At 38.4% G+C, this 134654-nt stretch overlaps 5 protein-coding genes across 10 annotated transcripts in view; 2 read left to right on the top strand and 3 right to left on the bottom strand.

The window, feature by feature from the left end:
* Window positions 1-26373: 26373 nt before the first annotated feature.
* Window positions 26374-77068, top strand: slc25a15a (solute carrier family 25 member 15a). Of its 3 annotated transcripts, none has more exons than XM_053646468.1 (7): window positions 26374-26783; window positions 70000-70082; window positions 71349-71607; window positions 74335-74475; window positions 74681-74856; window positions 75350-75508; window positions 75834-77068. In XM_053646468.1, the coding sequence occupies exons 2-7, from the start codon at window positions 70028-70030 to the stop codon at window positions 75953-75955; spliced, it is 912 nt and encodes a 303-aa protein (XP_053502443.1). In that variant the 5' UTR covers window positions 26374-26783; window positions 70000-70027; the 3' UTR covers window positions 75956-77068. The 3 variants fall into 3 exon arrangements, with proteins under 3 accessions (XP_053502443.1, XP_053502442.1, XP_053502444.1); XM_053646467.1 differs by lacking the exon at window positions 26374-26783 and adding an exon at window positions 68318-69178 and having other exon boundaries at window positions 75834-77059; XM_053646469.1 differs by lacking the exon at window positions 26374-26783 and adding an exon at window positions 69185-69318.
* On the bottom strand, window positions 30246-65526 carry foxo1a (forkhead box O1 a). 2 transcript variants are annotated; one of them, XM_053646466.1, is made up of 4 exons: window positions 64617-65526; window positions 36696-36887; window positions 35143-36347; window positions 30246-34577 (listed from the first exon to the last, which is right to left on the bottom strand). In XM_053646466.1, the coding sequence occupies exons 1-3, from the start codon at window positions 65229-65231 to the stop codon at window positions 35145-35147; spliced, it is 2010 nt and encodes a 669-aa protein (XP_053502441.1). In that variant the 5' UTR covers window positions 65232-65526; the 3' UTR covers window positions 30246-34577; window positions 35143-35144. The 2 variants fall into 2 exon arrangements, with proteins under 2 accessions (XP_053502441.1, XP_053502440.1); XM_053646465.1 differs by having other exon boundaries at window positions 30246-34691.
* Window positions 77069-80552: 3484 nt separating the features above from the next.
* On the top strand, window positions 80553-88011 carry stoml3a (stomatin (EPB72)-like 3a). Of its 2 annotated transcripts, XM_053647764.1 has the most exons (8): window positions 80553-80758; window positions 81207-81362; window positions 83090-83193; window positions 84838-84910; window positions 85079-85161; window positions 85248-85451; window positions 86350-86484; window positions 87436-87988. In XM_053647764.1, the coding sequence occupies exons 2-8, from the start codon at window positions 81290-81292 to the stop codon at window positions 87625-87627; spliced, it is 864 nt and encodes a 287-aa protein (XP_053503739.1). In that variant the 5' UTR covers window positions 80553-80758; window positions 81207-81289; the 3' UTR covers window positions 87628-87988. The 2 variants fall into 2 exon arrangements, with proteins under 2 accessions (XP_053503739.1, XP_053503738.1); XM_053647763.1 differs by having other exon boundaries at window positions 80553-81362; window positions 87436-88011.
* A 4704-nt stretch (window positions 88012-92715) lies between these two features.
* Window positions 92716-121569, bottom strand: mtus2b (microtubule associated tumor suppressor candidate 2b). The gene is made up of 14 exons (XM_053646736.1): window positions 120188-121569; window positions 119850-120057; window positions 116899-117105; window positions 111719-111865; window positions 107179-107277; window positions 105167-105360; window positions 100850-100916; window positions 100445-100659; window positions 100239-100344; window positions 99000-99073; window positions 98764-98862; window positions 98514-98633; window positions 97102-97199; window positions 92716-96148 (listed from the first exon to the last, which is right to left on the bottom strand). Exons 1-14 carry the CDS (start codon window positions 121490-121492, stop codon window positions 95941-95943), a joined length of 3147 nt encoding a protein of 1048 aa, XP_053502711.1. The 5' UTR covers window positions 121493-121569; the 3' UTR covers window positions 92716-95940.
* Window positions 121570-133020: 11451 nt separating this feature from the next.
* slc7a1b (solute carrier family 7 member 1b) overlaps window positions 133021-134654 on the bottom strand; it is a 17859-nt gene continuing 16225 nt past the window's right edge. For both annotated transcript variants that reach the window (XM_053646739.1, XM_053646738.1), the window contains one exon: window positions 133021-134509. In XM_053646739.1, the coding sequence (XP_053502714.1) occupies window positions 134328-134509 (182 nt within the window). In that variant the 3' untranslated portion in view covers window positions 133021-134327. The remainder of the gene's footprint in view (window positions 134510-134654) is intronic.

The following is a 134654-nucleotide window of genomic DNA, read 5'->3' on the forward strand; positions in this document are numbered from 1 at the left end:
AGATAGATATAGATAGCTATATTTTATTTATTACATATTCACTTAAATGCAGTTGAAATCAGTATATACTGAGCCAGTATATACGTAGACAATCAATAAATGCAATTTTGCCTCTTTTCACTTTTGGATGTAACCAGCCTGTAAAATGCTATAACATTTTTTGTAAATGAGATTTTAAAAAAAACAACAACAAAAAACCAAACAAAAGAGTAACATTTTACATCATGTCTGCCACACATCTACATGTCAAAAAAGAACATGCCATGCTACTTTAATTAATTTCTATGTTAGACCTTTTTTCTCCCTTAATACATTTTCTGTAAAATGAACAGCAGTCTTTGACTCTTATACTATACGAGCATATCCACTGTTGTAAACACATCACAGCTGAGCTGGGAACTGAAGATTTTTCTCAGAGAGAGGTGGTGTGGAGCTGAAGGGTTGTGTGAGAGGCCTCGAGGAGAGCGGCAATCGCCCTGGTTACTTAGTAACCTGGGGCAACAGTTGTTGCTCACCTCTCCCCTAATACCCTCTCACCCTCAGGCCCATGTGAAGAAGGACTGCTCCGCTGATCTTCTCCACCCACACACACACGTAGTCTGAGACTAGAGCAGATTAAACTCTGCAGTGGATGGACATTCAGGAGAAGATTAAGACAGGTGTCTATAATAGCTGAATTACAGACATTTTGACATTCATCCTGACATAAATTTACATGCAGATTTGTGTAAATGGATCCTTGCTGTATGACTTGTTTTTGAAGCAGCAGAAAAAACAACAACCTTTGTGCTCAAGTAAGAACAGTGTATGCAAATGTTTTTACCTAATTTTACTCCCTAATTTTAGTCAGTACCAAATCTCTCCCCTATCACGCTACCATCCAAGCAGGGTTAGGGCTAACACATGCTTCCTCCAAGACACAGTTACTGAAAGGGGAGAGACTAATACCATCTTTGATCTACAGAGAGCAGGGACAATGGCCTGCAGGGCCTGGCACTCAGTGTAGTCAGTGTTCCAATTCAACCCAGTAGGGTTGAGTTCAAGGCTCTGTGCAGGCCATTCAAGTTTTTCCACACCAACCGCAAACCATGTCTTCATGGACCTCGCTTTGTGCTTAGGGACATTGTCATGCTGGAACATGCTTAGTTCCTTTGAAGGGAAATCTTAATGTTACAGCATACAAAGGCATCCTGTGCAATTGTGTACTTCCAACTTTGTGACAACAATTTGTTTGGAAGCACATATGGGCGATGGTCAGGTGTTCACATACTGTACCTTTGGCCATATAGTGTACTGTATACAGATGCATCTCAAAAAATTAGAATATCGTGGAAAAGTTCATTTTTTCCCACAATTTAATTTAAACTGCCCCTAACCAGTTCAGGTATTTCATGTGTTCTACCTCAAGCACACTTAGTGCAACTAATGAAGCCCTTGAGTAGCTGCATCAGGTGTGCTTGTGACAACACCTGTTTTGCATATTTGTGCTGTTGTGAGGGATTTTATTCCTGGGGTTGAATAATTTTGAAATTGGAGGAGTCATTATAAGTTGCATTTTCAGTTGAATTTGGGGAAACCACTTGAAGCATTGTTTGTGTTAAACTATTTCAATTGGTTTTGTTTGATTTGTTCATTGCAAACAGCTGAAAGTCTGTAAATATTGACAATAAACCTGATTTGTAATGGGGGTTGAATAATTTTGATTTCAACTGTGAGTTTGTGTGTGTGTGTGTGTGTACAATAATAAGAGTACATGTAGTTAGTTAAATTCCAGCCTGATAATAATTCAGTGTACTATAATTGGATATATTTTTCTTGTTTTCTGGTAAAAACAAGAGTTCTGAGATTTATTGTTATTAGAATTAATTTAACTGGGTTGAACAATTTAAAGGCAGCCATAGCAAAAAGAAAAAAAAAGGGGGGGGGGGGTGGAGCTGTACCTATCACATTTTTTGCCAACTCTCTGGTCAAGACACAAACTGAGAGTTAAATATTTTAAAGGTCATGACTGTTTCTCAGGCTTTTTCAAGAACTTTCAAGAAAAATAGTATGCGTTAAAGAGGAAGAAACCAGCCAGTGCTGCAGAGGGTCACACAGGACTGCTCATTATTGTTAATTGAAAGTGATACATGAACTTTTTCTCCCCTTTGGCACTGGGCTGTCCAGAAAGTCAGACAAATTTAATGATTTTCTGTGTTAGACCTGTATAATAAATAACGTTTGCTTGGAAAACTCCACATAGTGCTCAAGGCATGAGGTTTTGAGCAAAAAATGTTTTAATAAACTTTTCTGTGATATATAAAATGACAAGTGACAAGGCCCATGTTAAAATATGTGTATACTGCTAGAAATTATTACTATACTTGAATATGGAAATACCATTGAATGCTATGGAAATGTCAAGACCTTTATATAAAGGTTGCTAGGTTAGTAATTTCCTTCTAATAATGGAACAACTGTTGTATAAATCTGATGGCAGTTTTTGGGATTTAAGTTTGTAGTTTGTGGATTGAGCCGTCATGCATTTCTCATAAAAAATTTCTAATCTCACTTTGCAGATGACTATTTTGCTCTTTTTGCTATTTGCACTAGGAAAGACATGAATAGCTAAATGAATGGCTGTCAGTAAATCACATGTTATTGCACAGCATTAAGATCCAAGCCGTGAGTCAGAAGATGAATCAGACAACCTGTTGTGAGTCGAAGTCAGAGGAGCAGCTGTCTCAACACTGAGGTTACAGTTCTCCAGCGTTCCACCAGGGAGCTTGTTTTCCCTCTTCCTTTTTTTTTTGTGCAAGCAAGACATTTCAATTGGTCTGCACTTCATGATTTAAGCAGAGGCCTACTAAAAAACATGCTCAGAAATAAACACACGAGAGCTCTAGTGACTACGTGGAATAACAAAAGCTTCCATGGGCAAAGAAATGTCTCATATTGTGTGAAGTTACTCTGGAACTTGGGATAAACTCTTAAGGTCATTTCCTGTCATTCAGCTCTGAATGGTATCGACTCACTTTTGAAAGAAAGCCATTGCCTCCCAATAACACTTCAAGATGCTTTTGTAAATGATCTCTGCCAGGAAATAACAATAGTAGTAGTACTGAGCTGCTGTAAGATAATGAAAGGCGATCATAATAGGAAATTAGATAATACTAACACGTGAAAAAGCCTGAGTGAAAATAGTAAACAGGTTTTCTTTTTATATTTGCCATAATGAGTGATTCATGCACTTGGCAGTGCTCCATCAGCCTTTTGAGTAACTGGAGCTTATGAAACGACTGGACCACAGTCAGATTACGGTTTCTTCTACTCTTGGCTGATTGCCTTTTTGGGAGCTCTTGCTCCAACAAAGCTATTATTGTCACTCTGGTGCCAGATGAGAGATTCATCTATTTCATGTGACAGTCTTTAAATCATAATGATTTGCAGTGCATATTATAATTGTCAGGATAATTTTAGTCTTTACATCATGTTGTTGTTTTTTTCACCCTCATTCTAGTTTGTCCTTTCTAGCTTGCGTAAGGCATTAAGTCAAGCAGAAGTGCTTGTTTGCATTTTTCTTCTTCTTCCCGTATGCTGCGTCACTGCCAACGTGTAACACAACTCGGATTTGATGCTACTCTGCTATATAATCAGTGGTTTATCATGTTCTTGTTGTTGTTTTTATATCATAATTTAACTAAATTGATCTGTGCAGTTGTAACATATGAGATCTTTAAACTAATCTAAACACACTCAAACTGCATAATGCTGAAATTGTGATATTGTATACGCTGCAATTGGATAGATACAAGGATATGATTAATTTCATGATTGTCCATAAGAGACAGCAGTTAGATAAGGGCCTTTTCTGGTTGTTATAGAAACTGTCGATCTGATGGTTCGCCAAATATGTGACTCATCAAATTAGATTTCTGAGATCTCATCTGCTGTCAGGATATGTGAGAGTATTTAGGACTGGTTGCATCATCATCATCACGACTCATGCCTATGTGAACTGAATAGCTGTATAGTATCAGTTTTTGATTGATGGCATCTGCCATTGCTTGGTTTCAGATCAAGTCAGATTGATATCAGATTATAATTGAATTTATAAGTAAAGATTTACTGTAGAATACTTTTAAATGTACTTTTCATGAAAGTTGTCTGGTAAAAGCCCCAGAGCTCCCATGACTCTTTCCTCCCCAACGGGTGCCCCCCCCCCCTTTTTACTCCATAAATTGGTCATTTTCCAATTCCCACCCACCAACCAGCTCTCTCATCACATGACAGTTACCATCTGGGGAGGGTGAACACTAACGCATGCTTCCACTGAGACACATGCAGCCAGCCAACACATCTTTTTGAACTGCTCATGCTGCATCACAGGGAAGCATAACACACTTGGAGGAAAGCGCTATCTAGCCTCTTCCACATACATGTGCTCAGAGAGCCACAATTGGTTAATGTCACTGTGATTGACAGGGAATAGAGTATGCCATCCCTCCCACTTAGAGACCGCTGCCAATTTTGCTCTCTGGACTCCCTGCCACAGATGGCTGAAGCATTGTCTGGCTTTGAACTCACAACACTTTTCCGTTGTGCCACTCGGGAGTGGTGCCAGTGTTTTTAAGAACCAGCCCAATTTTCCATAAATGACAGACGTGAACCATTACATATGCATGTATAAGCAGTATGCCCACTGCATTTGTGTGAGTTTCAAATGCAGGGTGTAAAAGTAATAACAGACATGGAGACTTTGTCAACTTTGATCTCTGATAAAGAATACATTTTATCATTCGGACTCAAATCAAGTATAAATATGCTTTCCCGCAGCGCTGTTGAATTCTCAATGCTGATTGGCTGACAGACGTTCTTAGGTATGCAATTATTTTTCAGTAAATGCACATCTAAAGTAGTTCCAGTCACGTCTTGACCGCATTACAGTTCCATATCACTTCGCCAAGGTAACTGAAATAACAGAAACGTTAGTCTACTATCCACCACAGCACACCGATCTAACAGCAAACAAAATGACAGAAAATTTGGGTTTTCCAGAAATACGTAAGTAACAATTGATGGCGGGCCGTTGAATTATTAGAAAAATAATGCGCACCCGAGGTGGTAATGTGGCTACGAGGCAAAACGGAGGCTTAAGCCATTGACATGCAATTATTAGAGAGAGCGAGAGAGAGAGAGAGAGAGAGAGAGAGAGAGAGAGAAAGAAAAAAAGAAAGAGAGTGCGAGAGAGTACATTGTTAAGCTGGTGAAGAAGTATCAATATTTCTTTATTTATTCGTTGTATTTTCTGCAGTAATAAAAACGAAAACCCTGTGAACAAGTAGGCTTATCGATATTTATTTATTTATTTATTTGTTCTATTTTTATATTATCAGCATGAAATGAATGCTTTCTCTATGTCTATCTCTAATAACTGTAAATCAATGGCTCAAGTCTCTGTTACTAGTTCTAAAATGACAAGGCTTGAAATGTTCCACACACAAGAGCATTTTAAGGACAAAAACCTGACTAATGTCTTGAAATAAAACATCTGAACAATGTCTTGAGCTGTGGTAAATGTGCTATAAGCGGAATAATTGACTCCGGTCCATTGAATTATTAGAAAATAATGCACAACCGAGGTGTATTACCACCGAGGTATATTACCACCTCGGGCTATGCATTATTTTCTAATAATTAAACTGTCCGTCGTCAATTATTCCTTATGTAAAATACATCCCCTGGAACCCCACTAGCCCAGGCCTGCGACATCTACCCTGGTTCTCTCCCCATGATTAAAAGCAGGGCTGCTTTTAATTCCCTTTGGATGAAAGCATCTTCCAAATGAAAAGAAAATGTTCTCTCTGTATCAGGCAAATTCCACTGGACAGAGACCCTGGCACAGACAAAGGACCAGCTGTAGAGATTATATCTCACAGTTAGCTTGGGAACAGCAAGGGATCCCCAGAAGAATCTTGAATCCATGGCCAGGGATAGACAAATTTGGACTGACCTTCTCAGACTATTGCCACCGTGATCCCCACGGGGAATAAATTAATGAACGTGGAGAATAAATGAATGAATGTGGTTGTTAGGTCAACTAGATGAACATGCTTAAGTGTACCCATATTAAGTGCTATCAAATATTATTGTCCATAGTTGTAGTACTCTCAAAACATGCTCAGAATCTGTGAGTATGCCTTCTGTAAAAGCATTGCATTTTTATAGGTTTAGTCTGGTTCAAGCTCTTAGTGTGCTTGACAAACATGGCTTTTTATTCTGCCTCTGTTTTCTCAGCAACCTTGTCCTCATGTTTTGAAGCACTTGATAATACCTGATTTAGCCACTTTCACCTAATATGCCCTTTAGATCAAGATGTATAAGTGGAAAACCCAGGCCTAGGCTTAAAATATGATGTCACTCAGTGACTCACCTACCTGACTCAGTAATCTGAACACACATTCAGGCATCTTATTCCCATCTTGATTCCAACTGAAACATTGATTCCTGTTCAGGCTTGTCATGGTACACCCAACCCAACTCCCACTGGTACCAGTCAGGCCTGTTTTTGTATGAAGCAGCTTCAGCTGGAATCTCTAACAAGGTAATTAGTAGAGCCTGTTGACTCACTCAGACTCCTTCAGCTAGTGTAAGGTGTGTAATGTAACATCTGTGGCATTATTAGTGAATTAACTCAACTCATTTAAAGGTTCCCTTGCTAGTGATTAGTTTTCTGCCACAGTGTTTGGTGGAGGTGTCAGAGCTTCATTGTAATGAGATATTTGCGACATGTTTTATGGGAATGTCCCATTTGATATTGAGGACAGGTTACTTAACCCAACTATGGCATGACAACGTTGAAAATGTTTTGATGAGAGTAAACAATTACAGATTGTGATATTAATAATACACATCATTTTATTAATGATTACAGTAGGTTTTCTGGTAGACTTTTCTGTTGTTCTGGAAAGGATGAGGGAATTTTGAGGATATTCTGCTCAGGAAAGGTAAATGGTCTTATATAGCACTTTGTTGTTGTTGTTGTTGTTTTTTACCTTAGTGGTTCTACAAAGAGCTTTACTCTGTTTCTCATTCACACACTCACACACCAATGACATCAGAGCTGCCATGCAAGGCGCTAGCTTGCCATTGGGAGGAACTTGGGGTTCAGTGTCTTGTCCAAGAACACTTCGGCATGTGGAATCATGTGGGCCGGGAATCAAACCACCAACCCTACAATTAGTGGACAACCCGCTCTACCACCTGAGCCACAGCCGCCTGTAGTGACTCCATTCCTTCTGACTGTTCCAGCAGTACAACCTACTGTAAGAGATCTTCGATGTTCTAGTTTAAGAACCCCACTTGACCATTCATCACCATAGTGCCTAAACCTTCACTTGTGATCTTTTTGTTGCCATATGGGGAGTTTGAGTAGGGGCATTAGGATTTGAAAAGCAGTCAATGATAAATTCTCTGGATATGGGCAGATCGATATAAAAAATCTATTGTAGTGTGGAACTAGGCATAGTGAGGTATGAGCAGTGGTTCTACTAAACCTGTGGGCAGATGCCGGGATGTTGGATTTTGTACACAGACTTTACAAGAACTTATGCATCCACCTCTCTGATCCAAAAGAGCGTGTACACCTTGTACCTGCTAAGGCAAACAGTGACAAGGGATATTGGTACTTGATGGTAACTGTCTTCACTCAATGCAGGGTCTGAGTACCCCGTCCTTTTTCTCTACAAAATAAACCTTGCAGCTGTGGAAGAAGTGGAGGGATAGATGTAACTCAAAGCCAGTGTTTCCGTCACATAGTCCTCCTTTTTCTTGGGTTCTGGAACTGACAGCTGATAGCTGAGTCTGTACTACATGGGGTTGAGGCTCCAGGTAGGAGGCAGTCCCGTGGTCTATAAGGAGGCGGTTCTGGCGCTTTCATTTTACTGAAGACTTCAACGAGGTCTGAATAAGGGGCAGGTGTTTGGACATTATTCAGAAGGCAACGAACAGGAAGTGAACAGATCTAGTACTATGCTAAGATTCTGGTGATTGCGACCTCAGCTGTTGGGAAGGAGTAATGTTTCAGGCTGGTATGGCACATGAGAAAACCAAACATAGGCTGTCTTTGAGAATATAATCCTTGTTTTTTCTATGGTGGCTCTAATAACGTGTTAGTATTTCTCAGCTTGGCAAAACAGAACTCCAGAGACCTAGACATGGCACTCTTATGGAGGTCTGGATACAGCAAGACAATGGCAGACTGGTTTAATTAAAACTGAAGAGCTCTCATTGATGCTGAGAGTTGGTTGGAATATGACAGAACTGGGGGGAAATTAAGAAAATAAATGGGGGATAAAAAGTTTAAATATGATACAGTGTGTATTCTGAGCTCTGTGTACAGGGAGTTTGGTTTGATGCAGTAATAGATTTATGATGAGGTTTTCTGGTATGCCTTGTGTCAGTAATATGCAGTGACACGTGTCATGTCACTTTTGCACTTAAGGAACTTTACATCATGTTATGCTTGGTGCTGTGCTAATTATGGCTCCATTTGATTTGATTCCAACGAGTAAAAGTAATCTAGGCAGCTCCTTACTTTATGACTAATAAGATCCACTACGCAAACATTTGCAGTGTGTGTGTGTGTGAGAGAGAGAGAGAGAGAGAGAGAGAGCCTGGGAAGTATGGAGACTGCAGGTTGCCTGGCAGGTTGCGATGTCTCTGCTCTCGGCCATGTGATGATGGATGGGTCTGGAAAGGCTTGTGGAGAGAGGGGGGAGCACATGTGCGGCATGACGTGGCAGGTGGCAAGCACTGACTTGATAGCAATTAGATGTACAAATCTTTGATTAGACTCTTGGGAATGGAGTCATTAGCTTGGCTGGGTGGCCCCTTTCTCTTTCTCTCTCATTCCTTTTCTGTTCTCTCCTACACTCACTTTATCTTCATGCTGCTCTTTTAACACACTCATCACATAACGCTTGGACCTTTCAGCAATATTCAGAGTGTTCTTTTTTGGCCTGTGTTCGAAAAAGCGAGTGAGAGCTTCACAGGGAGAGAGATATGGCATGTGATTATGTTTAATTTACAATAGGTGCCACATGATATGCCTCATGTGGCCCAAACCACGTCCACAGCTATGCTGAGATCTTGTCATTTCTGGTTATGGACATTGGGATCATTCCTTCCTAATAAGATCATTCTCCATGAAGGAAAGAAAATATGTGTAAAATCAGACCTACAGACTACAAGTCAGACTAAATAAACACAGAGTAAAAAGATTTTTTAACAGCACGAGTGTGTAATAAAATAAAATCTATAGAATTTGAGAAGGTTTCCTTTCCTGAAATATAATTTTGTAGCTTGGTAACATTACAGCAAACACAGTATTACTGAAAGGAGCCAAAACGTTGTTATGGCTAAAGCTCACAAAAATATTTTTGCTAAAAAAAGAGGTGATTAGGTGGTCAGTGCTTGAAATAAAAGGCACAAAAGCATTTTTTAAAAGATTCAGTCAATATTGCGTGGGCGTTTAAAAAAAAAAAAAAAAAAATTATGTATGGTAGATACAAACACAAATGAGGTAGCATTAGCTTAGAAACTTCACTTAGTGATTAGTAGGTTGTGTATAAAAATCACGTCTACCAGAGAGCTACTGTTGGGCCTTTGAGTAGAAAATATAACCCTCAAGAGTTCAGATGGATTATATCATATTTCAGTTGTACATTTTTATGTTGTATATTTTCAATGCACATATCCACTTCAAATTTACACTTTAATGTCTTTTGGCAATATACTTTAGTATTGACAGGTTATTGATTTTGGGCAAGAAGACCTGGGTTCATCTTAAACGTGTTCAGTGCGGTTGAGGTCAGGGCTTTGTGCAGGCCACTTTAGTTCTTTCACACCAACCTTGATAAACCATGTCTTCATGGACCTCATGGACCAGGGGCATTGTCATGCTGGAACATGCTTAAGCCTCATAGAGCCAGTGAAGTGAAATTGTAATGCTACAGCATACAAAGACATCCTGTGCAATTATGTGCTTCCAACATTGTGACAGCAGTGTGGGGCAGGCATGTGCATGTGTATACAATGACCCCAAATATACAGCCAAATTACCTCAAGACTGGCTTCTAAACAAGAAGCTGAAGGTGCTTGCATGGCCTAGCCAATCACCTGACATTATTTATGTAGCATTTTAAAATGGTTAGAGGGACCCTTGGAACCTTGGGGGAATTGAAGACAAGTTGGCAAGAGGGTCAGAATTGAACCACAATGAGCAAAAAGGTGCAAAATTGCTTCTTACTGCAGACATCTTTAAGCTTAAAGAGACAGAAGCAGGCTTTGCAACAAAGTACTAATGTTGGTAATCTGTGGGGTCTGGAATACATTTTCCCTATGAATTTAGCTTTTTAAACATTTATTTGTTCATGCTTATGAATACATATATCATTTGTGGTCAGATTTATAAGTACATAGTCAAAAGACATTTTTTTGGTCAATTTGAAGTGGGTATACAATATGCACTGGAATTATATTAAATAACAAAAACAAAAGAGTCTGAATGCTTATTTCCTATCACTTCAAGTTGCTTTATATAAAAAAAAAAGAAATGAATGAATAAATAATTAAAATAATGAATACAATAATAATGAGTAAATAATTGTAATTTCCTGACATTATACTTCAGTATTAATATTCAGCTCTAGATGCAAGTGCTTTAAAATTTCTTTATTTGCCCAGTGGCTTCCAATAAGTTATTGAGGAATTGAAATTTTCAGCTATTGTTGAATCAAACCTATCAAATAATTAAGTTTAATTAGTCTCCAAACTCCCAGTCTTGCCTGTTTGGCAGTGATTCCCCTCAAGCTTCTCTCTCTCTCTCTCTCTCTCTCTCTCTCTCTCTCTCTCTCTCTCTGTGTGTGTGTGTGTGTGTGTCATTTGCTAATTAGGACAGCAGGACTTTCCCTCTCTTCTCTTCCCCTGGTGTGGCAAACTCTCACCATGGAAACTTTAGCTACATAATACCCAAAGGCTGGCATATCTCTTTTTTTGTGTGTCTTGTCTCTTGCAGAAAGGACAGCATAGAGAAGCGTAAAAAAAAGTATGAGCTCAGTGCCTTTTTTTTTTTACTCTCAAGATTAACAGGCATTTAATGAAAGATTTAATTGTGCAATATAATATAAACAAAATATTGACTAGATTTTATTATTAAAATAACCCTTTGGTCTAAATGGTCTAATTTCAATTCAGTAAATACCCTAAAATATTTGTTCCCTTCCTGAACTGGATTCACTCAAATTTGATTTACTAATGTATGCAGTGTTTAGGTTTGGTATACTTTTAGATGTCTGTATGTTTTGTGGTCCCAGTTGAATGTACATCTCTCTATAGACCTCCCCTGCTGAGCCCTGCTCTCTTTCTCTCTCGCTTTCAGGGGAATCTGTCACCGTAGCAATATGGCTGTATTCCCAACCACAGTCTGAACCAACGCTCACTGATCTAGTTTTGAAAAGTGCACACCAGAGACCTGGTCACATGCTCTAATTTTGATTTCATTAAACACGCAGACTCGTTTATTACATTTAATGTGCACGCAGTTGACTCTACTCCATTTTTCTTGTTGTTTTATGGAGCAGTTAAACAAGAATAATAAAAAAAACTCAATGAGGTGGCAACTCGTGATTAATGCTCGAGATTGTTCGGAAGTCCCTTTTTTTTTGGTTAGCCTCTGTTTTGCCATGTTTCCTTGCACGTCACCTAAATCAACTTCCCTTTCTTATTCTAGTACAATAGAAAAAAGGCACAGCTGTGGGTGTTTTGAAGTTAGTGTATGTGCACATGGCTAGTGTTCAAACCCGTTAACCTGTTCCGTCATAAAAATAAAGGATCATAAAAAAACGCATAAACATTAGGGCAATATGAATATAACACTGTTATACTGAAAAAATAATTAAACACAAGCAGGTTTTTTAGTTACGCTTAGTGGTCAGTCCTTCAAAAATATCTTATGTATTATTTTACAATTCACTTATAATCCATTTTTCATAGGATCCCTCTTGTCCTGTTAATCTAAATCATCCACTCTAATCATTTGGTCTCCTCTGTGTCTATATTACCAGGCTGAGACCACTAATAAGTGAAACAGGATGAGAGTGGTGCATGCCTTTGCACATGGCAAGACAAATTAGAGTGTCTCCAGCCATTAGGCTCCCTAATTCTCTGGCACCGGGCCTGTGCCATGGATTACAGCCCAGTGCTTCCTTCTGCACACTCTGCTTTACTCTCTGCTTTACTGTCATTCACAGAGCTTACAGTCAATGTGAAGGCCACAAAGCTCCAGTCTAGAATGTACTATTTATTAGAGGTTATCCAGAATTTGAGCATTATAAACATAATTAAAGTATGATTCTTTCTATTGAAAAAAAAATGGAGTACGTTTTAATTCAAGAATGTGCAATCCATGATCATGTCTGGACTAGAATCATTTACATACTTTAACAGTGTTTGTTATACTTTGATAAGTGGGAGATATCGAATTAAAAAGAACTGTCAACCAGTTCATGATGAAGAGGTTTTGAAATGCAACCAACTCTTTATACTCAAACATCACAGCCTGGCCTTGTTTTTGTATTGATACTATAATGATGTATTAAAGGAGCAGGTTGTAATTTTTGGAGCCCTCTGCTGCTTATGTGGTAAATCATAATTGCAATAAAACACAGACAAGTCTTTTCCTCCTCCTAACCGACCCTACAATTTTTTTTGTTGAGACAACGTATTCTGCCTTTTAGGGCTGTAACACACCATTCTGACATGTATTCAAGGCCAACTCCCGATCACCTCCCACTGCCACCCATCTTCTATTCAAAAAGGTTAAAGACTGAACACACTGCAAAAACTACAGCTTATGGCCAAATTTCTGCAGAACTGAAATGTTTTGGCCAAGGCTGTAGCTAATTGCTGGGCCTGAAAAATGAATATTGCAGTTTGAAGCAAAGAAAGTGTCAGGAATCATTGTACAGCAATATTGCAAATCTTTGAAAGTCTAGCAATACTTTTAAAAATGACAAACAGCCTAATTATAGTTTTTTAAAAGCATACACAAATAGGGAAATGTCTATATTCTGTAAGTGCAATGGGAAGATACTGGCTAGGAGTGGAGCTAATTTGGGTCTTTAAAATAAAGAAAATTTGAGGCAAAGTTTGAAGCAAAGAAAAAGCTCCTGATTAATACCCAGGCTTGTTACAGGTGTCTACTCCTCCCATGTACTCACTAATTTTCCCACAGCTACAGATCTGGGAATAGGGACCTTACTGTCATTTGCTCCCTATAGAAAATCTCCTCTGTGTGTGCACAGTTGCACGGGTGAGCAAACAGCCACCACTCCTTATGTCCAACAAAAAAAGTAGGTTGTTGTCACAAGTTCTCCTTATAGATCCCCTTGGAGATTTGTTGATTAGTGCATTTTCCTATTGGCAGGGATTGCCTTTTTTGCTTTCACTGTCACAAGCAGCAAATCCCAGCTGACTCAGGTGTCTGAAATAGAAAAGACGGGTGTAAAAATGAACACAGTACATAGGGTGATCTTTGTACACGAAGGATGTGAGGTCAAGGTAAACATCTCAGTGCAATTTCAGAATAGGGAGGTTAATAACACACTTATTTGGTTTAGTTTTCATGTGTTATTTCTGGTATTTAGACATTATAGTTATGAGAATCCTCACCTATCACACCCAGGAGATGTTAAATGTAGTCTTGTATAGGACTAAATTGAAGTCACTATTATTGTGTTATCAGTTTCCTTTGACTTTTGGGAGTCATTAAGAAAGATTTACAGATATTTTAGGTTTTCCGGTTTTCCTTTAGAAATGGGTTTCATTTTTGTGTAAGAACTGTTTTTGATTGTATTATGAGTCGTGGCCATGCAGATACAGGCCATACAGACTTTGCTGAAGATGAAGCCTATTCTACTAAAGTATGGTGGAGGATGTAATTCTTTTGGTGCGTTTTCTTGTTCTTCATATGGAGATTATATTCTCTCAGTTGTTGTTTTTTTTTTTTTTTTTTTTTTAAATCTATCCCAGTTCTTTTTTAGTTTTGAGTAAATGAGCCAAAAGGTGTCAAATTGGAGCCAGTAAAATAAAACATCTCCTTGCAAATTTCCATTTGGTGGTTTAACTGTACAAGGGATTGACATATATACATCATATACAATATGAATAATTAATATTAATTAATAATTAACATTAATTAAAGGCAAGTGATTCTGTTTAAACATGAAAATTCTCAAATCAGGCAACCTTGAAGGCATGAACTACATGCAAGTGAATTTTATAATCTGAATGGTATATCTGTAAATCAACATAAGTATGTGCGTAACCCTCTGAATATGAGTAACTTTCCCCATGTAAATATTAGCATTACTTTTGGACCTCTACCTCTGAATAAGGCCCATAGTGAACTATACTATATTGCCAAAAGTTTGTTAACACCTGCCCACTCACACTCATGTCATCCCACACTCATACTCATATATCATCCCACACTCATATGTCATCCCATTCCAGATTTAGTTTGCTGTTATAATAACCTTCACTCTTGTGGGAAGGCTTTCCACTAGATTTTGGAGTGTAAATGTGGGGATTTGTATTCATTTAGCCACAAAATCTTTGGTGAGGTCAGTTGAGGAGGCCTGGCACTCAGTCAGTGTTCAAGTTCATCTCAAAAGTGTTCAGTGGGGTTGAGGTCAGGGCTGTGTGCAGGCCACTTGAGTTTTTCCACTCTTGGAATTCATAATGCCACATGATATAAAGACATCATAGACATTTGGGTGTTTCAAACTTTGTGGCAACAGTTTGTTTAAGACCCCCATATGGGTGTGATGGTCAGATGTCCAAATACTTTTGGCAATAAAGTGTATTTAGGGAATAGGATTTGCCCAATGGGAATTCAGACAACATTACAAAATGGTGACACCAATACTGGACTATATGGTAAACAGAAAAAATAAATGAATTCTGACACAGCAAACATCAGAAAGTTTTTTAAATATTTGGTGAAATTCTCCTTACCTCTCCAAATCTGGCATGCTAGTAAAATCAAATTTCCTCTCAGTGCAAACATCTGCTGAAGATAATGATGAACTGGTCAAGATCCAGCAGAGCATATTTCTCAAAGACTAAAGGAACAGTCTCTTTCTTTCTTCCTCACACTCACTTTATTTCTTTCTTGTTTGCACTTGGTCCCTAAGCAATCATTATAATGAATCACTTTCTAGCACAACTATTTCCACACACATTCCATTAAGTCCATTCCAGTTTTGGATTTTGAATCATTTCTGTGTCATGCTTATGTATTTGACCGGCACCTTTATTTGAATGGTATCTTTCAGAACCGTGCTGTAGATCTTTGACTCTTTTATTAACCCCTTAAATTCCCAGAATCCAACAGCAACTCCAGACTTACATTCCTCACCATCTCTTTATAGCTTCACTGTAGTAATTAAAGAATGCATAGTAGTTACTAAATATTAAGCTTTAAGTTGAATAATAAAGGAATAAAACATGACAGCCTACTGTTGTAGGGAAATAATCATCAAAGGTGTAGTGGAACATCTACAAAATGTTACTTCCTGTTATCACTTACCTTATAGCAGTTTTTTTTTTTTTTTTAAAGTTCTCTCATGAAAATGTACTTTGTCATGTTACAGAGAAAAGCAAACTCTTATGTCCCAAAGACAAGAGTTTCTTTGTCTGAAAACTTAAAGTTGACCTCTGACTGTTACAACATGCACAAATGTGCAGTGGTAGCTCAGTGGTGAAGACATTGGGCTACTGATGGGAAGGTCATGAGCTCAAACCTCACCTCAGCACAGCCAACCAGCCACTATTGGGCCCTTGGGCAAGGCCCTTAACCCTCAACTGCTCAGATGTATAAATGAGATAAATGTGAGTTGCTTTGGATAAGGGTGTCTTCCAAATGCCATAAATGTAAGCATGCTGACACTGGAGACTCCTTCATAAATGTAAATCTCCTTACAGAAATCTTCACTATATCAATGATTATACATTCTTTGTAAAACACCAACACATTTTTAATTCATTTAGTTTTAGATTATGTGGAATCACCATAAACATAGATGTGTAAGTAGTTACTATAAAATGTATAACATATTACAATGTGAGAATTAGTATAAACCTGTGATTTGCCATGAAGTTGGTGTTATATTCAGAGCTGATGGTATAGAAAATGAATCAACACCTTCTGACAAATCACTATTAAGAATTCAACAGCACTGTACTGCACAAACTAGATAATATGCCATGACCTTAAATGATTAAAGAAGGAGAAGAGATTCCCCTACAAAAGTGGTTTTATTTATTCTTATACTTTTACAGACAAAAGCTTGTGGATGGTAAAACATTTCTGGTTTAGAACTTACAGAACGGCAGAGACCCACAGACTATGACATTCAGTTTACTCATGTGTGTGTAACACTGGAAAACAAATGCAGATTGCACTCTTAAGATGGTCTGGTTTGAAGAGTATTATTTCCAGAATCAGTCCCCAAGGGTTCTTCATTGAGCATCTATGAAAAAGCTGTGCACTAAATGTGTTTAACAACGACAGCTTCTAAAAGGGCATCACAGTTCATAAAAGTAATGAGGCTACATGTAGCAATGAAAATAAAACATGTTTGGGTCTTTTACATATTTTTGTGTGAAGGAGAACAATGACTGGTTAAAGTTTATCCTTTACCATGTTGTAAATAAAGCTGTTATTATCCAGCACTTAAGAATTCGGCCAGTGTTTGTTATTGTTGGGAGGGATTTGCTTGTACTGAATGGAACAGACTAGAGTAGGGCAGCACAGCAGAGGAAGGAAACATTCACCCAAACATACACACGCATGCACTCAAGCAACACGCACGATTGTTGTTTTGCAGCACTACGAGGTGTTGTTCTTGATCCTTTGCCACCCATGTGGCGTAGTGAAGTTTGCCAAGAGGGCTCAGGTAACCGCGATGTTTTCCTGATTATAATACAAAAACACAGGTAACGCAGCTCACCAGCCAGCCTGAGAGGGAACATCATCTAATACACTTATTAATGACTATTCATTTCAGGATTCACAAGCTCCCAGAACAATTTGCCTTGAGAATGGTGTGTGTGTGTGTGCGTGCGTGTATGTGATTAATCAAACTTGTGGCTCAAAACTGTAAATTGTTCTGTATGCTAATATTTTCAGGTATTTTTGTATTATGAGTTTCTATTAAATACATATCAAGTCATTTTACACACAAGTAATTCTCACGTCTGCTCATAGATGGTGTTCTATGGCACCACTAACTAGTCATTAATATTCACAAAGCAGACTACTGTGCTTACTAATGCTTGTTATCTTGCTTATTTTGCATGTCAATATAACCAGAAATCTTCTTTGAAATCGATCTTGCAAACTTAAATATTAAGCAGAAATATATGAGCAAAATATGCTGGTTTATTCTTTACTGTCATGATAAATGAGATAAATCAGTTGCTTGCCGTGTGTGTGTGTGTGTGTGTGTGTGTGTGTGTGTGTGTGTGTTTCAGAGGATCACCAAATATGAATTTATGGTAAGATTATGGAGTTTTGTTTTTATAAATTAGGGAACAGATTAAGGGATTTATTTGTTGCTTTGCAGCAGGATGGTACATTTCTTGAGGCGCTAAATAGAGAGCTGTTTGAAGCATCCCAAATTACATACTAGAGTACTAAATAGTATGGGGAAAATGATTAGCCACTAGCTGTTACTTTATAGACTGTTTCAATTGGGTAAACATTAACAAAGTTACTGCACATGTCTGTTCCTAAAGCATTTCCGGTCACACCGTTTACGAAAAGTGAACCAAATATATACAAAAAGGTAATTAATAATCGGTTGCCATTGCTGGATTCTTTGAACAAGAATGTGAGAAAACTGTTTTTCCCAAAGACTTTTTTACCTGAATTGACTTATCTCAATGTGAATCATTACCTTGCTACTATGGAATGTGTTTACAATAGCGCGACTGTGAAAACCTACTATAGTTTGGATGCTTTTAGAGGAAAGGTGGGAAATATTTGAGCATTTGCGCTTACCATGCTGATGTGATCTATATAATGTTGGAGTTGAGGCAATCAGATGCTATCTAAAACATGGCAGTTTATTGCTAATAAGGAAAAGGAAGTTGTTAGTGGACACTGTACATGTACAGCCAGATGGGTTAGCTATCTAGCTAGCTAGTTAGTTTTCTTGTTCAGCAAATGAATGCACTGCACAGCTGAGTATCCTAAAAAACATGCAGCTCATATTGACCTTTGGTTTGTTTATGACTCACTTCATGAAACAGTGTCATTTGTAAGAATATAATTTTTTTCCCATATAAGTCGAGATCAAATATGTGCTCCAGTTTCTGGAGTTAGTGAGCATCCAGCCATCTGTATTCCCTGCAGCAATCTAGGCATTTGTTCCTGGTCTGAGGGAACATCCAACAACTAAACCACATGGTGCTAATTTTAATGTGGGCATCCATTAAATCAAGCTACGTGTAGTGCATGGTTCTTAGCAAGTGTTTTGAATTGTTTTCACCATCAACTGAATGTGTTCTAGGAACACTGACATCACTTCCTGCGTTTTTAAATATTCCTTGGAAACTAAAGTGAAGTAGCTTTCTGTTTAGACTGATTTGCAGGTTGGGGTGCACCCCGTGTTTGTTAGTTGGGCCGTCAGTGTGAGTTATTTAAATAAATCTTGTGTTTAGTGATAATGATTTTGAATGGAGTGTAAGACTAAGGAGTTTATAATCATCTCTGAACTGAAGAAACAGCACGAGTTAGGCTACCTATTTCACAGTTTCTCAGTGTTGCTGTAACAACGCTTACCATTTGAAAAGCGCTTGAATTGTTTTTCATTTTTTATTCTCTTTGCCTTGCCATTGTGTATTTGTTCTGAATTCATTTCTTGTGATCTTTCTTTGTTAACTATCATACAAGCATGTGTAAAGAGCATGCTTATGAGCTGACTTTTCAGACTTTCCTAATGATTTAAACATTCCAAAACACTAAAGCCTTCCTGTGAAGCTCAGCCTTAAATCCTAACAATGTCAGGACTGGCAAACAAACAAACAAACAAAAAAAAAAACCCTAAAAACAAACTGCTGTGTTTCTGCATCTGAGAAAACTGACTAGTTCAGAAACAGAGGAAAGCACAGACGCATAGTCACAGGCTTTGTGCTGAACGACATGGCACCACCCGTGATAGTAAGCTTTGCTTTGCCCAATCCCCCACGCCTGCACATATAATCATCATAGCCGACTGATCAGTCATCGCCAGCCAAGCATAACATACTTCCTCTTCAGCTTCATAATTGAGTGCAGGCCTACATTAAAACACTGTCCTAAAGTCACTGAGGTTTATATGGAGAAAAAGGGGGCATTGAAATGCAAGTTGGAAAGTGTTTTAGTTTACTGTTCAGACTTGTTTGGTGTGTGTGTGTGCATGGTTTATAATATAGGGAACGTCTTATTCTTACTCACGCACATACACTCATTCCAGAAGCATTTAATCCACTCAACTGCAGATAGCTAATTCCGCCCTGTGTAAAATCTTTTACTCTTTCCTGCGCCTAGATGGGGTTGCTGTACGGTATGAAGCCTGTTCAGCATTAAGGGAATTTGGAAAACAAGCATACTTTCACTTCCCCTTTGTAAACTCCATGACCTTTTTTTCTGAAGAAACCACTTATGTACATTAAGGAAGAGTTTTCTTGGGAATGATGGTCATATGGAACAGTGTCATATCCTCACTTTCTCATCTATGCTATTAAAGGTGTATAAACTCTACTTTTTTTATCTCTGATTTCTGGTTTGATGTGGTTTGTTAAAAATAACTACAGTCATGCTTTCCAGGAATCTTCTCACCATACGCTATAAAAGAGGAAACTGACAGTGATATAGTGGCAGTAAAGTGTATCAAAACACCACATGCCGTGATTCAGCATGAGGCATGCTGGGCCGTCCTCATCCTCACGCTACACGTGCTCTGCCACAAGCACACGACATTTTAGGGGAATCACAGTGGTGGCACTTTTGTAATGTAACATTGGATATTATGAAACAGTGTTAGTGCTTTTATAAGTGAAATAATCCAGAACATAAACTCAAAACTGGTACTGGTGTCTGTATGCTATACTTGTTTTCATTTTCTCGCTCGCTCGCTCAGATTTTCCTGATGTGATATTTCTTTTTTTTATGTGTGCATGTTCATGCAATTGCAAACTATTAGAAAGTTTCCATCAGTAATAGTCACATTCAAACCTAATGTCATCCAGAAATATTGGCACCCTCACGTTCCAGAAATTACATTCCTGGATGATATAAATGGTTCATGGTTGGTCAGAATTTTTGCAACTGGGGACCTCTTTCATTCCCTTACATTCATAGCACATTTATTTAATGGACACAATTCAATTTCATTTTAATTGTATCACACTTTTAACAATCAACTTTGTCACAGAGCAGCTTTACAGAACTCCACATATAGATTTAGATCCCTAAGCTGAAAGCAACAGTATGAGCATCAGGGTCATTATGATCACAGCAGACGTTTTAGGTCAAAAGTATCCAAGTGAAATTATCCACTGAGCATAAACTGTTTTTGGTAAGTGAAATCGTTAAGGTATCCATGTGGGGTTGTCCACAGCAGCATAAAGTGAGCCAAAAGTGAGGAAAGCTCCAAGAAGAAGTAGAGCATCATGAAGGATCAGAAAGGTCCAGAAGGCAAAGGGAATCAGGGTCAGGTGCTGGCATCCCATGCTGCCCTACTCTAGTCAGGTTATGACCTGACTATAGAAAGGGTAAACGATAGTACTCAAAGGTGTATCATAATTCATTTTTCAGAGCCATTACAGCTTTTCACCCTCACAACTCAAACCAGTTGTGAGAAATATTAAAAGAAATATTTTGTATTGTATTAACTGCATTATTTTTCGTGATTTAAATTGTAGGATAAGAACCACTCTTAATAAAATATAGATTAATGTAACTGTAATCAGTTAAAACCCATTTAATTCCAGTGAACAATCTTAAAACTATAAACAAAATAATTATATCAACTAGTGATGCACTGTGAAAATTTCTGTCTGGAACTAAAACCAAAAATCAGAACATACTGTGCCTGAAAGTACAAAAAGTTTCCTTGTTGATCTGCTGTTCTAACTGTTAAAACAACCAAACAGCATTTTTAATAACTTGCTCATTTTCATTACCATTGAAGTTATTTGTAAAGTGTTACAAACTACTTTTGGTTGTAGGACTATTCATTTTTGTCTTTTGAACAAATAATGGCATTTTTGGTGGTTAATGGTGGTTAATGATGGTGGTGGCTGAAATTTGTAATGTGTAACACTAATACCTACATCACATCATTAAAAATATTAACATTAATACATATTAATACATGTATAGCAGCTGTATACTAGTTGATGAAGAATGAGAACAAGAAACATTTCCTCCATGCAAAATATTACCAGTGGATGGCACAGTGGTGCAGCACATTGTGTTGGTAAAAAAAACGTTTTTGTAGATGGAATGGCTTCCCTAAATTCCCAATCAGAGTGTGTTTCTGATGCTCTGGGATGAATACATCGGTGTATTCCTGCCCTGTGGTTAGTGCTCCCAGGATTGGCTCCAGATCCACCACAGCCCTGACCAGAATAAAACACTTACTGAAGATGAATGAATAAACGAATGAAAATGTCACCAGATCCTCAGTGCTTGCTTGTGCACTCAGTTCAGCTTAGCCCACATGTTTTCAATTTGCTTTAAATCAGGGGACTGTGACAGACACTGCAAAAGCTTGATTGTGTGTGTGGTCATTGTATCATTTTTGTGCAGATTTGGAGGAATTCGGTTTATTGTTCTGCTGGGGGAAAAAAATGAACAGTAACTCTGTTTGAGACTTGTCTACTACTAAATGTCAAAGTGCCACATGTCGTAACGATGTTCTCTGTGTGTTTGCAAGTGAAACAGCCTCATGACAAGTCAACACCTTGTAATACATTACATTATGAATTAAAGTCTTTTCCACCTGAACACTACTCATTTCCCAAAATGACTAATGTACGAGCCCAGATAAACTACATTTTGGTCTCATCTGTCTATAAAACCTGCCTTTAATCAAGATTCCAATGTTGTTAGGAAACACCAGGAATCTACCTATGTGGTTTGAGGAGAGTAAAGGGTTTTCATTGGCAAGCCTTTCAAAAAGCTTGTTGACATGGAAATGGTGTGTTATTGTAGTTTTGGAAACTTGGTGACCCACGGATACAAAGCCACATCTGCAAATCCTCCAACTGTGATCCTCACAGAAACTCTTGCCTTTTGAACCATCTCACAGTTTGTGGGGGGAAAAAATACACATTCATCATTTTCTAGCCAGGATCATCACATCTCCATCTGTTTAAAACTTCTTAATTACTATTCTCACAGGACCGATGATTATTTTCATACCTGCCATATATATATATATATATATATATATATATATATATATATATATATATATATATATATATATATATACACACAGTAATATTTTGTTAAAAAAATTCACAAAAATTCGCTGCTCTAATGGATATCAAACAAATGCAAAAAAACACAGGTTTATTTTATATATATATATATATATATATATATATATATATATATATATATATATATATATATATATAATGTATGTATGTGTGTGTGTGTGTGTGTGCATGTGTGTGTGTGTGTGCGTGTTAAGTGTAGGTGTGCAACAATTATTGGCACCCTTTTATTCAATACTTTGTGCTACCTCCCTTTGCCAAGAGAACATTTCTGAGTCTTCTCCTGTAATGCCTGATGAGGTTGGAGAATACATGGCAAGGGATCTGAGACTGTTCCTCCATACAGAATCTCTCCAAATCCTTCAAATTTCGAGGTCCATGCTGATGGACTCTCCTCTTCAGTTCACCCCACAGGTTTTCTGGGGGTTTCAATTCAGGGGACTGGGATGACCATGGCAGGACCTTGATTTTGTGGTCAGTAAACCATTTTTGTGTTGATTTTGATGTATATTTTGGATCGTTGTACTGCTGGAAGATCCAACCATGGCCCATTTTAAGCTTTCTGACAGAGGGAGTCTGAGAAACACACTTTTCTGGCAGAAAAACAGCCCCAAAACTTTAAAGAGCCACCACCATATTTAACCGTGGGCATGAGATACTTTTCCATATGGCTACCTCTCTGTGTGAGCCAAAATCACCTCTGGTGTTTGTTACAACCTGCTATCTTGGGATGGGAAGTTTTTGTGTGCTGTGACATATTTTGTGTGCAGGTCCGAACTCCCTCCCAGACTTTCCAGCCTGCCCTAGCCTGCCTTGCTCCCGCCTCCCAGGATGACCTCACTGGATGGCGGCCATATTTAAAGAGGAAGAAGGAGTGAGAATGGGGTGGGATGTTGGAGGTGGTTACATGTGTTGGTGTTTAGAGATTGTGTTTGGTTGTGCTGTTTGTATGCTATTTTCTGACTGCTGTTCTGGTATTTGATTTGCCTGGCTTTTGGACTTTGATTTTGGTTGTCCCTGTACTTGTTTATGTCCATTCTATCCACCATTGTATATTTGTTCACTTGGTTCACCGGCAGTAGGGGTGTGGCTGCCATTTCTTTTGGGAGATGGTCCTTTTGTCTCTGTTTTTTTTTTTTTTTTGCTTAGGTAGTTAGGGAAGCATCATTGTATTTTCTTTCAATTTCCTTTTAGGTAAGCTAGCTACCTAATCATAGAAGTCTTTTGTCTATTATTTTGGCCTTGGCCCACCCTGAAGTTATGCCTGGTTTGATTCCTTGTACAGTTATATGTATATAATTCTGTGTTTTACAATATATCACAACCTTTTTGAACAACCTTCTTTGTGTTGTTATTCCTGGCTCCCTCATTCTTAAAGGTCAATCCAACTGAATCCCGAGCTGGTTACTCTGTGTGGCCTAACCTAGACTGGGCCGTAACATGTTTATTGCCAAAAAGCTTTATTTTGGTTTCATCTGACCATAGAACCGGATCCCATTTGAAGTTCCAGTAGTGTCTGGCAAACTGAAGATGCTTGAGTGTGTTTTTGGATGAGAGTAAAGGCTTTTGTCTTGAAACCCTTCCAAACAACTTGTGGTGATGTAGGTGACTCTGGATTGCAGTTTTGGAGACTTTCTAACCCCAAGACACAACTAACTTCTGCAATTCTCCAGCTGTGATCCTTGGAGATTTTTTGGCCACTCGAACCATCCTCTTCACAGTGCCCAAGGCTCATCGATGTGTGTAGGGAGCGAAGAGTAGCCTGTCTGGTCTGATCCCACAGAAGAGCTACTGTAGCACAAAATGCTGAAAACGTTTATGCTGGCTATGATAGAAAGGTGTCAGACACAGTGCATTATAGCTTGCTGCGGAGCCGCAGACCAGTCAGAGTGCCCATGCTGACCTGTACTCACCACCAAAAGTACTTATAATGGGCATGTGAGCATCAGAACTGGACTATGGACCAATGGAAGAATGTGGTCTGGTCTGATAAATCACATTTTCTTTTACATCATGTGGTCGGCCAGGTGCATGTGTGGGAAACCTTAGGTCCCGGGTGTTCCTTTGACACGTACCTGCCATGCGCCTTGCCACACTACAAAAATTGTTCAGGAATCATTTGAGGAACATGAAAAAGTGTTCAGGGTATTGACTTGGCCTCCAAATTCCCCAGATCTCAGTCCAATCATGTATCTGTGGGATGTGCTGGACCAGTAAGTCCGATCCATGGAGGCCCCACCTCTCAACTTACAGGACTTAGTTGACTCTATTTGTGTGTTATAGTGTGTAGAGCAATTTTACATCAACTAATGGATAGGGTTACATGATAGTTTGAGTAAACAAAGTCGTTTTATGTGCTCTTTCTTTGCTCCAGTTTTCTCAAGGTATAATAACATTGGAAGGTACTGTGATTGTGTGTGGTGATCTCTCTCCTGCAGAGTGCTTTAGTGCTGTGTGTCTCTTTGTATTTGCTGTGAAAAAAGAGAGATGGTCTTTTCCCCCCCACAAAGCCTTTATTTTTGGCATGCTTAATGCTTAGCAGAATGACATAAGGCTATGTTAATGAAAATCATTTGTGGGGAGCCTTGAGGCCATGAATCATATGTGCTGTGACAGTAGAATAGTGCTTTATGTTAGCATTGGGGCACCATGACAAAACAGTTTGTGCTTTAATGTGTGATTTTGAAATAATTAGCTATATACATACCTACTGTACATACATACATACATACATACATATTTACTAACTTGCTTATTCAAATCCTTTCCCAAACTGTAACTTAGTACAGAAGTGAGAAAATATTTTTTTTGGCATAATTTCTTTCTACTTCCTTTCATACATCATACACCTTCGTTTCCAATTGTGCTTTGGCACATTATAACTAATCACTGGGAGTTTTCTTCTTTTCCTAATTGTTTTAAAAAGTCATTTAGGTCATTTGCAGGGTTCATTGGTTGACCTGGCTTACGTTTAGCTGGATAGCATGCAAGCAGAACAAAGCCTTCTTCAGCTCTGCTTCTCTCCACACAACTCCACAGAAGAGTCAACTGAGGACAGTTATCACCATGCCAACGTGAGATGCTATGCCATCTCTCTTCTAACTAACTAAATACATCTGCTCCTTTTGCCAAGGGGGCTTTCTCTCCCCACCCCTCCATATGGGTTAATGGTTTTGCTGGTCATGTTCACTTAGTGTGGAGCTTCAGTGATTTGAAATCCCTCCAAATAGTGGAGTGGAACTGCCTCGATTCCAACCACCACACCACAACCTGTCAAAGACCATCACCTCATAAGCAAATGAGAAATAAAAGTTATGTTTAAAATGGTTACCCTGTTTCACTGATATTAAAGAAATTTTCTTGGCTTAGTTTCCTGAAAGCCCCATGGCACAAAGATCATCAATAAATGGTAGTGTTTGCTTCACATTGAACACGCTCTTTACTAAATAAGATGATCTTGACCATGAGTTATGGTTTAAGGATTGGTTCAATGGTTTAATTATTAATTTTCTAAAACAGCAGCTCATACAATAATACCAAGTGTAATTCAAATCATAGCTTTATATTAAGGTGCTTTTGTAATACTTTATCATTTCTATAGTAAAAGCTTAAAAATGTGTGTAGTTCAATTTTATTTGTATAGTGCTTTTAACAATGGACATTGTCTCAAAGCAGCTTTACAGAAACATATAAACACAGGATACAGATTTTAAGTGTGTGAATTTATTCCTGTTCAGCAAGCTGGTGGCGACGTTGGCAAGGAAAAACTCCCTAAGATGATATCAGGAAGAAACCTTGAGAGGAACCAGACTCAGAAGGGAACGCGTCCTCATCTGGGTAACAATGGATAGTGTGAAAGTAAAGGGAAGTTCATTATGGTTTTTATGTAAAGTCTGTTTTGTTGAACTAATCCACAGTTTACTAAAGGAGACTTGAGTGCAAAATTGTATGAGGTAATTGCAGTCCTAAGGCCATAGCAGCAACCATAGTTCGAGCACCATAGCACAACTTTTCATGTGAAATTGAGGTCCAAAACTATTTTCATGGTACTTCAAGCAGCACCATCCTCAGCAATCTCCAGACTGCACTGCTTTGGATCGTCCTCAGTAGCAGAATGTAGTCTCCAGTTGATCCGGAGGTAGGGCATCAGGATGTGTAGCTCAACAGAAGGAGAGAAGGAGAGGGAGGTAAAGAGATGGAGAGATTGTTAGGTATGCTTATTGTCCTGTAATAGATAAGACTGTGTACACTGTGTAAAAGAAAGTCGATTCATGTTAAGCTTGAGTAAACAAATATGTTTTCAGCCTGGACTTAAACACAGACACTGTGTCTGAGTCCCAAACTCTAATTGGAAGGCTGTTCCATAACTGTGGGGCTTTGTAAGCGAAAACTCTTCCCCCTGTTGTAGCCTTCACTATTTGAGGTACCAACAAATAGCCTACATCTTTTGATCGAAGTAGGCGTGGCGGATCATAAAAGACCAAAAGTTCACTTAGCTGCTGTGGCGCGAGACCATTCAGTGCTTTATAGTTCAATAGTAGTATTTTATAATCAATGCAAAATTTTACTGGGAGCCAGTGCAGTGTGGATAAGATAGAGGTGATGTGGTTAATATGGTGAAGTTTTCAGTGAGGAGATGTATATTTACCACTTTTGGAAGGAGTCTCCAGTGTCAGCAGTTTTTCTAACACAGGAAGGTCTTCAGAGGGCTTTGTTGTTTCTTGGTTACATGATAAGCTGTAATTTGTTTGCCTTATTAACTATAAGAGAGAGAGAGAGAGAGAGAGAGAGAGAAAGACAGGGAAGCATGTTTGCCTCACACCTCCTCGTTTGCCTCACGTTGGGGGTTCGATTCCCTCCTCTGCCCTTTGTGTGTGGAGTTTGCATGTTCTCCCCATGCTTCAGAGTTTCCTCCAGTTACTCTGGTTTCCTCCCCAGTCTAAAGACATGCGTTGTAGGCTGATTGGTATTTCCAGATTGTCTGTAGTGTGTCCTGTGATGGGTTGGCTCCCCGTCCAAGGTGTCGCCCACCTCACGTTATTATCTTATTATGTTTTATTAAATAAATGTAAATAATATTTATAATATTCAGAAATTATATGTATATATGATAGTGACAGCAAGTGATTGCAGCTCTTCCTCATGCTGCTATTTTGTGATAAACCTTTTACTATGAACTTAAAATTTGTCTTTATTTTTAAACAAAGTGTGTGTAAATTTAGTGTTCAAATGTGAGCACTTTAATGCTAAATTACACTTAATTATCTTAATTTTATACCCTTTTATACCCTACAAAATTGAGCGAAAAGATGAGATGCACAGATAGCCTACATGGTTAAAGCATGTGGAATGGAAGAAATCCCTTTAGTGTTTCCCATGTGTCTCTGTTCCTATCAGGTGTGTTCCCTAGATAAAAGCGGCGTGAGGTGTTAGTCCCTCTGATCTCAGCCCCATTGTGTCTCATTTACTCCAGCATAGAACTGGGAGACAGATACAGTATGTAACATTTGTCCTCAAAGCTTACATAAGTATTAAATGTGGAATAAAATGATTAGTGCAAGTGTGTATGTTTATCTCAATAATAATAATAAAAAGGATATACGGGTTAAATGTAAAATGTTCGTTTTATATCATTTTATAAAAAAATTAACAATGATTCAAATTCCTCAGGTTTTCTTTTACCTTATTTGTTAATGAAGACCACTTTATTTCCGGGGGTGGGGGGGGGGGGGGGTTGCAACGAAGAACATTTTTACAAGGTTAGTCAAAGTGACGGGGGAAAGTGTTGGTATGTGTCCGGATGTAGCCTTTACCCTCCTTCCTCACCTTTCTGCTGGGAGAATGCAAAGGTGGCATATGCTTTTTGCTGCTGTTCAACCCAAAAACCAACCCACCCACACACACACACACACACACACACACAGCGCAGTGAATTCCTCAGGAGTCTGCTCAGAAGCAGCCTCCAGGGGGGAGCTGTCCCCTCCCTCCCTTCCTCCGTGCTTTCCTCCTCTCTGCGCTCTCCCCTCTGTCAACACACACTGTTTAAAGGGAACACTGGACCACACCATTAGACAAAAAAAAGTCAAACCCAGGGGAATTGTGAGGATGAGAAACGAATGCCAGGTCTCAGTCAGCGTTCAGCATTTCCACCTGTCCTTTTCCCAGCTGCAGCCGAGACCTCAGCTGAACTGCTTTGGGGTTTGAACCATTTCAGGGCATTTTCACCTTCGTTTCAAGGATCTTAAGGGATTATAGAGTTATTTCATAGCTATAGCCGGTGGCCTGAGAGTTCCTGGCTCTACGTTTGTGAGGCAGGAAAGCCTGGGCTCCAACTTGGTATTGTTCCAACTATGAGGCCCCAGCTGGAAGCCAGAGTCATAAGAGAAACTCTATAGCCAGACTTGGAGGAGCGAGAGGAGCAAGAAGTGCCAGATCTGCACATATTTTCTCCCTGCCGGCTTTCTGTACTATCAGAAGTGAGGGATTTGAAACCCCACAGCATTTCTCATGACTGCTTCGCCCACTGCTGTCTGACTTTGAAGTCCACAACTGACAATATCTCCACATCAGGAGAGAGCCAGAGCATGGGTCAAAAGTACATGAAGTGTGTGCAGAGGTGACTGGGTTCTTCATGCATACACAGTTCTAGTAAATGCTATCCAGCTAAAGTAATCTTGCATCACTTCATTGAATTTTGATCTTTGTCAGATTTTTTTCTTGTACATATCAAAAGTGAGATCACATGAACATGCCATCTTAAGGCATTAGAAATAGTCTATGTACAATATTTTTTAATTCTAAGGCCACTATTAGATGGCCTAGGATCCATATAACTTAACCCTCATTAAAATAGCTAGGATTTGAATTTTTGTTTAAAAATGACTTTATTAGTGTTAATAAATCTGTCCCAGGCTTAAATATTTAACTTAATGTTGTTTACTATAGCTAGGTATACCTTTAGCTTTCAGCATATTAAAAGTTTGAAAAGCTTATTCTCCAAATAGTCTACATTTTAAGACTGGGATTCTCATACTCTGCTTTAAGCTTACTGTGTGTGGAGAGAAAAACCCATGACCTCAGATAACTCTGGGTTTCTCTTAATAGTACAACCATTATTCATGACAGCATCACGTAAATAGATAGTATGTCAGTTTTTTGTTTTTTTTATAGTGTTGCGGCCCAAATTGCTCGATTTTGCTGCGGCTTTTTTCAAAATTTGCGATGCGACTTACAGAGTTTTTCGTGCTTTTTTGCGGCAAACTATCTGGCGGAATTGTAATTGCACGAAATTGTTTTTCGCGGTCTTTTGCAGAGATGTTTGTTAGTAAATTAAACCTTTTAGCTGTACGCATGTTCGAGGCACGTGAATCGAAGAGGGCTTTAGCCGAATGCGCGTTGTGATGACATCACGACACGTCTTGGCTTAAAATCTACAGAAAATCTGCTTTAATTTTGCTCCCCCGAATATTGCAGAGTTTCCTTGATTTTGCGTTAAAGTCTACGATTGCAAAATCCTGGAGGGAATAAAGGCAACACAAATGCATGCAACACATGTGACATAAGTCATTAAAAAAAAACCTATCCTGTGGTATTTAAAATGTCACCCTTTAACCACCTCAATTAAATTAAAACGCAAGACACACACCAGATTTTTCTTGGTTTAAGATCATTTATATACATATATGGCTTCATACAGCAGCAACATATTCTGGTTGTTGTATTGGAATACAAGCACATCAGGAAAAAGTAATTTAGAGAGCCTCACACTGTACAAAATGTTTGGCTAAAAGACAGTCACTTACTGCCAACAATCGTAAAGTAAGACACATTTATCAGTAAGGAAATGTCAGCATAATGATCTCCAAACAATATTATTTTCTCTTGTATATAGATTTATTATTTATACATACATTGATTGCACATTGAGATATAGAATTTTACTGTGAATTTCTGTACATAAGTTAAGAAATGTAACAGTTTGTTTCAAAATAGGTCACATCTTCACTGCTTTGTTTCTTTATGAAAGTGCAACATCTTTAACTGATAGATTCTCTTCTATAAAAATTGGTCCAAACTGCAATCTGAATACACAAATTACTAATTCATCTTTATCAAATTTACTTGTAGCTTAGCAATTTTATAGATTTTTTTTCTGTTATTTCTATATTTAATTTAAAAACCGCTGTAAAATACAAGAATAACAGAGTCAGTTTACAAAAAAAGCTTTACATGTAAATCTACTGTCTAAATACTTCATATTTTTTTCATAACATCAAAATTTCTCCACAAGCCCATAGTACATGAAATATATTGTCATCAGTAAAAACAAACCAAAGGTAACAAAAGTAATAAATGAAGTACAAGAATGCATAGGTGTAAGCATTTGCTAAATTAACAAAGCATATACAATACAAGTCAGCTTGCCCATATCTAAAATATTGTTTTATGGTTTATCCAATAATATTAGTAGACATTTTCTATGTTATAGTCCTCTTTTTTATGAGTGGCCTGCACAAGAAGTATAACTCAGGTTAATTCATCATTTCTATAATAGATATGTGGCAGTCTTTTAGCTGCTGCCTGCGTGTCCCACGCCAACCTCATGTAAAGAAATCAAATGCCATTATTTTAATAGTATTTCTGTGACACATCAGCTGTTTGACATTTATGAAGTCACTGCATATCACTTTAAAATATAGATGCTTTCACAGAATATTAAAATAGCTCTAAATTGTATCGTTGTTACATATGTCAGTATTCAAAAAGTCAGAGTTGAGCCTGCAGATTCAAGTCTTTCAGCGATGTACTGCTTAACAAAACAACAAAACTGCTCAACAAAACACTGTTTATTTACCATGCTTCAGAATAAGCTTGTATCTGACTCGGCCAAGTCTTGATTTAATCACACAAAAAAAAGTTGTGATATACATACACACACCCACACCCACACAGAGAGAGAGAGAGAGAGAGAGAGAGAGAGAAAAAAAATGAACACTATCCTTGTACAACCAGTACTATGGAACTTTTGGACCTGAGTAAATAGTGAGCAAAAAAAAAAAACAACAACAAAAATATGTGATGAGAAATCACTGTGGAAATCGTTTGAATTATGTTCGTAATGTAGGTATAATTACATATGGAATTTCTGTTTAAATTCATATTGAGAAATAGAGATTTATGTCATTTATGTAATATATACTCATCTCTAAAGGATTACTAATACCGCCATAGCCTTCAGTAGGTTGACTGGGGAATTTGAGTAACAGTTTCTGTGATTATATGCTTAGATAGATTAGGGATGTGCCCAGGCTATTCGGTTACCTGCTTAACCCGCTAACCCGGATACCCGTTTCTGTTACTGAAATGCCATATGTATTTGAATACTGAAATCAAACATTTGGGTATTTGTTATGCCCTATGACCACAAGAAGTCAGTGTGGAAAATATGGACAAACAAAAATCCATGTCTGGAAATATTTTGTTGTAGAAACTTGGTGTGCAAGTTTAGAAGTGCATCGAGACTGAAAGAAATTGTGGGAAAAGGTGGGCGGTCAGAAATGAAGGTCACAGGAAGACAATACTTTAGAAAATAACGCTCAGTACATAGCTATTAAAAGTCTTAAACTACAGTCTTAAATCACCAACCTTGGAATTGCAAATTAAACACATCTGACATTAAAAGTGACACTGCGTGCCAATCTGTGAATCATTTCATTTTTATACAGAGAGAAAAATTGAAAAAAATTATAATTGATCGTGTCATATTACAAAAACTGTTTTTCTTCCTTAGCAGTTAACCAAATATCAGTTGATTAATTCTTTTGGATATTCAAATATTACAATTACGCAGAAGGTACATCGCTACCTTTGATCCACTAGATTTAACACATGCAGGTTTATGCACTTCATGAGTGACACATTCAGAAAGTCCAGATGTGCCAGAACTTTCAGACTTACACTCTGGCACGCTGGTTTTTCAGGATTTTCAGTTTAGTCAGAACAATTTGTGTCCTCAGCGACCTCAATGCCAGCCAATAAAGAAACTCTCAAATGCAACAAAGAACAAAATATGAGAACTAACTGACATAAGTCTATGTTGGCAATGTTAAAATTACAGCAACTACTGTATATAACTTGATATGATATTGATTTCCCAAAGGCAAGATATCTCAGTTTTCTCTGAACTGAGCAACTACCCATAATCCTAAAAGAGTTTTGTACAGTGTACAAAGTAAATAGCATGGTAGCCAGACTGAACAAAACAAATGAAGGCTAATGGGTTTTATGATGGTTGTACGAGGATAGTGAGACAAGTCAGCTTAAAAGGTAGGAGGGAAGGAAGCAAAAGAAAGAAGGCAGGCAGTAGGTCTAATTGTCAGTTTTTGAGAAAGCCATTTTTTCTGACATCAGTAAATGGAAAGATCACAAGAATATTGGCATGTACATCACAGTGCCTGAATTTTGAGAGAGAGAGAGAGAGAGAGAGAGAGAGAGAGAGAGAGAGAATTAATTGTAATTGTGATTAATCTGTGACGTGACTCAATCACGTCTCTTCTCCTTCGCGCTAATAAATAAACTAAATACATTTCCCCACACTTTCTTAAAGGGAGAGGTTATCTACATGCACAGATGGTGGTCCATAAGAGCCTATCTGCACTGTAGTTCTTAACTACATCGGGACTCGTGTGTCAGGGACTTTATGAGAAATGTTAAAGGACATGTCCAACAGTTTGTCAAAATTTCTACCATGCTAAGTCAAATAACAGGAGTCTACAGGGTAAAGACTGGTCACTGGTATACAATTAAATCATAGCATCTTAGGATGGCAGTATATTCCATATAAAATTGATTAATAGAGCTCCCAAGGCCATACAATTATATTATATAGCGCGTTCAGGATACAAACACCTAAAGAAACTTTGCAAAATGGGTGGACCTGTCCTTTAAGGACCCCAAAACACTGTTGAAATGCATTTTACAAGCTTAATCTAACCTCAGCTAAAGCCAACCATACACAAAAACAATAACAAAATTTCAAAAACAAAATCTCAAAACGTATCAACTATATACTTCTGCCATATATATTTACCATATATTTACAAGAAATGTGGAAAGGTGTACACAGTCGTGAGTGAGAAAGAGCCAACCGAAATGTCAAGTGTCGGATCCAGTTTCTCTCAATTTACAAAACATGTCAAATCTGCTGCCCTGATTGCTGAATTCTTTGTGTAAACGTTCTGTACATGACATAATCACAATACACTCATTAAAAATGAAGTACGTCTACTGCGATTCAAGCACACTGAGGAGAAAACAGAAAGTGTTGTAATAATTCATGTAACATTGTCCATCTAGGCAGAGAGATTTTCCTAAACTTCTTCTAGGTCCTGCCAAGAAAAGGACCTTCTCCACATAAAACTATGTACACTAATCTTCAGGATCCAGTTCTTTTTCCCAATAAGGTTCGCTTTGAGCTCTCTATGGTATTAAGCACTGTATGTAGACATTAGAAAGCAAAAGGCAGCAGGTTGGACTCTAACAGCATGCTAGACAGGTAGAGAAAAGGCATACATCACCATGCAATGGTCAATTTAAAGGGCTGGTGAAGACAAAGGCTTGGATTTTAAGAATAGGTGCCTTAATTTAGGATATCACCTGATCACAGTGTGAATTTAGTAGAAAATTTGATTCTTCTGATAACCATGATGTAGTTGCATAAGTGAATGCGTGCTGTATGTAATATGCGAGTCTTAGTAGTGGACCACACCATTTTTGCCCTGATTTGACCACTGGTTCTCTATAGCGAGAAGAAGGCAGCAAAATAAAGCACATTTGATTTGGCTAAGGAGCACAGGCACCTGGTTTGGCACTTGGTTTGAAGGCGCACTGCAATGCTGGAGCAGGAGCTTCCTTCTTTAGCTCCCCACTGAACGAACATCCTTGGCAATGTGCAGTCATATCACAGCCATGGCTGAGCAGGACTAAAGCAGAGGAATGTCCATGATGAGAAGCGAGAGAAGAGAGCATAGCGTGAATGGGTGAGAATTGCCTCTTTGGGCTCTTACTCGACAGTCTGAGGGGCAGAAATGTCTTACCTGAGAGAAAAGGAAAAGCAGTTTAATGCATTGTCAGTGAAAGAAACTCAAGATCAAATGAGGTGGCTCTGACAAGCAACCTTTAAGACTTAAAATGTTTCAAATTGAGCCAGAATTCAGCCTTGACTCGTATTCCCCTATTCTGTATATGAGTAAAAGAAAGGTAAGAAAGGTAAAGGTGTAGTTGGTTTTCTTTTTAAAGGGTTTCTCGATCTATATATAATTAGAACACATAATGTGAAAGAAATAAAAACTGTAATGCAATGCAATGGATATGGCCAGTTTCATTACTTAAGGCTTCTGTTCACATTTTTCGCCAGAAATATCCCCAGAAATTAGTTCTGTTCTGAGTCAGAAGACTCTGACCACCTCTGCCCCTTGAAAATTTAATTTGTAGTTTGAGTGTTTTTATTGGTAATTATAATGGAGCAATGTGTAGATGTTTATGTACCTTTACCCAGACACCCAGCTGTGAGTAGTGGTCTTCACCCCATGTGGCGGGAACCCCGGCTGGCTCACCATGGAGTCAAAATTAAAGTCCAGTGGGTCTCCGTCCATGAGTGTGTCATGAAGTATGGATTCCATGTCACACTCAAAGCGCTCCACAGGCATGCCATCTAAGTCGCTGGGCAGCTTCTCCATGTGCTGAATGGGGGGCAGGCCCGGTCCAGGGCCATAGCCATTGCCATTGATGTTGCAGAAGGGGATTCCTCCCCCTCCTGCCCCACCACCTCCTGCCATGTGACCTGAGGCCCCGTATTGCATCTGCATAGCTGACTTGACAGACCCCATACGTCCCCCGTGGCTCATGTTGCTCATTGGATGTATTGGACGCCCATTCAGAGCCACCGAGGCAGGCGGCGCCTGGCCATGTATGCTGTGAGAGTGAGACAAGACGTGGCCATGGGATGCTCCACCCCCCATTAGTTCAGCTCGCCCGCCACCATAAGGAGGCAGCATGCGTCCTCCTCTGCCGGCCGTCTGGGAGACCACGGTTTCTACAGAAGGAATCAGGTCTGTGTGTGGGTCGGAATCAGAGGTCAGGAGCTCCTTAAGCAGCCCCGCTGTGCAGTTAAACTGCCCAATCGATCCAGGAGAAGCTGGAAAAGAAGGCTTGCTCTCCAGAGTCTGCATGGACATAGAGGACAGGTTTCCCATGCTGGCCTGGCCATATAGGCACTTGCGGTAGTCTTGTTGGGGTTGCTGGTTGCTGTATGGTGCATATCCAGGGCTGCTTTGTAAGAGAGAGGAGGGGGATGATTGGTTAGAGCTTGAACCAGGCCCTCCAGCTGATCCTGGGTTATTTGGCGAGAGCAGGTTGAGATTGTCCAGAAGGTTCTCCATCACATTCTCTGTGCTGCCATGTCCCAAAGAGCTGGTCATCTCCGAAAGGCTCGGGAGAGTTGAGGTCATTTTGGCGGATGAGCCAGGGCCCGAGTAGACCATGTGCATTTCTGAGTCAGCCAAGTCATCCTGCTCGGGCATGAAGGGTGAAAGACGGCCGCTCACTGTGCTGGCATTGGAGCTGGTTCGAGGGCGGAACGTTGTCCATGCCTCTAAGTCATCATTGCTGTGCGAGTTGGGGCTGCCGGGCCACTTGCTATACTGAGAGCCTGGGCTCTCAGCACCAGCATCAGGACCACCCTGAAGGGCCAGCTGCAGGAAACAAGAGTGGGTAAACCCATTACCACTAGCAATGATACCAACAAACATATCCTAATGAATGTCTGCTCAGGTAGTAACATATGTTTACCAGTTTTAAATTTTATTTAAAAAACGATTCTTCACATTCTTCAGGATTCTTTGGATTAGGTGTGTGAAGACCAGTATTTTTTTTAAACTTTATTTCAGCTTGGTGACCAGATCGGAATATTCAGGGTTAAGTTCAAAATATGTGAAGGCTTTCAAGGTTTAAACAGTACAAAAATACAATCCAAATTAGGGTAAGAATAAATGCTGTCCCGGGTGTGAGGAGGTGGATGAGGACAGTCTTTGGCAGCATACCTTTTTCTTGGCAGCACGCCCTCTACTCTTGGCAAACTTGCCGGTGTTATCCATGGACGCGGCACGGCGGCGAGGTGACTTGCCGTTCTTACCACCCTCTGGGTTGAGCATCCACCATGAGCTTTTCCCCGTCCCCTCATTTTGCACTCGGACAAAACGACTGTGCAGAGATAGGTTGTGCCGGATCGAGTTCTGAGAAAGAGAGATGAGAAAGGGAGAGACTGTTATGACCACCTTTGCCCTTTTCCAGTAAATTCTGTTCTGGTGGTATATCACGTCAGTGCAAATCCTCATAGCAGCTGTTTTCTATTCATCTCCTGCTTTTGACCTTTTCTTTCATATGTGGCCTACATTTCAGCTTAAAATCCCTCTGTCTGTCCACCAATCTTCACAAAGGACTGGGTCACTAGGCATTTTATGTACTCTAGACAACTAATTTTCATAAACAAACTGAAACTACCTTATGACATACTCTCTTATGATCTTTACATGGTGTAAATATCAGCAAGACAATCTGAACTGTTCATTAACAATCACAAAGGCAGCCATGGAGGTGTACAGGTGTACAGTACAATTGATAATTTTGCACATTATCCCCCATTTGCCAGTTGATATAAGCTGAGTGAACACTTCTAAAAGTGGGGATATATTTATGACTGCAGTCATCGACTCCTTCCTAATGATCACAACGCATAAATATCATGTAACAATCAAATATTGGACACATTAGGCAAATGTGCATCATTATATTTATTTATTGGTTTATTATTATTATTAAAGCTTTTTATCCCCCTAGACTGTCCAAACACAGGGCCTAAACAGTTGCAATGTGTTGCATCAATTATATAATGACTGCTCTTAAGTCAATTTCTCCCTGATCTTGCTAAAAGAGCCTTAACCATAAGTAAAATAATAATACGAATAAATTGTTCTTAGTGGACAGCACCAGAAAAGTCTATATTAATAAGGCATATCCGTTGGTTTACACTCCAATGCAAAACTGATGGAGATGCAAGAAAGAATGAATGGATTTGCCAGGGTGCTGTGGTCAGTCAAATATTAAAGACATCTTTGCCTGGAGAAAGAAAGAAACTGCTTCTATTCTTTTGTCCACTTCACCAGTCACACACAATAGCATTAAGCAGAAAAAAATTACTTCTGTTTGACAAATGCTTTTGACAGATTTTTACATAGCAACACAATGCATCAATAGCAACCTTACCTACATCCAAATCAACACTCTGCAAGGGTCAGTGGCAGTATATCAAAATCCATGCAGTGCTTTTAGAGAAAATATAAACCTCAGTTCCATTTCCCATAATAGATGCACAGCAGGAAAGCAGTCACACAGTGCAGGTAAATATTCAGATGGCTGGAGACAGGTATTACTTAAACTGCTATAGTAATATTCACCATTAGTGCTATTTCTCATGAAGTTAAACAAAAACTGGGCATTTTTCAGGTACTGGCCTAATGGGTTGTCAGGTACTGGCGTTATTTGGAGTTGTTAATGGACAGGGCATGAAGTGATGGCAGTATTGTTTGTGGACTAAAAAGCTTCATGCTCATCTTCATGTAACTGAGTGAGTGTGTGTGTGTCTGTGTTTCTGTTTGAAACAGCATGTGCTGTGTATAAAACAAACACCATGTGAAATTTCTGTGTAGTATTTTTGAAATATGGCCATCAGAAATGCATCACTGAAGCACACAAATAGAGGGTGTGTGTGTGTGTGTGCGCGAGAGAGAGAGAGATAGAGAGAGATAAATACAACCTAAAAGCACAGAGGTGATTGGACGTGTGTATATACAGTGTGTAGTTCAGCTTGTTTTAAACTTTTTGTGGGGAAATTAATGATAGCACAAACACAATAGATAAACAGATATTTTATGGCAATAATTAGATTTGATATCAAAGGAAAAACAATGCTGCCCCATTAAATAAAATAAAAAAGTTTGAAAAAGCATCAGGGTTGAAAGATAATTTCATTGCCTACTTGTACAATATCTTGTAGCTTTGTCTCCCTCTATCACAGATAGCCACCAATCTGGGAGTGTGAAGAATAACACTTCCTAGCAAACATAGCTACATGGTACAGGTACATAACTATAGCAGTTAGTTCTAATTTTAGCTAACTTCTAACCAAAGCTGGGTAATGGTTTGAAATACAACAGTTTGATAGCAATCCTGTCTTCTGTTGTGTACAATATAATAGCTAGCTTAGTGTTCACTATCTTACTAGCACTTGGTTTTATTTAGATGATATGCTACTTAGCCTAGCTTAGCAAACTTGGGTAGCTGCAAATGTTACTGGCAGAGAGATGAAATTAGCCAGGCAAACTACTTAGCTACCAACATTAATGCAGTGCTGTGTTTGGCTAATGTTGCTAAAGAAAAGCCTGACCGCTCTGTTAAGCAACACTTCTGTTTCTTAATATTTACGGGTGCAAATACCTAAACTGTGTAGTCAGTGCAAATTTACATGTATAAGTCAATATGAAATGTAATTTTATTTCAATGACCAACTTGTTAATACTTGGCCGTCAATAATGGCCATTGCCATAAGAGATTTTTTAATTTTTAAGAATACAATCCTTATTGTGTATGGTTGTGCATGTGTGTGTATGGGTTGGGGGTGGGGGAGGGGAGGGTTCAGAGAACGATTGCGATTTTGAGCCAGACGCCAGAGCGTCCTGTGACCGTCATATATCAGCAGAGATGCAGGAAGGAGGCTGGCCACGACACTCCAAAGTCTATTCAAATCTAGCACGAACACTAACACACACACACACACACACACACACACACACACACACACACACACACACTCATTACCCAACACCTTATGAGGCGTAACAGTTTTAAGCAGCAACAGGACAGTTTTCAGTCTGGTTTTCGAGTAAACACAAACCCAGATTTTAATCTATACTGTACTTGTACTGTAAATGTATTAACTCAACACACATTTACAACTAAATCACCATGATCTGAAATCAATCTGCTCCTGAATGATCATGTGATTACTGTGATAATTACCTTAGAGGTGGACTTGGAGTTTCTCAGAATCTGTGTACAGCCTGTCGTTGAGGAGAAGACGACAGGGGGAAATACCAAGTCAGAACTGTGTGTGCTGTGTGAGAAGTTCTGGCAAACGAGTGTGTCTACAGTGTGGTCATACTCAGAGAAGCCCAGTTTCCTGCTTTGGGTCGTGTATGTAAGTAGGCTCTTTTTAACTAAGCATGAACTAATGGAACACTATTGCCTCACCCTGCCATTACCCAAGTTGTGTGTGTGTGTGTGTGTTTCTATCCATTTTGAATTATCCACTATGTGTATATATGCATGGTCTACGTTCAAAAACAAAGTTGGCCTGCATACTTCTACTACTACTACTACTAGTAGTAGTAGTAAATCACAGTATCTACTATCAAGGTTAACTGATTTGACTGATGTTGCCGCTTTAATGGAATCCATCTTCCTGTTTGGACAACAGTTTATGTATTAGCAGTAACTGAAGACATGAACCTCAGCATTCCAGCTAATCACTGTGTTCAAAGTTCAAACACAATCACGGCTAGGCCATTGGGGTGCAATCTCTTAGGAAATGAAGAACGTGGGATTCTGCTTTGTCCCAATCCACATTCCTGAACAAGGTTACCAAACCACATGGTGTGTGTTCTGTGGAGACACTCTAATCTCTGCTTTGCAACAGTCCCACCATTCCACGAATACCATAACAATACAACGACACGACACAAACGGAGCAATTTTAACAGAATGTTATTGGTGATTTACAGCACAATGGCCCATATTCAACAAAATGGCGTAGAAGCAAGAACAGACTTGAGGGCCAGGGACGACATATGAGCTGATCCACGTCTGATTCATGAAACTGCTGTACATCAACAAAATAAGCGAGGACATAAGGGATTAGTAAATCGGCTTCTGCTGTGTGGAAACAAAACCCTGCTTTCATCTACATATGAATACAAGATGTCCCAGTTTGAGACTTAATGAATTAAGACGTATTACGAATAAATCACTGCAACTTTATTCCTGTAATATGAGACCTTCTTTCAAGAAGATTATATGAGACTTTCCTTCTTGAAATACTACTTTAATCTTATGATATAATGCATTGTTCTCTTCAGAACTACTGTCAGAGTTTGTTTCCTAGCCCCAGAACTACATATTATTTTTAGATGTCTAATATGTCTATTATCTCTATTATTAGTAATATTAACAGTGATAATATTGATAATACTGAAAAGAATTACGATTTTACTGCAGTTACTGTACAGTTGTTAAAATAGTATGAATACTGAAACTGTAGGTACAATTTAAAGATCTAAATGAAAGCAACTTTGATGGTTAAAGGCCAATGTGTCAGTTGTAGAGAGATAATGCAGGCTTATTTACATCTGCAGTATAAAAAAAACACTCTTCTTATCTATAGTACATGCAGGGATAGAATTTTAATTTTAATTTTTTTTTTTGTAAATGCTAATGGATTGTTTTGGAAACAATCGTTATGGTGGCATAATGCACTATTAATACCTGATTTATAGTATCCTCATTTCTACAGAGTTTTGAGCTGATTTAATCAGTTATAAAATTGTATGAGCCTCTCAGAGTTGCTGTGTATGAATCCAGGGGTCAATAGCAACAGCCTAGCAACAGCCAAACACCAGGAAGTGACCACATGAAAGAGGACTGTCACAGGAAGCCAGCCTCAATTCCTGTCTTTCAGGAAACAGTGGTTGCAGGTCAGTGTGTGAGTAAAAAGGACTGGAATGCCAGCCCGCAGCAATCAGCGCCAAGTCCTGGCGTTTTGGGAGGGGGGATGTCTGCAGTGCTCCCTCCCCATCAGCCTTCTGTTTTGGCTCCAGTGCCAGCAGCGCTTACACTTGCTGGCAAGAGAGAGCACACAATGGCCTGGAGTCCATCACAAGTCCTCACGAAAAGCTGATCTACAAGAGTACAGTCCAGAACATAGCATTAGAGAGAAAACATAACATGCTGTTATGTATACAATACAGTCCAGCCCAACAGCCAGTTACACTGTGTACAGCTGTTTTTTAAATGCAATGCGAAACGAAAAGCATAACGTTCTTCTCGTGTAATGAGACATTTCAGAGTGAAACAGACATGTTTATAGCTAAGGGTGGAGTATAGAGAGATGAAATGTGACACGATCGCTGAATGTTATTATTTTAATATAATATTTCCATGAATGCATGGTGAGATGATCAAAAATAACTTTTACCTGAATTTAATTGAAGATAAAGGACAAACAAGAATGTTTCATTTAAGTGAGCCATACTGACAAATCAGCCTGATCTCATGTGTACTCGAATGACCCCAGTGGATGTGGTTTGATGTCTTGGCAGATGTCAGATGAATGAAGAAAGAAAAGTTATCGGTGCTAACCCCAGACATAGCTCGAAAATTACCCTTGTTTTGATTACAGGTTCAATTTCGATCTAGCCAGGGACATAAAGGTTTTTAAACAGTGGTCAGAAAAGTGTCGTCGAGAGACCATGAGCTTGAATCCCAATGGTGCCACGGCTATCTGTGGCTGGGAGTCTGAGGGCTCTTTCATAGCTTTCACTTGATTGGTCTGTTTGTCGTGTGAGAATTAGAGCATAAATTCATACTTTTGGTTCGTTTGCTTGGTTTCACACTGCAAAAAGCGAAAAAAAATTGGCTGGGGGCATGTGAGGCTGAAAATATAGGCTCAGAAATCTTTCATTGGCCATAAATATAGCAATGGAGAAAGGAAATTGAACCTTTGCCAAGTGCGCATAGAAATCACAAAAATCACCCAAGCATGGAGAACAAGGCGCTGGCATTAAATAAGTGATTTGAAAAATTACAGTGGGGGAAATAAGTATTTGAAGCGTCAACATTTTTTTCAGTAAATATATTTCCATTGAGGTTATTCACATGAAATTTTCACCAGACATCAGTATTAACGAAACAATTCTGTTCGTAATGCACAACATGTTTTGTTCACTTTATGCAGTCAGGCCGATTCAGAGTCGAATCGCTTTCTCACTGCAATTGAACTGTGCTGGAATCAGACTGAGACCTTGCTCAGACAATCTGAGCACTCCCAGGTGCAAATCTCAGGTGTAAACAAATTGCACCATGGGGGAAAACAGAGTGACAGTATCAGAGGGACACTAATTACCAATAACGAATGTCTGTGAAGAGAAGAGTTAGCGCTTTCGGCATGTTCAGCCACCCTGTGACACTGCAATGAGCAGCACTTCAGACAAAGCGACAAATTCCTGTCTCAGGAATGTGTGTTAAGCTTTCACCGTCCCTTTCTGAACCTGTTGTGCAATTAGGGAGAATTAGCTAGCGAGTGGGAATTGGCAATGACCAAACTAGGAGAAATTGGGGTAAAATAAATAAATAAAATATAAAGTGCAGATTTAAAATGACTTCAATATTATGTAGTTAGTCCTTTCTGAAAGACAGATGTTAATATTTGTTTTGAATTTAAAATTAAGGACAAAGAAATGTTGCATGACATCTGTGGCAGTGAGGCATGCATATAATTCTTTAGGGTGGGGGTATGGGGGTGTGTGTATGTGTGTGTGTGCATGCACTTGTGTGTGAATGTATATTCTCCACAAGCAGCTGGAGGTCAGGGGATTGGGACTGTCCATGCCAAGGACATAGTGTGCAGTTATCCTCTTTTTCTCTCTTACTTTCCTTCAGTCCAAGGAGGCTGAAAGGCAATACTGTTTTCTCTCTCTCTCTCTCTCTCTCTCTCTCTCTGACTGTCTGTTTCTTTGGGGTCTAAAGAAGCCTGCGAACTAGACTTGGCCAAGTGAATCGCTCACATCTTCAAAAGATCTCAAACGCCACATTGGCCTCTTGGGGGGGGGGGGGGGACCTCCCCAGAGAGAATATGAAATGAAGAGGAGCAGGAGCTGGTTTGAGTCAGCAGCCAAGGCCACATTACAGCTTCTTTTCTGTGGAGGAACTGAATTAGATGAAGGGGGGCAGGAGCACCGTCTCCGATGTGCACTTGATGTTTAGGCGTTGGAGTAGATGGAGAAAAAAGAAAGCATGCAATTACAGGAGAAGACTTCAAAGCAGGTTTCACGCCCTCGTGAGAGAGGTTACAGTCAAACTGTGAGATGGTTGTGAGACATGTATTCAAGCCTGGCAGAGGTTAAAAAAAAAAAAAAAAAAAAATCCCCCTAAAACTAGGTCCTTCTGAAGAACTTCCCCAGGGAGACAAAGAGTAACAGGGACACTAAGGCCGGTTCACACAGTCCGTGGTAAAGCAGCACTGAGCTCGTGTTAGGTCATGTCTGGTTGGAGAGCCATCTGTTGACAGATGTACTTGCGTGTCTATGTGTATATGTGTATATGTGTATATGTGTGCGTGTGTGTGTGGTTAACAGCAGACTGAGAGACAGCCCAGACCTGTCATTACCCCATCACTAGCGCAGCAGGTTTCTAACACCCTAAGTATAGCTTGCAGCACTTACAGGAGGTAAAGTCAGGTAAGAAAACAAAAGATTAAAAAAATGTAGCATTGACAAGGAGAGTACACTTTAAACTCTTAATGCTGCATTCTGTACAACCCACTTTGTGCAACTGATGCAGTGCTGCTGTTGCTTGGGAAAAGCTAGTCATTATGTTAATTTATATTGCCACTTCCATGGCCTGTCATGACCCCTCATGACCACTCATATGACTCGCTATGACATGTGCAGCAGCTTGATGACAACATGGCACTTCACAGCAACCGTGTCTCAGAGTTTGACCTTTTCACTTACTTAGAATTATTCCCATATTTTAAGTCACACTTCCTAAGAGAAATATATTTCATAGTATCATGGCATCACTGCTTGATCAGAATGATGCCATGGAAGTCTCAGTTACATAGAACTTCATCTTATTGTAAAAATGATTAATGATGTATTCAGCTTCTCTATTTCCAAAACTTGCATCAATTGAGCAGAAATGACGTGCTTTACGGCCTTGCAGAAATGAAAGTTAATTTTGTGTTCAGAAGCAAGGAAGTTCTTCAGAAACAGAAACACACACTCAGTTGTAAGCATGGATTAAGCATTAAAAGTGTTTAAAATGAGTATGATTAACTCGGTGAAATAATCCATGAAAAGCACATAAATAACCCAAAGCTGAATGGCACTTGTTGAAACCACCATGTTTCATAAACAACCTAAAATTCAGAGCAAACTGGGTGTACAGTATATCATCACTGACATGAAATATAAACCTAAAAACAAACCTAGAGAATTTCAGACTACTCTACCTGTTACATGCTCAGGGGTTGTCCTGTCCTTTTTAACATGTAAGACAAGATAATGCTTGTGTTATAAGGGGAAAATCCCAGCCTATAATCACATCAGGATAATTCAAATACACAGTCCAGTGCCGTTGTTTCAGCCACTTTATAAGCACATGAATAATCACAAGGGTTATTGTGGTTTGATAAATCATGTTTAAATCACAAGAAACAACTGCACACATAATTTAAGTCAATGGTATATGAGTAGGAATTGTGCAGTTCATACCTCCAGCTGTATAAAGTTCACTCTAATACAGAAATGATCATCTCCTAGATTTGCACCTGCAGCAGACCCACTGTGTTTCACCACTTCCTGCCACGTACTTCCTGTTCCTTCTGTCCTCTACAGGTTTGCAGTCCTGGGACAGAAACTTTCTCTGAGCAAGACACTCTCTTTTTAGAAGTAGTGATGGCTCAAGAGTTCTGAACTAGTGATTAAAAAGTTGCGAGTTATGACTTACAGGATTCCTGTTGGGCCCTTGAGCAAGAACATTAACCCTCAAAGTGCTTGGATTGTATCCTGTCTCGACTGTAAGGCACTTTGGATAAAACTGTCAGCCAAAAATGTTCAATCTACCAGTGCTATCAAATGACTTCAGGTTCGGAGTGGGTGATGAGTAGGTGATGGCATAAAAATCTAACTGAATAGTTTTTATGAGGTTTGCTAGCTATGTGCCAAATGAACAGTTTTCTATTTAATTTGACATACAAAAACAGAATGTGGATTAAACGAAACAAAAAAAAGTCCAATCAGCTACTTGAGCTTGGTTAGTATAAGGTAAGATGATATAACTAATTTTGCGACATAAACTGCCATATCGATATTGTCATATTGAACACCATATTGAAAGGACATCAGGGAAAGAATACAATTATAGGCTTAGCCTGTTCTAGATCACTGCATGTATGAAAATGCAACACTTTTCAACACTTTTCCTCTGAAAATCACCTCATGAATGATTCTGGGAGCTCTTCGAGATGATGTAAGAGCAATTAAAGTCTCCAACCACATTCGCTACCACAACACGTGTCAAATGTCCTAAACAAACATAAGCAATTCACCCACAACAATAAAACCTGCCATAACAAGGAAAGGTTGCGATGGAAGAAAAGTCTATTAACCACGAAACGGGAAGGCTTCGAGGGGACAATAGCAACTCCTCAAGCCTCTACTGATTTTCTGTACACTTTGAACGATTATCTAGCCCAATGAGGAGTTGGTGGGTGGGGTGGTGCTGGGGGTAGTCACAGCAAAGCACACTGACCTACTTTTGGAAAGTCAATACGAAGAAGCTCTATGAACGTCTGCTTGAAGAAAAGGTGGACGGGAAGCTTTCATGCCTCTGGCGTCTGGTCCTATTTACACGGCTCATCTCATTATAAATGGCTCCAGCAGAAAACCGTCACTGCAATATTGAAATACCTGGCAACCAACAATGCGTTGCCAAGGTATCACAGCTCAGGAAAATGAGGCAGGTCAGAATGAAATCCCAAAACAGTAAGTGGACCTAAATATGCAAAATAGAACCATGTAGAAACAAAATTCTCGAATTATCTGGAAAGTACATTATTGTGTTTTGAATAGTGCTGCTGACCAAAATATACAAAATATGGAAACAAATGGTGTTTGGTTTTTGAAATGAAATATATTCTTTTCATGTTTCTCATAATCATGGATATTCCATGCAGAGTCAGAGAGTGTTCATCAGGGGTTTTCTTCTTCCCCTCTCACACTGGAACATGCACGCACACACACACACACACACACACACACACACTCACAGGGACCAGCTGATCAGGCACTCGTGTTGCCGCTGGTCACAAAAGAGTCCTTGAGTCATGCAGTTGCGTTAGTGCTGGCTAACTGAATTACAAATGAGGAGAGGCCCGTTAGACAGAGTGCTCAGTGTGGTGATCCTCAATCCAATTTGCTCTCCTGCTCTTGTTTCCTGGAAAAAATTGCCTCATGACCTCATACTCCTCAACATGCTGAGAGTTACACGGTAATGAGAATCTCTCGTGCTAATGGACCATTTTTCACATGCACAGATTGTGGGTTAAAATAAAAAAAATTTTAAAAAAAACAGGAGAAGAACCCCCAGTGACTTCCACCAAAATATAAATTCTGGCACTGCTTCATTCAATCACTTTTTTCTCTTTTCTATTGTTTGTGGAAAAGTTGGTCTTTCCACACAAACATGAGGTAAAATACGTAGCTTGTTTTGCTGCCTGTGGAATCCACATGTCCATCAGTCATTAATGATGAACGTTTGCCAACAATTATTACAGGCCAGTGTTTAGTCTGTAACTCTGTTGTTCGTCTCTGCTAAGTGGACTCACGCGATTTCAAAACTAAATTCTCCAAGACAAACAGTTTTATATTCCATGTGTTTATGCAAGTAAACCATTCATTCGTTCGTTCGTTCATCTTCAGAAACTACTTTATTCTGGTCAAGGTTGTGGTGGATCCAGAGCCTATTCTGGGAACCCTAGGCTTAAGGTGTGTATACAATGTACAAGGTATGCCAGTCCATCGCAGAGCACCATGCGCACACACACACACACACACACACACACACACACACACACACACACATACACACACATACACACACATACACACACATACACACACATACACACACACACACACACACACACACACACACACACACACTCAGCAGCAATCAGCATAGCCAATCCATCTAATGCCATGTTTTTAGGAGGAAACCAGGGAAACCAGTCACAAGGAGAACATGTGGAACTCCACACTGGAGCTCAGGATCAAACTAGAGACCCTGTAGCACTACCCATTTCACCACCAAGCCACCCTATCCATGTCAGGAGACCATAAAGGAATACTCCAGCATTTTTATTTTAACTTCTGCCTCGTTTGTAACAAATGTTCCATGGACAAGATATGAACACTTTTCCTTTATTGAGGAAAGAATGGAAGACATTTAGTCAAAACTCTCTTATAATGTAAGTTTAAGGGCAGTTGCTGGGGAAGTCAGTAGACTTTTATGTAAGATCTATGTTTATAGAAATTCTTCAGTCAAAATGATTCGTAAATTAAACTGTAGATCTGCATCAGCCCTTTCAGAAATGGGACTACTTTGTAGACTAGTTATTTGTAGACATGTCACCAGTGTAGTTTTTTGGTCTCATCACATGTCGATACCACAAGCTATACGGAACATACTGTTTACTGTATCGCTCCAGTGCTCTAACATTTTGGTAAGATGTTCTCTCAAGTCTGTCTCATCTTAAGATCTTTGTTAGTAGAGTAACAGTTATATTTTTGATTTCATGTTATATAGTCAACCCTGTGTATGATAAGAGGTAGAGAAAATGGTTGGATGTTATATGGTTATGCCTTTAGACTACCTTTTTTAATATAAGGTGGTTTTCTGTTTTTCTTTCAGTAGCCTTGTCTTGTCTTGTCAGAAGTAAGTGCCCATACACTCTAGATAAGAAAGTTATAGATTAGATTACTCACTGGAGTATTACTTTAATGTTTACTTTAAAATGAAAGAGGGGATAAAGATGGGCTGTGTCTACAATTTGTAGAACAATTTCAGAATAATGTTCCTCAATGTAAAATTGCGAAGACTATGAATAGCTCATCATTTACAGTACATAATATCATCAAAAGTTTCCGAGAGTCTGGAGAAATCTCTGTGCGCAAGGGACAAGGGTGAAAATCAAATCTGCATGCCCGTGATCTTCGGGCCCTCAGGCAGCACTGCATTAAAACCAGGCATGATTCTGTAATGGAAATCACTGCATGGGCTCAGAAACACCTCCAGAACTCATTGTCTGTGAACACAGTTCACCGTGCCATCCACAAATGCTTGTTAAAGCTCCATCACGCAAAGAAGAAGCCATATGTGAACATGATCCAGAAACGCCCCCATCTTCTCTGGGCCAAAGTTCATTTAAAATGGACTGAGGCAAAGTGGAAAACTGCTCTGTGGTCAGAAGAATCTAAATTTTAAATTCTTTTTGGAAACCATGGACGCCGCATCCTCTAAACTAAAGAGGGACCATCCAGCTTTTTCTCAACGCTCAGTTCAAAAGCCTGCGTCTCTGATGGTATGGGGGTGCATTAGTGCCTATGGAATGGGCAGCTTGTACACCTGGAAAGGCATCAATGCTGAAATATATATACAGGTTTTAGAGCAACATATGCTTCCATCCAGATACCATCCCATCTTTATTTCTGAGAGACTCTGCCTCTCTAAGATACGCTTTTTATACCCAATCATGTTACTGACCTGCTGCCAATTAAACAAATTAGTTCCAAAATGTTCTTCCAGCTGTTTCTTTTTAGTAACACTTACTTTCCCAGCCTTTTGTGGCGCCCATCCCAACTTTTTTGAGACGTGTTGCAGCCATGAAATTCTAAATTACCTTATTTTTCCTTAAAATGGTACATTTACTCAGTTTAAACATTTGATATGTTTTCTATGTTCTATTGTGAATAACATATGGGTTTATAAGATTTGCAAATCATTGCATTCTGTTTTTATTTTACATTTTACACAGCGTCCCAACTTTTTGGAATTGGGGTTATAAATATATACTCTAACTGAGTGCTGTGTTTGTTGTTTGGTGTGTAGTGGAAATTATTCTGCTGTATGTGGTTTATTAGCTTATGCACTCAGTGACTCTTCCAGGGCCCCTCTGTGGCATTCAGGCAGGAATGAACCCAGCTTGGGTGTGGGTTAGGGGGCAAAGAGCAGGAGAGTAAAGCAAAGCAGCCGAGAGTTGTGCTATTAGCAGACTTCCTCCTCCATTGTATCCGCACAGGAAGTGCTGGCTAGCACTGATACCGATCCTGCTAATGCCTCTGCACTCTGTGCAAAAACACTGCCGTCACCGTCCGCTGAGCGAGGCCAAGTGCCACAAACTATCTGAAGATGAGGGTTCAAGAGCCAATGTTTCCGAATCAAAACGTGCCACTATGATAGTTGCAAAACAAGAGGAAAGGGAGGATAAAAGAAAGTCTCTTACAGGTTTTCCTCCACTGCATCTGCAATGGTTAATAAACACCAATGTTGTGAGGCATTGCTTGAAAAAGACACTTCCACAAAGGTACTACTCAAGAAAATTAATCACCTCAAACAAAAAAAGCCATTTCCTTTTGGCAAGGTGCTGCATTTAAGGTGGACGTCTCTTAATAATTCTGTCAAAATGTCATCCAGAGAACAAGTTTGACTTCCAAAGAGAAGAACGAGACAAGTTCTTTTAGCAAACTGTATGTGGGTTTGCCCACAGGGTAACAAGGTAGTGACTAATAAACCACTGTGACGTCAGCACGAAAGTAGGTGAATCAAACCGAGAGAGCTACTGCTGGCTTTGGTAATCAACTCTGGAGGAAACAGAGAACTCTCATGCTTAATGCCTTTGTAGATTTTCCATGTCCCTGTAATGACAGGAAATACATCTGTAACCTTTATGTGGGCAACTTAGTTCAATAGGACAGCCAGTGAGGTACTTTACAGAGCTTGAGCGACTGATTTGAGAAGTGATTGCAGTGTCTGTTAATGATGGTAGAGTGAGATTGAAAAATGAGTAATGCTCTAATAATAATTGAGTGCTAGGCACACTTGGAATTGAATAAACTTTAATTAAATAACTACATGCTAGGGTGGAATGGTGGCACAGCAGGTAGCGTTGCCACCTCATAGCTCCAGGGTCCTTGGTTTGATCCGGAGCTTGAGTTACTGTCTGTGCAGAGTTTCACATGTTCTCCTCGTGTCTCCATGGATTTTCTTCCAGTTCTCTGGTTTCCACCCACCTGCCAAAAACTTGCTAGCAGACTGATTGGTGACTCTAAATTGCCCCTAGATGTGAATGAGTCTGTGAATGTGTGCCCTGCAGTGGACTGACATCCCATCCAGAGCATATTCCTATCAGGCTCAGTGTTCCTGTGATAGCCTGCGGATCCATGGCGACCCTGACCAGGATAAAGCGATTACTGAAGAATAGTGTGGAAAGCACTGATTAGTGATCAGCTCTAGAGCTGTTCCCACAACTGAAAAAAAAAAAGAGAGAGGATTATTGTTTCTTGAGTATCAGGCTGTATTAAAGTCTGCAACAGATTTTCTGCTGCAACAGAGTGAAACTAAAAACTCCAGTAAACTCATTTCAATTCCATTTTATTTGTATAGCCCTTTTAACAATGGACTGTCACAAAGCAGCTTTAAAGAAATATATAAATTGCGGATATACATTTTAAATTGATACTTTTATTAAACTCTACTGACCTCTAATTCACACTCGCTATCGTACGAGCGTCTATATCGCTGCTGTATTCTCAAAATTGACACCATGAATGGACAGAGTCAGGTTTGTGGTGGTCAAGGTGGTAGAAGCGTTATTTTGGAGTGTGTGTGGCTGTGTTGTACTGGTATAAAGAAGCAGTGTAAGAGTGACACACAAGCTTGTGTCAGGATTGGTGAGGTGGGGCTTCAGACATGGGTTTGCTTGCAGTCTGTGTGTTAGCTATCGGCAGACTAGGCTACAGTGTAGACTCTTGCCCTTGGGGTGTTGTCCCAGCCTGGCCACAGGAGACCTCCTTTAGGTCCTGTGGACATTAAGTGGGGCGAACTGTCACGCAACCTCTGGCTGCTGAAGTATGGATGGATAGCCTGAATGTTTTCAGAACAAACAAAGTACTAGACTATCAAGTGAGGACCAAAGACTTTCCCAGGATCCTATGCATTTTGCTGGTGTTGCGGTAGTAACAAGTGTTTTTCCTGGTTATTGCGAATATCCTTGCTGATTACATTTCCAGACCCTGAAATAAATAGGCCATACACAGGAATAGTAGTAGACCTGTTGCTTTACCCTCCGGTTTTCTCCTGAAAGACAGGTTAGATTTACTTGAGCAAAACCACAGTTATAATACAGCCAGGCCTATTTTTAACTATACAAATCAACAGCACAAGAAACAGTACTTGACAGACGTCTAACATCGACCACAAAAACACATCACATTGCAAACGTCACCAGACAGACACGAGTCAGGCTATACATGCCTTCATTGCATTAGCAATAGGTTTATACTGAACAGGTTATTTGTGCTTTTTGGGTAATTATATTTCATACACTGCTCGTTAGTTCCTAACTCAGACCAAAGGCCAGACATATGCATTAAAGCGCATTATGATCTAAGAAGGCAAATCTTGTTACTTTCATTGGTTATAATGAGAGTTAGGAATGACAGACACAACTGGTAGTCTTCTCTGTCAGTGTCCTAAGGCAATGAATGCACATGTACTGGTTTCATACCGAGTCACCAGTGACACACATTTGCTCTAATATCATTGCCCAATCCCACCCCCCTCCCCAACCCCCCTCCAACCCTCGGGCTCTGGATTTGGTTATGCAACAGGAAAAGACACTCGCAAATGACAGAATCCAGTTACCCTTGGGAAAATCACATCGACTAAAGAAAATCCTTTAAAAAGTTACGATAAGGCTTCAAACAATATTCTTCAAGTAGAAGCTTTAAATAGAACCTAGCATTCGTTTAGGAGGAGTCTAAACAATAAGGGGCTGAGATTTACATTTTAAAATAGAGGTCGACTTTTAGAGCAGATTGTTGATTGAAAACCCTCACTAAATGTAAGTTGACTGTAATCCCTCAAGACTTTCAGTCAAACTAAAAGGATCAATCATAAAAATTCCACTTCTGTTCCATTAACATTCCAGTTGAGCCTTACGGCAGAGAGGAAAGAGGACATGGGAAGGAAGGACGAAAGGTCCAGGCGAGAGAGAAAGTAAAACAGGAAGATCCTATTCCACTGGCGTCAGAGTCATAGCTCCACCCCATTATGGTGACATCATCACTGCACTGCTGCATACCCTAATGCTTTTATAAAGGCCTGACTTCCTGTTCGTGGTTAGACTGATTTGAATTTACAGGACTATCACAATAATCAATATATTCTATCTATTCTATGATATAATATGATCTGGGCCCTATATCACATGTCTCACACTTTTTTCAAAGTGATTGGAAATAGTTACTGTAATACTTCAATAACACTGACCAACTCCATTGTTATTTACAGCAGCAAGCAGCTAACTGGACATTAAAATATTCACTCAATAAATACTGAATATTATATATTGTATCTAAGCAAAATTCAACATTCATAACATTAAATGTTGCTACAAATGGATAACAAAAGTATGATGTGCCATTCTTTAGTGAATAAAACATTGTAAGCATTGGCAAATTGTTGCGATACAAGTGGAATTAACCTCTTTACCTATCTTACTTACGGATCATTCACCTAATTAGAAAGCAGTTACAAATTTAGCTTTCCTGGGTCTTTAATAGCAATGGATTCAGATTGACTCAGTAAATGTGATTCAGCATCCTTGCTAAGGGATGTACATTTCCAAATGAGGTGCACTTGACGTGTCAACCCAGGGCTTATGGTAAAAGTGTGGGCCATGATATTAGACATGAATCATTGTTTGAATTACTCAGTTTTTCTAATCAGAGTAGGAATAATACTGGAATATTCTCTTCAAGTAAGGTCCAGTGGGTTTTCATGGTCATTCCTCTCTCTCTCATATATATATATATATATATATATATATATATATATATATATATATATATATATAGCGCTTGTACACATTGGAACGAAATGTCATTTCTCCCCGACCATGGTGCAACACAGTACAGTACGCAAGACAACATACACAACAGTGTGAGATACGTGCAGGACAATAAATACACATAATAGAACAATAGAAACACAGGACAATAAATACACAGAACATACGGCTGTACACTTGAAACTATTGTGTAGTATAGCAGCAATACTGGCAGCAAAATTGAGGTCCCTAATAAAAGGGGACTGATGCAGCTTTGTAAAGTGCAGGTGTGCAATGCTTTTGAGTCACACTGGGTTAAGTGTTTGACTAGCCCAAGTCAACGTTGGGAGCCAGCAGAGTGACTGCCTCAGTGAGGAACCTGTTGCGGAGTCTGCTGGTGGTGGCACGGATACTCCTGTACTTTCTGACAGATGCTTTTGCTCGGCCTTATTGGCTACGCAGGTGGTGTTGAGGGTCCAGGAGAGGGCCTCAGTCATGTGCACACCAAGAAACTTGATGTATAGTGGTGAGTGGTCTACTCGGGTCCTCCTGAAGTCAACAATCATCTCACAATCATCTTATCAACATTAAGAGATTGTTGACACCATTCTGTGAACTGGTTCACCACCTCTCCTCACCTTTTCTTGAAACAGATTACCAATGATCCTCAAGGAATCTGGCATATTCAATCATGATAGTTTTATTCCTCCAGTAATGATGTATAGCCCGGAATCTTAAGTGTTAAAATGCTAAAAAAAACCCCAAAAAAAACCTTTTTTTTTGGCATCTCAGGATGACTTTAGATGTGTTTAAGTTCACTAGTATTATTTACGTGGTTCAGCAGACACCAGAGAAAATGATTCATTAATGAATACCTCAAAAAATGCTCAGTAATTCCTAAAAAATTAGAGTTGGCCAAACAAAAAAGTTTTTCCAAAAGTTCTGACCTTTAAAAAAAGAACTGTCTGAACATGTAGGGGGAAAAAAATCAATCAGCATGAACCTCAAAGAGGCCGCAAACAGGCAGCAAATCTATTTAGTCCAGTAAATAAACAGACACATTAGTGCTTTGGGTTTAAAGAAATATTTACCACTTCAAACACTGCATCGTACAGTACTATTGTTTTCTGAACATTAAAAAAAAAAAAGACATGCTAGGGCACATGTTTTCAGCAACTGATGATAGTCAGAACAATAATTACAGTTTGTACTCTGAAAGCAAATTAGGTATAACTGAGTATATCCAGTGCATGCTCAGCAGGATTAGTATAGCAATGAATAGTGAGGAGATGGGTAAACATCTCCCCCCCCCCCCCCCCACACACACACTTAAAAATTCACTGTGTACTTTTGTTTCCAAACAGTCAATATGGAAGTAAAATGCAGGTAATAACCTGTGGAAAGGAAACGAATACTGCATGGGAATCCCAGGCATGAAAACAAAGACGGCATGGCCAGCGCTAAAAAAAAAAAAAAATTCCCGCCTGTTTGGTTGCCTCCGTACACTCTGCTCCAGCAGGCTGGCGTACCAACACATCAATGATTCATTGAGACAAAAACGAGTGCACATGTGGGTACACGGTTAATCTGCCCGACTGGCTCGGCCTCTGCTCAGGAATTTACCATCCCAAAAAAACACATCCCCACAAAACACACACACACACACACACACACACACACACACACACACACACACACACACACACTGCTGAGAAGAGGTACAAAGAGGTTCCATTAAAGCACATTTAAAGGCTTGCTTCTCCGTTTATGCCATTAAGGCTAAGATAAAAGCATTAGAAAGCAAAAGAAAAAAATACTTATTAGTAATAAGATTACTATTAGTACAGTTATTATGCTTGTTGTTTTTTTTTTTTTAAATATGTGCTTGAATTGCCATAACTGCATTTTGCTGTGTAATACTGTGACTGCTATTCAATCCTATGAATCTACCATGCAGTGAGGAACTGAAGATGAAAGAGAGAAACACAGATAAAGAGAGTACAGAAACCAGATGCCATAGTAGACAAAAAAAAGAAGGAATTCCCACATTGTGTAGATGTGAGATAGGCCAGAGTAGCGGCACATCAATTTACCGTGGACAGCAGAGCTCTTTTCACTCCTAACACAAAACCAGCAAGATGTTTAAAAAAAAAAAAAAGAAAAAAAAAAGCACACTTTCTTTTGTGGCAATTGTGTGTGTGTGTGTGTGTGTACATACAGTCAATGTCATGCAGGGAAATGTCCTGAGTTCATGATTATTTATGCATGTGTTTCAGACTGAGTGCGAGCATGAAGCAAACCGGGCAGTGTGTGCGTGAGTGTGGTGGGCCAGCCTGACAGGCACCACTCATAATCGCTTTAGGGCAGGAGTTGCACAACAATGTGGAGAGTCTAATGCCTGTGGTTTGAGCCCTTGGCGGCAAATGGGCTCATAAAAATGACTGCTAAAATCTCAAGCACTGACACTGGATTCAACACACACATTATCTCATACACTCACACACATAGCATTAGTAAGGCATCTCTAGCCATGACTAGAATTAGGCTCTTAGACAGTGTGACTTAGTAGTTTGTCTTGAATAGTGCCTAGTTTCTCTCCTGGTGTGTGTGTTCACTCTGTGTGGCCCCTTCTAGCACTTCTGGGATACTTGTCCCTTAGCAAATAAAACCTCATCCTTCAGCATCATACGAAATAAACAGTTCGATCCTGGCATTCACAGAACAACCCTTTTTTCTCATTCTTTCTAGTTCTTGTCATATCTTAGCAACTAAATACCATGTTTACGAGAACATTCCATAAGAACAAAATTTTCTGATAGCTCAGCACTGTTGACATTTCTTGATATGGCTGAGGAAAAGCAATAGAAACCCTCATAGAATATACTATGGTTTTAATGGTTATAATGGGAATAGTATTGTTTTAATGAAAACTGTAATGGTCACTGTGGGTCTCTACTGGTAATTTGTTACCTTCTATTGGTGGCACATTAGGTCTAGTGGATACTATTAAGGACCAATAATGGTAATGGCTTTAATGGTTAGCTGATCTTCTAGTGGTATTTGTAGTGGAAACCATTAGAATTTCTGTGATGGTTTCTATTGGGTTTTTTTTTCTCACCAGGTCAGGTGATGCAAAATAATGTCATTTGAATATCATGCTGCCTTTTCTACAGTTTTAAATTCAATGTCATATGTCAAAATATTCTGTAAATTAATTCTGATTATTTACTTATTTATTGTTGATATTTCTTGATGCGGTAAAACTCACGGAAGTTCAGTTTGAGGCTTATGCCAAGTGTAATTACAATGTAATTGTAATCATTGCCTCTCCTCACGAAATTACCAACATATCTGAGGAAAAATATTGATATTGCTGACTATTTTTCTTATTTCCACTGTCACCATACCTTCATACAGGGCCCATGTACTAGCTAGCTAAATCATTAGCTTCAGTAGCTACTTCATGCTCAGTGTCCATATTTCCCAGTTGCCCAACAATTTCCTATGACTATGACCACTTGAATGGTGATCATATTGTGTTTTTGCCCCTTCCTAGGACAATATATTTCAACCAAAAGTTCTATTTAAATGCATGATTAGGAAAGGTCAGGTTTAGGGAACAAAAATTAGTAATGGGAACCATTCCACGTTAATTTCATTAATCAAAAACGCATCAGCAAAACTGCTTTAACATGAGACCACATTACATACAACTGAATGCATAGGTTACACTGAGAAAAACAAGCTGTGCATGTAGCCATGAGCCTGACAAGAACGCAGCCCTACAGTTAGACTGACACACAGCCTTGCCTCACACGCGTCTCTCCTCCCGGTTCACCAAAACAGCTCTGTGACTCACTCTGACTCACGCACCATGACTGCTTGCTTTTTAAATGGTCCAATATGTGTATTCACGCCATCAGACACTTTTGTAAACGGAGCAGAAAGAGAAACATGAGGCGGAGAAGCTGGCTTATGTCAGGGCCCTGGGACGAGTCGGCCTACATGTGGAGGTGAGGTTGGTTCTGTTTAGAAGCACTGTTTGTGACCCGTTTAGTGAGCTCTCTGCGTGAGGTATCTGCACATTGGGGGTGAAACTCTTTGCCGTTAGATGTTGAGAAACAGTCACAGGAAGTCTGGCTTAAGTGTTTTCTTGGTCTGTTGGAGAGCTGGCCAGCATATTATGGAATAATTTCCAACCCGTGACCTAAAGGATTTCTGTCAGTGAGCTAGACACAATGTCACTAGCTGACTCTCGCACACACTAATTCATCAGCAGGCAACAGTTTTGGGTGGATCGGTGAATACTTGGAGATTAAACTATTAAATCTGGAAAGTACAGCTGCTTTCACATAATCTCACTTGTTACATGTTGAAGTTTTAACATTTAAGAGTAATGTAGCCTAATATTTGGCTTTTTCATAGCCTCAAATGGAGTAGGAGTCACAAAATTGGACCAAGCCTTAAGATAAAACTGCTCTTGAATCAGATCACTACTCAGTGTAGTTAATATTATATGAGCAGATGATAAATTAATGATTCCCCCTCCTGCTCCACCCCCATTATATTTTACACCACTCAAACATTAGCATTGGTAACTTAGTGAACATACTGTCTGATAACTCACACACACACACACAAACACACACACACACACACAATACACAGACTGCTAAACTAAATCATGAGGTTGTGATGTACCGTCCCTGGACTTTGGCCAGCTGTATGCTGAAATAGCAGTGTGCTGTGTTGTGGCTTGAGCAGGATCGAGGCCTCTCTTACACCACCCTGACAGCACACACAAATAGGCATAGGAGGGTACATGGGGCGAGGTGCCAATGCTCCTCTGATATCATGCCCCAAAATACTTCCCCACCACACCCCCTTGCTGTAATTTTTTACGTACCATGCTGTTTAAGCTCTGCTGCACTTGCTATCTGGAACCCTTCGACCTCTCAAGCTTTAACGTCCACGCTCAGATCACAATGACATGCAGCTGCAAATACATGTCCTCACCTGATTGGCTAAACAGATAAACACGGGATCTTGTTTGATAAACAAACTCAGATTGCGAGTGAGTGACCTCCAAGTAGAATCACACCAAATGACGTACACTACCAGCTTCTCAGAAAGACTGACAGAGCGGCATTTGGACACGTTAAAATCGTGCAGTGCTGAGAAGAGTTTCATTGTCGCTCATAAAACCTTTTATTTATTTCTCTCTCCCTCTTTTTTTTTTGGATAAATAGTGGACTAGGTTTGGCATGTCTACAGCAGCTTGGAAAGGTGCTGACAGTTTGTCCGTTGCTTTACTACTACAATTCTTGGAGGGCTTCAGCATTCGCTCTGTACTAAATACAGCTCATTTTTCGTTTTCCCTTCATTCTGCTTGTCAGTGGTATGTTTAGTCTGGAGAAGCACAAAGACATTCCCTTTTTCATTTGCTTTCTCTCTCTCACTCTCTGGGTTGATGGCCGACCCCAAACAAATTGCCGAGTTTCATAAATGACGACTGTTGCGTTTAGTCTGAAAATCTGTCTGCATATTCACTAATTGGCATGCATGAAGAGAGTGTCCATATAATCAAATGTATGTTTTTCACTGTTTGCTCTGGGCAGAAAAGCACCGAATGCATACTTAGCCATCTCACAATACATCATGCAGTTACATTCATGTATGCATGCGCATATCCATAGACACCTCTGCTTTTTAAGACCCCTCACATGCCAGGACAGTGATTCATCAAACCCAAATAAATAATAACATTGAATTCAGTAGATCGAAATGAAAATACAGAAACATATGGATGGTTAGGAAGGCAAATGATAGTTAAAGTTTAAAAAGATGTGACTAGCGTGCCTATGTTGCTGTCTCAATTTTTTTTGTCTGTCGTAACCTGGTTTAGAAACTTGGCTCAGGTTTGTCGTGTGCGTCTCTAAAAGGCCTCATCTTTCCAAATGCACCACTCACTAACAAGTCACCACATTTTGGCTCAGGGCTCTTGGATTCCTGTAAAACGTCTCGTTATGCAACCTTTAAGAGGTGTCAAACTTATTTGAATCGTGTGAACCTTGCACTGAGACGGTCAGCCCTGGGGGGCTAGAGAGAGAGAAGCACTTTGTTCTAGACATCTGTGCCTACTGACATCTATCAGAGTTTATGCCAAGTCATGTTTGAAGTGTCCCGTGCTGGTGCTGGCGGAAGAGCAGTCGCTGCCAGGATATAAGAAAGGAAGAAGTGTGTGGAAGAGGAGAAGGTCAGGCATTCTGGAAAACACAGTCTTCCAGTCACGGAGCAGGGCTCGATCATGTCGTCCCAATGGGAGCTTCATATCTGAGGCACAGATTTTCTGTGCTGATGTCATCCAGCTTCCCAAACTCACCAATATTCTTAGGACATGTAATCACAGACTTGGCTTAGTCCAATGATCAATGAGAAAGGTGCTTGAAGAAAAATGTCATGTTAGGATTTTTATTCAAATTTTAATGCTGGCTCACAGAGTTTGGTGTGTTTTTCAGAAACTAAAACGCATAAAAATCTATTTCTGGAGCTACCGGATTCTTTCCACGGATGTTCATGTTTTTAGATGCTTATGGCTTAAATATAACAGAGAAATATAAGTAAATATAACTTAAATATAACATCTGTCATGTTTAGACCGCTGTACTGACTATACATATTTAAAACATTTATCTCAGAGTCACACACAGCTCAGTACATTTGCCTCGCACCTCTGGGGTTGGGGGTTCAAATCCCGCCTCCGCCCTCTGTTTGCATGTTCTCCCCGTGCTTCAGGAGTTTCCTCCAGGCACTCCGTTTTCCTCCCCCAGTACAAAGACATGCACTGTAGGCTAACTGCCATTTCCAAATTGTCTGTAGTGCATGTGTGTGTGATTGTGCCATGTGATGGGTTGAAACCCCGTCCAGAGTGTCCCCCACCTTGTGCCCAGAGTTCCCTGGGATAGGCTCTAGGCTTCCCCGTGACCCTGTGTAGGACAAGCTGTATGGAAAATGGATGGATGGATGGAACTGGCTCCATCCATCAACTGAATGGAACCGGCACTTTAAAGTCATAATTTGTACCAGTCTCAAAGCTACTTTACACCAGCATTGCATAAACTGCTATTAATAAGCACAATAAGTACACAAGCAATTATTGCTTGACAGAGATCTTACGACATCATAGGATATCATTTTAACAATTTTAAAAGTAATTATACCAGGGCACTGTTGAATGCTTGACTGGTCAGAAGACATGCAGACTTGTATAACAGACACTCCACGTAAACAGATTTTTAAAAGATGTGTATTTGATGGTATGGTGATGATTAGTGGTGGTAAGGAGAAACCCTCACCATATCGTATTGATGTTTTGGAATGAGTCTCCAGTATCAGTGTTTTGTACCAGTCATAGGTAAGGCTGTAACTTAAAGAAAGTCCAGGACAGAAGGTTTTGCAGTTTCTTTGTATTATTACCAGCTGTCTTTTTTGCCTTATTAACTTGTTTTTTGGATGTTCCACAACATTAACTGTATCCATAAACTAATAAAAAGTATTGGTATTAGAGATCATGTTGATTCTGTTAGTCAAAGCATTAGTATTCGAGGTCATTTTGGTTCTGTTAACTGCTATGGCTGTGCCATCAGGTGGTAGCATATCACACTGTCACTGATTTTACAGCACACCCTATTGTGTTTTATTCCTTACATATCAGTGCCATTACACAACGCTGGATATCCAAAAGATCTGTGAAATGAATGTAGTAAGAAATTATTTCAAGTCAACATGATGCCCTCCACTTGAATGCTGGAACCGAGCTTTAGTTTGTTTTCAAAAAGCTTCGGGCGACTGGCAGAGGTGGTGGAGAATGCGCTATCATGAGAATAAAGTGTGTGACGTACTGAAGGACGGGAAAAATCGATTCTTGGCTTGTAAGCCAACACAGATGGTTGGTGGCCATGTGCTGCATCAAATATTTGCACTAGCCGAGTGACGTCTGTGTCGTATAGAAGTAACAGGAAGAACAGATACAGGGTCATCCGTGCACGGAGAAAAGACATCTGGCTAGGTGTGTTTGTGCGTGCAGTCACATGCAATATTCTGAACCCACCGATACTAAATGTCCGGCACAAACTAAAATTTGTATGAGATGTGTACTCTAAGTCTAGTCATCAACCTTATGTATAGCACTGTGCTTTTTCTGATGAAAAAACCTGAAACATAGTCAGTTCTCTTAATGCACTAAGAGGCTGAAAAAGGCTTCAGAAGCAAAGGACATGATGACTCACCTCTTACTGCATGGAAATGGCTCAATGAATATCTTCCATTTACAATCAGTGCCTTCACTTGGTTATTAAGTTCCAAAAAATGATAGAAATTTGAGGTTATTAGGGATCATTTTTATTTATTATTATTTTTTAAAACTTAGAACTGAAGTCACAATTCTCACTTATGATTCTGTGAACAATTTTGTAAGGAACAATACATACACAACATTTATTAAATGCTAACATTACCGTAGCAGACTGTAGTAACTACACTTTCCTAGCGGATGTACGTGAATGACGGTTTGCTTGCATTATGAATAACTGATTTACTGGAATCTTTGTATTACAATAAAATCCTGAGCAAAAATAACCACTATTTAGTATAGATTTTTAATCATTTTTGGGTGCCCTCCCAAATTGAAAAAGAAACCAGCAATATTAACGGCTGGGTAAATAAATTGCCGTTGTTTCTCTTATTCTATGAGAGCAACTCATAGCCACTTTTTGGTGAAAGTCAGTCTTGATAAACGCACTTTATGCAAAATGCATCATTGGCTTCAGGTGTATGGATGAGGTCATGTGACACAACGTCTATGGTCATTACTTACAATGCTTAAGGAAGAATAGTGGCACTCATATGCAATTTTATGCAATGGATGCAAAAACGCAAAATTGTGTAAAATTTTATGATGCAAAACTCCGCAGAATCGATTGTTCTTGCGTTGAATTGCATTGAGAAATGAATAATGACTTAAATATGATTTTTTGTGCAATCCAACAAATATCTCTTGTTGTACTCTCTATGTAAAGCACAGCCTTATGTCTCATGCTACTAGAAGAGATCACAGCCGGCGTGGCAACAAGGGTTTCTCCCTGGGAGGTTTTATATTAAAGCAGTGTGAGTTACTTTGTAAAAAGGATCCGTTTACACTCTGGACTTGAGTTCAGCTGGACCTGTTTCAGAATTCCTCTCCACTACACAAGTCAACAATTTAACTCTAGTGAATCAGGGAAAGTGCTTGAGTGCCTGTGGACATGGGTTTAAAAAAAAAAAAAAAAAGGCTTCTGTCAATGCCTCTTCCTTTGCCATGCACAGCAGTCTCAACTTCTCTCTCGATATATATTTCTCTTCATTTCTGAAAAGGATGCACACTTTTTAACCTGATCTCTTCTTCAGATAAATGCCTGTGCTCTCCTACTCAGTGTCTATTCTCCACTTCCACTTAGTAGCCTTGACAAAAGAAGCTGTAAAGTTGCTTACAAGCTCAACAGGGCATTTAAGAATAAGCAGTGTAGTGATGCCTTGTCCCCCCCCCCAAGAAAGGATAAATAAAATAAGTGCCAACTGTAAAAGTTTATGGTATCAGAAAAAAAACATATTAGCCACCAACTGACCTTAAATACCCATGAGTTATTCAATCGATGAGATCAAATGACTTTTACAACCACAACACTGATGTAGTAACAGACGTCATGTATACCGTACCACTGAATTCCTTTTTGATAACTATATCAAAACACCGTCTACACTGTTACGTAGTGTGTGTCATACAGTAAGTAACAAGTCTTTTCGTGACGGAGAGCTCTCTCAGAGTGACTCATACACACATTTAGGCAGGTCACAGAGCACTAAGCTTGCAAAATAGCACCCACAAAAGCACAAAGCCTGAGGAATGCTGGGACAATGAACTCAAATCAGTGGGTGGAACCGAGGTTTGCCTGCATGTGTAGTCTTTCATGCAAACATACCTGGCATGCATCGTGGGCGAATTGACGCATAAGCCGTTGGTTATTAATAGTGTGTGGTGCGACAAGGTACTACACCTAACAACGTAACTTTGGCTTCTGTCTCACAAGGTGGTTTCCATGGATTTCCACGGGAATGTTTTTGTGTTTCGCTGGTTGTCAGGTGGCCTCGGGCGTATGAGGAACCAGACAAACCATGAGGGTGTCTGTGCCATCTAAAGAAGCTGTAGTGTCGCAACTGACTTCAGAACACTATGCCACCTGGGGTTAAACTGGGGTGGCCTCAAGGGTCTGGCGCTCTCCCACTCTTGGTTTATGTGAGCGGCTGCATAAATTTGAACTCTGGTACTATCATTTGACGTGAATGCAAAACCCAGCATGGCATATAATGGTAATGAAAATAATAACAAAACTTACTAACAAGTACTGAAACCTTATGGTCTGGTCATCCTATTAGCCACTTAGGAATGACAGTGATACATCTGAAATATATTTCTATGACATCAACATTGTTGATAACTGTATATAGTAACACAAATGATAAAAGGTAATGGCACATTTTTAGCATGCATGAAAGAAATTCCTAAAACCCCAATGCCAGACGGTATGCATCCACACACACACTAAAACAGCATTTAGTAACACAGCACAGCTGTAGACTATATGCATCCAGAGCCAGGAATCCTCCTTGTCAGCAGACACTTCATGCCTAACTTTACTCGGGACCTGTCATATGACTGGCAGTGGGACACTGGCAGCAAGGGACCTGCTGTGTGCACTTTAGTTCCCCATGTGGTACACATAAGGAATCAGGAGACGCCACAAATCCCTCAATCAAACATTGGATGACAATCCAATGTTTCAAAACTCAAGGACATGCAATAAACTGCACTGCTTTAGTGTTGTTCCTTTATTGCACGTGTAATGTACCCTGTGCACTGTATAAATACCTTCCAGCCGGCGGAGCTGTTGCTGTCGCCCTTGTCCTTGAAATAAGGCACGCTCTTCACCATCCAGTCGTAGATCTGCGAGAGAGTGAGGCGCTTCTCGGGCGAGCTCTCGATAGCCTTGGTGATCAGGTCAGCGTATGACATGTTGCCCCAGGCGTTGCGCCGTGCCGAGCCGCTCTTCCGCTGCGCCGCCGCCGCCGCCGCCGCTGTAGAAGTGGAGGAAAGTAACGGCACCTGTTGCTGCTGCTGTTGTTGTTGTTGTTGTTGTTGTGGAGGAAGCTGAGCGCCGGAGATCTGCTGCCGCTGCTGCTGCTGTCGGTGCCCGCAGTTTTCCTGGCACTGGAAATCTGTGCACAAGACAAGCGGCTTCTCGTCAGCATAGTCCTCGGATTCTTCAAGCAGACTGAGGCTCGTGAGGAAGTCCGCAGTGCCGCTCGGCTCGTGCTTGACAGACGGGGCCGGCGAGGACGTGCTCGAGTCGGCGGGGTTGGTGAACTCCGGCCGGGGCAGCGGCCAAGTGCATGATCGGGGCCGCGATAGAGGCTCAAAGTCCGGGTCGATGTCGACCAGCTGCTGCTGCTGTTGTTGTTGTTGCTGTTGGGCCGCTTCCGCCATGGTACCGACAAACGCCCAACGTCACATAGAGTTGGCGGCGCGCGAGTTACTCAGGCGCGACGGCGCGCACGAGAGCGCGGCTTAAACAGGAAAAAAAGAAGGCGGCGATGAAGAAGAAACAAAAAAGTTTGGTGAGAAGTAAACACTGCTATCCTACATTTGTAACGCGTTGAGACCGTAAGTGAAACCGAGTCCGAGAGCGAGGAACCGGAGAGCGCCTGACATCTGAAGGCTTTGTTATGAATTTCAAAGTTTCAGCGATCCGGCCAAGCTAGTACTCCGCTCGTGCGTGCTCCTGTCACTGTGTGTTTGTGTGTATGAGTGTGTGTGAGACCGAGAGCGAGCACTAGTCTGGAAGCGGCGTTACCCGAACTCATCTATCATTGGTCAGAGCATACCGCCCACGCTTGATTGACAGCTGGCAGCAGCCAATCACAGAAGCGTTTTGAAAGCGAAACAGCCCCAAAACAGCACTTTTCTCCGCCCAGGACTAGTAAACACATTTCATTGTAGACTCTAAAGTAAACGCGCTGCGCTTCAGGTCACAATGTACCGCCTTCAAGTGCACGTGGATCCTTCAAGGAGCTTTAATAAACATTATGGAGTGTTATTATTATTGGTCGTGTGTCTGTCATTGTGATAAACATAAGTGCATGTCCTGGCTATCTAGGAACAGGTCTAAGCCACAGAGCCATATAACATGTCTACATACAGCCTATAGTCGAGCTTTGATATTTTAAGTATGAAAACATAGGACATGTATTATTTGGGTAAAATATTTTATGGGAAATAGGCTTAACTTGTGTGGGGATGGCTTAATGGTTAGGGTGCTTGCCTTGCACCTCCAGGGTTGGAGATTCAAATCTCACCTCTGTCCTGTGTGCGTGGAGCTTGCATGCTCTCAGTACTTTTAGGGGTTTCCTCTGTTTTCCTCGGTTTCCTCCCCCAGTCCAAAGACATGCACTGTATGTTGATTGTCATTTCCAAATTGTCCATAGTTTTGAGAATGTGTGGTTGCGATTGTGCCCTGTGATGGGTTGGCACCCCGTCCAGGTTGTCCCCTGCCTTGTGCCCCGAGTTCCATGGGATAGGCTCCAGGATCCCCCGCAGGATAAGCAGGATGGAAGGAGAATAAATTGTCCAGAAGATCCGAGCTGTCTACCTAACTTTTTTAAATTTAATGTCAACTTAATATCAATTTTTTAAAAAAGGTTCAAATCAGCTAACATCATTCACCATTACAAAACATGATGGATCTATAGATTTGATCATATAGAAATTAGGACCCTGTAACGAAATGGTGATATAAAATCAAGAAAGTAAATAAGAGCAACTTGTTAAAAACAAACAAACAAACAAACAAACAAACAGCACTCCAACTACTAGGCCTACTGTGTTTAATTTGACATAAGTGAAACATGTAATTATTTGGTCTGCAGTGCCAACACCGTGCCAGTCAAACGCTACTACAATGCACTGCTGTGGAGCAGTACAGCCGTGCGGTCTACAGAATGTTCAGTACCAGTGCTGGCGTGTTGTTTCCACTCAGTTTAGCAGATAATATGCAGGGTTTTTTTTTGTAGCCCACTAAAATGTGGCGCACGTGACTATACCGCCATCTTGCGGTCAATGTTAAAATTGCTAAGTCATTTCTCATTGGTGTCTCTTCAATAAACTGCAGTTCAAGACAGTAATGTCACTAATGTCGTTGGTCTAATATCATAATACTGTTAACATTAACACTCTTTGTGAATCAGGTGTGTTAAAAAGGGAAATAATTAAAATACACTTGTTTATTCACGTTCTGTATATTTCTTGCCTAATTTATACTCTTCCTGTGTTTATTTTACTGTATTTTCTCTTCCATATGATGAATAATTCAGGTATATCAATCAAGACCAGAGATAAGACCTGAGCTAAAACAGAAGTTCTTCATTTTATTCACGAAAGGACCCAAGTTTTCATTTCAACCAAACTGGAGCTACACCAGATTAAAATTATTTAATAAATACGCCATCCATCCATCCATCCATCTTCTATACCGCTTATACTTCAGGCTCGCGGGGAACCTGGAGCCTATCCCAGGGAGCATCGGGCACAAGGTGGGGTACATCCTGGATGGGGGGCCAATCCATCGCAGGGCTTTAATAAATAATGTTAGTCTTCAAACTAGTTGCTTGGCTGGAATTACACCCCTTATTTTACAACCTGAGAGTCAGATCCCCTGCATGTGTGCTCATCAATGTGTCTTTGAGTTGTTTCCGTCGCCGTGGAGATGCCGGTGTCAACCATTATGCAACAAATCTTTGTAGTGTTTATTTATTAGGGCTGGGTAAAAAAATATCGGTTCTCCGATTTTAATCGATTTTCAATGTAACGAAACTATATCTATTTGGGAAATCCCCGAATCGATTATTAATGCATGTGCTTTACTTGAGAGGATGTGAATATTATCTGTAGTTCGCCTCTCATCCTGGAGATGTCGCCATCGTTCATGTTTTGAATTTTGAAAACGGTTTTATTTCTTAAACATGTTTCAAGTTGTTAATGAATTTCACTGTTGCATGTTTACAATGTTATTTATTTATTTTATTTTATTTACAGTAATGTGCATTGTGCAGTTTGTGCTTACCTTGCGTGCACTGTATGTACATATTTATGATTATGAGGCATTGTATGCACATATTTATGATGGGCCCTATTGTTAAAGTAAATGTGTATTTCAGTAATATAGCTAAGTAGGAGGGTTTCGATTACAAGCATTTATATTAAAACATGGATTCCATGTCTGCAAAACTAACATTTTAAATGAAATATTGATGTATATTCGATATTGAATCGAGTCGAATTCGAATTTGAACCGAAACCATATAAATAAGAAAGTAATCGAATAGCAAAATTGGTCGCAATACCCAACCCTATTATTTACTTATATATATATATATATATATATATATATATATATATATATATATATATATATATATATACATATATATATAGTATCACCATGGATTCCTGACGTCACACTAAACTAATTTCTAATCAAATTCATTCAATATGCACACTGGCCAATGTAAAAAGTAAATAAATAGATAAATAAACTATGTGTAGCAAGTTGCATTTTTTAAGTAACACCGAATGGTGCGTGTAGATAGTATGGGGCTAATTCGCATATTCATGAAATCTGTTGTTTATTAATGATAATGAGGGTTAACAGTATAGGTCTGCAGTCTGTGTGGGTAATGTAATTTTTTATTTTTTATTTTTTTTTTTTTAAAGAGGCGTACATTCAAATGTTGACTTTTAGTTGAATTGAATTGAATTTAGTTCACGTGTTTTGTAGAAGATTAGGTAAACCCGGAGTTGCACGCGCACGCAGTGCATGTTGTAATTCCCCAGAATCCCCATCAGAACGGAAACAGCGCGACTCAACACCACGTGACCCAGAGGAAAGATGGAGCTGGACCTCCTGCACCTTACCTCGCCAACTTAACCTCATCTAGACCAGAAGCAGTAACGAAAACGCAAAATGTCAATGAAGACATGGATGAGAAAACACGAACATCTCCATTAACTTGTCTTTCGTCTCATCATCAGATCGACTTTAATCCTTCCACATCACCGGATCACACTCGGTTCTGATCCACCTGGAAATCCACTGCTCACTTCACCTGGTCAAAACATGTCAGCTCTGAGATCCAACTGGGGGAAAATCGTGTATTCAGGGTTTACACTCAAATGAATGCGTGTTGACGTGTCTGAGTTTGTTTCAGCGTAACACACACACACACACACACACACACACACACACACACACACACACACACACACACACAGAGAGAGGTACTTGATGCCCTTCGGTACTGCTCATTTTTCTGACACGCACGCGGACTTAACAGTAGATGAGGGAGAAAACCTTGAAATATCTCAGATAAGAAGATACGGTAAGTGTGAAGTTGTTCGTCTTTGAAGGAACCCGGAAATGAAAATAGTCTTGCTTAACTTCGGAATGAAATGCCTCAACAGGCTAAGTGTACGTTGTGATGTGCCTTTGAGTATTGTTTTGCAATGAACTAATGACAGGGTGAGTCTTGTTTAAATTCAACTTGACATTGCTTATACTGCTTTAGGAGTGTCCCAGCTGTCCACAATCCTTCAGCTCCTCTGAGCTTTAAGATCTTTAAGCATATGGGCATTTCATGAACTAACTTACAGTTTAGTAACAGGGTTAGTAAAAGTGTCAAAGTAGTGAGCAGAGCAGTAAACTGTGTCAGTGTGAGATACACACACCTGCCTTTTACTCTTTCTGGAGCCTGAAATGTCTTAGGGTTGCATTTTACAGTAATGTCTGGTTTATTGTGTGGAGTTGTACAATTATATTGTCTGTGAGCAAGTGTGTTATAGAATGGGTTATGACAGCACTGCTCACATTTCTGACAGATTAAGCAACGCAGATCTCAGGACCCAGAGTTTGTATCCTGGATCAGTCCTTTTTTATGTTTTAAACTAAACCTGACTTAATAAATTGTGTTTAAACTGCATCCTAAACATAATTATTCTGTTTTAAATCTCACGGTCATTAGGATTGGTCAGTGGGTTGAAAACCTTCATGTATTGGTTCATAAATGGTAACTTTTCATCTATTTCCAAGAGTAAATGTTTTCATGAAACTGCTTTATGAATAACAATTATTCAAACTGCTTACACTGTTCATGAAGTGTGGATGTCTAGGCTGTGTATTGAAAGACTTGTGTGTTTTTAACAGGTGGTAACGCAAGAGAGGTTATAAAAACATGGCACCGAGTCCTGTCATTCAAGCCATCATTGATTTATCAGCCGGAGCCTGTGGTATGCTACAATATTGCAATTTTAATATATTGTGTATGTATGTATGTTGGAAATGTGGCAGTGGTGGCTTAGTGGTTAAGGCATCTGGGCTCAGTTTGAGTCCATTGTCATGTTAGGTCATTGAGCAAGGCCCTTAACCCTCTTTGCCCCAGGGGTGCCATTATTATTATTATCCTCTGCTCTGACCCTAGCTTACTAACAAATTGGAATATGTGAACAAAGTAATTTCACTGTATTGTATCAGTATATTCTTTCTTTTACTTTGTGAATATAAAAATTAATATACATGTTACTTTCTCCTTTTTGTTTAAAAACGCACACACACACAGCTGCTGTTCCTTTAAATAAACCTATACATGTACTGTAACTTGTGGTAACATGAGTTGGCCTGTGCTATACCCTCAATGACATCTTGCCAGATTCTTTATTTCAAGAGCAACACCAACAGCCTATATTACTGTTATCTCGAGTTTCACCTTGTGTTTATGAGCACTGAACGCTATGATGTAAAAATGGGCAGGCCAATCACAAAAAAACACTGGAAGAGTACATGCTTGCCAGTAATTAACAGTAGTGTTAGTGTGTTTCAGGTGTACAATTTAAATACAGTTTTGGCAATAATTCGATCCGTGAGTTTGCATGTTAAAGGCTAGTTTAGCAAGGTGGTATTGCTATACATGTTTTATTTTTTTAACATATGATATTGCAAGACAAAATGAGCAATACTTAGAGAATGAAGTCAATAAAGTCATAATACTATAATGGAAATAAAACAATACTTTACAAATAAAGAACACATCAGGACCAGATTACTATTAGTATTAGAACTTTGAAATGACTTTTTCAAATGAATTATTCAAATGACTTCCAGAAATTTTGTTTATTTTGAAGAGAAAACCACACAAACTGGGCGGCATTTGCCACCAAGCCCCGATGTGGACTTATCATATGGACTTGAACCAAAAACTTAATTGGAGACTTGACTGCTGTACTGTGTGCGCTGGAGTTACTGCTGTTATGTCACAGATGTAACCATTGATAGTTTTGCAATTTCTCCTTCAGCAAAAGAAACAATAATGTCAGCAAATCCTCAAAGTCTCTCATGTTAACACACAAATGTTGTCATTTGGGCCATTTTATAAACAGTGGCCCTAAAACGCTGATGTACAAACATGATCAAAATAAGAAATAAACATTCAGGTACAGATTTTGTTACATTTTTCAGCCATGTCACTGGTGCTGCTCTTATCTCTCTTTTTGCTTAAGGTGGTATAGCATGTGTGCTGTGTGGCCAGCCATTTGATACCGCCAAGGTGAAGATGCAGACATTTCCCGGGCTGTACCGTGGCTTTGTGCACTGCTTTGTGTCCATCTCAAAGCAGGTGGGGCTGCGTGGTCTATATCATGGCACTACCCCAGCTCTGATGGCCAACATCGCTGAGAATGCAGTTCTCTTCATGAGCTACGGCTTCTGCCAAGATGTTGTGCGTTTTGTGGTTGGCTTGGACAGAGGAGCAGAGCTCAGGTTAGACATTTCCAACCTATTTATCTTATTATCTCAATTTTTTTTTTTTTATCACATACTGTAGACACATCACGCAGATGTGTAAGGCTAAAGGGTTGCTATAGAGCACCCACAGTATTGGAGAGTTTAGCATTCTGCTTCATTTAACATCCCTGATTCAGCTTATCTGCTAATTACCGAAGCTGTCACAGGCAAGATTTAGTGTATTTGAAGAGGGAGAAAACAAATCCATGCAGTATTTTTGCCTTCAAGAGTCTGACATTCTGGCTATGGAGTTAATCTTAGCTAACTAATGTGTTAGTATAGTTTCTCAGTGCGATGTTGCACATCTAGTGATTGTTGGATAATAAATGAGGATGCCATGTATTGAGGAGTTGACCTATTTCCATAACAGCAGGTAGCATTCGAAATATGCTACACCCACACCATATCAGTTGGTATAACTTGTGGAAATTATGCATTTAACTGGACACACATGTCATATACGCTCACTGTCCACTTCGACCACATTGATCCTTGAGGCGTGTTGAGCATCCTGAGATGCTTTTCAGTTGTCGAGTGGTTATTGAGTTACCATAGCCTTCCTGATAGCTCAAAACAGTCTGGCCATTACTCTCTGACCTCTCTCATTTTGTGTAAACTCTAGAGGCTGCTGTGTGTGAAATTCTCATGAGATCAGCAGTTTCTTTAATATCCAAACCAGCCATGTGGTATCAGCAACTATGCCATGGTCATAGTTACTTAGATCACATTTTTTTTCCCTATTCTGATGTTTGATGTGAACATTAATTGAAGCTCTTGACATGTAGCTGCATGATTTAAGACTGGTGCTGCTGCCACATGATTGGATAATTGCATGGATGAGCAGGTATATACAGGTGTTCCTAATAAAGTGAATTCACACCAACATGTGTATACTTTATGCTACAGTACAGTATGCGTCGTTTATTTTACCAATTTTAAATGATTTAAATGGGGTTTGGAATATACAAACTGGCATGCACGTGCACATAATGCCAAGAAAACTTATGAAACGATCATTTTTATTTCATGCTGTTTCCTATTTTGTGGGCAAATCTTACAAGGAACGGACATGGCATTAAAATAACAAAAGTCGTACATTGAATTTTCTTCCTGCAGTGACAAACTGAGAATGCTTTGATACATGGTGGGGTGGCAGATAACAGTGTAAGGCATTGCAGTGCAAGGTATATTGGAGTCATTGTTGTCATGACATTGTAGTCAATTTAATGATAAGATATTTGTAGGGCCTGGCTTATGCCAAACCAAAATGGCTACTATATTAGATACAATTGTGTCTTAGCTATACTCATTGGCTATTTTATTATATATTTAAAAACTGCACCTTTTATGCATTTCATAATGAAAAAGTGGAATATCTTGTGTGTATGTAAGTACTGTGTAAGCCTATTTGCTTGGCATTGTGTGTGGCACTAGTAATATGGGCTACAGTCCTTCATTACCTGCTTATAAAGTGAGCCTAAGAGAAATCGCATTTAGTTGCCATTTAAATTAAGACTCCTTTATTTAGTTGACTATTAACTGTAGTTCACATCCAGTAAATGTGAACTGACAAAAGAATGCACCTTAACATTTAATACTGTTATTCAGAAGTTATTCAGATGGCTCGCTAAGAGACGTACAAGCTTCAACAAGCATTTGTTGCTCATGAATTAGGGCATAATCCTTTCTCTGTCACTCGCCTCCAATAAAAGCTCTGCGATGCAACAACGTTGTTCAGCCATTGTGCTTTCTGCCTTTCAGGCTGGATGTGGCTTGATTTGTTCTGTCTGGTGGACTAGTTGTAACAAGAACACATGAATTATGTACAATTATTTAGTATTCTTTTTTTTAAACTTTTCTTGTTGTTTAATGGTATTTCATACTTTTTTTTTTAAGTTAAATATTTTGCTTTTCATTGCATTTACATTCACATAAGAGTAAAAGTAGCAGCATTTTTAAAAATGAAAACTATCTGACTAATGAAAACTATCATATTAAAGAAATTATATATATTATATAGATTTCTAAATAGATTAGATTTAAAAAGAGATTCTATGCTTCTTTCTGAGTTATTCTTTATGAGCTTTTTTTGAGGTGAGATCCTATTTAACATTAACTGATTTGGAAGGATTTGAAGGTTTAATCAGAAAATGCCCAGATAGGGTCTTAATAATGTGCATTTAAAGCACTTTGTGTAGGCCATGACTTATAAATGTAGAGTACACAACCAGCTCAGATATATATATAATTTCTAAAAACTGCTCTTCAACCAGATAATTTCTTTAAATTGTTATAACTGTTATAGATATTTATTTTCCAATTGTTATTTGGTTAATGAAAGGTTATTACCTTCTTAAAAGACTTCTACCTAGAGCCCTCTCTGATAGGAAAACATTGGGTTCTACATAGAGTTTTTCTCTTTTCTCTTCACTTTAAGTGTTTCTGTAGGGGAAAATCCACAGAACCCTAGTAAGGACTCTAGATTTAATCTTTTGCATCTAAAAGTGTACATAAGTCACACATTGACTTAGTTTAGTCATGGTGCTTGAAATTGCTATACAAATCAGGCCTGACTGTGCATTATTTTCAGCTGATGAAAATGTGTAACAAAATGTTAGCCAAGCTTTTGTGATTATGCGGCCTCTTTCTTGTCATCTCTGAGTTAAATTCCTGGCTTCATTAATGGATGGTGTGTTGTTTTAGTGACGTTCAAAAGGCTTGCTCTGGCTCTGTGGCCTCCATCTTCTCCTCACTGGCTTTGTGTCCCACTGAACTAGTGAAGTGTCGTCTGCAGGCTATGCACGAAATGGAGGCATCAGGCAAGATCGCTGGTGGACAGAAGAGGTAATGACTATAACTGGGCGTCATATTAGTCAACTACAGGATTTACAGAAGCATTCAAACATGCTATTTTGTGTACACTCACATAATGTAGTGTGGTTGTTCTCAGTTTATATTTATATACAGTAAGGTTTCAAGATGCATAGCCTTTTCAAGGTACTGTCTCCAAATGAATTCGTCTCATCCTTTCTTTTTCTTCCTCCCTCAGCACTGTGTGGTCTGTGGTTAGGCATGTGTTAAAGACAAACGGTCCTCTGGGTTTTTATCAAGGCCTTTCCACTACTGTAGTACGTGAGATTCCTGGCTATTTCTGCTTCTTTGGAGGCTATGAGCTGAGTCGATCTGCTTTTGCCCGCACTATGGGCAAGACCAAAGAGGACATAGGTAACCTGGCTATAATCTGATTATTAAGTGCTTTTCAGTGAAATACAAAACACAGTAATAGAGTTGAAATCATTGGTAAGTTTGATTGAAGTTTTAATTTTTCTTCTTAATTTTCTTGATTTGACTTTGATAAAAGGCTACATGTCCAAATTAAATTGAGCTCTATTTATATACCATAGAATATACAATTTAAATTAATCTGACAGTAAATTGTCTTTAAATAGTCTTTTTTTCTGAAGTTATCTTTATCAATCTGAGGGAACCCTAAAAGATTCTATGTAGAACCCAAAATTATAGTGTTTACCTGTTAGAGAGGCTTCCAAGTAGAACTGCTTTAAGAAGTAAATAACCCTTAAGTCCTCAGAAAGTCTTTGAGAAACCATTTGATTGCACAGGCAAGCAATATGTGGGGTCTTTCCTGGACTACAAGATGTTGACGTGATGGCACATCCTAAAAAGTACCCGTATAGTAATGTGCACATCTGTTTGGCAGGCATCCTGCCACTGATGTTTAGCGGTGGGTTTGGAGGGGCCCTTCTCTGGCTAGTTGTCTATCCAATAGACTGTGTGAAATCCCGCATTCAAGTTCTGTCCCTGGCTGGGAAACAAGAAGGATTTATAAAGACATTCCTTGGAATTGTACGCAATGAAGGTAAGGGTTCAGTTCTTTTGTCATTGGAGAGATAGGTTTACCCAGAAGTTTAGTATGTTGTGCAGTTTTGTAGGTGAGAGGTTGAAATATTTCAGTGACTATACAGTATATTCCAAAATTAGCTTGGTGATCTAAGTATAATATTCACAGGGATATTTTTTTGAATCTACATGGTGTTGAGTGCAAACTCCCAAACTAGAATTTGAGCCTTTACATATTTATGATATAAATATGTAAATATTTTTAATATTTAAATCTTTTCTAATAAATTTAAAACCAGAAATGTGACTAAGCACACCTCATGATTTTATTTTCTCTTTTCCAGGAGTGCGACCTCTGTACTCAGGTTTAACTCCAACTATGATCCGGACATTCCCTGCTAATGGCGCACTCTTTCTGGCCTACGAATTTAGCCGCAAGACGATGATGAAACACTTTGATGTGTGACACAAGGGTCCATAATTCCTTTTAAACATTCTGTGCTGTCTGCACATTAGAGGTGCTTCTATATTTTAAAAGATTATTCCAAATAACTTTAATGCTGACTATAATTTTTTAAAATGTATTTTATTTTATGTTGGTATGAATAGTAGTCATATGGTTCATACCCTCCACGTTGTCTAATCTATGTTTAGGACTTTTTATCTGCCTGGTCAGGAAAATCTATATATAAGAAAATATTTTCCTAGAAGCACAAATAAGGGTATTTTACCCTTTTTGTCATTTTAATTTGCACCTTGAACTGTATGCTTTTTCTGTCATTATATATTCTGCCTTCACACAGTTCTTTGCACAGTGTAGTCACATAATGGAAATGTTGAGTTCAAAGTACTGTCGCCATGTTAGACTACTAGGTGCACAGCAAGACTTAAACACAATGAATAAGGGTGTGTCACATTTAAAAACATCTTTACAATTGCAGTGAACACAATAAAAAGTGATATTTTTATATTATAGACATTTCCAGGAAACTTACATGTCCAAAACTGTCCTGGATACTCTACCTTGACAAATTGGACAAGTCTTCCTGTGCCATCTTTGTGCAATTTTGTGCTTGGTTTTTGTGTGTTGGTTTTTGTTTTTGTTTTTTTCTTCTCCAGACTTTGGAGGTTTTACCTCTTTTTGGGATCTGGAAGAACAATGTTAAGGAGTCCATTCAGGTGAATGAACAAGAAAAACTTTTAGGTTATATCTCTATAGCATTTCCATTCCAGTGGAGTTTGTGTCTATGGTGAGCAGTGTTATGGCTCCCAACATACCCAGCATTTGAGGGAGTAGTGGACTTCTAATTCAACAATAACACAATGGTTCCTGAGAGAACCAGAGCTATTGTGAATATAAACAATATACTAAATAGAAGTTGTGCTGTACGTGGACTACTTTTCATTTTACACAGTTATAACTGTATAGAGAAGTACCATGTTGGCAATTTGCAAATCAAATAAACATGATTTCACTAATTAAAATGTCTTTTAGTTTTTAATTTTGTGAACATCTATACAAGAGAATATAAATAACATAACTCACAGGGCTACTTTTTGAACTGCAACTGCAGTCTGATTTTTTTGTTTGTTTATTTATTTTTCTTTGTTTAGATGTTAAATGACTAGAATGCATTAGATACATTATATCTGTATGAAAACATTTATGTCCATATTCAAGCATACGCTTAAGGCCAGCTTTGCCCAAATTCACATTCCATATTTTAAATCATCATTTAAACACTCCTCATATAAGTATATCTGACTGGATTTAGAAATACTACTACTAATAATAATACAAAATGCAAATTTAAAAATTTCGGTTCTTTAAATTAATCAGTGTAAAAATTACTATAGATCATGAAAAGTACATTTAGTAAGAAAAAAGTCCTATGAACAATAAAGAGGTCAATTTAAATATATATTTTTTAACTGGATTTAAAATCACCCACTGAGATGGTGTTCCTCGTGTTCTCTGTGAGATACAGTAATATCCTTGAGATTAACAGCAGACCTGTCTCAGCTATGCAAAGCACGGGGGATGGGCTATAATGCTTCAGGGAATCTGTAAGAGCTAAACCATTCAGAGCTTTAAATGTAATGCTGAATGTGTAGTTTATAAGGAACTTATTAGGCTGCCATGGTATTGAATAATGAAAAAGAATGGTGAAATATGCACTGACTTTCTTTTCCTGGCAAATATGCAGTCTATCTGACCCAACTGAAGGTTACAATAGTCCAATCTAGAGAATATAAAAGCATGCACAACTTATTAGAATATTTCTCATTTTGGCTATGTTTTTCAGTTATAATACTCAGTGATTCTTAAATATTGTTTAAATTATAAACCAGCATCTGTATGGTTAGCTCAAGTTCCTTAAATCTAGCGTAACTGCAGATTTCATAATATAACTATCAATTTCTAGGGTGAAATCTCCAACCTTATCGAGTACCAGACATCTGTATTTTTGTTTTAATAGAATTTAGGAGAAGGAAGTTTCTGTTGTCTTGAATGAACAGAAACTTCCTTCTCCTAAATTCTATTAAAACAAAAATACAGATGTCTGGTGCTCGATAAGGTTGGAGATTTCACCCTAGAAATGCTTGTGTCGAATGAGTTCCACAATAGAAGTGACTCCTTCATAACTGTTGATGGAACAACAAAGAGTTCATCTCCACGGAGCAGTTTAGAGGTGGATCCTGGAGAACCGGTCTAGAAGCCAAAATACTGCACACACCTGATAAATACATAATGGCAGGCAGGGCTGTTTCTCAAACTTTGAGGGTCCTAAATGACATCCTGTATACTTAGAAGGGCCCCTGGTGGCCCTGCCTGGTGGGGGACACAGCAGAATATTTCAGCAGACCAAACCGAGCATTTAAATAAATACTGTGACAGAATGTAGGTAGGAAAATTGCCTGTAGTTCAGTGACTCCATGAGCTTTTTTCACATTTTTTCCAAATACATGCACTTATGTCAATTATTTTTAAAGGATCACAGATTTGCTAGAATGCTAGAATCATTTGCTCAGAAAGGACTGAATGTTACAGATTGTCTTTTTACTAACTCTAGTTTCTAATTTACTAACTCTATCTAGTGTGAACAGTGCAGTGATGATGTGGCTTGTTAAACTTTTTTTTTTTTTTAACAAGCCACAAAAGTTGATGAGAAAATAAAACATTTAAATGATGTCAGAAGTGTGCATTTAAACTACCCACTTTATGTTTAAAACAGATTTTTTTTTTTAAGTTTAAAATCTGTTCTGGTATTAGTTATTATTCATTAGTACTCATGTAAATTACCACTACAAACCAAAACAATTATTTCAAACTCAAAGGTGAATATGTAATGTCCAGCAGAGTGCGAATCCATTCTCTTATAGCCCAAGAGTGTGCAAATGAATGCTTCTTATGAATAGCCTGGGTTTAGAAAAACATAAGAAGCCATTCAGACACAGAAATGGTAAAAGAATGTATGGGGGACTGCCCAATCTGCACTATGGATGAGCCACTATTGTTTATGAGGATCCAATGACATACTCATTGTAATATTTAGCTCCATAGAGAGTTAATAGAGGCCCATTGGGGCATGACTCATGCTGCCTCATGGTGAGGTCAGGTGATCAGCCAACAGGATATATCAGGCAAAGGCAAACCACAAAAACCAGGAAACAAAGTCCTTGTGCTGTCAGTGTGCTTAAATTGTGTGTGGTTGTATTTGAGTGTAGGTGTGTTCATTCAGTACGTGTCTATGATGTACAGAACCATTTCTATTGCATAGATTGAACAAGGGAAAGAGGGATTATGAATATCCATACATCAAAACCATACATATAATATCCATACATCAAAACCACTCAAAACGAGCTACTAGTCTGTATACCGGATAAGCATGTTATTGACTCTCAGCTGCCTATTACAGGGTTACTCTAAAATCTCATAGAGTCTGATAGCCTCTTAATTTTGTTTGAGGTTATGTCATTAATGTCATCCTACCCCATCAAAATCTATTGTCATGAGTCACTGCTGTTCAAACTTTTAATTGAATACTCACATATCAGCCGAGTCTGGAAAGGCTCTGATGGCAGAAAAGACTCCAGGAAAAGTGATCATTTCTATAAATAGAATTTACACAGTTGGTTTATAAAACATTTAAACAAAAATAGCTGCAAAAAGTACCAAGACATATTAATGAAAGAGTCATAGAAATTTTGTGTAGTTTAATCCAAAGTTGATAGGCATGTAATGGGTTGTCAAGATTATTTGAAAACAAATGTTGAAAATGGCAGCTGAGTTACATGTAGATTGTTTCCCCTCCAAATTACATTAAACTGTGAGAAATCAGCATTGTGCCAGATGATACCCAAAACGTTATATTTAGAGACCTTTAATTAATTTCTAAATATATAAAAGCCAGTTTTCTGTTGGCTACAGGGCAGGGCTTTTTTATTTATTTTTTATTTTTAATAATTACAGTTTGTTATATTCATTTTGATTTGAATTTTACTTGCTATGGACACTTTTTTGGACGGCTACTACTTGAATATCAAAGTAGTAAGAATTGTGAGCATGTGTGTAGTGTTATGACCATTATATATTGGTACAGAAATTATTATTATTATTATTATTATTATTATTATTATTATTATTATTATTATTATTATTAATCAAATCAAATAATCAAAGAAAAGCAGAGAAAACCTTTGCTTTGATAGTTTATTTCTTATCTGAGCATGGTAAGGCAATTATTTAATTAATTTAATCTAAAGTTAAGTTAAATGTTAATAGATTATGCAGATAATGCGAAAATTTCAGCTGTTTTCAGTGAGTTAGATCACCTGGCTCAACTCGCAAATACAAGCCGTCTCCTCTAGCCTATTGCCCTTATATATATATATATATATATATATATATATATATATATATATATATATATATATATATATATATTCTGTCTGGTTTATATATATATATATATAATATAAACCAGACAAAAATCCATTACAGAATTAAGACCTGAAGCCCTGCCATATTTTGTAAAACCCCAGTGAGTAAGCGGAGATAATCAACAAAAGATCTGATACAGTGTGTCTCAAGAAGACCTGATTTTTCTGTTCTGATTAAATCAGCTACCATTACGTCCCTCCTCTTTTGTCCATTGACCTTCCCTTTTGTATTCATTCTTCCACACCAGACTTCTTGTGCTATTTCCATTCAACGTCTTAAGAATGATGCAGCAACATTTTAACAGGATGGCCTGAAAACAAGGTGATCACAGAAATACATCTACACTTCTGTAACAAGTATAACAATGCTGAGACCTTGACCACAGCTCTAACAGTCTGCCATGTATGATCATAGATTTCACAGAAGACACATAACTCGTTTTTTATTAATTGCATTGGGTTTTTCCCCCCCAATAGTTATAATTTGCAAGTTGTTTTGTAGAATGCATAACCTTAAATTTTATTTATCTTGAAGCTTTGCTAAGAGCAGTATTTAATAAGTAGCCTCTATTTTGTCTTTATTTTGTATATTATATAACGTGCCAAAAAATGTTTTGTTCCACCCAGTATTACAGCTTGCTTGAGTGTGTGTGTGAGAGAGAGAGAGAAAAAAAAAAGAAAGAAAGAGAGAGAGAGAGAGAGAGAGAGAGAGAGAGAGTGTGTGTGTCTGTATGTAGCTAAGATATAAGCCCCACCCTTTTTCATGACAGAATTAGAAGCTCCTGGAGTGACGTATCTTCTTACACACCATGCAGCAGCCTCCAAACAAAACAGAGTGACTTCTTCTCTGGATATGATGAACAAAAACAGGATTGACAGGGAAACAATGGACAGAAAATCTGACAGCGTAATACCTATTATACAAGGTATATATATATATATATAAACATGTATCTATTGATCTATGAAACAATTAATCTGAGAGTACTTCTGTGATATCAGATAGACTACAGAAAGTCAATTGTGGTGTCAGTGTTTTTCCACAGTAGCTTATTTTAATAATAGAGAGGGAGAACTTTAGTCTAACTTTATAATGGAAATCAATCTTAAACAAAAAGAGCAGTAAACTGTTCTGCTGTGCGAGGTCTCTGAAACATGCATAGTCATGCTTGGCAAGTAGAATTGCTAATGACTAGTGCTGTATTTTCTGTAGAGAAAGACTATCTGGAATCATAAGATTTTACTGATTGCAGCATGTACTGTAGTATTTATTAAGAAAACAGCAGATTGGAGGACATGCATAAGGCAAAATATGTTAGTCGAAAGTGCAGTTCTCTACCAAGAAAGACTTTGCCTCTTAAGTGTCTTAAGTGTTATGTTTCAGATGCTTTGGACATAGGACTTCAATAAGGAATGGGTGTGTAAGTGGTTGTGCGAATGTGCCTTGCGATAATCCCCGTCCAGGGTTTCCCCGCCTTGTGCCCTGGAGTTCCCTGGGACAGGCTACAGGTTCCCCATGACCCTCAGGGGGCCTGTTTCACAAAGCCGGTTTTGGTGAGTTTAGTTTGAGCAAACTCGGTTTTTCCGTCTCAACAAGCCATGGTAACGCGCCATGGTAACACGCTACACGGTTAACCTGCTCTGGTACAGGTTTTATTCTGGGTAACTCTAACTCAATTTGGACCAATCAGCTGTGAGCAAATTGATATAAATCTGATGCATCAAAGCTAAGTCTTTAGTGTTTGTAGAGATGACTTCACCATTTATGGAGCTTGGAGTGCAAATAATAATGACACTTCGACGGGAAAGAACTTTTACAGACAGACACAGTCCCCCTGGCTTCTCCTGAAGACCATCTGTATGAAAGCTATGGATTTTGGGCAGATGGTATATTTTATCTATGCTGGCTTCTTGAGCCACACATTAAAAATCTGGCATGCTGATTAAATAAATTACATGAAATATGTTGGGGTTATAAATTTCCAGTCTGTTTATTCTCATTGTGAGCCTGTAAAAGTAAACTTATACATGTACACAACAGCAGTGTTCCCGAGCTGTGTGATTTTTACGGTTAGTGTAGGTTTACATTCCTCATATTTTTGCATAATAATTTCCTGCTCTTCAACTGGAAGTATGCAGGGGACTGGGGTGAATTGGACTGCACCGTTAAACTTACCTCTGGTCCCAGCACCTCACTCTCAGGAACCAAATTAATACACTTTGGAATCATATAAAACCTGGCTGCACGATTTTAATCGTCACCATGTTACAAAGTAGTCATGTGGAAGGAAGGTCATTTTAAGACGTGCCAGTGAAGGAATGGATATAGACTGTGATACTATGGCTAACATGATAACCATGGCTGCATGTGACATTATGAAGCAGAAAAATCAATACTGTAACATCCAAGCTTTCTTTAATTTAAAGTTTTAATTTCCACATCCCAGTTAGACAACTGAATAAAATTGCCATACAAAAATATTAATAATAATAGATTTTTTTTTTTTAAACAAGCATTTTAATTTACACGAACTTTAGATTTGTTTACTGAACCATAATCTTGGTCTTTTAATTGTTAATTGTGCTTACTGGCATTCTGAAGGGATCACACTGTCATCACACAATTTTTAAAGTCAATTTCTCTCCTCATCAGATGACAGCCCTCGTTCTTTGGGTTTCTGTGGCTGGATTTTACTCTTCATCTCTGTCATTTTCACCATAGCCTTGTTTCCTGTCACCATATTCATGTGCATCAAGGTATGTTTAAGATCTAAAATTAAAGTTACAGGCTACAGTAGGATTGTAATTAACTCTAATTTTCTAAATGTTGGGATCTCAGTGATTACATCACTTGTAGTCTGTAGTCCAAGAGAGCATAACTGGCTCTGCTCTCTGTGTGGGAAGATAGCCTTTCAAACATTGTCATCCTGCTAGATAGATACAGTGCCCTCCACTAATACTGGCACCCTTGGTAAATATGAGCAAAGAAGGCTGTGAAAAAATTGTCTTTATTGTTTTTGTTATAAAAATTCACAAAAATGCTCTCATGGATATCAAACACTTGCAAACAAAACACAAGTTTATCCAAAAAAAAAAAAAAATCTTTGTTAAATATAGGTGCGCAACAATTATTGGCACCCTTTTAGTCAATACTTTGTGCTACCTCCCTTTACCAAGATAACAGCTCTTAGTCTTTTCCTATAATGCCTGGTTGGAGAATGCATGGCGAGGGATCTGAGACCATTCCTCCATACAGAATCTCTCCAGATCCTTCAAATTTCAAGGTCCATGCTGGTGGACTCTCCTCTTCAGTTCACCCCACAGGTTTTCTATGGGATTCAAGTCAGGGGACTGAGATGACCATGGCAGGACCTTGATTTTGTGGTCAGTAAAACATTTTTGTGTTGATTTTGATGTATGTTTTGGATCATTGTCCTGCTGGAGGATTCAACCACGCCCATTTTAAGCTTTCTGCCAAAGGTAGTCAGGTTTTCATTTAATATCTGGTGATATTTGATATTTGAGTCCATGATGTCATGTATCATAACAAAATGTCCAGGTCCTCTGGGAGAAAAACAGCCCCAAAACATTAAAGAGCCACCACCATATTTAACCGTGGGCATGAGGTACTTTTCCATATGGCTACCTCTCTGTGTGCGCCAAAACCAACTCTGGTGTTTATTGCCAAAAATTGTAGAAAATCCAAGATGCAACTAACTTCTGCAAATCTCCAGCTGTGAACCTTGGAAATTTTTTGTCCACTTGAACCATCCTCTTCACAGTGCGTTGAGACAATATAGACACACGTCCAATTCCAGGTTGATTCATAACATTTCCAGTTGACTGGAATTTCTTAATTATTGTCCTGATGATGGAAATTGGCATTTTCAATGCTTCTGCTATTTTCTTATAGCCACTTCCCATTTTGTGAAGCTCAACAACCTTTTGCCACACATCACAACAATTTTCCTTTGGTCTTACCCATTGTTATGAAAGACTAAAGGAATTTGGCCCATGTGTTACCTCATATTTATACCCCTGTGAAACAGGAAGTCATGGTTGAACAATTTCCTGTTCCTAGTCACCCAGGTGTATTAAAAAAAGTGTAAAATATCAATGGGAATATACATCAAATATATTTTTCTCATGTGAATTCAAGGGGGTGGCACACCTAAATTTAACAAAGATATGTTTTTTTGATAAACCTGTGTTTGTATGTTTCCATTTTTGTGAATTTTTTCACAGCCTTCTTTGCTCATATTTAGCAACGGTGCCAATATTAGTGGACGGCACTCTATGTTGGTGGGGGATAATATGAGAAAAAAATTGCCAATGAAATTGAAAGAAAATTGGGTAAAAGTATTGTGCTTTTCTATATGTTATTTCCGCCCCCTAATTCAGCTCGTCCAGGAGTATGAGAGAGCTGTGATCTATCGTTTGGGTTGCATTGTTGACAGGAAACCAAAAGGACCAGGTATAACAGCATCTTCAGTTTATGAAATGGTGATAATCATTTAATGAATCTTTTAGGAATTAATGAATTTCTAATTCCTAAATGTTCTATTACTATCTGATGCTTCATACATTGTAAGTCAGAATATGTGGAAAGTTTTATCTTTTTTTCGTTTCCTCTGTTCTGCAGGAATGTTTTTCGTGGTGCCGTGTATTGATACTTTTACAAAGGTGGACTTGAGATCTAAGACATTTGAGATTCCACCTCAAGAGGTACAATCATCATTAGGGTATAATTCAAGTCTCAGATTTGAAGCCTAGATCTCGCTAAACAGCATGCATCTTTTCTCTGAGCACAGATTCTGACAAAGGACTCGGTGACAGTGTCTGTAGATGGTGTGGTTTACTTCCGGGTCAGTGACCCCATCTTGTCTGTAGTTAATGTGAGAAATGCTGATGAGGCAACCCGCCTGCTGGCACAGACCACACTGAGGAACGTCCTGGGCACTAAAAACCTGTCAGAAGTGCTATCAGACAGAGAGGGCATCTCCCATAGCATGCAGGTTTGGAAAACATGATGTCTCACTGATCATAATGTTATGATTTTATAGCAGTATAACCATACTCACTGGCCACTTTAATATGTACACCGGTACACCTGTAATTTCATGAAATTGTCCTATAAAGCGTCCAATAAGTGGAAGTGACACAATGCATAAAATCATGCAGATACAGGTGAAGAGCTTCAGTTAATGTTTGAATGGGGAAAATATGTGGTCTTAGTGACTTTGACTGTGGCATAGTTGTTGGTGCCAGACAGGCTGAATATTTTAGTAACTGCTGAACTTGATATTTTATGCCCAACAGTCGTAAGAGTTCACACAGAATGGTGCAAAAAACAAAAAACATCCATTGAGTGGCAGTTCTGTGGGCAGAAACAGAATCTGAGGCTACAGTTGGCCCAGGAATATTTTTCCAATCCTTAGCTGTCCAGTTTCAGTGAGCCTGTTCCTCACTGAAGTCTCAGATTCCTGTTTAGGGTTGATAGGAGTGGAAGCCAATGTGGTCTTCTGCTGCTGTAGCCCATCCTTCACAAGGTTTGACATTTTGTGTGTTCTGAGATGCTTTTTCTGTTCACGAAAGTGAAAGTGGTTATTTGAGTTAGCCTTCCTGTTAGCTCGAACCAGTCTGGTCATTCTTTTCATTTTTCCCACCATGCTAAGTAAATGCTAGAGACTGTTGTTTCAGATTGGTTTTTAAAAAATAAATGTAATGCATGAATGTTTTTTAATGTATTTAAAATGCGTCTCCTTGCTGTGAATAGAACACAGGGCTTAAACAGGTACATGACAGTATGGCAAACAAATGCCTTGGTTGCATTATTTGTCTAGATTATTAAAATATGATGAACAGCAGTCAGGCTACACTACCCTTCATGTCTCTGTGCTATCTTACTGGCAGTTTGTCCTAGATGAGGCCTCACATCCATGGGGTATCAAGGTGGAGCGAGTGGAGATTAAAGATGTTAAACTCCCTCTTCAGCTCCAGAGAGCCATGGCAGCTGAGGCTGAAGCCTCCAGAGAGGCTCGTGCTAAGGTGAGTTTTATCATCAGTCCCGAGTGCACAAAGCTGTGGAAAGGCAGGGTGGAAACTTATCATCTACAGAAGTTCCCAGTCTTATTTTGCAACACTTGCAGAAGACTCAGTTATTCATAGCTCTGGATGACTACCTTACAAAAATAATGTTCACAGTGGAAATATCTTGCATGTAGCCAAAATGTAGCTAGTATTACTTATTATAACATTATTATACTATAAGTGTTCAATATAAATAAACAAAAACTAGTCAGCCTATTTTTAGAATTTTATACTAAATTAAAGTTTGAAATGTTTTGTTCTGTTGGCAGATAATTTTCCTATTTTCTAAAAATAAATGATTGAAATGTGCAACTTATTTACAAAACTCGCAAGCAAACTTACATTTGCTCATTGATGGACACTTGTATCCAAAACGATTTAGAATATAGACCGGATACAACTAGGCAGATGAGGGTTAATTGTCTTGGTCAAGAATAAACAGTGGCAGAATTTGAGTTCAAACCTTCAGATCAACCCAAAAATCCCAAATCCGTAACCAGTGAACAACCCCTTCCTTCCTTCCTTCTGTCCCTCCATCCGTGCATGTATGAATTATATGCAATTTAATAATATAATATGCTAATAGTGGAGATTATGGTAAGTTTTTAAGGAAATGCTTGGCAGGACGATCAGTACTGCTAAAGTTTCTATCCCCTTCTCCCCTGACAGCTATATATGAATAATGTAGAAGGTTTTGGTTTTGATGGTAAAACAATAGTAGTGTTAAAGTTCAAGGTACACAATGTGAGTGTGTAATCTTTGCATTCGTCATTGATAAGTAAACACTATGTTCATTTTTAATTGTTCTAAATGGATGGACTGTTATGGACAAACCTAGTGGAGTGTGTTCTGGATACATGATAAAATTATGATATTTGAGTCTTAATGTGGTTTGTGTTGTTTTTGAAGGTGATAGCAGCAGAGGGAGAGATGAATGCATCACGGGCCTTAAAGGAGGCCTCTCTGGTCATGTCTGATTCACCTTCAGCTCTGCAGCTCCGTTACCTCCAGACACTCAACACCATCTCAGCTGAGAAGAACTCCACCATCATCTTTCCCATGCCCATTGACATATTGCAGCACTTTGTGTCCCGTAAATGATGTTCAATTATAAGTCTTCAGTAACAGGTTGTACATGTCATTTCATATTGTCATATATTATCAAGGAGGGAACTCTGGACTTCATTTCCCAGCAGCCACTGCACTATACTACATCAGTGTCACATGACCACCTGCACCTGTATCACGTTTTTTGTTTAACGAGCACTCATATATATAGCCACTGTTTGTACTGCTTCCTAGTCTTACATATTGTCTATCCATGCTTTTGTCCAAGCTTCACTGTTTAGTTTTGCCACTGTATTTTGCCTCGTGTTATTGTGTCTTTGTTTTTTGTCTGTTTGTTTATTAAATGTTTGAAATCTGCGATTGCTTCCGTCTCTACCTTTGAACCGTGACAGAACATAAGACCTAAAACTCGGAAGCAGCAGATTCATCATGAAATACCTGGGCATCACTCTGCCACCTATGTTCAAGGAGAACTACGCTATGCTACGCCAACAGGAGGAGGAGTACCAAGCTGCGCTACATAAGCAGCAAGAGGACATGGAGGAGTCCAGGTACAAGTGGGAGCCTGTTAACTGGGCTAGTACCATCTCCCACCCTCCCTCCCCTATTATGGATCTAGTCCAGCAAACGGAGTCAGCAGAGAATGTAAGTCAGCCTCCCTGCTCGTCTGAGGACGCCGCTCAGCCTTTTGGATCAGCTGAGGATGTCGCTCAGTCGCCCTGGTTGACTGAGGACGTTGCTCTGTGTCCCGACATACTCAAGTGCTCCCCTCTGTTCGCCAACCCCATGCACAACGCCACTGTGCTTGTCTGCTCCGCTGAGGAACTCGCCCTGCTTTTCTGCACCGCTGAGGGCATCGCTTGGCTTTACTGCTCCGCTGAGGAAGGCACTCCGCTTTTCTGCCCGGCTGAGGGCGTAATCTGCCTTCCTGCTCGGCTGAGGACGGCACTCAGCCTTCCTGCTCAGCTGAGGATGTCGCTCTGCCTTCCTGCTCGGCTCAGGGCGTCGCTCTGCCTTCCTGCTCGGCTGAGGACGTCGCTCTGCCATCCTGCTCGGCTGAGGACGTCGCTCTGCCATCCTGCTCGGCTGAGGACGTCGCTCTGCCATCCTGCTCGGCTGAGGACGTCGCTCTGCCATCCTGCTCGGCTGAGGTCGTCGCTCTGCCATCCTGCTCGGCTGAGGACGTCACTCTGCCTCCATGTTCCGCTGAAGACGTCGTTCCTCTTCTTTGCTGCGCACCGTATGTCTGCTGCACTTCCTGCTCCACGGAGGGCATCATTTCCCCCTCGTGCTTCGCGGATAGCATCGTTCGTCCCTTTGGCCTCGCGGAGAACCTCGCTCCCCTCTCTGGCCTCGCGGAGAACCTCGCTCCCCTCTCTGGCCTCGCAGAAATCTTGGAGCTTCCCTTGGGCCTCACAGAGAACATTGCTCCCCTCTCCTGTCCTGCTGAGGAAGTTGTCCCACTGTTCTGCCCTGCAGAGGACATTGCTCTGAGCTCCAGCCCTGCTGAGGACACAGCTCTGCTTACCTGTTCCACTGAGGACGCCGCTCTGTTACCTGTTCCGCTGAGGACGCTGTTCTGCTTGCCTGTTCCACTGAGGACGCTGTTCTGCTTGCCTGTTCCACTGAGGACGCTGTTCTGCTTACCTGTTCCGCTGAGGATGCCGCTCTGCTTACCTGTTCCGCTGAGGACGCCGCTCTACTTACCTGTTTCGCTGAGGACATCGCTCTGCTTACCTGTCCCACTGAGGATGTTGCGTTGCTTTCTTGTTCCGCTGAGGATGCCGCTCAGTCTCCTGGTTCAGCTGGGGACATTTTGCCCAGGGGGCCAGGACTGCCAGAGGGAGAGAGTGCATTTTGGGCGCTCCGGGAGAAGCGCCCTTGGGGGGGGGGCAGTTCTGTCATATAGCAAGGAGGGAACTCTGGACTTCATTTCCCAGCAGAAATAATAATAATTAAATAATATAAATAACAATTATTTGATTGTTGTTTTTGTATAACAGCATGATTGCGAGTGTGATATTTCAGTTTTATAAATAAGAAATTAATATTGAGTAACTAACATTTCGGCCACAATAATAATTTGTTTATTTTTGCTCAGCTAGCAGAAATTTATCCTAAAGAAGCCACATGACCTGTTCCACACGTCCGTTCTTCCTTTTCATCTTCACCTGGCGAGCTTTCATACAGTATTCTAAGTCAGAAGTTATATTTATGAAAACTGTATCATTTGCTATATCCACTGATGATGTCGGTAACTCTACTATAGTAACGGTTTCAGTGGGACTGTTGCTAGAGTTGGAATTTTATGTGGCGAACAAGCAGAGTGATTCAAACAGAACTAACTGTTGTATAAATAGCATACAGGTCTTTCAGGTTCACATTTATAGTCAGTATATCTCCTACAATGTTAAACTGTAATGCTGATTTACTTACAATTACCATAACTATGAAAACTAGCTCATAGCTGCAGTTTACTGTATTGTACATTGAGCTTCTCGATATGAAATTAGTTAATTCACACCTTCAGTTTGGGGATTGGCCATCACTGATGACTGTGGATGAACAGCTGCTTCAGGTTGATATATAACAATAGTTATGATACTTATTCTCATACTCACCTCTTTCATAACTTGAAAATGTCTGCCATCTTGTAGGGAGTCCATTGTCTGGTTTGTCCTGATTATAAAAGATAATGATGTACCAATACATACAATACATACTGTGAGGTATGGAGGCAGATTATTAAATAATATACGTATTATACTGGTCTTGTGCTATCTTCTAATATATTCTTTTTCTTGCCTGGTGAATAACATTCACCTTGTTGTCTAATTATTCATTTAACATCCAAATAGATAAGAACATAGAGGAGACTAGAGGTAGGCATACAAAACACATCTGGGTTTTTTTATTTTGTTTGTGTGTGCAAATAGTAAATGGTCTGCTTTGGATAAAAGTGCTTTACACCGGTTCTCATTCATCCAGTCACACACACACACACACACACACTCACACTCACAGAGCTGCCATGCAAGGCACTAACTTGCCATCTGGAGTAGCTTGTGGTTCAGTGTCTTGCCCAAGGACACTTCGGTATGTGGAGTCACATGGGCCGGGAATCGAACCACCAACCCTACGATTAGTGGACAACCCGCTCTACCACCTGAGCCACAGCCACCCCACAGTGTATGTTTGATTTGCATATCTTTGCCTATACAGCTCCTCAGGTCAAATACAATATTTCACTGCTGATAATTAGGAGCTGAACATATTGTTTTTTTTTTAAATTAATTTACCTTTAATTTTACCGAGAAGTCCTATTGAGATCGAATGATCTGTTTTACAAGAGAGACCTGGCCAAGGTGGCAGCTATGCAAACTCACAGTAAAAAAAACAACAAAAAAAAAACACAACATGTACTTAGACACCGAAATATTTTACCAAAAACAATTACACAGCTCCTTCACCACATTCTTTATGATTGCCTTAAATTCAACAATAGATATAAGTGTATTCAGATTTAAATCTTTTTGCAATTTATTCCATGTCCAAGGTGCATAATAGGAAAAAGCAGTTTTCCCCAGATCTGTCAGAACCCAGGATACATTAAAAAGTAGCCTAAATGTCTGTTGGCACAGTAAGTGCAATGGGTAGTGTTTTTGCTTCATAGCTCCAGGGATCCCTGTTCATTTCTGTGCATATCGTCTCTGTGTCTGTGTGGGTTTCCTCCCACCTACCAGAAACATGTAGGTAGGTGAATTTGTTGTGATGTCCTTCTTGTGTGAATATGTGAGTGCATAGTCCAGGGTGTATTCCTACCTTTTGGACCCATATACATCCTGACACTTATTCATTAATTCAAATTAATGAATTGCTGCTGTACACTTCGGTGTAGGCTTTATTATTTACATTTATGGAATATTGCAGACACACTTATCCAGAGCGACTTACATTTATCTCATTTATATAACTGAGCAGCTGAGAGTTAAGGGCCTTGCTCAAGGGCCCAATGACAGCTTAGTGGCGCTGGAAGTTGAACTCACAACCTTCCAAACTAAAATATTGTATTAAAACTTATATCAGGATTTCTATAATTGTTCAAAGTGCTATATAAATAAAAATTGACTTGAAAAATACAATGCTATGGTACTGTGTCCTTTTATTTATTAATTTATAAACCAATACATTAATTGGATTTATTAGATCATACATAGCTGCTGCCTGCTGTTATACCATATAATATAACTAGTTTACGATTCTTGTAAACGGTAAATAATGATATCATTCATTCTTTTAAAAGTGCCTGATCCATGTCCTTGAATTTGCAGTTAATTCCAAAGTGCAATATATACAAAACAGATCTCTCTGAATACAGTCTAGCTCCAAACTGTAATCTAATCTATACTTATATGGTTTACAACAACAACTTAATACAACAAATCACAGCTTTAAGACATGCTCTCTTTTCAAATAAAACATATAAACAAATATAAATGTTACAACATAATTTTAAACACAGAAACCGAGAAGGAATAATGCACAGTTCAACCCTTGACTTCAACTCTATTCAGATTTTAGTTTTAAAATGAAAATGCATTTCTATTGGATTGATTCTCATTCTCATTCTCTCTCTCTCTCTCTCTCTCACACACACACACACGCAAAAGTAATAAAATCATGACAGGCTACTGGAGAACTGGATCCAATGTAATTTCAGTTTGACACAGATGGATCAAATATGAAATCCTGAAAACATTAAGCAGTATTTCTCAATCTCGCTTGATTTCTCCACAGTATGTTTAACTGATATGTTGTTCTCTAGTGATTTGTATTTTAAATATAACAATTTCATACAGTTGAAATGTGTACGTTAAAAACAGATGTTGTTGCTATTATTTGTACATCTATAGAATTTAAGAGCCTTCAAAAGAACCTTCTTAACCTGAGATTAAATTCTGACTGGGATATATGATTATACATAATACAAAATGAAATACAAAAAAATAACTACAAAAATAAAAAATACTGAGCTCAACACAGAGAATGAGACAAGCGGTTTTAGCTTTGGACGTTTGTGGGATTGCCAAAAATGAGTAAACACTGACCAGAGATATTGTCTGGTTGAGCTAAATACGATTTTGTACTGTAAAAATCTACAGCAATTATAGAAAAATTAAGTACACTTACTGTATACTGACATTTGCAAATAAATAACACAATTCATGATTATAATAAATTATCTTAAAACATAAAGGAGTCAAATATTTTACCTTCTCATTCCCACATTTGCTTTTGTATCAGTACATCACTCATATAGGTTCAGGTATTTGATATGTCTATAGTGGCGGCCAATTTTCAATTAATAATTTATCATTAGTTTCACTGGAATGGACGTACAGGCAATGGAACATAGGTTGCTGTAACTAATAACCCTTTGGCTCCCAGTCTCAGTTCCCAGGATTTATTCTTAATAATCTTATTTAATGGCTAGTTGTTAAGCCATTTATGAGCTGGTTTGTATGTGTTTGTGTAGCAGGAAAAACAGAAGAAAATGTCGTAAATGTGAATATGATTCTCGAATAGTAAAAAGCCAAAATGAAGATTGGAATTTTTCTTTTCGGAAAAGCATTATGGCTTTGAGTTTGTACATCCTGAAAGTCTCCATGGTTAACCAGAAGCCCAACTAACACAACATCATTTCAATAATTGAACTATTACAATGCTAAAGTACTTACCGTGCCTCCAGATTTCTTTTGGTACTCATTTTAAACTTAATGTTACAGACAGTAGTACATCACTGAAAATATTAACCTGCTAGCAGTTTCAGCATAACGTATTGTAGCTCAAGTGCTAACATTGAGGTACTAGCATTATGGTATTATCTTGATATACTTTTATGTTAGCTTAGCAACATTCCAATGTAGCCAGGTCTGTCTCCTGCACATGATGAAATGTCTTCAGTGTTGCCTTAGCAGGTAAATGGTATATAAATACAACATCTGTGTTCAAACGGAAGACTTGTTTAGCAGGAGGTTTGTTCAGCATACAATCAGTCCATAAGAGGAACAGCAGTGGCAGTTTGCCTGAATGGAGGCTGACATGGAGTTCTGTAAACTTTGCTGACCAGAAGATGAAGGCATGAACATTTTTTTTTTGCACTGAGAAGATAGTAGTCTTGAGAACAGCCTGATAGTGAAGTATATTAGCATAATGTAAATTATTCAAATGTAAACACTTTGAACATATTTTACTTTTCTCACTCAATATCCAATGTCAATCTGTGTTTAATATTTTTTTGAACAATGAGCTCATGAAAACCATAAAATGTTATGGAAACAGAGAATGAATGAGGAACTACTTTGGTTGTATAAGAACAGTGATGGTCATTATTTTTCTCATTGCCAAACAATAAGGACTATACAATATATTTGAAGGGGAAGAAATATCCATATTAAGTATGTGTTCTGTGTGCATTAGTGTGTAATTCTTTAAAGAAACTGAATGAATAATAATTTACTAGAATTGAAAGTACGGTTACTATCTTTGTGGAGTTTCCTGGGATGTTTGTTTAAAAAAAAAAAAAAAAAAAAAAAAAAAAAAAAAAAAAGTGGTATAGGCGGCTGCTTAGGACCCCCAGACCACCAGTGGGATTCATGAATTTTAAAACATATATGCAAAAAAGCACACCTTTCTATCATAGAGTTCTGCAGGGATGAGGTATTTTTGTAGGCCAACCCGGAAGTTAGCATCACCTTGGTTTCCTCGAGAAAAAATCCAACAGGATTATTTCACTGGCTTTTAAATTATTACCGAAAATAAGCTCTGTGGCCAACAAAAGCTTATGATCTTTACACGTTTTCTTTTTCATCAAGCCTAAATACAATCGCCAGAAGTAAAAATAAATAAAATAAAATAAAATAAATAAAGTTAGGCTATAAACGAACTACACCACGGTCGCATGACTTCAACGTCACCACCGCTAAGCTTCTGACAACTCTTTCAGTCTAATAAAAAAAACAACAAACAAACAAAAAACACCATAATTGGAAAATACTATAAATTGATAAATCTACACGTTGGAATGATTTGCAAGAGCGCGAGTATAAACACAAGGCTGCAGTAGATGAGATTTCCTGTTCGGCGTGATGACGTCTAATGTCCCCGACAACCTCTGTAGTCCCATTTAGTCACTTGCTAGCAACCGTCCTTTTCAAATCACGTAAAAGCTTTTAAAAATCACAAGTGGGTAGTACTGATGTATTTTATGTCGTAGAATAAAACATGAAAATATCTTGAGTTTGTGTTAACCACAGACCTTATTTCAGGCATTTAACCAAAAACCCATTCAAAAAACCCATTGACTTCGGGAGGATGAAACCGGAAATGCAAAAATGCTAACTCATTTCCGGGTTTTAGGACTCATTCCTGCACCACGCTATTTGGTGAAAAGGTTTATGCATCAGTCAGTTCGAGGGGGCCCCCTTGTGGTGTGAAAAGAATAGAAACTGCTATATAATTAACAATATATTATAGATCTTGCTCCGTTTTCCAGTTTTCATATTTTGCAGGCATATTTTAATATGTATCTGTTAATATGTATTTATTTTATTTATTAAACTCCCCTCATCCAAGATATATTGATTCTTTTCATTCTTAGAAATAAAATAATATAACCGGTGAGAGTAAGGGAGGGGTGGGGAGTGTCAGGGGTGACCCTGACCAGGATAAAGCACTTACAGGAGATGAATGAATGAATGATTAAGTATATGAATCTTGTATCTTGTTTATGCTTTCATTTTTACTGTTTATCCTATATAAGCTGCAAATGCTAGTCAAAGCAAAGCTTGACATACAGGCACCACAGAACCTAATTAAAACTGCCAATTTGCAAAACATGCCAGTGGTAATTAGTACTTCATTATGCATGATACAAGTAGGGTAGAAAAATCTGCAGCTCAAAACTGGCTGTGTTCATGTTTATATATGATGGTCATTAAAATTTGTTAAAACGAATAAACGAATGGGTTATCTGTCCAAGTTCTGTTATACTCAAACTGTATTACACAGAGCCCCATTTGTTCATCCAGAATTAAAATGTGTAAGACACAGATTTACAGAGGGTTTAGGGGTTTGAATTCAGACACACTCCTCCTGAGCCTCCTGAGATAACCTAGTTATCAGCACCCATTTACAGCACATACAACTCAACTGATACAGTCTATAACACTACAGAAAGCACCTTAAGTGTCTGCTTGAACTTACGCTTGATAAAAGAGGGTACAGTTGAAATGAAATCGATGAAAAGACAGAGAGAGGAAGAAAGTGAAAGAAGGATAGTGGGGTTCATCTAGGAAAGGGTGGAAGGTGGGATGGTGAGCCAGGGCCTGGAGAAGGTCGATGGAGTGGCGACTGATTTGGTGACATGTGTGGGCTCAATTCGCCCGTCTGCAGACGCCAGAGCAGCTCTTCATTTGTGCGACTCAGGCGCTTTTTCTCATTACTCTCCTTCTCCACGTACTCCTGCAAGTTAGCATTCTCTTCTGACAGTTGCCTGAGAGAATGAGGAAAATGATTAGCTTGATGCAAACTACATCCAAGATAATAATGTAACTAATATACCAAAGGCTTTCAGTTATCTAACTGTTTTCATTAACCATTTGAAGTCACAGTTATTGCCAGTGATAACATAATTCTATATCTACTACTATCTGCCCGTGTACCACAATACGCCGAATTCTCGATTTTGAAAATTCTGATCATTTTCTGTGACAGCAGCTCCGACAGTAGGTAAAGCACAGGTTTACATTAATGCACTAATACATTATTGTTTTCGATAGTAACAACTCATACAGGGACTTGTACGGCAGACGCTCCAAATGAACTGATGTGTGTGTGTAATCTTTGATATGGTGAAAGTGTCTGTGAGTAGACATTTATTTAAAAGTTTTAAAAGGCATCTCCAGTGTCAGTGATTTGTAACAGTCAAAGCTAATCTGTATCTTTTCTGACATGAGAAATTCTTCACAATGGGGGACTTTGCACTTTCTCTATTTTTCTTATTAACTTCAAAAGAGAGAAAAAGAGAGGCTGGCACTTCTATAATACAAGTGATAACAGGAACTAACTTATTTTGTGGACATTCCACAACATTAAACACAACTGTAAACTGATCAAATTTACAACTTCATTCTTTTTTTTAAAAAAAAACATTAGTCTTGAAAAACTGCTGTGGTATAAGAGGAATAAAACATTCGGTACATGCTGTTAAAGTAAATAATAAAGTAATCAAGTTCCTTTGGTCCTATAACAGCATGCCCCATCACATTTTTTTCTTACATAGCTCACAGATATAAAGTGCAGATTATAAAATTTCAATCAACCCCATGTATGTTTGTGTTTGTAGGATTTAGGATTTTAAACATATACAATTATTTGAAGGTCTGAATAATCATTTGGCACATATTGCGTCTTTCAGTGATCTTTAATGTACAGATGTGTAGAGACCTGGACATGGCAAGGTTGAGATCTATTCTCGCCTTAAGGTCCTCATTCTGCTGCTGTAGCACCTGAACACGCTCCTCCAACAAGGCATTTTTCTGGGCCTGTACAGACACACATAAAAATGTACTTCTTCAGATCTACAGATATATACTAAAAGAGCATTGGAATTATGCACAATATTGCATAATACATTAAAAGTTTTTTTTTTTATCAAAATGATCAGAATAGGTATGAACCTTTAACTTGGTGATTCAGTCCTGATTGTTGTAGCTGTTGTTGCTGTTGATGTTGTTGTTAAGAACAAGTCAGTGTTACAGTTTTTGCTGAATAGTTATGTGTGCCAAGTCAAACTGAGATGCAGTGCTATTCGGCACGTTCCAAGGCTTCTTTAAACCGCAGTGACATTTTAGAGATTGTGAGCTTAAATGAATGTTACATAGTTGACATGTTGCTCAAATGACTTTTCTGTCAGTAATCTGTAAGTCCTTTTCACATTCTTTTTTTCCTCCTGTACATGAGCTTGTAATTGTAACCTGTGATTGCTGAATTGTTTAAAGCAGTATGAGCTCAAGCCACAGTAAATAATAATAAAAAAAAATACTGATTGAAAGCTGAATGTAGTTTATCCTTATAAAGTATTTTCTTTGTTAACTCTCCATAAGCAGGTAATGCAGTGTTGTTAGTCACAACATAACCATAAGATCCTTTCTGCATCATATGCTTGACGTTAGTCTTGCAAGCCAGACTTCAGGCATCCATAAGAGAGTATGGTACATTTGGTCCAAGAATGCCCAGGTTTACAGAAAGAGGATAGTATGGCTGACATTGTGATTACCCACAGAACCTATCATGTGGTTTACCCAAAACAAACTCTTTTAGACAATACAAATATCATTTAAAAATGGAAATGAAAAGCTAATTTTGTCACAGTATTTAAAAGTTTGTTTTCACACTGGAAATTTCCAGAAGTACAGAGAGCCTGAGGAGATCCTGAAGCTTGTGGCAAGATAAGTGTACAAAAGATATAAGATGCTTTGTAGATTACGTACCATGAGGTTATCAGGTTAAAACTAGCTTGATGTAAACACTGGATGTAAACAAATAAACAAATACCATATTAGACAAGATCAATTCCACAATGCAGTGTGACGTGACACTGATTCTCAATCCCCACAAAAGACATGGACTGGCTAGATGCTAAAACAGTACCTTCACGGCATTCAACTGCCATTTTGGTCTGTTACCACTGTAAGACAAAATCTAATACATCCGCTTGATTTGATTCTAATCATTTTACATTGATAGAAGGCACATGAGTTTTGAGAAGTAATTCTATTTGTTACCACGGTTACAGCCCTGATCATATAAATATGCGTTACTTTCACTTTTTCCTTTCCTTCTGTAGTAACACTAACCAGTTTCTCCAACTCAGATATCTTGACTTCTTGTTGGTGGATCTGTTGATTCTTCATCTCCAAAACCTCTTTGAGACTTTTTAGATCCTCTTCTATGTGCTGATAAGGGGCCAAAGCTTCCTGAGTATATATATAAACACAAACATACACATTAAAATATGCCTCAAAATATGGAAACTGGAAAATAACTTTGAGAACATGTTTATAGAATATATATATATATAAATGCAGGTGAAGATAAATGCAGTACCACAATCTGTTCATCTGTACTTCTGCGCAGCGCCTCCTCAAAGCGCTTGGCTCGGTCGCTCAAGCTGCGGTTCTGAAACGTCAGTGTGTCCACCTGATCCTGAACGCATCACCATAAAAAAATACACACACACACACACACACACACACACACACACAAACAAACACACTTATCACACTGGCTGTCAGAAAGAAAAGGAAATGTATGTGCTTGGACAGTAAAAGCAGTTTTTCTACCTGCAGAGACAATCTGAGTTTTTCAAATTCTTCTTCCAGAGATTTCTTCTGCTGTTCGTGTGCCATCCTGAGATCTGAAAGAACAATCTCTGTTATTACTAATGAAGCCATGAAATAAAAGTAAACCAGAACCAGTTAAGTAAGAAATATAGCACAACAGCGCTGTAGACTACTTCATTTCACTTATATCTCAACAACTTTCCAACCAGTTTTTTTATTTGTAAAACACCTTGCAATTTTTATCCATTTATAATTACACTTAATATAATAGAAAGCCCATTAAACTATTTACTGCTTACACGTATATCAGCTAAAAACAGTTGACACTTCACCAACATTTGCGTCTGTGATTTATATCTGACTGTTAAAAAGTCTTCAATGATAATCCAGAAGCTTGGAATTATAAGCTTCTGTGTGTTTAAAATATCAAGCTGCAAAGTTCTGACCAGCAACAAGGTCAAAGCATTTACTTTTCAACTTCATATATAATTTTAAATACTCTGAAGCAATATTTTGCAATTTAAAGACTGGTGTGCAAATAACATACTTATTAATTCATGTAAAACAAGTCAGATAGAACCTTATAATTCCTTGGCCTTTTGAAAATGTTGACTATAGAATTTTTCACGGTTAAAGGACAATTATTTTTAATGAAGCAGAGCATCTGCTGAACAAGTCTCTTTGAATTCTTTATTAGTAAAGAGAATGAGTGCGTTAATATATACCTTTGTGTTGGCATTGTTTATCCAAGCCATACTATTGTAGAAAAAACTCAACACCTTCTGACCAATCAGAATCAAGAATTCAGCACTATGGTATCCATCCCTTTTCCACACCACTTATCCTACATAGTGTCGTGCGGGAAGCCTGGAGTCTATCCCAGGGAACTCGGAGCACATGTGGAGGACACTCTGGATGAGGTGCTAACCCATCGCACAATCACACACACATTCACACACTACAGACAATTTGGAAATGCCACTCAGGGTACAACGCATGTCTTTGGACTGGGGGAGGAAACTGGAGTACATAGAGGAAACCCACAAAGCACGGGGAATACATGCAAGCTCAGACAGGGCAGAAGCAGGATTCAAACCCCCAACCCTGGAGGTGTGAGGCAAATGCAACCCGCTAAGCCAGTGCTATGGTATAACATTTTATTTGTAAAATGCTAACTATATCCTCCGGCTTTTCATTATTTATATGGTTTAGAACTTCTGGATTTCTCAAAGGACTCACTTTTGACTGTCCTAGCGTGCTCCTCCTGTAGAGTGGCCAGTGTGGCGTTATGAGCAGCCTCCATCTCCAGCATGGTCGCCTCATGGTTCTCGGTCATCTCCTCCACCTGACAAACCATATTATTATTAAATCTTGGGATTAGAGCTTGGGAGAGCTTGAACATGTGTAGAAAAATACTGGCTAAACGGCTGATGCACGTGTCTGACCTGCTGTTGGTGCAAGGAGCTGAACTGCTCTAGCTGGCTGCTCTGCTGTTGCTGCAGAAGCTCAGTTTCCTTCTGCTGCTCTTCTCTCAGACTCTCCTGCAGATCCTGCAGTTCCTTCTCCTGCTCCACCTTCAGTTTCCTCAGCTGCTGCTCAAAATTGCGCTCCAACTCAGCCTTCTCACCCTGCAAACACTCCCACCGGCCCACGCTGACCACTACAGACAACAACAGGCAGATTTACATTTTCAAAGAAGTGAGTGGGAGATTAGGTACAGAGTGTGTGGTACAGAGTGTGTGTGTACCTATTTGTCATCTGACATGATGACATCATGCTACCATTTCAAGTGTTCTATCTTGTGAGGGTTTTTGTACAAGGTGAATCAAAGCAGCCTCTTCTCCACTTACCCACTTCATCCCTGATCCTGGAAAGCTCCAGGGACAGTTCCCTCTCCTTCACCAAGGCAATCTCGTTCTGCAACACACAGACATACGTAGAGGAGCATAAATTAGTATATACAAATACAAAATAGTCTTACCAAAAATAAATGAAATCCTGAAACAGATAACATTTGCAATTAAATGAAATATATTGAGTTCATTAAGGACTATTCCCAGTCTGTAATAGATGCTGAGATGGCTATATGGTAACCAAACCTGTCCAGAATATGACTGTAATATTTCACAAAGAATATCTTGCACTGAAGAAAAAAAAAAGTGAAACGATCTTGAATATTTTAAAATTTAATTAACATTTTTCATCATGATATTATGATACAACAAGCAGCCATTGTTTCTCATAATGAGACATAATACATTTTTTATATTTTATACAAGATATTTTCACTTGCTAAGATTTAATATTTTTTGCAGCGTGGTTTCTCACTAATATTTATTTTTCACTAATATTTTAAACTAGGGAATTCCATTCATTCCTAACCACATAACCACATAACCACATCCATTGTTATAACCACATATATTCCATTCAATTTAAATGTCCATTTATTCCAGCTATAATTCCAAGACATTTTTCATAATTTTATTTATCCATCTTTGCTGAGCGTGCCAATATTTCTGTATCTGACTGTATCATAAGTCACTGAGAATGTCAACTAAGTAGGATTTTAACATCTGTGGAATACTTAATAATTGTGATCCCAGTAAAAAATGAAAGTGAACAGAAATACTCAAAAACACTCTTCCTGATTCACATGTCTGTTTGCACAAATGCCATGTAATCAACTAACACAGTGACACACAGACAGTATAAATATCTCATGGGGATGAAAATTAGGTGGTGCTCTATATAAAGATAAGCAGGATCTATGTATATTATCTATTGCATTAGAGACATTGCTACATAATCAATGTCAATGTTAATGTATGATGACTCAGCACTTTCATAATCCTAAAGTAAGTACAACAATGCATTTTAGTACACAGTTATTCTGACAGAAAATTCTAGTGCATCATAATGAATCAAACACTAATGAACTACTGAACATTCTAGCGTATCCTATATATATATAGTCAGAAACGGAGAAGTAATATTTTCTAGGTCTTAAAATGTATATATATATACAGGTTATACCAGGTTTTTTTCAGTTAGGTCTTTGCAGGTGCAATCTCCCACACATCATCTTTGTAAGCAAAGTGCAGGGTCATGACCTACAGTATTACCTGATTTAGTTTGGTAACCTCTTGGTGTGAGGTTATTCACATCATTCTTCCAATCAGATCTTTTTATTCATTTATTTATTTTAAATATACTTGCTAAGACTTGCAGGTCTTAAAGGAGCCTTTTCATGAATATAAATCCCTGATTCCTCTGTTTTTTTCCTACTAGAGACCATTTGTGTTGGACATGACAGGGGCTGTTTCAAGGACACTGTTCAAACCTATTACCGACCCCATAAATTCAGTCCTATAAAGGGATTAAACCCCCGGCACATCCGCAACTGTGAAGGCACTGCACGTAAACATGTAATGTTGAATATATGATTATATTTCAACCTGTAAAGTCAGTGAAGGAAAGGAATTTGTAAAAATGAACAAAAGTGGAAATTAGCATTCTGAGTGATTAAAGATGATGAACAGTGAGAAGGATCACTAGTATGGTTTCACAATCTGGCTTCAGGTGTCTGAGGGTAAACATGGGGCGTGATCTGATCTCTAGCATGTCTTGAGGATAGCCACAGCTGCTAATCAACAAACACAAATACCACACATAAAAGCTCACACATAATTGAATTCACACAGATAGAAGCAAAAAGAAGTACACAAACTACATCAAGAACAATCTCTGAATCAGTCCATGCACACAATATACACACAGACACAGACGCACATACACACAGGCATACTCCCTGAGAGTGCAACTAAAGCAACGCCTGCATTACCCGTGTCCAATGAGCATCCAGACAGCAAAACAGGGGGAGAGACTTAGAGAAATAGCATATACTGCAGCTCTGGCCCATGCTAATGCAGAAAAATAATGAGAGAGAATAAGAGAGAGACAGAGAACACGTGGGGAAGGTGATATCATGCAAAAGAAAGAGGAGAACGCCAGCATCCCTTTAAATAGCCTTACCTCATCCCTGGCATCATAGCACGACAGCTTTGGCAAGAGCTACCGGCAAACGCCTATATCTCAGCTTCTCCTAAGACACCCTTACCTCCCTCCCTCTTCTCTACCTTCTCTCTCTCCCCCACTCTGTATCTCCCTCCTTTCCACCCTCACACCCTCATCTTCTCTGCTTCTCACACACTGAAATGCACACAGGGTCTCGTCCGTCGACTGAAAAGCGGAAGTGGATGAAAGGGGGAGGGATGGAGAAATGGGAGGATGAGATCGATAAAGGGCTGTTTTAGCCTCTTGCAATGCATGATTCAACAATGTCCACAGGGAGCCGAGACACATGCAAAGCAATTAAACACAATGGGAAAGCATCAAAGCCGACCCCACTCTCACAATAGCACCACAGAGTCTTATAGGTCATCCTCAGTTCACAACACTCTACCCTGAATAAAAGATGTCTTTATACTTTACAAGAAGACTGCAAGAATCAGTTCCACCAGTGATAGGAACAGTAATAAATTCAATTATCTTGTGAGTTAATTGAGAAACAAATAAACAGAAAATAAATAGCAGAGCATGCAACAAAATCAGCAAAAATACAAGGACGAAAATGGAAACATTGAGCAATAAAAGAATATTCTACACTGCTCATCTTATAGAAGGAAGGATTATTAGGTTTATTAACTGTAGTAAATGACCATGGGAGCAGCTGCTGCCGTAGTGATTAGTCAGTGTAGGTCCTCAGACTAATTAACTCCTCCACATGTGTTTTATTGTATTTTCAAACCAAATCTATATACAAGATAAAAACCCTGAGAAAAATCTAGCATTTTTATTATATATAAACATTAGTATAAAAAAACACCCTCATATACTGCTACCACTAATACATATTAATATTAAAATATGTTTTAATGATGAGTGAATGAATGAATAAATTAATGAATGAATTGTTCTTCTTGCTCGCCATAATTTTTTGTAAAGAATTTTTGCTACGAAAGTTATTACTATTACACCAATACTACCATTAATGTTTATACAGCAATTGCCAAGTTCAATCAGTGTATTTCATTCTACTTTACTGGAACAGTCTGAATGTAATTTAATCAGAACAAATCTTCTCTAATTACATGTGTAGCACAATACATATTTATGTTTCATAGTTAATACTAGCCCTGTGTTAAGTTAGCACTAGCACTGTCTATAATAATTAATCATTATTTATTATCAAAGTGCTCATTTAGTTGTTTAGTTAGTATCTAAGAGCAATCAGTTTATAAGTTCCGAGAAAATATAGGTTTCCTTATTTAATTGCTATTCTGTATCATTTTGTTTTGTCTGTGGCAATAATAGTGAATCAACTATAGTACAGTATAATAAACTCTGGGTGTTCAAAACTTTTGAATGTCAATGTATTTGCAGTAATGCTGCATTTAAAAAAACCACAAAAACCCCCCACAAAAAAAACAATGATTTTTTATATATATATATATATATATATATATATATATATATATATATATATATATATATATACAGTATCTCACAAAAGTGAGTACACCCCTCACATTTTTGTAAATATTTGATTATATCTTTTAATGTGACAACACTGAGGAAATGACACTTTGCTACAGTGTAAAGTAGTGAGTGTACAGCTTGTAAATTTGTTTAAAGTGTAAATTTGCTGTCCCCTCAAAATAACTCAACACACAGCCATTAATGTCTAAACCGCTGGCAGCAAAAATATTTACAAAAATGTTAGGGGTGTACTCACTTTTGTGAGACACTGTATATATATGTATATATATATATATATATATATATATATATATATATATATATATATATATATATATATATATATATATATATATATAATATTGTAACTTTAACATGACAAATAAGGAAAACTAAATATTTGGAAGGAAAATAGCTTTTAACATCTGATCAACTCCTGGCTGTTACAGGTACCAGCAATGTTAGATGCTATTAAAAACACACATTTTGCCCGTGATATCTCAAGAATGTGTATTGAGACTTTGACAATGTATTACAATATTGATATTGTGTCATCACAACACCAAGTCCTAAGTCACAGGTGAATGAATAGCAGTGTGTGTTTTGCTGGTGTGACTGTGTGTTACCTTATGGCAGAAGTGCTGAGTGGTAATTGCCAAGATGTCCATGCAGAGTGAGGTTTTTCCAAGTTGGGCCTGCAGGGCGCTGATCTGCTTGGCTTGTTCCTCACAGCGCTCTTTCAGCCCCAGTACCGCTAGGAGGCGTTCATCCAGTCCCTCCGTCCGACCTCCGAGACGCGCCACACATGACTTCTGACGCACTGATACACAACCATACAAATGGGAAGTCAACTTTATTACCATTCCATCGATATAAAAACATGGGATTAAACAGTGTGTCTCCAAGATCAGATGAGATGGAAAGGGTATAAAACAAAAGAACCATACTCTGCCTGCTAACAGTGACTAAATCGTTTACTTCTGTAATTAAAGCCTCAGAATTTGCAGTGTAAAAAAAATCCCTTGCTAACTTGGTTAAGTCAAGTGTTAAAAATCTTGTTTTAATCTTTTTAACAGCTTTGAAAAGACATTTAGTAACATAGATGTAATCCTTAGCACAACACAATTCATGCTAACTCTGTAAAATAGCAATTTTTAGTTTAATGTATATGCTGGGTTACAATTAATGGCAGCAATTTTCATTCAGTCAAAGTTTTCAGGCAGCTTTTGCTTACTCCAATTTGAGGGGCAAATGCTCTTTATGGTCATCACATAGAGATCATGGAGGTTATCTACAGAGCATCACATGCACCATTCCCATTGTAGACATTCCAATAATTCTGTTCCATGAAAGATTTGCCAAACATGGAAGACTAAACAACTTCTTTAATTCAGGAGTATAATTATAAATGTAAGGGAACTGCTAGTCTCATAGCTAACAGTCATATTTATGTTTGTAGATTGCCAAAAGTCATTTCATGGTCAAAATCAACTAGCTAACACAAGGCAACCTCACAGCATATTTATCCAGAGTATGTGGAAAACTAGTTTGCTATGGTATTGGCAACAGAACAATAGGTACTGCCACATGAGTATCCGTCCTCAGGTAAGCCAATATACTAGCAAAGCACTTAAGGGTGTCCTGAACCCTCCAAGGCTCCTTTTTGGTTAAAATAAATAATTGAAGGATGCTGCTACTAATTTGGTGGTCAAATTCTGGCAAACTGCCAAAAGCACATGACATATCAGGTATTTTGGTAAATTGGTATTTTCTGCAAATAATATACTTACACACCTACTTCAAAAGAAATGTTACTTACTGTGTGTTTTTATTGAATTATCTTCCTACAGAGATTACTTTGGGAAAGGAGCCAGTTTAACAGCAGGCCTAAACTACAACCACCAATTCCAAAAAAGTTGGGACAGTGTGGAAAATGTAAAAAAACAAACACCGGATTCCTTGAATCTTTTAATTATATTGTGCACTGTAGAAGGTGAAATGCCCAAGATCCTACCGATTTGTCTTTGGCAAATACACATACAAAAAAACATGCACAAGTATTGATAAGTATTAAGAGGTGGGAGGTGGGCAATTTACAGTAATCTAGGAGGTATGGATTACACATAAAACACTGAGTGACACAGAATACACATAAGAGTGCATGAAAAAAGCAATAGTCTGTGTGGATAAGATTTAAAAAATGCAAATGTCCATGTCTACAAAACCAGAAAGCAAGCACTCACACACAGATCACAGAGATTTTATCCCAAGTTTGTCACAGTTGCCTGGTTATTTATATGTAGATGAAATTAAGGTATCTCACTATAAGTCCACAATCAAACACCCAATATCACATCTATTACTATTACATGTTTCACTTGTATTTTACATCACTAATTATCAATTTATTATGGAGAGCTCAACTTTGCTTGTCTAATCTTATTTAGTTATACATACACTAAGGTGTGGAGGGACAAGCCTGTGTTCCAATGGGTCTTTCTTCTCGTAATGTTGCTATGATAACCCCCAGGAGCCATGTGCAGTGTAATTAGATATGAGATGTGTGTGGGAGTGGTAATCAAGATATATTACACACACACACACACACACACACACACAGGAACAATGATGCACTTACCAGGGGAATGAGGTTTGGGCGAGACCACTGCAAATCTCTTTGGGGAGGACAGAGCAGGATGAGCAACATCTCCATCTCTTTGAAATTCCTTTCTAGAAGCTTATTTACAACAAACAAGGAAACATTAATGCATAATAACCCACTGTAAAAAAAAAATCTTAGACTCTATTGCTCCAGTCTCAGAACATTGGATGAAAATCCATAACAGCTTTGTTAAAACATTAAATCATGTCTATGTTATCATAATACACTATATAGCTGAAAGCATGTGGGAAAGATTTCCACAGAAATGTGGGGGGAACAAAAGGGGGGAAGAACTCCATGTTAATGCCCATGGTTTTGGAATGGGCCCATATGTATGGGTAATGGACAAGTGTCTAAACCTAGGGCTAACCCTAACCCTAACCCTAAAGGGAATTTTTTTTAAAGTATTAGAAACAGGATTGAAACAATGCTTATGCTTCAACTATATATATATATATATATATATATATATATATATATATATATATATATATATATCTCACTGTGCAAAAGTCATAGGCAAATGCAAAGAAATGCTGTAGAGCAAAGATGCCTTCAAAAATAATGAAATGAAATGTTTCTTGATTTAAAAAAATACTATAAAGAGCAGCAAACATTAATAAATGAAACAAATGCAATATTTGGTGTGACGACCTTTTGCTTTAAAAAAAAAGTAGTCTCAGGAAGAATTAGTGCAGTTTTATAAGGAAATGAGCTGCAAGTTTTACTGAGTATCTTTCAGAACCAGCCACATCTTTCAGACTGTCGCACTTGAATTTTTGCAGCAAAATCCAGCAGCCTTCATTAATATTTTTTTTGTATGAAAAGTATATTAATATACTTAATATGCTGCTTTCTTTACTGATATACAAACATTTTTTCTGTAACATTTATTTTTGTGCTGGAAAACTAATGTTTGGAAATCTAAAATGTTTTTGTACTGACTCGATAATGTGGAAATCATAAAGTAAAACTTCATAACAAAGTTTGTACTAAAACAAAACAGTTTGCCTAAAACTTTTGCACAGTACTATATACATTACTGTATATACCGTATACCGTATATTACCCGGTTCAAAAGTTTACATACCCTTGATTCTTAATACTGTGTGTCGTTACCTGGATTATCCACGACTGTTTTTTTTATTTTATGATAGTTGTTCATGAGTCCCTTGTTTGTCCTGAGCAGTTAAACTGCCCATTGTTCCTCGGAAAAATCCTCCAGGTCCTGCACATTCTTTGCTTTTCCAGGATCTTCTGCATATTTAACCCCTTTCCAACAACAGCTATATAATGTTGAGATCCATCTTTTCACACTGAAGACAACTGAGGGACTCGTACAACTATTACATAAGGTGAAAACATTCACTGATGCTCAAGAAGGCAACACGACACATTAAGAGCCGGGGGGGGGGGGGGGGGGGGGGATTTTGAACAGGATGATCGGTGTCGATTGTTATTATTTTGCCTTCTGGGAGACATATAGCTATCTTATTTAGCGTATGAAGGGCAACACTAAATGAAAAAACAAAGATCTTTAAACAAAACAATAACAATTTACACCAAAACAAAAGAAAATACCTTCATAAGAAATGATGAAGGATTAAGATTTAATATTTAAAGTTGAGGTGAGGTGTATAATATAAACCTGAGCATAAGTTTTCATCAACATGGAACATTCAACACAATCGTTTTTGTAAGTATTTTTCCACAGTGGACCTTCCATCCTTTTAACAGATTCAAGACAATTTTTGCAATCAATAATTCATTTTAGTATTATTTTAATCTAAACATCTATATAAAACTGAAGTTCCTTATTCATCTGCCTTTTACAAATGATTTTTCTATCCCTTTTATGACATTCATGTCGGTTTTATTATTCGATGCAGTGCTAAAACTGACTCTAATTGGTTTTCCAGAACTCTAACACCCAATCAATAAACTTTCACTTAAATGTATAGGTTTGAATGAATCATATGTTGCCATTACATTGGACGCAGGGTACGAAAGGATTTATTCATGTTCTCTCAGTAGGTCTCCCTTGACGCAAGACCAGACTGTGACCAGTAGGTGGCGCACCTTTCCCACATTTCCAAACGTCTTTTCTGCTATAAGCACTGCAGCAAATCTAGTGAAAAACATAACTAGCTTAGCGCTCAGTCACTGTTCCACCACCAGATGGCACTTTTTAGACATCTTTAGAAGCCTATGATGCAGACATACCCAACAAATTTCACATTCGTCACATGAGCAAAAGTGCTGACCGGCTGTGTCTGAATCCTCTGAGAAACAGTTTGTCCTCTGCCTTGACCATGCTCTTTGAGAAGCCATGCACATGATGATGTATTTATCCTTAATGCTTTGCATGCACTGTTTTAGAATTAAATAAATAGTAACATTTTCAGAGCTAAGGAACGCTACATGGTCATGCTATAAAATACTTGTGAATATTACAGGTCCAAGAAATAAATTCAGCTAAATTCATACACCGCAGATATGTAAGACAGTGATTAATTACAACAGCATGACAAAAACATGAGTTTTGACACTTCATTCCTTTGAAAATTTAGTCCCATCGCTAAAAGGAAAAAAAAAAAAACAGCTTAATGTGCCTCATCATATACACTTTGTTTGACAATCCAAAGATTATTTTTTAAATGATGAATGTTGTTGCTGGTGATGTTATTGGTGTTATTGGTGTAATTGTAGTTGTTGGTTGTGTTATTGGTGTTATTGTAGTTGTTGTTTGTGGTATTATTGTTGATGGTGTTATTGGTGTTATTGCTGTTGGTGGTGGTGTTATTGGTGTTGTTGTTATTGTTGGTTGAGGTGTTATTGTTGTTGGTTGTGGTGCTATTGTTGGTGATGTTATTGGTGGTGTTAGTGGTGTTGTTGTTGGTTGTGTTATTGCTGTTATTGTTGTTGGTTGTGGTGTTTTGTTGTTGTTGATGGTGGTGATGGTGGTGTGATTGGTGTTGATGGTGTTGTTACCTTTCTCAAATTCTCAAGGCAGCGAAAACAGGCAGAGTGCACATACAGTATATGCAATCAGTGATGATGTAATATGACGTAACAGAATGGTAATGAAAAGAAGTAGGAAGGATGAAGCTAGACATACACAGCAGCTGTAATAGCAGCTGCATGTCTACATGTCTGCACAGCCAACATTCTTTGCATTACCCACTATAGGAATGACACCTGCAGAAGTGGAACAGCCTGGAAGACTAAATATATGCTCTTACGCCCAGCCATTACATATGGGAATAAGATTACAGGGCACTAACAGGATCAGCGTCTTATTAGGTTGTGAAAAACTACTGATGACAAAGAAATCACACTAAGGGCCTCTGAGGCACAGTTTCATACACTGTGTGTGACAGGGTGTGAAGTGTGAATGCTACCATAGTGACAGTGGCATGTTCCTGACAGCACCAAACCACTCCGACTGACATCCCAGCCTCCAATGTGGTCCTGTGGCTACGGTTTGAGCGAGTCAGCAGAGAGATAGAGACAGACACCTCTCCAAAAAGCCAATCACTTTATAAAGACTCCAACACTGCTAGTTCAACAGTGTCTTCATGATTTGGATATTTGCCTGGTGTACTGAATACAAGAAGCCTACATGTTTGCACACACCATGTGTGCACAAAGAATAATAATAATAATAATAATAATAATAATAATAATAATAATAATAATAATAATCTTATTGGCACCCTTCTATAATCTATTATGTAATCTTATTGACACCCTTGAAAAGAATAGGCAAAAATTATTATATCTATTATAATATAAGAATTACACAAAACTCAAATTTTTCAGTAAAACAATTTGAGAAACTATCAAACTTTTTTCTAACAAAAAGTCATTCTCATAAATATATATCAATTTACAGTATATAATACTATTTTGTCTCTAAAAATGTGTGGCAATTTTGATATTTTAACCAAAATTGTGTTTTTCAGCCTGCAGCATAATTTGACACCTCAACATAATATTAAACCATAACTATACTATACTATACTATACTAATTTTTAATATACTGCTTTCTGTCTCCAGGAATATTATTGCCCCATTTCTATGGTATATAAATATAGAGTTGCACATGGATTTGTAAAATCCCTATGCCATCTACTGTAGCACTGTTTGGAAAACAAAACAGACAGATGGCTGTTGAACAAGTCACATAATGGAAATACAAATACGTAAGGACTTAAAAGTCCCATTTTCTACAGTCAGGAACAATGAAAAGAATGTTTCAGGAGTCTGGGACAGTTGATGATTTGCCAGGAAATGTACACACACACACACACACACACACACACACACACAGAAACACACACAGTGAAGAGGATGGTGTAGGAGTCACAGAAGACGGTCTTTCAAAAATATTGGTCAGTGCAGCCATTGTAAATTAAATAAGACTAAGATTATACACCAACCCATGAAATATCAGTGGCACAGAGTCCTCATAATCAGACTGTTAAGACACATAGCCTTAGCGAAGACACTCACCAACAGGCGAACCCTGCAGCAGAGGCGCCATAGAGCGGTGGCTTGTGTTATGGGCACTTCCACAGCTAGCTCGTCTACCGCTGCCACCATGACTGGGGGAGAAAGGAGTACGAGGCACAAAGGTCTCCTCATTTTCACTGCTTTGACCTACAAAGAACAAACACAGTCTGGAATATTATAACACATGAAGTCCTGACTCTACTGCATTCTCCCTGCAGTTTCCAGATTATTTCCCTAGACTGTTCACAGTCTCAAACAAAAAAAACTGCTGGCTCTGTGTTCTGCCAAAAATGAGGCCAGTATTAAGAACACTGACTCATTCCCCATGCTATTCACACTAGTAGGCAAAAGCTTGCATCACTATGTAAGTACTAGAGAAGAGAGAGCCGTGACTCAACAGACTGCCTTCAAATGAATCTGAACACACAGCAAGATCAAATTATTAAATTCAAATTAGTGACAGAAGTTTAAATTCTCTAATGGAACCTCTGGTGAATAATGTACTAATAAAGAAAAAATTCTTATTCCACACAATGTTAAGCGTGGGTATATTTTGCAACATGAACCCCAACAAAATAGCACTGTTCCAAATCCACCAGTTCCACTAATCAGACCTTAGATCTGAATTATGCTAGATGCATAGCAGATGTAGAGCAGATCAACAGACCAAAACAGGGAGATACAGAGATACTGCAGGCCTGACAACCCACCATGAAATACACATCAACAAATTACAGAGGTTTCAATACTAACAATGAGTCACATGACCTCAACTCTCTGAGACAGCTGACTTTTTGCTAGATAATATCTAACAGCTAACAGGAAAAGCTTCTGGGATTTGTACAAATTTTAAGCTCTTGTCAACACACAGTAGCAAAGCATAACATTTATTTTACAGTGTTTCTTTAGAAAAGAGAGCATTTACATTTTAGTAATTATTCATAGCTAGCATTACTGACAATATATTTTTCTGTTTTTAAAAAATATTCACGTTTTATTGGCGTTTTATTGCAGTAGTACAGGTGGTAGTTTATTTTGTAGGTTTAAAAAAAAATTACATTTGTGAAATTTAGTATTATATCTGAATACATTTCTATGTACTTACCTCCATTTATCCATGCAAACAATATCACCATCGCAAGCACAAATTTCACCAAACTACATATACAGTGACCCAAAACATTAGCATGAAAAACATTTAAATAATCAAAACTAATAAGGTTGTTTTTTCCTCTTTCATATCAGCAAGCCAACGGTATTTGGTATTTAGTTCTGGGAATGTGTTATCATACATTAAGGTCACAATGCCACATATATTATTAAAGCTATGATAAATAAGTGTCAAGCATTTTAAGATGAAAGGATATAAAACTTTCCTTTGCAAACTCGAATCCAAATCCACACTTACATGACAGCAAATCCTGCTTTGGCGTGTCTCTTTGAAAAACAAAGGTAAGAAGAGGTACAAAGTATCCTAGTAACGTGAACATTTCAGCATCAAATCCTCTTGACTTAATTTCTTTGCTACATCGTTCAATTGACATCTACTTTCAGAGCAGTGAAACTTTAAGATAGGAGTTGATAGCCACACCAGCAGTGTGCTAATGGATGCTAATATCAATAGCTAATAGCCATGTCCATTGCAGAAGAATAATTGAAAGACAGATGCTGTTATCACCAGACACTTCAGACCAGGTTAACTACAGTGTCTCCCACCATGAACTAGATCATGCCTTAAAGCAAAAGTGCTCATAAAGGCGTGGACAAGAGATCATATCGGGTGTGGACAACAGCTGTTGTTTTAATTCTTATTCAAGCTTTCCATTTGTGCTTACTGGCCCCAGCATCTGTCAAAAATGCTATTGGCATACATGTAAATAACAAGCAGACGAGTTGTGGATAGCGAGGCCATAAAAGTTGGCAGCACTAGAATGCACCGCCATAGAACCTCCAGCTGTCTAAGAGCCAAATGTCTCCTCACTATAGTATCAGACAAGCTTGAACTTCTCTGAAAGTCATACCAGTGGTGACAAACTCTAGATTTTGGAGAGTCATAACCATGCTGAAGTTAGTCTGATTTTCACCAACTCATACACAATGTATCAGTGGATTGGTGGGAAATGTTTGGTGCTGTACTAGTCTACTGTTATGTTAGGAGAATGCACAATCTCAGACTAATAGGTTGAATACTAACTGCATGTTGCCACCTAAATTAAAAAAGGGCCAAGCCTTTGTACAACCAAGAGCAAAAAGTGACAATACTTATTGTCTTATTACAGTTACTGAATGTTAACTGATGGTTTTGGGTAGATTCAGAAGAGAAAGAATGTAAGTGAGAGAGAGAGAGAGAGAGAGAGAGAGAGAAGGCTATTCTCAGCATTTTCTCATACTGCAGCGATTGACTCAGCACCACTTCTGCAGCAGAGGAAAGACAATGAAGTCATGCAGTGACTGGGTTTAGAGAGCAATGCCTACAGGGAAACTTGCAGCAAAAAGATCTACTGTATCACACACCACACACTACAAGCCACCTCACACCTTATAAAGATACATTAACATATAAAAATATAGATGAATTTTCAACATAATCTCTACCTACTACATATGTGATTACTCAGTGTATTAGCAGTCAAAAGGAACCTCAGCCTTCGTGTTTTGACTAAGTGCGGCATACTCAGGACAACACATTTCCCAACACTGACAAAAGAACAAGAAACCTCCAAGTCTAAGGGCAGTTGTTGAGACATTTAATAAGTGTTTATGCATGATATATACTGTACCTTTGCAGGACGCTTTCATAAATTCTTCAGAAAAGTATTATATAAAATTTGATAAAAACCCCATACCATCATTATTGCTAACATTCTGTCATGTCATGTCTGTCTCATCCTTAGTGCAACTGCTGTAGATTTGAATTCACATTATACTGTCAAGTATGTTAAATGTTTGCTGATTGAATTCAGTAAATGCCCCTAGACTTCCATTATCAATCCTGTTTTAGAAAAGTGGAGTTTCCAAACTTAAATTTTTATTGTTTCATTGTTTCATTTTTATGGTGCGCTAATCAATCAGTACAAATTGAAAGATAATGGTCAATTATTCAGAGCGCATGCACAGTTTGTGCAAAACCAGAAACAATAAACTCATTAAATTAGATAATATTCAGGTAAATCTGAGTTAAATTCAGGTGTTACATGGAGTAAGTTGAATAGGTATTTTCCCTTTTAGCTGCAATTACTCAATCAGTTGAAAAAAAGCAAATATTGCTTGTTTTTGTCTCCTACAGGCAAAAATAATTTCTATACTTATGCTTATTCTATACTTATACTAGCTTATGACAATTTGCTAGATCTTCTTATTCAAAGCATCATATAGCTGATCCTGTATACAGTCCAGGTATACAGCTGAGCGGTTGTGTAAGGTGCCAGTGATGGTTTTCTGGCAGTCCTGATATTTAGAAGCTTACATTTTGACAACAGAGCTACCATAACTGTTTTTGGCAGTTTTGCAAGAATACAAAGAAAAATACACACCGTAGGTATGACTATCGGTAAGCAAAGCACATGTACATTTCACAGTATTAAGGTGTTCAGACTGCTGAATGGAAGTCATGCCACAAGGTCGATCATTCATGAGTTTTTCCACATAACTTCATTACCAGGAACCAGAGCAAATCTGCATTTTGAACATTAGGCTGCAATGACTGAAAATAAACAGTAAAATAATAAAAATGTGGTTTGTTTTCTATGAAAATAATTATGGAGAGTGTAGTGTTTTCTGTTAAATACTGAATGTTTAAACCTAAGAACAAAACAGCACCAAACACATTATAAAGTGGGTGAACAGACTTGATGAAAAGCAGTAAAACTATGACTCAGTCACACTAAACAAGCACACACACAAGTCTGAGTATAAATTTATGCACCAACTTGTATCATCTTGGCACAGTGAGAGTATACTGTAAGCATTTAATAATTTATATACACATGTAATGTGAATATTTAAATGGTATACCTCACATGAAATTTAGGATCTTTAAGAATATTTGAGAAGTTTGAAAATGCTAAAACAAGAATCAATTGCTATTTCAGGTTCAGTGTAGTTATTTTTGCTTGTGTGAACGACACTCTCTATTCTGCACTAAAACTGTGCCGCTGCTGGAGCAATTAGAACGTAATTAGGCCTGCATTGAAAAATCCTTCCCTCTGTGAGGAAGAAAATCACCCAGAGAAGCACAAAAAACAGAGATTAATGATAGGCATCCTTCCTTAGCAACAGTAAGCTGGAGGAAGAGAAAAAGAAGAGGGTGAAATCAAATCCCACACAATATGCAGTACAAATGGACACACCAGACACAAGTCGCCGGATAAAGGCTCACAACCGGGCACAAGTCGCCATACCAGAGGGAGGTCAAATTGACTAGGGAGCGAAATCTGTACATTGACTAATGACTATTTTCTGCCCATAAATTATTCCCATGGAACGATTAAATTGATAGAATTCGCAAACTCTTTCCTGTGTCACTTTTGCTCTGCCTCATTAACGCCACTATTAACCCCCTTCCCTTTTTTCCCACTTTTCCTTTCACCCATATAGAAACACAATAAATCTCAGTTGGCATTGTCGCAAACACTGGAAAACACTGCATGTGACATTTGGAATGATGAAAAATGTGTATTACTATTATGGCTCATTATCTATATAATGAAAATAGCAATCCTTAGTTCTTTTCTGTGTTTAACGAGGTTACTTAAAATCCGTTTACCAAACTACGTTCCCTCTGCAGAAATCCTGCTGCACAAAACCGTAAACAATTTAACTTTGTTTCTTTTCTCTGGCACAGTCTTCCAAAGAGAATTTTAGGAACAAAAGCTGTAAATGGTAAATAATTTAAGTCCCAGATGTCTTATAGTACTGCTATTGTAGAACCACACATAACACGACTATTCCTTAATCATTTATTCTAAACTCTGTTTACTATGTCCTGAGGTTACGAAGCATGGATCTATGCAAGAGACTAATGAGAATACAACAGTACACTCTGCTCCAGTTTCTACCCTAATCCCAGTATTGTCAAAGACAGTAGCCTGGAACTTATAATGCAAATAATAATGATAACACATTGTATACCCCGAGCTAATTCCTCACACATAAAGAATTCAAGTTAAAATAGCACTTACAGTGAGGGGGGCGGCATGGGCTGCTATGAGTGCTATCGTTGGACTGGTTGCTGGACACGGAGGACACACTGGCACTGCGAACGAAGCCGAAAGCAGCAAGGCGAGCAGTGGGTAGGTGGGAGAAGCCCGGTGGGCGCAGGCCAGACTGACCTGATTTGGGGAGGAGGGACTTGGGAGCAACCTCTAATATAGGCTTCTTCTTCTCCTCTGATGAAACATTACAAAATACTTTAGTTTGGATTCCCATCAATACACAAGTAGCACAAGGTAAATAAAGTGCATTAAATATTTGTGCCTTGCAGAATTATTGGCAAATCATTAAAATGTGCATAATGAAATGTACAAAATTAACACTGCATAGAAGAATTCACATTTTACAGTCAAACAATAACAAAAAAACCTGGTTTATTTTTATTATAACATTTTCTTTTTTCTCTCCAAAATATATGTGCCACAATTATTGAAAGTACACAGTACTGTGCAAAAGTCGTAGCCACATGCAAAGAAATGCTGTAGAGCAAAGATGCCTTAATAAATAAAGACATTAAATGTTTCTACATTTAAAAAATACTAGAAAGAGCAATAAACAGTACTAAATGAAACAAAGTCAATATTTGGGCTGATGAGACTTTACTTTAAAAAAATAGAAGGCTCAAGTAGAATTCGTGCAGTTTTATAAAGAAATGAGCTGCTAAGTTTTATTGAGCATCTTGCAGAACCAGACACAGTTCTTCTGGAGACTTTGAGACTTTGGAGTTTATAAAAAAGTTTCTATTAATGAGGTCTTGCACAATACTGTATATAAATGCTTTTTATGGTCATTAGTAAATTAGACTAAATTCACTGAATACTATTGGAAATAGTAAATATCATTTATCACATTATAGGATATTCTAAAGCTTCTGAAATTACAGCATTCCCAGTTATGTGAAAAGGTATATAATTAATAGTAATATAGCCTATAAACTGCCAGCACAGTCCTCTAGCACAGGTAAGATTTCATTCAAAACTTCATTTCATGTACATTTCCTTTCAACCATGAACTGTTTTACTCCTAACAGACACCAGAAACAGAAGTTAACCTCCTCATACTGGATTAACTTGTCGATTAATTGTTATTAATATTCTTGCAATATCGGGGTATACAGGCATAACATAAATTATGCCTGAAGGTACCACAAGCATATATTTAATATAATGATAATGAGTCTTTATTGATCACATATACATTACAGCACAGTGAAATTCTTTTATTAGCATACCCCAGCATGTCAGGAAGCTGGGGTCAGAGCGCAGGGTCAGCCATGATACAGCGCCCCTGGAGCAGAGGGGGTTAAGGGCCTTGCTCAAGGGCCAAACAGTGGCAGCTTGGCAGTGACCTTCCGATCAGTAATCCAGAGCCTTAACCACCAAGCCACCACTGTCCCCACTATCTGTGATGATTATGTTGATTATGGATCATCCAAGATCAAATATGATATTTTAATGTATACTATATTTTTCTGCTTTTATCCAAAGCAACAAAGCAAAGCAGAATCTAATAAAACTCTGATAACAAGCAGTTATGTCTTAAGGGCTTTGTTAAAGGGCCTAGCTGTGGTTTTTGGTCAGCCCTAGGATTTAAATTCAGATCCCTAGGCACTAAAGGATATTAAATTTATCATGGTTTTATAGTTGACATTTATTTTATATGGAGCAAAGAATTTTTAGAAATGCTCTATTTAAGTAAAACTAGACAGAATCTTGAGCTTTGGCTATAAGACTAGGTAGAATACAAATGAATCAATGCTCAGTAAACATATTCAGAAGGTGTAAAATGAGCAGCTCTTGAATTTGACTGCTGTCATGGGTTTCCAACTTCAAAGCAAGAAATGGTGTAAGAGGCCCCATGCATATGCAATTCTCAAAATGATTACAGTACAAAGCCTCATGGCTGGTATGGTGACACTTTAGCCTTAGGCTGGATAATTAAACCGTGAACTGTTTCGGGAGGAGAGTGTTAGCTTGTGCATTTTATGATCGCACTGCAGCATAATTTATTAGTGGCTTGGTACACAGGACTAGAGATGAAGCGCATGGTACAGGATTTATTCACTGCAAAAAATGCATTAATTAGAATTTCTGACAATAGAAATATCTTAATTCCCTCTTTATGATATTGAGTCTGACACTGAGGTGATTTTTAATTGAACTGGATATTTTCATGGAATGAATATTACACACATCTCACACCAGGTTTAGGCTGCAAAGTGGTAAATTCATACCTTATAAGATACATTATAATTACCATACCTATAAACTCATGTCTACATAAACCCTAACCCTCTGAACATAGAATTTTGGTTAATTAGTAACAAAGTAATATTAAATTTTTTGAATTATAAATGGGACCAAATATATATTATATAGTTATATATAATATAAATCAATGTTCTATTAATTTGCCTTTCTTGATGTTGCACAATCATGGGTCAGTGTGCTCACTTCAGCACCATAGAATTTTTGTACCTAGTGGTCAAATTGGGAACTGCAACAACTGCTACACGCAGATATCTGGCAACCTGTGATAAAGTTATTAGCTGTTCTCACAGATGAACAAAGGTATATTGTTCACTCTGAAGATATCTGCAGCCGTTTTAATGTTCAAAATGAGCTGCTAGACCGTATGCTGGATGACAGTACACTGTCAACTTTAAACTGCCTAATAGAGGGTTACTCTAAAAAAAAAAAACAACTAAAAAAAAATCTATACCATAAGTCAAGTGTGACAGCCACTCGCCTTAAATTAGGCTGAGGCTATGTCGTTATTAATGTCATCCTACCCCACCAAAATCTATGGTTATGAGGCATCGCTGTTTGTTTCATTATCACTGCAGATATCTTCAGAGAGCACCATTTTGTGAATTTTCTATTTGAGTTATTCAATCATCCAGGAACATCTGCTAACTAACCTGTGGAATCTTGGTAGCAGTGCGTAGACTGCCCCATTGGAGCTGAGTGGCTGAGAGGTGAAGTTGACCTATGGCCTGTCATCAGCATTCTGGCTTTGGTTGTAGGCTGTCTTGTGACTGCTCCAAGGCCAAGCTGAGGCCTTAGACCCCTTGGTGATCGAGTAGCACCAGCTATTTCATGTGCACCAAGATGGACACCTCTGCCCACCTAGAAAAAAATCAAGGAGGTTCTTTTAAAATCTCAACATAAGACAAACATGTACACATAAATGACAATACCATTCCAAAAATAGCAATTTAATAAAATTTGCAATTCATCCTTTTACATGAATTCTCACCTCATGCAGATATTTGCCTGGGAGTTCACCATGGAAACTTTCTGACTTCCCTACCATTTTATGAGGTACAGTATGCCCTGGTAGTCTGATGCCAGACACCATCAGGCCAGGTGGTGAGTAGTATCCTGATTTCTGCAACTCCTGTCGATACTTGTCCTGTAGGATATTGGAGGAGCACATCACTGGTGAGCCTCTAGATCCTGCAACTTTTTGCTCCTTTGTGGCTGGCATACTAGAGTACGGTGAAAGCCTTGAAGGCAGAGTAGAGGCTTCATATGGACTCTCTGTAGAATGTGACTTTGGCTGAGGACTCTTACGGACATAAGTAATGATTTTTGGGCGGACATTTTTAGGTCTTTGAGGAGGAGAGGACTTCATAAAATCAGATCCTGATTTAGATGGCTGTTGAGGAGGAATTGGTTTTGGGATGCCACTACTGAAATAGCTTTTACTTGGAAGCTTCAAACCACTAGCAAGCCTCTGTGGAGAACCAGAAGGTTCCTGGTTTGGACTTCGTGTGCTGACACCCTTGGCTGGTGAAGAAAGTGGTTGTCGTTTTGGGGAGCTGGTGGTCTTGGAAGATGGAGAAGTAGAGGGGTGTGATGAAGTTCCCCATGGCATTCGTTTTTGCAGGCTGGATGGGCTAGTGCTCTGAGTTCTTTCAAAAGATGCCTGTTTCTGGTACAGTCTGGGTTCTGCTACCACACTGTGACTGGGTGTTTCTGATGAGTCTGGCTTAAAGGATCTTTGAGCCATTTCTAAAGTTTCCTCTTTTTGGGATTGTTTAGATTTTATTTCATGACTAGTATCATGAGGAATCTTGTTGGCCACTGAAAAAGAATGTGTGTCATCTGACCCAAATGGTTGGCAAGATTTCTGCTGAAATGAAACTGCTTTTGGATCATTATGTTTACATTCTTCCTTAATTGAAGTCGGGTGCTTCTCAGCAGCATCTGCATTGTTCTCACTGGCATTTTCTGTTTTGTTGTGCTCATTTTTAGCACCTGCAATGGTTGGTTTACATTCAGTTATGTCATTTTTCAACTGGCCTGAGGATTCTTTGCATGTTTTTACAGGTTGGTTTTGAGCTGCTTGGTTTTCTTGTGCTTCTAAAAAAGGTTCCTCAGGTAAAACAGTATTGTTCAGATTGAGATCTACATGAGTTCCTTCAGTGTGTGGAGAACTTCTGCTCTTATCTGAGATGGTCAGACAGGACTGTGAGGTAAGACTGGACATTGTGGAGTAACAAGATACAAATACATCATTTTCAGAGCTAAACTCAGCCTTGGAAGTGCATGTCTCCATCTCCTTGCTGATGGACTTGTAGGAAGCTGTTTCTTGCTTCTGCGTGTCCAGTTTTGTGTCTTTTTGAACATCAACCTCAGTTTGAATGATAGTTTTGGAAAAGGTCCCTAGTGTAGGTCCGTCATCTTTAACATAACTGTCCTCTGAATCGACAACATAAGCCTCCAGTTCCTGGCACTCCAACATCTCAAACTCTGCCAGTTCAGGATCATCATACTGAGAGTCTGTGCCCCAGATGATGATTTTGTCCTGTTCCTCAGTGTGAGATATAAAAGAGGACTGAGTACCAATGTCCTCCAAAGTTTTACTTTGAATCTCATTTGCATTGGCATCTCCATCCCATGAATGCTCAGAGCACCTGTTGTTGTTTCTGATTTCCCCATGATCGGCCTGAAAGCTGGATCCAACAGGTCCAACAAGCTTGTCATTTATGCTCATGTTTCATTAAGAAACTGTGTTTCTAGGTTCTCATGACTGTCACATCAATTTTAGTGTCATTTCTCTTTTGAGATTCTTTTGAGATGCTTTAACAGTTTTACAAGCTCATGCTAATAATATATTCTTGCATCTTTTTTGAAGCAAAGATAACTGCTCCACTTTGACAGACACCAGAAGCTGTTGTTTTCAACCGGCTGAAGAGACAAAAGGGAAAGAAAATTGCATTACGGAACAGGGCTTTCACAGGGAGACTATGAATTACTTTAATACAATGCACAATGCCAAAGGCTCATCATTGGTTAAATGATATCATTATGAACTGAATGCCCTGTTTATTGAAACATTTTCACAAAACATCTTTAATTAGATATTTGCCCCTTAAGATGTAGAAAAAGATGCACTGCCTGGATAAATTTAATATGCTCATCAGCGACACAATATTTTTTGTGTCTCATTGCTTCATTGCGTATGTTCTGACTTTATATGTTTCCCTTTCACAGCAAAAATAATGGATATTTTGGCACAGACTGTCTTATTTTCCCCACAGAAATAATGTCAAACAGCCTCAGAGATGGTAGAAATTTAAGAGAGAGATTTAGAGATTTTCTGAACTAATGTTATATTTTGTTAATACATGACCTATGCAGTTATAGTAATATGATTTATAAAAGAAATTAAAAAAAACAACAACATATGGAATAGCAAGCCAAAAACTGGCACGCATTCCCTGCATTGTTACATGTTTTTATAACCTTCACTTCCTGATTCTTTTCATTGAGTCAAAGTTTATTGCTCTACAAACCACTGCCAAATGACCAGAACGATCATACTGAAATTAAACAGATTATTCTGCATAAATTTTTTTCAAATGCCCTCAGGGTGATAGATGCAACTCACATTCAATTAATCCAACCAGTCAAAAATGAAAATCTGTTTTAAAACAGAAAAGAGGCTCACTCATTAAATTTGTGTTACTCATTGTAACACCACAAGAAAATGAATCATCCTCCAGTGATGAGGTTTATGCGCTTAAATAATTTTCAACCAAAATGCCGGACAGAACCTTATAAAACTGAGGTCACAGTATGTTAATTAGAAAAGACCTCAGTTCATTTTCATGCATGTTTTTAATAGATAACCCACTACACTCTCCATGTCTACTAGTATAAGCAGTTGCTAAAAGTCCTGCTTTGTTTAGCATATATGCCTCCATGTACATAGCTGATCTTCTTTTTAACAATCACAACAACCTGCCATTTTCTCTACATTGCAAAAACTATACTGTGCCACAGAACTATGCCTTTTTTTCTTGTGCTAGCTGTAAATGTGGTTCTCAGTACTGCATCATTTTATGCAACTCATTATAGAATTTGCATACTGCTATTTAGGAACGATGAAAAATACAGTAGCCATAAATGATAAAAGGAAAGCATAGGCTCTGTTTTACCCAGCAACACGGCTGGCTCCAAAACCATGCCAGAAGGTTAATCACTGCCTGAGGTAAAGACACACAAATGTTCTGAGAAGGTACAGTACATTTATTCCCACAGGAAACACACAGGTACATATGTTAATTTAAAAAGAATTCGTACTGTGTAATATGTAAAGTAGGTATATGACATTTTTAGATTATTTAAAAAGTATACTGAGATAATATTGTATACTGAGATAATAAGTTATGATAGACTATATTAAACCCATTTTAAACAGCTTTAATGTATAGTATTGTGCCTCATGGTTTTCTATACAAGCAAAAGTCTAGGAAAATGCTTGAAAAATACAATGAATTGAAATGTAAAAAACAAAAAAAAATGATCGTTATAGGAATAAAGCAATAAATGAAAAAACAAATTAGACTTCAGTGCTGCTTTCCTTTAGTTGTTTATAACTGTGTATTTAGATGTACATGATAGTCTGCCATTTCTGCCCATTGAGTCCCATATCTACTCTTTTCATATTTCTGGTGAGAATGGCAGGCTTAAAATGCATTGGCTACAATCATGAAATGGCAGTTTTTAACTGATAGGTGACCTTTTTATAATTCGTGAAAATGAGTTAAACCTGTTAATGTTGTAACAAATACCACAGACACACTGAGCAGATGGTCAGAGTTACTGTGCCAAAAAAGCATTCATCATTCATACACTTATTCATACATAGTGCATCTCAGAGGTATAGAACATGTACGGCACTATTAATCATTTGTAAAAATGTGTTATTAAATGTGAAGAATATAGTGACTGTCAAAGACTATAGTGATTATAGTGTCAGGGTTACTTGAATTATGTACAGTACAGCCCACTAATATGATCATTTTAATGGTCATGATTGGAAGGTAACACTGAAAATATTCCCCAAGAACAAGAATGAACTTGAAGCAGTTAAAGACTGTGACTAACAGCCTTATCAGTCACACATGACAATTCTAATCCTTGTCCTTGTCAGCAGCAGAAATGACGAAGTACACAGCTTGAACAAGAGACCAAAATATATGCTGTATGTCTTACTGTGCAAAGAATATAGCTGGAATGATAAATGTTGGCCTACTAGTATTTTAATCATTTATTCAATGGAGATCGGCTTAATAGAACCAAATTATTTGGATTTTGTGACCTGTAATTAGACACAGAATTTGTAGCAAGCTGTTTTGGATGTACAGTATGTCTCTCTCCATCTTCTCCAACCTACATTCTCCCATTCATGCAGACTGATTTGAACCTGACCTACTTTTACTACAAAGATTAAAATGCTAAAACGAGAGCTTCTGATATTCTCGAACAATTTCAAACATTCTACATAAAGGAGAAAGAACATTTCTTGTGCACAGGGTGTTTAGAATAATTAAATATTGGCTGTCAAAACTGTCTGCAACTACATGCAGAATTCGTGTTCAACGAGTTAGATGTTGTTACTTTAACACCTACATTCAAGCAACCGATAAGCACCTCAAGAATTATATTACCATTAGTCTCATTATCATGATGCTTAAAGGTCTAATAAATCTGAATAAACAAATTAGGGTGTAGTAACAAAATAAACCCATCTATTAGAGGCAGAAGAAAGCCATAAACTCAGTACTAAAAACTCCACTCTCAATGTCTGAGGTAGAGAAAGTCTCAGTGGCTCAACCACATGACATAATGGGTGCTCCTGGTGAGGAAGCGAATCATAATGATTCATTATAGATAGATAGATAGATGGATGGATGGATGGATGGGTGGGTGGATAGATAGATAGATAGATAGATAGATAGATAGATAGATAGATGGATGGATAGATGGATGGATGGATTGAAAGATAGATAGATGGATGGATGGATGGATTGATTGATTGATAGAGATAGATAGATAGACAGATAGATAGATAGGTAGATGGATTGAAAGATAGATAGATAGATAGATAGATAGATAGATAGATAGAGAGATAGATAGAAAGAAATATAGCTAGATAGATAGATAGATAGATAGATGGATGGATGGATAGATAGCAGTAGTCAGGCTCAATTTGCATTTTTATATTTGAATATACTGTATTTCTTGTAATCAGTGTAATGACCATCCCTCTTATAAAATCCTCTTTGGAATAATATGATTGTGTGATATCATATAAATATAGATCCACTGAATCCATCCACTGAATGTCCTTTGGCTGACTAGCTGGCTAATTAAATGTTTAATGTAAGTTTTGGGGTTTTGTTTCTGTGTGCTGAGACTGTTATGGCTGGACAGAGGATAAGATTATTAACTTACTTTTCCTTGCAAAATAGGTTATAGGGCAATTTAATGACATTTAGGAAGAACCTTAATAGATGTACCTGCGACCCTTCTGTAAAATCTTCACCCTGTAAAATCTTTTTTGCTCAATGAGGTGACGTTATTCTAAAAGCTGATGCTAAAAGATATTAACATCCACAAAAATGAAAAATGAATATAAAATGCACATGCTAAACACAGACAGGTGATTTTAGCAGAACCTATATGCTTTCTTTATATCTGAATTAGGTTGGTGAGATCATTTCATCCTGTGGACATTTTATTGTTTAAGGCAACACACATATATATTTTTTACAATATCTTTCAGTGCTGTATTTCTTACTAGTATAACTCATGTATGTAAACTCCAAACTAGCGCTGAAACAAATGCAGATAGCTTTCTGTTACTTAAAGAATAGCAGGCAAGCACACAAAGTTGCTTTGTCAGTGATAGCAGAGAGAGATAATCAATCAGCTTATCTGTAATAAGAGTTTTTAAAGGGCATCCTGCAGGATAGAGTGAAAGTTCCATTCACTATTCAGCACTAAGACTTAAATTTACTTTTAATTTACTACACTCATTTAAAACTCTGTTGTACCATCTTTGGTCTTTTGATTCCTGATACAGATTGACCTGCCAACCATGGTTAATGTAACAGGTAGCAAAAGTAACACAGTAAAACTGTGGCACTGTCATGCTGAGACAATAGGTGTCGTGAAATACCATAGTACAACTGACATTAAGATGGTAAAATATGTAATAAAAATAAATCCCATAAAGCACTATAGCAAAAACATGATAATGACGTGGTTACGGAGAATATAATGGTGTGGTCTGGTCGTTGGTGCCTGACAGGCAGGTTTGAGTATTTTGGAAACATCTGGGATTTTCATGCACAACAGTCTCTAGAGTTTACAGAGAATGATGGAAAAAAAACCAACTAAAAACATCCAGTGAGCAGCAGTTCTGTGGTTGAACTGAACCTTTGTGGATGAGAGATGTCAGAGGAGAATGGCCAGACTGGTTTGAGCTGACAGGAAGGCTGTGGTAACTCAAATAACCACGCTTTACAATCCTGGTGAGCAGAAAGGCTCCTCAGAACAGATTACATGTCTTGAGGCAGATGGACTACAACAGCGTACTGTATGATCCCAACAGGTTCCACTCCTGTCAGCCAAGAACAGGAAGCTGGGGCTACAGTGAGCACAGGCTCACCAAAACTGGACAACTGAAGAAGACTAATATTTTTATGAATTTAACTGCTGACACAGTTAGTTAGTTGACTAGTTCATAAAGAGGCCAGTGAGCCTATACTAACCACAGTTACCAAAGAGTACCAAAGTTCAGCCATAATAAACTATAGTAAATATTTGGAAAGATATGTATGAAATTGACATTAAATCATCTTTTCTTATAAATTACCTGCACAGAGATAAATTACCTAAACCTTCATGAGAAATTTTTGATTCAGAATGATGTTAACGACTGCTTTAGGATCGGCTTTATTAGTCAGTGCCTTACTTCTATGTCCAAAACATCAAAAGTGACCTACTTTCTAGGATATCAAAGTCTGGTTCAAATGTCTCAACCTTTTCCAGTGCCAGTTAGGTCCCAAAGGCAGTATTTAAAAGAAGCTAAGTGGAATAAAACTATGGCTACATTCCACTCGAATACATTTATAACAAGAAAGAAAGACACTGGATCAGTCATACCTTTAGATCAATACAACCCAGGAGAACCAACACATACTATGTACAGCCTAATAAATTCCTCAGACAGCTCAATTGAAGACAGAAGCACATACAGAATCAGCCATCCTAAGAGGAAAAGAAATGTGTGTCTCAAATGTATCAATCATTCATTTCAAGCACATTTTCAAAAGCGTGAAGTGAGAAAGAACAGCCTCCTTCTTGTCTACAACATGTGAGACTGGATCTCTTTGGTCTGACAACTCAGCACTGAATCCAATCTCAAGACACTGGGACTTATTGAGACTAGTTTTGCTGTGACTCCATTATATGTCATAATTAAAATGTCAAATAAAGAACATAGTATTTTGGAAGTCCCCCCAACAAAATTCAGCCATAACTGCATTCTTGGTTGTCCACTACTGTATCCAATGGCAATCAGTAAACAGCTATATTACTAGGCTCTACTGTACTGTTTATAATTGGTTCTATTTGGCCATATCATTTGGTGGCTCAGCGGTTAAATGCTCTGGGTTACTGATCAGAAGGTTAGGAGTTCAAGCCCCAGCACTGCCAAGCTACCACTGTTGGGCCCCTGGGCAAGGCCCTTAACCCTCAGTTTGCTCAGTTGTATAAATGAGATAAATGTTGCTCTGGATAAGGGCATCTGCCAAATGCCGTAAATGTGTTAAAGGAGCAGTTTGTGATTTATAGAGCCCTCTGCTGCCTATGAAGGGAATTACAATTAATGTACATATATATATATATATATATATATATATATATATATGTATATATACACACACACACACACAAGCATTTCTCTTTCCCACAACTGACTCCACTCCCTCTGTCACAACTTTATACGGTATGTTTTCTTAGTGGGTTTGAAGGAAAACAGAGCTGTTCTGGCTGGAGGTGAAGCTAATATCCGGGCTGGAAAAAACATTTACCAAAAGTCTGAAATCAATAACCTAGCCAGCTCCATTGCAACACAACAGCGTTATATTTTAAGGTTTTTTTTTAATTCTATGATTTTCATGTCTAGACATACTTTTAAAAATGACAAACTGCACCTTTAAAGGCAACATGACAGAGTCAAATCTCAGGCGTAAGGATTGAAACCTAAGGATCCAGAGGCTTGATTCAAATTAAGGTGTAACTGCAAAACAAAAACTCGACATTTTGACTACATCTAGCCTAAGCAGTTTAGAGCGAAACAACTGAGCAATTAAGCACCTCTCATAATAAAGTTTAAGTGACTCACCTATTAGTGCGGTCCACTGACCTAATGACAAACCCGTACAAGTGCTGTGGTATCTTTAACAGTTCTCAGTGGCTGTTAGTTTCATCCTGTCTTGCTCATAGCTCACCTCTCAGAATACAAGCTGGTTCCATGAATGAAAAATAAATAAAAAGAGATAGATTAAAAAAATACACACTAATAAGCTGATTAATGTCAAATGGTGGCTCCATGAATTTCATAAGAGACTTGTGGCATGTCTTATTTTGTCTCTGCAAACTATTAGTCATAGCTGCATTTGGTAGTTCCTCATTTTTTTCCTCTTTCACGTCAGTTTGACACATTTATTCCCGCCATGTAAACAGAATTGCTGCTACAGATATTTAAAATCAAATCATCGCCATTAATTCATTCAGAACAGAGATTTTCCTAATCGAACAAGCAAACTTACACAGGACCTGTCTGCACTGGACAAGCATGCTACATCTGTGCTTCTCTTAGGCATTAGGATACTGTATCTGTCACACATTAGGCATTTATACATGTGTAATGTATGTTGTTGGCGTGTCTATACATCTAAACTCCATATAACGAACCCACATTTCATCGTTATCTCTCTAATGTCTAAGTTTGAGAAGTAATGGTAGAGCAGTTCCCGTGCTAAGACACTTTCTGAACTGCTGTCCTCATGAAATATTAAGACAAGAAAGAACAGAGGCTGGACCCCCATTTCTCTCTAAAGCCAATCTCTCATCAGCTTGACCTAGCAGAAAAACACTAAGTCAAACCATAAAAACCAGCAGCAAGCTATAATGACCAAACCAGTACACATGGAGGTTATACAGTCATTCTTAAGTGATTACATTTCTTCTATGTTCACACTCATATTATCAAGCAGATGCCATTTTAATCCTATGGTATTAGATCTCCTGCAGTTCAAGAAATAGCCTCACATGCAAACTAAGTGTAGAGAACATTATTCATTTCAAGTAGTGTTTGTATTGGAAGAATAAAACCCAAAAGATGAATCTGCACAAAAGCTCCTAAACTCTTTACTCAATGTTTTCAAATAAAGTACAAAAACACAACATAAATTATGTGGAGTTGTGCCAGTGTGACTTCCTCTCTGGTGCTCTTGATATGAAATATTTCCAACGCTCTGCCACAAACAGACACAACAAGGTAAATGTGATCACAGAACATATTAGACACTTCATTATGTAGCATGTGGTGCCATGGTTTGTGCATAAAGACAAGAAAATGATCTGAAAAGAGACTGTACGCTCTACGCAAATCCGTGTATATGTAAAGCAAAATAATGCAAATCGGTGTTTGGCTGGTGTACGTTAGTCAGGTTTTCTAAAAGCTGGATGTATTATTGATGGGTGAGATTAAGCCATTAGTTTGACTCCAATTAATGGCATGCTACATTTCATTACACACTAAAAGCAGTCATTATTCAGATCAATTAATGCACGAAGCATATTTATGATTTATAAATTCAAGCGTTAGGCTTTAATAAATAAAAATATATAATAATAACTATAAATAATAACTGTGTACCTTAAATATCCTTAAAAATGTCAATATCTCCCCTTCTTTTATGCACATATACATGCATATACATAAATGAATGTAGTTAAGTGTATTATTGTACATATAGGAACATCAGAAGTGTACCAGTGAACGCACACACACACACACACACACAGTAAGTGATAAATATCACACTTCATTAGAGATCACAGCTCTATCCTTCTGCATGGAATGGTGTTTAACCCGCTAAATCCCAACGCATGCACATGATTCTGCACATAAACACATCCACATAAGGGGGTGTGTGTGCGTGTGCGTGCGTGCGTGTGTGTGTGTGTGTGTGTGTGTGTGAATGCAGCAGTAGCAGTGTGTTTATGGTTTTCTTGGGTTGCAGTAACAGTAAAATGAGGCAGGAACAGGTCACAGGTAGCATTACACAGTAAACAGACTGCACAGCATCATGAGGTGAACAAAATGTTCTTACCTTGCAAGATGTTCTAGCGTCAGTGGGAAAATGTTGCACGATCAGTCCACATGTCGGTATGGAGAGATGGAGAGATCATTCACACAGCATCCTCAGCAGAGAGAGAGAGAGAGAAAGAGAGGGGGGAGAGGAGAGATGGCACAAAAATGGAAGGATGATGCGGAAAGGATGGATGCTTGTTAGAGGCTCGGATGTCCAGGCTTGAGTAAAATGCGGTAACAGCGCCTCCCCATGGCTGCTGTGGAAATCGGGCAGGGAACATCCTTTTGTAATCATTTTCTTTTCTTTTCTTTTTTTTTTTTTTACATAGACATACTCACGGCAGTATAACTATATCGTATAAATATATCTCATAAATTGATCCACAAACTGCAATAACTGTTACCAGGCCAAAAGTTTGTGGACAGCTGACCATCACACTATATGTGTTTCTTTCCCCAACCTGTTGCCTGAAGGTTCTAAACACACAATTGTCTAGGATGTCTTTGGATGCTGTAGCATGAAGACTTCCCTTCACTGGAACTGACGGGCCCAAACAGCAAGACAATACCCAAAATGAGGTCCATAAACACATAGTTGGGCAAGGTTGGAGTTGAAGAACTCCAGTGGCCTGCACAGAGCCCAGATGTCAACCCTACTGAACACCTTTGGGATGAAGTGGAATACCAACTGAGCACCTGTCCTCCTCACCCTACATCAGTGCCTGCACTTACTAATGCTCTTGTGGTTGAATGGAAACAAATCCCCAAAGCCACAAACCAAAATCTAGTGGAAAGTCTTCCCAGAAGAGTGGAGTCTCTTATAGCAGCAAAGGGGGTGTGTATTAATGACCCTGATTTTGGAATGGGAACATATGGGCATAATGGTCAGGCACTTTTGGCCATATAGTATAATATTGTATTGTCAACAAGGAAGAAATCTAGCCAAGAAAAAAAATACACTTGCTCATTTAGTAGCAAACTCACTTTCAGCTTAAACATATGGTTACTGAGGCAGAAATTAGTAACAAAACCCACCAGGATTCATCAGAACATTGATTTCAAATGAACATAATATAGCATCTGTAGAACCATAACCGCACAAACAAACCCACCACACAAGCTAACACTAAGAAATAAAACTTAATCTAACAAATGGTAGACATTAAAATAACACAGTCGTGAAGGCCTCATGGGTGTGCAGTGTATAGTTCGTTAACAGAAGTGCAGTGATGCTTCACACCCTCAGTTTCAGTAACTGCTTTATACTGGTCAGGGTTGTGCTGGATCCAGATCCTATTCCAGGAACAGTAGGCATGAGGAGAGAATTCAGCCCGGATGGGACAGTCCATCACAAGGTACCATGCACACATACACACACTCATTCACACAGAGGGGGCAATTATTCTCAGCCAATCCACCTATGGGCATGTTTGTAGGAGGTGAGAGGAAACCAGGGAACCCAGCAGAAAACCATACAAACAGAGGGAGAACATTCACAGAAACTCTACACAGACAGAAACCTGAGCTCAGGATGGAATCCAGGACCCTGATGCTGTGAGGCAGCAACGCTACCTGCTGGACAACCGTGTCTCCCAGCGGCAATACGGTGTTTATTTATTTATGTAGGGGTATTTAATGTATGATGTAGAGAAGGTGAAATGAGGCCACAGGTTCTGGTGCAGAGCTTATATTCTCTCCATGTGCTGCGAGTGGCCACTTTTGGAACCTTTTCTTCTTTTTCCATAATCTTAAAATACCATTTAGTACAGAATTTTGCAGTCAGTGACCTAAATCCATGACTCAGAGTCATCACAAGACTGGATATGTTCCTTGGAGCTTCATTTCCCAGCCTGTAACACAGCCATTTGTTCCTGTCTACATTATTCAAACAGAAGGTATCCTGTGTTACGAGTAACAGCACTGTAATGGTGACTTGATAAGAGTCTTGTCACAGGCACAAACACAGTTTGTGATGGACTGTTTCATTTACTGCCATGATAGCAGTAAATATCATGCTGGCTGTTGAAAAGAATCAAAAGGTTCAAAGGTTTGTCCACATAGGACATTTTCTTCGAATATACTGACCTCTATTGGTTACACGCTGCAGCACACAGAGTCCACTAGAAACTTGCATGATGCAAATTCTGTCAGTCACAGGAACCAAGGCATGCAGCATATTATTAACTGCATTGCATCAGCCAATTCAAAATATCCTGCAATTCTTTACAGTTAAAACAAACCTGCAATGCTGGGCTAGCGAAAGTTAGGCTATCCAGAAACTAGAGAAAAAGGCTTAATAAGTAGTTGAATGGAATTAGATCAAATAATTAGTGGATAAGATGAACACTGTAGAGGCACATCAAGTATTTAAAAAAAAAAAACAAGAAAAAAACCCATTCACAATAGACTTTTAAAAAGAAGAAAATAATTTATTAAAAGAGAATACAATATATGCATTTTATGTACAGCTGTCTTTAACAATTATTATTATTATTATAATAACAAATGGTAATTTTATACATTTTGCAAATATAATTATGTTATCTAAAACGTTGTTTTGCCCACATTCAAAAGGTCCATGATGTCAAATAGATCCACAGAACACGTTTAATTAGAAACACTTTGATCCAGTGTTCTACACAGAACTGTTAAAGGGGACAAAGTAAAAATCTTACAAGCGTCTAGATTAAAACTTTTTTGTCCTGAAAGTGTAGGGATTTTCTTTCAGTTTTCGGGGAAAAAACTAAAACAATACAAAAACACGCACACATACACAAAAAAAAAAAACAAGCACAAAGATGACAAACACAAAGTTTCATGTAATAATGAGACATTTAGGAGACAGCTTGATGTACATGTTTTCCTAAAAAGATCACCAGAATACACAGTAGAACAAGTAAGTGGCTCAAATGGAAAATGTAAGATGCATCATAAATAATATATAAATCCCTAAACCAAAGTTCACCTCATAATACAAACAATTTAAAATGCACACACAAACATTATTAGACCTTTACAAGAAAAAAAAAACCCTAATGCAGGCACTGCAATTCTTAATCATCATTAATCTTCTATATTACAGAACATTACCACCCTATAACCTGAAGTTTTGACCAAAATGCTTACTATCCAATTTCCATTTTATTTACTGCCTCTCTCTTTTAATGCTAGTCATTTATAAAACCATCTCGATTCTCCCTCAGGAAAAGCATAGTGAGGCAACATTCACATATAAGGATGTGCAAGTCATACTTAAATCTGATGGAAAAAATAAATAAATATTGATGGTGTAATAACTAGAGTGGCTTTTCTGTATCATCGATACACCCAGGACAGAGCAATATATACAATACACAGCCTCTGCTCATAAACAACTCGTTCATCAATATACATGATTCAAAACATGTCTTACGCAAGGTAAACAATTTGGCAACATAATTTAAAACAAAGTTTTTTGGCATAAAAAATAGCACCTGGCATTTCCGTACTCATGAGTACTGACAAACAACTCTAGACTATATGACACACCCGAGGCTAGAAATGATAAGTCAGCAGCACTGGTAACAGTAAAACTCATGACCATCACCAACAGGGCATTGATTCCACGAACGCTCTAAATCTGTGATCGCAAAATGAAAAGTCTGTATTAGGCTGCACACAGCCACACTCTGCTTTTCATTTCTCTACAATACCATAAGGCATTAGAGCATCCTTAGGAGTCACTGCTCTCCTCTTCCTCTTCATTAACAGGCTGGGTGAGGAAGGCCTCTTTCTCTTGGGTCAGAGGTCCATTTATTTTACATACAGGTTTTGTAACAAAGGGGTTGTCGTCTTCTGTGCCATTACTGGCTCCTGTGCTGTTCCTGATCCCGTAGCCAAAGTAGATGACGAAGCCTGGGTTAAAAACAGAAGAGACAAATCATCAGACTGAGGTTTCTCCAACATGTAACTTTATAACCTAGATTTTTAACAGACAATTCTAGCTAAAAGCAGTTACAATTTCCGGCGGCACAGTTCTATTACAAAAGTTTCATATTAG

Source organism: Ictalurus furcatus, chromosome 17 (genome assembly GCF_023375685.1).
Source record: "Ictalurus furcatus strain D&B chromosome 17, Billie_1.0, whole genome shotgun sequence".
NCBI lineage: Eukaryota > Metazoa > Chordata > Actinopteri > Siluriformes > Ictaluridae > Ictalurus > Ictalurus furcatus.

Bases quoted from the DNA above. Each gene is read 5' to 3' on its own strand.
- foxo1a (XM_053646466.1), bottom strand. From the start codon at position 65,231: ATGGCGGAAGCGGCCCAACAGCAACAACAACAACAGCAGCAGCAGCTG. The intron at 36,888-64,616 runs GTATTTATACAG...TCTCTTTCTCAG, and splicing joins ACAGCTCCGCCGGCTGGAAG to AACTCGATCCGGCACAACCT. The intron at 36,348-36,695 runs GTATGCTGCCAA...TGTTTCCTGCAG, and splicing joins GGCGTGCTGCCAAGAAAAAG to CTGGCCCTTCAGGGTGGTCC.
- slc25a15a (XM_053646468.1), top strand. From the start codon at position 70,028: ATGGCACCGAGTCCTGTCATTCAAGCCATCATTGATTTATCAGCCGGA. The intron at 70,083-71,348 runs GTATGCTACAAT...TTTTTGCTTAAG, and splicing joins TTTATCAGCCGGAGCCTGTG to GTGGTATAGCATGTGTGCTG. The intron at 71,608-74,334 runs GTTAGACATTTC...GTGTTGTTTTAG, and splicing joins GACAGAGGAGCAGAGCTCAG to TGACGTTCAAAAGGCTTGCT.
- stoml3a (XM_053647763.1), top strand. From the start codon at position 81,200: ATGACAGAATTAGAAGCTCCTGGAGTGACGTATCTTCTTACACACCAT. The intron at 81,363-83,089 runs GTATATATATAT...TCTCCTCATCAG, and splicing joins CGTAATACCTATTATACAAG to ATGACAGCCCTCGTTCTTTG. The intron at 85,452-86,349 runs GTTTGGAAAACA...TCTTACTGGCAG, and splicing joins GCATCTCCCATAGCATGCAG to TTTGTCCTAGATGAGGCCTC.
- mtus2b (XM_053646736.1), bottom strand. From the start codon at position 121,492: ATGGAGACATGCACTTCCAAGGCTGAGTTTAGCTCTGAAAATGATGTA. The intron at 100,660-100,849 runs GTAAGTGGAGAA...TGTTGTCTGTAG, and splicing joins CAGGATCAGGGATGAAGTGG to TGGTCAGCGTGGGCCGGTGG. The intron at 100,345-100,444 runs GTCAGACACGTG...ATGGTTTGTCAG, and splicing joins GCTCCTTGCACCAACAGCAG to GTGGAGGAGATGACCGAGAA.